General features: G+C 49.0%; 2 protein-coding genes across 4 annotated transcripts; one reads left to right on the plus strand and one right to left on the minus strand.

Annotated features, from left to right (window-relative positions):
* The first annotated feature begins 5,824 nt into the window (after nt 1-5,824).
* On the plus strand, nt 5,825-70,454 carry HK1 (hexokinase 1). 3 transcript variants are annotated; one of them, XM_033130988.1, is made up of 18 exons: nt 5,825-5,965; nt 27,230-27,392; nt 39,075-39,223; nt 43,829-43,948; nt 46,923-47,018; nt 47,599-47,698; nt 47,811-47,994; nt 49,361-49,516; nt 52,001-52,234; nt 54,178-54,482; nt 55,899-56,047; nt 56,361-56,480; nt 57,770-57,865; nt 59,631-59,730; nt 63,318-63,501; nt 65,564-65,719; nt 67,703-67,936; nt 69,567-70,174. In XM_033130988.1, exons 1-18 carry the CDS (start codon nt 5,906-5,908, stop codon nt 69,709-69,711), a joined length of 2,751 nt encoding a protein of 916 aa, XP_032986879.1. In that variant the 5' UTR covers nt 5,825-5,905; the 3' UTR covers nt 69,712-70,174. The 3 variants fall into 3 exon arrangements, with proteins under 3 accessions (XP_032986879.1, XP_032986877.1, XP_032986880.1); XM_033130986.1 differs by lacking the exon at nt 5,825-5,965 and adding an exon at nt 8,831-8,990 and having other exon boundaries at nt 69,567-70,454; XM_033130989.1 differs by lacking the exon at nt 5,825-5,965 and adding an exon at nt 20,106-20,358.
* A 573-nt stretch (nt 70,455-71,027) lies between these two features.
* Nucleotides 71,028-83,926, minus strand: TACR2 (tachykinin receptor 2). The gene is made up of 5 exons (XM_033130990.1): nt 82,872-83,926; nt 79,325-79,519; nt 77,035-77,188; nt 75,541-75,737; nt 71,028-72,652 (listed from the first exon to the last, which is right to left on the minus strand). Exons 1-5 carry the CDS (start codon nt 83,417-83,419, stop codon nt 72,436-72,438), a joined length of 1,311 nt encoding a protein of 436 aa, XP_032986881.1. The 5' UTR covers nt 83,420-83,926; the 3' UTR covers nt 71,028-72,435.
* Between the last annotated feature and the right edge of the window lie 18,754 nt (nt 83,927-102,680).

The following is a 102,680-nucleotide window of genomic DNA, read 5'->3' on the forward strand; positions in this document are numbered from 1 at the left end:
TGGAAACAACCAAATGTCCACCAACTGATAAATGGATAAACAAATTGCGGTATATCCACACAATGGAATATTATTCAGAAATAAAAAAGAACTGAATTCAGATATGGATGAACCTTAAAAACATTATGCTAAGTGAAAGAAGCCAGCCATACATACTGTATGATTCCATTTATATGAAATGTCCAGAATAGGCAAATCTGTAGCAACAAAAAGTAAATTACTCCTTGCCTAGGGCTGGGCAGCTGGGGGTTTGGGAAGTGACAGCTACTAAGTACGGGGTTTCTTTGGGGATGATGAAAATGTTCTAAAATTGTAAACTTTTCTTACAATCCTGGATGATCTCACAACTCCGGGATTGTATTAAAAATTATTGAATTGTAAACTTTAAATTGGTGAATTATATGGTATGTGAACCATATCTCAATGAAGCTTACCCCAAAAAAGCATTCCTTTTCTTATAGCTGAAAAGTACGAATCATGTGTGAATATACTACAATTTCTTTATTAACTCATGTGCTTATGGACATCTGGTTGTTTCTAGTTTGGACTATTATTAACAAAGGGTTATGAACATTTGTGAACAAATCTTTGTATGGATGGACATATGCTTTACTTTCTCCTGAGTAAATAGCCAGGAATGGAATTGCTGGGTCGTGGGATAGGTATGTATTGAACTTCATAGAAACAGCCAAACAGTTCCAAAGTAACTAGCGTTTTACAGTCTCATCCATCTCCTCCATTTTCATGCCTATGTTTTAGGTATATGTCACAACATGCATAATATATTAGTACTGTTGTATGCATTTATAGTTGTAAATAAATATTCATATTATTGAGATACATGATTGAAACATTTTTCCTAGAGGGGTTTCTGCACAGACAAGGTCCATAGTCTGGTGCGAGGAGATAGCTGATATTGCTAAGGAATTTGTATTAGTTTCCTAGGGCTGCAATAACAAATTTCCACTAACCTGGTAGTTTAAAATGTTAGACATTTATTGTCTCACAGTTCTGTAGACCAGAAGTCCAAAATCAAACTGTCAGCAGGGTCTGCTCTCTCCACAGGCTCTTCTTGCCCCTTCTACTTCGGGTGGCTCCAGGTGTTCCTTGGTTTGTGACTGTAAAACTCTCTAATCTCTGCCTCCCTCTTCGCATAGCATTCTCCTTTTTCTCCCTATGTCTGCTGCTCTGCCATTTCTCAGGACAGTCATTGGATTTGGGGCTCACTGGTAATCCAGGATCATTTTGAGATCCTGGACTGAGGTCCTTACCTTAATTATATACACAGAGACCTTTCCAAATAAAGTCACATTCACAGGTTGTAGGGGTTAGAATATATCTCTTGGGGGGGGGGGCACCATTCAACCCTCTACAGGCCTGTTCCAGCAGAGTGAATGGGGAGGAAAGGATGGATTCAAAAGAATTCTTAACTGTGATTTGTTTGTTCCTGAGACACATTTATAGGTAAATCTGATAGGGTTTGGTGACAGATTAGATGTGGGCAATTGGGAGGGGGAAAAACTCAAGAATGCTGTCCAGGTTTCCAGCTTAGGTAACAGAGATGGGTCTGCCTAGAACACTCTTTTCCCAGACGCTGGCAGGGCATGTGCCCTCATTTTATTCTGGTTTCTGCTCAGATGTCACGTCCTTAGAGAGGCCTTCCTATCCATCCTAACTGGTACTCCTGCCCTCTACCTGCTCAGCCTGGGTATTAGTTAGGATTAGATTTGGCTGGTGGTTACAGAAAACCCCCAGATAGCATTTGGATTAACACACTGGAATTTTATTTTTCTCTCAAGTTCTAGAAATTTGGAGGTAGTGAGAGGCTGCTATGGGGCTCCTTGGTGACAGAAATGCAAGTTCTTTCTCTTTTATTTCGTTGCTTTGTTTTGCATGGCTGCCATTTCCAAGGTTATCTCATAATCCCAGAGGGTTTCGGTATCTCCAGCTAGTCTGTCTGTCTGTATTTCAGCCAACAGGAAGGAGGAAGGAGGGCTGACAAAGAGGGAAACCTGCACCATCGATGCATCTCAAGGAAGGGCCTGGAAGCTACCATGAGACCCTCACTCTCGTCTCTTTAGCCAGAACTTGGTCACACAGCCACATCTAATTGCAGGGGAAGCTAAACATATAGTCTTTATTTGAGGGGGAGGGTCTGAATTCAGCTGAAAATTGGAATATTTATTAGTTAGGACAAAGGGGAAATGGAAATCGTAGGATGTAGCTGGATTGGCTACACTCTGCTATATTTTTCCTCCTAGTACCTGATCTATTGTATATTTAATTTGTGATTTATTTGCTGTCTGTATCTGCCCACCATGACGTGGGCAGGGACTCCGTCTTGCTCACCAGCACATTTCTAGTGACTAGGAAGTGCAGGACACATCAGGTACTTCACAAACATTTGTTGAGTGACTAAACGACAAGGCGGGGAATTGAGAAGAAAGAGTAAGTTTAAGATGAAGAAAATGACTGTGGTGGGAGACATACTGGGTTTCGGGTACCTCTGGGTTATCTAGGAGTTGATACTCACAGGCGGTTGGAAATATGGGTCTGGAGCTTGGGAGAGAGGTAGGGGCTGGAGCATTTGACAAGTGTGATTCTTTGGGTAGGGCACATTGCGGGGGACCCACAGAGGACAGTGAGAGAGGAAGGCACACTCAGCTGGGTCAGCGGAAGTGACCAAGCCTGATGCATACACCGCCCCCCCGCCCCAGGGGCAACTGCTTCCTTAGCTCCCTTACAGCCCCCTTGGGTCACGTGGATCTGCCTCATCACTTGGTTTGAGAATGCCCTTTACAGGAGGACTCTGCAGAGCCAGGGGCCAGTGTCACGCTTTACAAATCTAACCAAGTACACCTTGGTACCCTAGGCTCCGTAACGCAGGTCCTTGAACCCATCTGTGACTGAGCTGTCATTGGGCCTGGGTAGAATAAGAGAAATAAGGACAATATGATAAAGTAAGTATTTCACCTTGTTGGAGGGGCAGGGTGGGCTGGAGCCAGCTCTTCCACGCAGTAGCCATGTGGCCTTGGAGAAGTCATTTAACCTCCCTGGGACTCGGTATTCTCATCTACAAGGTGGAGATATAACTAGTATCTACCTCATTGGGTCGTTCTGAGGGTCAAACCAGTTATTAATATAAGTAAAGAGTTCAGAACCTGGTACGTAGTATGTTCTACCTAAGCACTAGCTATTATTATTATAAGGCCAAACGTATTTAGTTTAAAAAGCAGCCCTTATTTTCACTTCTCTGGGTTAGAACATCTTTTCCTTTAAGAACTTATGGTGGTAGGAAATGGAAACTATAACTTTAAAAAATATCCTTTCTTAGCAAAATAAAAGGTCAGGACCAGGTTTTTGCTTGTTTGTATGTTTAATTTGCTGGCCTGAAACCCCACAGCCAAGAACCCTGCTACGTGTTGGTATGAGCTTTTGGCTCTATATTTTGGTATTAACGCTAAGGGGCAGGAGTGAGGACCCTTTATTGGTTCCACAATGGCAGTTGTGTGTGGGCGCTGGGAAGAACTATCCCAGGAAACTCAGGGTAACCAGCAGGGTGATTTGAGATTACTCTGTTCCAACAAGATATGGGCTTCCTTTGGGGAGGGAGTCAGCCTGAGATAAGAAGCAGGGCTGAAGCCAGGCAGGCCTCAGCAGTCTGATTAACCCTTCTTCCTCCAGTCCATTATTCTTTATGCACAGGCGGCTTGTCAGGTTCAGAGGCAATGGAATGAAGATGAGATGTCCAGGAAGTGACAGGGCCGGACTGGCTTTCCCGGAGGGACTGTCATCCCCAAAGGGGAGCAGAAACCTTCTTGGGACAGAAGCTGAGAAAGTTGTCTCTGGGCATCAGGACCTTTCTGAGCCAGGTAAACAGGTCAGGGTTGAGCAAGGAGCAGGCAGGCAGGGGCTTTAATGATACCTGAGAGGGTTGAGACTTGGGTGAAGCAAGAGAAGTGCCTGGGGTGCAAGATTTGGGTGCAAGATTTAAATCTCACACACCACTCACCTCTCTTGCCTCATACCTGTCTTGCCTCATCTTAATCCTGGCCCTAATACCTGAGGCCTTCTGCCTGTAAGTTCTAGATAACAGTGGAAAACTTAAATGCCTACAGGGACCAGTCAGCAGTGTGTATCAGTGAAATGGATGGGCTGCAGCACCCCTGCCCTGTCTGAAGGGGGCAGTGGGACCCCATTCCAGCTGATGGTTGCCTCTAACATGGGCCTTGTGCGGTTAGACCTTAGATGCCAGAAACCTGGATTTTAAAGTCAAATTTCTTAATTTTCAAGTATTTATAAAACATTAGTTGGGTCAAATAAGATATGTTGTAGGCCAGGTTTTAACGTGGTGGTTGCCAATTTGTAAATTCCATTACGACGTTTTCAGAGGACAGAACTTTGGGCAAATGAAAGAAGAAATGAGACAGGCTGAGAATGAGATTTTACAAACCCAGTTACTCAAGGGGCTGGGCACCTAGGCCTTCTCACCAGCCTTCTCACGCAGGAAGCAGAGCTGGCTGCAAAGTTGATGAGAAAGGCATAACAAACTCTTATCTCAGTGTGCTCTGGATCTGCAGAGCCACTAAAACCCTGCATCAAGTGCCTTCAGCACCTTACAAAAGAGACTGCTAAAAATAGTATGGGTTGATTTCATTTCACAAAGTTCGTCCAAATGTTCCCTTGGAAAGTTAGGATCTAAATCAGTCGTTCTTATTCCTGGCAGCACCTGAGACTCATCTGGGGAACTGTTAAAAGGTGATGTTTGGACTGCACCCCAGGTGAATTCAGCCATCATCACGGAGGCGGGAGCCTGGGTATCAGCATTTGTAAATGCTTTCCAGATGATTCTTTTATGCAGCCAGGTTGAAAACCACGGATCTAAGGAACACAAACGCTGGGTCAGGCTCCCTTCCAGGTGCTTCTTTCCAGAATGAGTTGTGCATGACAGCGCCCCACCCCCAACAACTGTGTCAGGATTCCAAGAGGCTGTTGTGGTTTGGGCACTGGCCTTCATTTTTCTTTTTTCACTCTCTCTCTCTGAGGCTTTAAACAAGCTCTAGATAACCCTCAATGACTGATTAAGTGAGGATAATGATATTTACCCTTCTAACCTCACCAGCCTGTTATCAGGAGAAATGAGGCAATAAATGAGAAACTGCTCCATAAACTGTCAACATTATGCAAACATTGCTCGTCCAAGTGTGTTTCCCAGGTGCTGGGGTACGGCTCTGATCCACTGGAGAGAATTTCTGGAGTAACGTTCCTAGAGCCATGGGTCAGATGTGAATGGCTACCCTGTGACTTAGCTGCAGCCCGTGTTCTCTTACTGGCAGGTGTGTTTTGTGGGGTGTCTGACTCTTACCCCCTCCACCCCAACTCATACAAGAGGAAGCACAGGAAATGAACAGAGAAACCCCGGGGAATTCAGGGAGATGGAGGGCCCTATGGAGGGCGAAGGAAAGAGACTTCCTGTGCCCAAGATCCTCGCTGCTGTTGCTGAGAGCCCGGAGTGTCCTCCGCAAGGGGCTCAGTGTGGGTCTAAGAGCTGTGTGACAGCAGAAAGAGGCGGAATAATAAAGAAACGCATGAGGTAATACCTGGCATGATAGAGGAGTCATGGCAGCGCCTGGGCTCTGGCTTCAGGAAGCTGTCTGATTGGGGCAGATAAGGCCAGCCCCCAAGAGGACAGTCAACAGCATCAGGCAGTTTGTCATGACTCAGTGTTACTTATCTGAGCCCCAGGCTGCAGCGAGGTGGTGGGAAGGATGACGGGAAGAGCACGGGCTGGGCATCAGAACTGGGCCTGAGTCCCAGCTCCCCACAACCTGACACTGGGCAAGATGGCTCACTGGCTGCGTCTCAGCTTCCTCACGTGTAACAGAGAGTCTTGGTCTAAATCTAGATGGACTCTGAGTGCAGTCTGAGTTTGCCCTGTGGAGGTGCTGAGGCCTGGGAGACTGGGGTGAGTAGTCATGTTCAGTGGAGGCTTTACGGGGAGGGAGGGTGAGCCAGACAGACACTTGGTCAGATGGAGGCAGAAGGCAGGGTAAGCAAGGAAATATAAGCAGGGGCTCAAATGGAACGGACATGGTGGTAAGTGGCCTTGCTGTGGCCAAGGGTGGAGGAAGAGATAAGTGGGGAGGAGTCGTCAGATTACAGAAGGTCTCAGACACCAGGCAGAGATGTTTAAATTGGCTCCATCAGGAAGGAAGGGGCCATAGAGGGATTTGGGACAGGATTATGATGTGATTAGGTTGCTTTTTAGCAGGAATAATGTGGCCTGGACTTCAGAATGACGTGGATGGCGGGAAGCCAGGAACCAGGAAGGGCTGCTAGAAGATGCTTGTCATATTTCTGGCATATGAGGACTGGGGATTGGGAGGAGGCAGTGGGTCAGGCCTAGGTATTTCTCAGGAGACACTGTCAAGCTTGGGGGCCTGGCTGCATTCAACAGGTGGGAAGAAGTGAGTCACCTCAAGCAGTTTCTCTCTCAAAGGCCAGGGAAGAGAAAGCACTGGCAACCTCCCTGCCTGCAAACAGAACACCTTCGGGTTTCTGTTCGGGTTTCTGTGGCCTGGCAATGGGGAAGGCCACCTTCATCCCGGCTCTGCTTAGAGAGCTCAGCTGTTATGGGGGAATGGTGGTGGTGCTGGCTGGAGGCTGGGTTACTGTACGTATGCTCCCGATAACCCATCAGGCTCATTCCATGTTGAGTGCCCGGCCCTGTGCTAGGTATGGGAGCAGAACAATCAGCAAAGCAGTTCACCATCCTCAAGGAGCTTCTAGCCTTGTGAGTCTGGCAGAAGCACAGGATTCAAATGACCCTTGAGAATAGCCAAATTGTTCTCATTCACCCAATTTTGCTTTATGGCCATGTAGGTAGTGTTAAGTGTTTGATGGATGCCAGAAAACCTGTTTCTGGTTTGTGAAGGGGGTAGATCCAGGTTTTGTGGGGCTTGAAGCTTAAATAATTTTGGGGAGCCTCTTTGGAAAATTAATTTGAAATTACAAATATAAAATGGCTAGGCCCTCGCAAGGTCTAGAAAGGGGGGAATGCAAGTGAGAAGGCCTGGAAGTTTAAACCTCATCAGCTCCACAGTCAATCTTATGATAACACCTACCGTTTATTAAGTGTGTATTATAAGCAGGTATTTTATTTGTGGTATTCCACAACAACCTAAGGGGTGGGTGGGTGGGTGGGCGGGCATTAGTATCTCCATCGTATAGATGAGGATGCAGGCTCAGAGAAGTGATGCAGGTTGCCACAGCCATCAAGTCAGGGGTTGGGGACTGGGCTCTGGACTGCGGGATCTGGCGTCAAGGCCACATCTAAGGTCCTCTTCAGTTGGTTAAAGCAGTGGTCAGGCTCCTGAGGTTCTAGGGGAGAGCTGTCCTGAACCTAAGCCTCCCCCAATTCCACTGGGTCTTCCCTAGGCTGGGGTAGAGGTGCTGGGGAGTGGACTCTAGCTATCTCAAGATTTCCTGGTCCCAGGATCATGGCCTGTTTAGGCAGAGGAGCTACATACAATTGGGACAGCAAACGCCAAGGGTGTGCACTCGGCTCCGAAAACACGCCCAAGGTCTAATCCTGGATCTACAACTTCCTGGTTGTATAAAGTCCCACAAGATACATGGCCTCCCTGAGCCTAAAATTCCTTTCAGGAGAGTAACCACTTCTTTGTATTCTTAATTCTTTACATGTCATCTTGTAAGGCAGCAGAGCTCCTGGGGGTGTCAGGAACACAGAAGCAATTAATCTAAGAACCCTACGATTGCTATCAGCCCTAATAGCAGCATAAACACTTCTAATTCCGCACTTCCTCTCCCCCATTTGAAGCTGAATGGAAGCTGAATGGCTTTCCAGGGATCCCTTCCAGTCCTGCTAACTTCCTCTGGGGAAGTCAAAAAGGCAGAATCTAGGCGACGTCATAAACTATCCGCTCACCCCAGCAAGCCTGGGTGCCCAAAAGGATGGGGACAGGCCAGGGCCGGCGGCCAAATCCCGCCTACCAAGCGTGAGCCCCTGGGGGACAGCCCTAAGAACCGCTGACACAGGGCGGGGGTGTGGGGCGTCGTTCTTGGTTTAACAAATCCGCCAGCCGGACTTTAGGCCGGGCTGGCTCGAAGCGCCGCAGCACGGGTGGCAGGGGTGATGCACTGCGCAGGAGGTCCCACTGGGGCTCCGCACTTGGCCCCTTTGACCCACGAGAGCCGGCTGGCGCGGGGACCTGGTGCGAGGATGGCGAAGCCTCCGGGCTCCCGCTTCCGCCTGAATAGGCCCCGCTCGCTTTCCACGCCCACTTCTGCCAGTCCCCTCCCGGCGTCTCCCCGAACACGGAACTCCCGGGGCTAGCCCTAATTTCGAGGCAGGGGACCGTCTCCCTGGGTTGCCCGGCTCGCAGCAAGTCGTTTGCGGCCGCGCGTCCTAGCCAAGCCGGACGGTGACTTCCTCATGTTCCGCGCTTCCTCGCTGCGCCCCGCCCGGGCACGGCGCCGCCACGCGTGACCGTGCGCGCCTGGAGAGAGCCTCCCGCCCTCGCACCGGCTCCCTACGTGGGAGACGTGCAGGGAGATGCCCGGCCGTGGGGGATTTCTCAGCGTCGCCCGCCCCTTTTCCGGCGCGGGAGGGTGCGGCCGCCGCGCCCCCCCTCCCAGGTCCGGACGCCACCACCCGGCGCTGCAGATGCGCACGGCAGCCAATGGGCGCCGAGGAGGTGGGCCTGCTGGCGGCTGTCACCCTCCCGGGGACGGGAGCGCGGAGACTGGGAGCGCGCGAGCTGCCGCCGCGCCACGGGCCGTGGGGGAGGAGCCGCGGGTGAAGGAGGAGGAGCCGCCGAACAGCTACCCGAGGACCACTGCTCCCCAAGGCTGCGGAGGACCGACGCCGGCCCCACGCCTGCCAGCCCGCGTCCCCGACCGCCAGCATGATCGCCGCGCAGCTCCTAGCCTATTACTTCACTGAGCTGAAGGATGACCAAATCAAAAAGGTGAGCCTCGCCAGCTCCGCCGCCCCGCGCTGGCCTCGGCGTTGCATTCCGGCATCCGCTCGCCGCCGCCGCCGCCTCCATCCTCTATCCTCCTGCGTCTGGCCTTCCTCAGGCCAGCATTGGTTGGACTGCAGAGCGGTTGGGAAAGGCTTCGCCCTTACTAGATTCTTTCTGGGATTGTTTGTGGGTGTGTATGTGTGTGTTTGGGGGGTGGGGGGTGGGGAAGACCCCTGAGACGGGGTTGCTTGCCGCAGTGTCCTTGAAATCGGCTGCGGATGTCAGATGGGCCCCCAGCTATGCGGGAAGGTGGCTGTGTGGGGACCGGTGGGCCTGACCGTAGGGCCTGTTTGGAAGGGTCTGAGTGGTGTTTGCGGAGTGATCCCAGAGATGCTGGGGAGGTGAGCGCGCAGGAGGCGGGGGTGCTGGCGGGAGGCCAGGCATTCCATATTTGGGTTTCTCGGCGGAGGGCGTCCGGTGCCTGGGAGAAGCCGTCACCCCGGCTGTCCCAGCTGTTGCGGCTGCTCCTTAATCTGAGGACGGGGTAACTGGTCCGGCTTACCGGAACCGGGAGGCGCCCGGAGGCCACCGGAAACTTCGTTCATAGGCCTCAGGACTGGAGCGGCATGTCTGAATGGAATTTTTTATTTCTCTACGTGACCGCTCTCTTAAAGCTATTTCCAGCCAGCCCAGCGAGCTGAAATAAGAGACTGGTCTTGTGAGTTGAATGGAGGTTTTGACATGTATGCTGAAGCATGTGTGTACTTGCATGTGGATGCATCTTCCTACCCTGAGGTGTTGCTGCCTTTGGTATTTGTTTAACAATAATACTGTGTGCTGGCAGGTCTTAAAGGTGTATTTCTCCCCTATGTCAGCTTTGCCATCATGTTTTTAAGAATCAGCCCGGACTGTAGGGAAATCCTCATTTTATCACTGCTGGGCCAGGCACAGCCTCCTGACCCACCCAAGTCCCGAATGGGTGACATTATTGCTGGGAAAGCTGGGATGGACAGGTAAAGTCATCTCACTTTGGAGTTCAAACAAGGGAGTGCTACCTACAGGTGAGAGGCAGGAGCAACAGGCCTGGAGTTTTTGCCCTCCAAGCCATAGCGTGTTCATCAGTTCTCTTCCTGTCCACCTCAGACAACTCCCTGGCACAATAGGAAATAGGTTTGATGAGGGTGACCTCATCAAGGTCACCGGGCAAGTTAGAAGCAGAGGCCAGGGTGTGACCCAGGTCTCCACCTCTCTCCACTGGGAACTTGACCAGCCTCCTCTTGGAAGTCGGCCGACTGGGAGGTGCTGAGACAAAGGCCCTGGGGTTGCTGCTGGGATCCTGGATTCTGAACTGAGTGGGGACTAGAATGAGTGAGTTAGGAGACAGGCCTGGGAATCTGCCAGGGCCCCTCATGACTATAAGTGACTCTGGAGTAGTCAAACTGTAGCACTCATGATCACTCCCGTGGAGCACCCTGGAGTTTCCTTTTGGCCACTGAGCTCAGGGAGCTGTGCATGCCGACATGTGCATTTCCCGAGTTTTCTTCAGTGGTGTTATATATCACTCATATTCTTCCCATGTCACAGTGGGAAATGCCTGGAAGAGTTCACTGCCCTCTCCCTGCATGAGGTGGCTTTTGTAGCTCAAGACAGCAGATCCCTGGGGTGGGGACTCAGGTGACCTTGTGAGCTGACAGCATCCACACTTGCCACCACCTCTGTGCCCTCCAGGGCTGAGCTGGGTTGAGGTTTGGACTGCATTCAGTCCAAACCTGTTTTATCAGGCACACAGTGTCCAGTGTGGCCCCAGAACCTGCCACGCGTGGTGGCCTGACTCACATTCTATCCACCAGGCTTCTGTAGGCATCTGAGGGTGTGACTTCTGAATCAGTTGATCTTCAAATCCCTCCTCCTCTGAGATTGAGATTCTTACATTCCCTCCCGCCCTCTGGCCTCAGAACCTTGTTGGAGGAGGGTCTTGAGGCCAAAGCTTCCACCAGATAATGTTATTAGTCAAGGAGATTCTTGAAAACAAAATGTACTTTCTTCCCGCCCCCTCCCCCATTTTTCCGCCTCCCCCCCCCACTCTGGTTGAAGCCGTCGTTTCTCAGTGTAGTTGTGTAGGACACAGCTCCCTGGCCCATGCTGGTATTATGAGCCTTGCGCTCCCCCCTGGCTGAGGCAGTCGGTCACCAGTCGTCGCCATGGGGCCGGCCCAGGATGTACTTTCTTGTACTGAGGACTTCTTATGTTGCTTTCTATGGGGAGGTGGGGGTATGGATATCTGCCAGGAGATCGATCACGTTGGCCTGCCTGATGGCTGTGTGGTACTGCCATCCATGTGTCGCCTCCCAGGAAGTTTCCTGGGCCTCCTGAGCATGTAGCAGGCACTTGTTCTGATGGCCTAGTCAGTTTTCACCACCTCCACCTGTGCAGATGCTGGGAAGACTGCATCTGCTCGCTTGGGACTCAGGACTTATTGGAGACCAGCCCTTCCTACCCACCACTTGCCATGGGAAAGGCTGGCTGGGGGTGCAGGACTCTTAAGTCCTGATTTCCTGGGGAGGCCGGCCTCTACCAAAGACCTGGCAGAGACCCAGTGAGTACAGTCCCTCTGCAATCCCCCAAACCTGCCAGCGTGGGCAGCCATGATGATTCAGCCCTTCAGCCCTAGGCAGCCTCTGGGGCTTTAGAGACAGTCCTGACATCCCCTCATCCACTAACCCTCACCCATCCTCTTGTCCTCTGGCCTAGAGGTAGGAGGAGGAAAGATGGGGATGATGCAAGGGAAGGTTTTCCCGGGTTGCTCAGGATATAAAAGTGATCATGAAAAGGGTGTCATTTCTCTCCCTATTGCCTATGAGACATGTCAGTAATTCAACTGCATAAATATATCCTGGGTTGAAACAGGCCAAGTGTCTGGCTTCCCAGTGTAGCGCCTCATTTTCCTGTCTGTGTCTGAATAATATTGATTAATGGGGTCCTGTGAAAAGGGTGTCCTGGCATTAGGCTGAACTAAGCACCAAACATATTTTCCTTTCACTCGTTCAGTGCTTTTAGGAGGAAAAGGAGGCACATGTTTGCTTGTGAAAGATTTCCATTCATCAGAATCCCAGACATCCGCTAATTCTGCTGTGAGAGACCGGCTCCTTTGACCTCCAAGTAACTTTTAACATGCCTTTCATCTCGCCAGCTTCTTCCACTCGGTTTAGCCATTAGGAGCCTGCAGGAGAGTGAAGTATTACATGAGTCCTCTGTTTAGCAAAGGAAGATGAGTCCAGCAAGGTCAGAACTTGGCCTTTAAAGAAAGACTAGATTTCTTTCCTCTAGGATTGTCAGAATGATGAGCAAACGCCAGTGGATTTTCTTTGGGTGGGATCCCTCTGACCCTAAGTAATCCCCGTTGGCAGGTGTGATTAGTCCCATGGGCCAGAACCCAGGAGTCTTCAGTGTACTTAGCCAAAGAAGGTGGGGGAGAGTATGCTTAGCAAAGGATTACCCAGGGTCTAGTTCCTCAGAGCCCATGTGTCCCAGCTGCAAAAGCAAGCATTTAAAAAATGCACTTTCCTTATTGTTAAGGGGGCAGAGAGACGAGCATTGGAAAACTATGAAAAATGTCTCAGGTACCTTTTGATCTGGTGTTATACAAGTATCCATGAGTCTCACTTGTGGGTGAAGTTTTATTTCATAATCCCTGTCCCCTCTAACTTGGATGTTCCTAGGAGCCCAAACACTTCATTTGGTTTGATAATTTGGGGCTGTCGTGAGGGAATAAACTGGGAAAGTGGGTGGGCGTGAAGGACTTTCACATCTGGCCATGTTGCGCTGTCCTCCCACGCTCCCGCTGGTTTCTGGAGAAGGCATGGGCAGCTTTCTCCTCAAAGGACTGATTTGGCATAACTAGTACCATCTCTGTGTGCGTCCACAGTGAGGGACTCCTGCCTGATAGAATTAGCCAATGGAGTCAGCTCTGAGCATGCGTGACGAGGCCCCGGGGGAGATACTGCATGAGGAGCAGCCGTCCACCTCCACGTCCAGGAAGCAGTCGTGGCTGGACTGCTGGCACCTGCTTATTGATTTGGGGACCTTTACAATCAAATCTGATCATGGGAACTCAGTGGTTTCTTTAGAAAACATTTGAGTCCTTAATTATGTGCAAAGAACTGTGCTCAGCTGGGGGAACAGCTATAAACATGGTAGAAATGGTCCCTATTCTTGTGGAGTATAAATAATTACTCGCTGTCTTGTAAGTGGAAAGCCATGGACTAGAATGCCACGAGAGCAGATAGGGGCTAGTGGTCAGATTTTCGGTGGGAAATCACTACCTTAGGAACTGCTTAAAGCCAGGCTCTAGATGTACAAAAGGAAGTATTGTACTTAGAAATTTTGTAAGGGAGCGTCAAATGGATAATTACCAATATGTAGTTTTGCTTCCTCTCTTTTTAATGGTTTATCTCTAAGCATCTTGAAACACTTTATGGGTGTCATATCAGATACCAATAATGTGTGTGTGTGTGTGTCTATATATCTATCAATTTGCCTATCTACCTAACAATATACACAAATATACGTGTGTGTCTATGTCTATCTGTTTATCTATCTATCTAACAATATACACAAATACGTGTGTGTGTGTGTGTGTGTGTGTGTGTGTATGCTTTCATTTAATCTTTCAAAACCTCAGGAAGGTTGTCAGGACCAGAAGTATTATCTTTGCGTGTCCCAGGGCAGTTCTCTCGCCCTTGCAGCTCCTCCCCTGGTCATCCTGCTGCCTGTCTTGTGTGCTGCAGACAGGAAGCAGAGATTTTATTCCCCATTTAGAAACAGGGACTGGAGTTCCAGAGGAGATAAGTGACTTTCTCAAGGTCTTAAGAAAACCTGGAATGGGACCCAGCAGGCTATTCTTGCTCGCTCTGCTTCTTTCCTCTAGGAGAAAAAGCCATCTTTGTTGATTTTAATGATTAGAATGTGTATTTTAATTCTCTCCCCCACAAATCAATAAATATGGGTTAATTTTTTATTATGAAATAGTTGAGGTGCTTAAAAAATATTGAAGTTAACGTAACACACATCTATGTATCCACTCTTCATTTGAAAAATAACAGACACAAGTACAATGACAGTACAAGCACAACTGAAACCCCTTCTATGTCCATCTCTGGTCCCATTCCTTTCTCCATCCAGAGGTGACCTCTGTCCTGAATTTGGTGTTTATCATTTCCGTGCATGGTATTATACTTATTTTATTTTATTTTATTTTATTTTTTATTGGGGAAGGGGAACAGGACTTTATTGGGGAACAGTGTGTACTTCCAGGACTTTTTTTTTTTTTTCCCCCAAGTCAAGTTATTGTCCTTTCAGTCTTAGTTGTGGAGGGCGCAGTTCAGCTCCAGGTCCAGTTGCCGTTGCTAGTTGCAGGGGGCACAGTCCACCATCCCTTGTGGGAGTCGAACCGGCAACCTTGTGGTTGAGAGGACGCACTCCAACCAACTGAGCCATCTGGGAACTCAGCGGCGGCTGCAGCTCAGGTCAAGGTGCCGTGTTCAATCTTAGTTGCAGGGGGCGGAGCCCACCATCCCTTGCCGGATTGAACTGGCAACCTTGCGGTTGAGAGCCCACTGGCCCATGTGGGAATCGAACTGGCAGCTTTCAGAGTTAGGAGCATGGAGCTCTAACCGCCTGAGCCACCGGGCCGGCCCCATGGTATTATACTTTTATTGCATATCATGTAAACAGTATATAGTGTTACTTGATATGATTTTCACCTTTTGTTAAGGGTGCTATACTGTATGTATCCTTCTGCAGCTTGCTTTTGCTAGCTCAACATTCCATATTGGGGATTTTTCCATGCTGATCCATCTCGCTCTGTTTCATCAGTTTAAGCTGCTGTATGGTCTTACGTTGTGTGAATACAGCACAATTAGTTTATCTATTCTTTTGATGGGCATTTGGCTTTCTAATTTTTCATGTTATAAACAGTCTGGTGCATAGTTCCTTCAGTCCACACGCAAGATTCTCTAGGCTGTGTCTCTAGGGCTGGAATTGCTAGGTGGAGGTGTGTGGACATCTTCCCATTTTCAAGATTTTGCCAAACTGCCATCCTCTGTGGTCATGCCAATTCCCGCTCCCATCAGCACGTTGTACACGTTCCTGTTGTTCCACACCAGCCCTTGGTACAGGCAAACCTTTAAAAATTTTTGATAATTTTTAAAGAGTCTGCTTCTTCTCAGTTCTTTTCATTCACATTACAGCATTCAAGCTTAGTTTAAAATTAGCCATTTCTTAGTTTGCCTTATCAAACGGATCCCTTGTTGCAAAGTATTACTGAATGAAGTTGACAGCTCTCATTGTGAGCAGTGCCAGCCCTACTGACTGCTGCTGAAATGTTTGCCCAGTACCGAGGAGGGGAGTAGATGCCGGGAAAGGCTTATGAGGACTCGCTGTGGCCCCTTGTGCTCAAGCGTGAATCCGTTACACTTTTCTGAGAATTAAAACACACATGTGTACTTTTCCCCACACACCCTCTCTCTCTTCCTGGGTGGATCTCACCCTGGCAGGGCTGGCTTATCAGTTCCCTAAGTGTGCCCAGCTCTGTTAGAGAAAACTCAACCCAGGAGCCTCTTTCAGCTTCCTTTCTGTAAAAGGAGAGGTTGGCAGCACGGAAAACTGAAATGTGAAGTCTGCAGCTCAGCCCTTTGCAAACAGAAGCTGAGCGAGAGGTCCATTTCTGTGTGAGGCAGAAAATGTCGGATCACGTTTGTCTGGTTCCAAGCTTGATTGCAGGCTCGCAGCTACCGAGATCTGGAGGGTACCTCAGAGGGAAGGGCACAGAGTGACTGTGAGAGGCCTGTCTTTTCCCCATCATAGGTCTCATTTGATCATTACTAGTAATAACACTAATAATCCAAGCCAACGTGTAATGCCTGTCACAGTTACTGCCAGGTCCTACCATGTTTCCCCGAAAATAAGACGGGGTCTTATATTAAGTTTTGCTCTGGTAGGGCTTATTTTCAGGGGATGTCTTATTTTTTCACGTATAAAAATCTACATTTATTCAAATACAGTCATGTTGTCGTCTTCTGGAACATCGTCATAATGTACTAAATGCGTCCGTCTGGCTGAGATCTTAACTGGGGCTTATTTTCGGGGAAACACGATGTGCTAAAGGCATAACATCCCCAAAACGCCCCTGTGAGGTAGGTACTATTATAACCACTTGTGGATGAGGACTCAAGACAGTAAATGGAAAAGCCAGACAGCATGCAGACCCAAGTCTGATAGCAGAGTCCCTGCTTTTGTGTTTAAATTGGTTTATCATTCACATACCATAAAATTCACCCTTTTAAGGTCTACAATTCAGTGGTTTCTAGTACATTCAAAGGTTGTGCAAACATCACCACTATCTAATTCCAGAACATTTTCATCACCCCCAAAAGAAACCCCATAACCATTAGCAGTCCCTCCCCATTTCTTCCTGCAGCCAGCCCGTGACCACCTACTAATCTACTTTTTTTTTTTTTTAAATGGATTTGCCTCTTCTAGACAAATGGAATCATACAATATGTGGCTTTTGTACCTGGTTCCTTTCACTTAGCATTATGGTTTCAAGGTTCATCCTTGCTGTCTCATGTATCATTACTTCATTTTCTATTGCAGAATAATATTCAGTTGTACCAATACACCAAATTTTGCTTATGCGTTTGTCAGTTAATGAACATTTGTGTTGTTTCCACTTTGGCGCTGTTATAAATAAAGCTGCTGTGAATGTATGTGTACACATACTTCCTGTGTGGACGTACGCTTTCATGACTCTTGAGTATTTGCATGGGAGTGGAATTGCTGGGAGAGCCCCTGCTTTTATCCACTGTGAGGAAGGCATTGTCTCCGTTTAGAAATGAGGAAACTGAGGCCTCCAAGTGGCGAAGTGACTTGTCGATGACCACGCAGTTCACAAGGGACAGAGACTGGAACATTACCAGGTTCCCTGACTCAGAACCCCGTTCTCTGATTTTGCTGTTTAGGGAAATAGATCTAAGGAGGGAAAGAGCTGGGGGGAGGGGCAGAGCTGGGCTCAGGACACTCCGGGTACCCCAACCCCCATTTCCTTCCTCCCCATCTTCGCCAACACCAGCACACTGGCTTGTGACTCCCCACCCTCCACCCCAGCTGCTCAGTGTTGACCAACTCCAGCCACTTGGGAAGAAAATTGACCCAATAAAGTCATTTACAGTGACATATTAGGAACTTTTCCTGGTTTCCATATTTTCCCCATATCCTTTCATTTGTCTACCTCCTCCATCCTTGTTTGCATTTAAAAGAGCAACCCCAGAGAAGGCACTGCTAACCTGCAAGAAGAGCCCCTAACGCTCCCTGTAATGCCCACTCGTAGAGATTGTTCTAGCGTTCTCTCCCAGGCCCTGCCTGGCCGTATTGTAAGCAGATTATTTCCTTGATTGACTGACACATGGAGTTTGTCTTTAGCCATTATTCAGTCTCACTCATGTTTCCGATGTCCCGTGCCTTCTGGTACCCTCTCTGGATGGGTGGGGGGAGTGGAGTGGGAGACCCAGGCCGCCATTGTGATAAAGACACCACCTCATCGTTGCAAAGTTCTTTTCCATTTACAAAACACTCTCACGTGCTTGATTTAGTTGAGTCCTTCCAGCAAGCTTGAATACAGGTTATGTCTATCTGCGTCTTACTGCACGTGGGGCAGGTGAGCCTCAGGAAGTGGAATTGACGTGATCTTGGTGGCCAGAAAGCAGTAGGGCTGGGATGGGGACACAGGTCTGTCTGACACTAGTGGGAGCTCTCCCCGTGCGTGCAGAGCCAGGGCCATTGTGCAGGGCTCCACTTTCAGAGCAGTGCATTGCAGTGGTCTCCCCTTAGCAGCCGTCACCGACGGCTTCCATAATGGTCATGTGACCGGAAGCTGCACTATCCAGAACAGTAGCCCCCAGCCACGTGTGGCTGTTGAGCACTTGAAATGTGGCAAGTCTGGTTTGAAATGTGCCATTAAATATAAAATACACACAGGATTTCGAAGACTTTGTAATGACAGAAAGACATATAAAATAGGTCGATAATGATTTTAAAAACATTGATTACATGTGGGAATATTTTGGCTATATAGGGTTAAATAAAATGTTATTAAAATTAATTTCACCTGTTTTTTAGGACGTGGCTACTAGAAAATTTAAAATTACATGTGCGGTTTGCATTATATCCCTGTTGGACAGCGTTCTGCTAGACAGTAAACTTTGTGGCTCCCAGGTTTGGACAGGGGCACTCTGCATTTAAAACAGTGGGTTCCTGGGGTCCTTGGGCCTCGGTTTCCTCCTAAGACCAGGAGGCTGGAATCCATGATCTCTAAAGGATCCCTCTAAGCTTGAGCAGTGCTGTTCGGTGGACATCAAGTTCTCTGTGCCTCAGTTTCCTTATCTGTCAGAGGGGGTAAATGTGTCCTGCCTGACTATGCCCATTGATCAAATTAGAGAATGGGTGGGGAAACACTTGGAAAGTGTACAGAACTGTACAAATGTTATCATGGTTATTCAGCCATGGTTGTTCACATACCTGTAGGCACCGTGACACACATGGTTGGGGAGTGCAGCTTTCTGGATGACAGGGTAAGTGGCCAGAGCCCCGAGCGGGGCACCGATGCTGGGTACCATTCTGCCTCTGCCACCATGGATTTCTGAAAAGCCAATGTCCTAAGGAGTACAGTGTCACCGAGCTCCTGTGTAGGTGAGGGCGAGAGGGCAGTTTTTATGATTGCTGTTTACTGATGGAAAAACACAGAGATGGAATGACTTGCTGAAGGTTAGAGAGGGAGTCAGTGTAGCTGGAAAAGGCCTGAGGTCTTTTGATTTCTAGCTCCTACCCTGCAGTATTTGCAACTCATGGCTTTAGAGTCTGGTTGTCTCATAGTGAAAGCAAAACTCTGCTTTTCAGGTCATTCTTTCCCTCTTGTGTGGAGGCACCTGGGACATTGGGAACTGTGAGTCTGGAGCCTGGCCCCGGCCCAGCCACGGAGGCTCAGAGTGAAGCCTGTTGTTCTTGCCTAGCCACATTCCAGGGTTGTTCTGCTCCCCTTTAGGTACCAGGTGCCTCCTTTATTTTTAGCTAGTTCGGTATGACAGCTTTGTTGCCTTTCTCACCAGCCAGGAAGTACCTCTTAGGGCATACCAAGGTCACCAGGAGGACCTTGGGTAGACCTCAAGACCTCCCGCAGTCTTCCTGGCGAGAGAAGTCTGGGGTCAGGGACGGAGCACCAACGTTGGTGTTCACGCTGGAGCCGCCCTGGTTGCTGGATGCTCAGGGCCTGTTGCTTCACTTTGCGACCCCAGGTTCCTCCTGTGTGAAACGGGGTTGATAGCGCCCACCCTGCAAGTGTGTGGATTGGATCAGGGTATGGGAACCGTCCACGCTTCCTGTTTCATCTCAGCTCCTGGAACCTTAGCTTCTGCATCAAGAAGGGGGATCCCATTTTCCTCCTGAGTTGTTGGGAGTAAACAGAAGTGTCGTATGAACAATCCTGCTGCTTAATAGGTGCTCTGCCCACGCTCAGGGAGACAGAACAGTTCAGAAGCATAAATAAAACGGTAGAGAAGGCACTGAGAGCGGTGTCTGAACCTCGAAAAAGAGAGTGTGCAGAAGGAACCCCCCCTTGCAGTGTTTTAACATGCCAAAAGGACCCTTTGTGCTTTGCTGATGTTCGCACACACAGTTTTGACTCAGGAGCCGCTGAAGTAGAATTTATTTTCCCAAATACGTTTCCCCCGGTGACTTCAGGTATTCAGCAGCCTCTGGGAGGCTTGAGTAGCGGAGTGAGAACCTGATTATCTATAGGGCTCCGTGTCCGGGGCGCAGCCTTGAGATGCAGATGTTAGGAGAGGAAGGCGGGGCGGGGTTAGAGAACCCCTGGAACACTCTGTCCTCAAGGAGAGGCCCCACACAGGTCACCCTGAGGCCAAAGTGAGGGGCTGGTGCTGGAGGGCTGGGCCATTCAGGGAAGAGGAGTCTCGGGCCTTATCTGAGCCAACAAACCCTGCTGAGACTGCTGAGCTAGGCGTCACCGGAGGCCTTCCCGCCCAGCAGAACAGCACCCAGCCCAACTGAGAAGCCACGCTGAGGGCTTTGGGGGACACAAAGGGCCGGGAAGGTATGGCCCCTGCACCCCTGGCACTCATGCTCTAGCTGGAGGCACAGACCATGCACGTGTTGCTGCAGCGCCTGGGAAAGACTCTCACACTGCGACGTGTTCATCGGGGCAAATTAATTCCTACATGGTGACACCAACGGCCGAGGGGATGCCGAGGAGGGGAGCAGCCGATGTTGGGTGGGGCAGATCATGGCATGCCCTTCAGAGGAGGTGAGTTTGGAGATAGGCTTTGGGAGACAGACGGCATGGGGCATGGAGAGGCCATGTGCAGTCCAAGAAGCAGAACGGAGCTGGATCTGTGAGGAAGGACCTTTGGGGGCCAAGAACCACTGTCAGGGCCCCAGGCTGCCTGAGGGAAGGCAGGAGTGTGCTGGAAGTCGATGGTTCCTGTAGGGCACCCCCAAGGTCAAAATGTCTCCCGTTATGGCCAACTTCCTCCCTGTGACCAGCTGCTCAGAGTGGGACAGAAATGTGGGTTCCTCGGCCACCACCTGCAGCTGTGAGGGGTTGCTGGGCAGCCCCACGAGCCAGCGGCAGGCAGACGGAGGGGTTGGGCTGGCATACACCACAGCAGACGGTCTGTTGGGCCTGGACCTTTGGGCTTCCTATGGCTTTTGAACTACCTTCCCAAGATTGTGTGAGACTGGAAATGAGCAGAGGAGGCAACTTGGAGCTGGTGGGGGGTGAACAAGGCCTCCTACAAATCATACTTGCTTGGTGTGCCTTCTGCCAGGCGGGGAGCTGTGTGGCATTGGTGCCACCTGTGTTCCCACATCTCCCTGCTCCAGGGAGAATCCGGCCTGGGTTCTCCTTGAGTGGAGCAAGAAAAGTACAGAGGATGGAGCACAGGGTCAGGAATCAGGGAACTGGTATCTATCCCGGTTCTCTTGCTGAGCACTTAGAGAGCCTCTCTGGCCGCTTATATTTCCTTGGGCCGTTGCAAGTCAGGACATCATTGCAAGTGGTGCCTTATGTCTCCGGACGGGATAGTTTAAAGAGCAGGTGAAAGTGCTGTGCAAAGCAGAAAGACTTTTGTCCATCAAAGTCGTTGAACACACCCATGTACAGATGGAAGACGGAGGTGCCTACAGGATGGCCTAGCGTCTACCTTGCCTTGTCCATGCCCCATCCAGGGTCCTGAGGAAATCTAAGTATGGCTGTCAGTACGAGTCTTAGAGGCCGTTCCCAGAGGAAATAGGAAGGTAGAGTTAAGTAGGAAACCTCCTGAGTTTGTTTAAGTAGGAAAACCGTCCTCCAACATAAAGCTTTATTAGCAAGGATATCTCTGGGAAGATTGGGGGGAGAGCTCATACTTTTCACTTTTACGCATTTATGTGTTGCTCGAATATCTTTTAATAATAAGTAAGTATTACTATTGTTACCATAACTTAATATTAGTTGTTTTTATAAACTAATAAAAGTGCAGATGTTTCAGAGGAATTTGGCCAGAATCTTTCCTTTGCCATGGTTTCAGGTGTAGTGCCACCTACCTTTAGTTTTTTACAGATGGGTCAATAACACTTGGTAATCAATGCATTCTTCTAGGTATTTGGGGAGAAAGAGTTGGGGAGATGTGATTATGTCAGTTAGACCGGGGAAGGAGGGAGATGGCCTCCCTTTTGGTCATTTAGATGGGAGGATGGGAAATGACATTTGGTGCTTACTTTGTTCTTGGCACATTACTAAAATTTTCCCAAAAGCTGTCTGAGGTGAAAGTGTTATTATCCTCATCTTAAAAGTGAAGAAAGCAAGACTCAGAGAGTCTCGTCCAAGGTCACGCAGCTAATAAATGGCAGATCTTGGATTTGACGCTCTCTCTTTCTGTCTGTGGCTCTGTGTTCTTCCTACCACGTGAGAAAGAATGGAAGTGTGTAAGGAGAAGCCCAAAACGAGAGGTTAGACAGCTGCCACTTACAGGCCATGCGACTTTGCATGAGTCATGGCTCTCAGTTTCCTCTGCTATAAAATGGAGGTTATGATATCTTCCCTGCCTACTTCACTGGGCCGCTGTGCCTGGAGAAAAGGAACTAACATATTAAGCACCCGCTCCATGCCTGGTGCCGGGCATCCATGAGCTCATCTCTCCTCTTTCAATGACATCCAAATGGGCTAATTTATGTGAGAGTCCTGTGTGTAAATGGGAAAGCCCTTTGCAAATGGGAGTTGTTATTAAAATAATATTAATCACTCAGGACTCGTTCTCTTCTGAGTCAGTCTAGAAAAGAGAAGTGAATCCGATGTTGAAATCTGCCGTGCTCTTACGCAGGAGACCTTCTTAACCTTTCACGGTCAGCTCCCCAATTTCCTTTGCAAGTAAAGTGTCTCACTTGGAAAGTTCATTTTAAAGGCCTGCACCCAGCACCTTCAGTCACACCTATTGCTCTGCGCTGTTCTTGATCCTCATGGGAGAGGACAAGAAAGGGAGTGAAAATTTTCCATGGCCGTGTCCCCTGGGATGGGGTCAAAATGCCTGGGTCACCAGTGGTTACGCCTCCTGCCACGACTGGCCTGTTCACTTGGGCATGTCCAGTCTTGAATTGGTTTTTTGTGTATGTTCTCTTGGGAGCAGGCGGGGGGCTGGGGTCTGGCACAGAAATGTTTGAGTTTAGCCCAGTGCGGGGGCCCCATGGGTTTGTCCATTAGCTGGGTGGCTCTGGGCCAGGAGACTTGGCGAGGCTGTGTTCTCTCTTCTGATGTTTCCTGAGCTGTCTCTGCTGTGTTCCAGCCTCTGGAGATGCTGAGATCCTTCAGGCCCTCATGGTCCGAAAGAGGGACCATCTAGGACAAGTATGTGCACAGTATTTGGACACGAGTGCCCGCCCTGTGCAGCCAGCCTGGCTCCTGCCCTCAGGAGAAGGGTGTTCCATCTCCCTTCTAGAGAATGAGGTCCTGGATGCTGGACCAGGGTCCTTGTCAGTCTTGGCCAACCATCTGCAGGACCACACATGGCTTGTTGTGTTGGGGTCCTGGCACCTCCCCGTTTCCTTCCCAGCCTGATCAGAGTCCTACATGCTTACATCAGACAACCCTGTGTGAGAGGGAGCCCTCGGGGCTCTGGGAGTTCCTATCATGACTCCTGGGAGCCTCCGTTTTATGATAGACATCTTACGATAGACGTTCCAAAGGCGGGGGCTTGCAGCTTGAAGCTGCTAGAAGAGGTGCTGCGTTGTGCGCTCCCGTCACCAAAATGTAGAGCTGGAGGTTTGAGGCACAAGAGGGATTCTTTGGGTACCAGCATTTAGCCAGAGCAGTGAAGAAGCTGCAGGTTGGCGGGAGCATCCTAAGAGGAAGGATTGTGGAAGTGTGAGTGGGAGAGAGAAGGAGGAGAAGAAAAGATCTGGAGACGCAGGGGACAGAAATAGAAAAGTTGAAAAGGCCACAAACTCTGTCAGACTTCCAAAGACCGGAAGTTGGCCTTTTCCAGGTAGCACCCTTGCTGTCTCACCCCTCCCGGGCTTCAGGCCCCACGTTAGGTAAGAAATAGTAGCTGTCTCACTGGGTTTCTTGTAGAGCGCAGCCACACCAAGCTCTGGAACAGATGGGCAGGAGTGGTTTCCCTGACACCCTTCTTTCCTACCTTCTTCTACCACCACCCATTCTCTGCCGCTTTCCCAGGTGGACTGTGGCAGCCCAGGCAGCTGCCAGGCAGGGCTGGTCTGAAAAAGGGGGAGTCCTTTGTTCAGTGAGGTGCTGGGTAGGGTGGGAGAGTCCTGGGTCAGCCCCAACCCCAGGATCTCTGCTGGTTCAGAGGCCCCTCCTGAGCTCCCAAGGAAAGGGCGCCCCTCAGCTTATCCTCCTTCACATGAGATCCAGGAGTCCTCAAGTTGAGGGCCAGCTTTGCTCCAAGTGGTACCCTCTTTTTGGCTCCAGTTTCCACATCTCTTTGGAGAGGGGTTGTACCGCATGATGATTCGTGAATTTGAACCAAAAGAGGAAGGCCCTCCTTGTATAGACACTTGGGGGCCAGGTTCTCCCCTGTCCCCAGCCCGCTTGCTTATTTGAGCTTCTGGACTCTATTTGGCTTTGGCTTGGCTGTCCTAAAAGGTTGGGATTCTCGGATCAGTGTCCTGTGCTGGGCTGCACCGTGAGTTAGGAGGCAGGATGGCTATGGAGACACGGAGAGGGCCCTGCCTTTTCTAGAAGCTGCTTCTTGTCCAGCTGGGAAACCTCAGCAACTTTACTTGGGCCTGCCCTCCACAGTATAGGGGGACCAGCCTTCCCCCAGGGATGAGAACGATTGATTGTAGGGAGAATGTTAGTCTTGCAGGTAGGAGACCTGACTCCTGGCTGTGTGCTCTGAACTAATCACTTAGCTTCTTGGAACCTCAGTCTCCTTATCCGTAAAATGGGGATTAAGAATGTCTCTTTGAACAGGGTCGCTTTGAAGGTTAAATGACATACTAGATGTGAAAGCACTTGAAAACCACAGTATAACAATAAAGTATTATTCCAGCATTCAATATTAATTGAATTCCTCTTTTGTGCCAAGCGACTGGGTGAGTTCCAAATGTCTGTTCAACATGTTGCCTTTCTTTGGGGAACTCCCCCGTTATCAGAGGAGATGGAAATGTCAACAAGCAGATCACGATGATGTAAGGTGAGGAGTGTGGCAGTCGGAGCATGTCCAAAATGCTCGAGTAGCAGTGTGACAACATGTTATTGTATGGCCTCGCTCCTGTGCACCCGTGTTCTACCCAGCACACAGCTTCATCTTTCGGAAACACACGTCTCATTGTTGAATACTCATGAGTGTCATCCCAGGGCTCTCTGTGCTGTGGGGTCAAGTCGAAATATGTTTAATGGCTGATACTGCCCTGCACGATTTAGCTCTTGACGGTCTTTCCAGTGGTCTCACTTATACTGTGCACTCGATCCACCTGGAGTTTATATTTCTGTTCATCGCACAAACCACCCTCTTTTGTCTTGGGCCTTCACACATGTTCTTGCTTGTGCCCGGGTGGACTCTGACATCACCCCTCCATGAAGCCTTCTCTGGCTCAAGCTCAGTAGACCCCCAGTGCTCCTGTGGCCTCTCACGCACACTCGTATCGTGACTGCCTTCCCCTCAGCAGACTGTGGGTGCCACGGCAGCAAGGACTGCTGAGCCGGTGCTGCCAGCCTCGGCAGTAGAACAGAGCACGTCTGCTTCGAGGGCTGTGATTCTGGCAATTTCTAGTTCAGCTCTCAGTGGTTTCTGATTGCTCTTCTTTGCATTGTTTTGTCGCGAAGGGGAAAGGAAAAGGTGGTTGCAATAGAGGGGATTGGCGGTGGGGGCAGGATTGTCTCTGGCCACAGAAGATGCTGGGCAACTTCGGCCAGTGCCTGGATTGTCTGTGAGGCAGGAACAGGCAGGGCCTGGGGGAGCCGAGCCACGGAGACCAAAGCGAGAAGGCTGCCCAGGACCAAAATACGCAGATGTGACCTAGGACTGGGGACTCTGTGTCCTTGAGTCAGGACATTTCCAGCCACCCTGAAACGTGAGCATGAGATGCCATTCTCAGAAGCCAATCAGCGTCAAGGTCTTTTCAGCTCCATTGGGTCATAAATCTGTCTCTTTATCCACGAGGAGCCTTCCATATGCAAGGCCGCTTGCAAGGCACCGGGAGGTCGAGGTGACAGGTGCAGAGAGCTGTGGTCCGGGTAGACTGTGCAGAGACATCAGTGCTGAGGGGTCACCTCCAGCCCGAGGGACTCAGACATCTGTAGGAGCAGGTGACATTTGAGCTGAACATGGAAGGGTGGGTGAGATTTGGATAGCTGGGAAAAGAAGGAAGTACATTTCAGTAGGAAAGGCCAGCACCTACCAGGAATGGTAGAGGTGGTTTGGCCAGAGTTCAGGGAGCCTGGAGCTATACCTGCAGAGCACAGGTGCCTTGGACATGGGAAGCATTGCAGGGCTTTGAGCAGGGGAGTGAATTGACCAGGGTTGCAGTTTAAGAAGGCAAATGTGGCAGTGGTGGACAGGATGAGTTGGAAGGCCGGGGGTTACAGGTGGAAAAGCATGACAGTGAATGACTGAGGAATCAGGAATCCACGCACGTGGTTCTCAGGGCTTCCTAAGCCGACGAGTGGCAGAAAGAACGAACGGTGAGACAGAGTGACTTCTGGCGCACTCCACAAGGACAGGCGCCACGAGGACAGGTGCCCAGAGCCAGGCACACAGTATGTGCCCAATAAATTATTTTTAAGAGAATAAATGAGAAGATACTCTGACGGAAGAACAACCTGGGGGGCCTGAGGTTAGGAGCCTGGGAACCTTGAGGAGAAGGGGGAACCCAGGAAGAGGAGCAGCTTGGGTCTGTGTATTGCGTGACTTGGAAGCATGGTCATATCAGCCGCGGCACTCCGGCGTAGGAGCCTGCAGGGCTGGCTGTCTCCATACCTTCTGGGGAAGGTCTCTCTGCTCGGGGCCTGCCACCCCATGTTCTGAAGGCTTCCAGCCCTCTGGCCACCATTTCTACCTACCTAGAAATCATGCCCGAGAAAACCCACCACCAGCACTGTCTCCCGTTAGTAATAATGGCCAATGTTTATTGAACACTTTCTGTGTTCTTAGTGCTTCGCCATCTCATTTGATCTTACAACATTCTGTGAGTTTATCATCTCAGGTTTTTAGTTAAGGAAATTGAAATTCATGGTAAGTGACAGGGCGGGCATTGGAACCCCCTGGAACTCTCGTTCTTCACCTCTGAGGCACTGCCATCCGTGCGAGGGTGAGCCAGCTACTTTTCACAGGGGGAAGGAGTTGTGTGGAGGCTCAAGGTGCTTCTGGCATGTACTTGGGGGTTGAAGGGCAACTTCCATGTAACGTCTGAGGATTGAAAGGGACCTTGGAGATATCTGGTTCATTTTACAGGGGAGGAATTGGGGCTCAGAGCATTTATAAGTGTGCTCTGAGTGGCACGGTTCATGGCATTTTAATGACTTCCCCTTGTGTGATGTGCCAGCATGGTGGTCATGCCCAGGGGAGTTGGATTATCTTAGGCAGGTGGCACCTCACCTTCCCTGTCCTCCCCCCGCCATACTGAACTGAAATGACCTTCCTCAGCCTCACTCTCCTTCCTTCTCATCCTTCCCCCAGATTGACAAGTATCTCTACGCCATGCGGCTCTCCGATGAAACTCTGATAGATATCATGATCCGTTTCAAGAAGGAAATGAAGAATGGTCTTTCCCGGGATTTTAATCCGACAGCTACAGTCAAGATGTTGCCAACGTTTGTAAGGTCCATTCCTGATGGTTCAGGTGAGTCTCTCATCCAGAGATTGTCTCCAAGGGCTGAATACTCTGTGAAAACATCCTTCTAACTTTCTTTCATTTGTTCATCCATTCACTCACTCATCTACTCACTCATTCATTCATTTACCATTTCATCCATCTGTTCTCTCATCCATCTTCCATTCATTGTCCACCCATCCTCCATTCATTTTCCATCCATCCATCCATCCATCCATCCATCCATCCATCCATCCAACGTAGGTCTACTGAGCATCTACTGTGTGTCAGGCACTAGGGAGACCGAGGTTGGACAACACTGACTGTCTAGTGGCTTGTGATAAGAAAGGGGAATATTTATGGACCTTCCAGATGCTGCGTAAGACCTTAACCGATGCTTATGTCTCCGGAACATGAAAGGCTGCAGAACACATGAAGAGATCATTTTAGGAGAAGCTCTTCATCAGGGCATCAAGCCCTCCCTACAAATAAGTAGCAATCCTAGTGACCAGGTGGGTCGCAGACTCGGAGGGCAGATTCAAGTCCCCATCTGAACAAATGTCATAGATGCTAAATCAAGGTAGCCCCCAACACGGAGAAATAGCGAGGGAAAGTAGAATTAAAGAAAAACATTAAATTATCCTGTGTATCTCATGCCCCACAGTGGGGAGTTGGGGGGCTCCACCCCCGCACTTGGCAGAGTGGATGCTGAGAAGGGCACAGCCCGGTTAGTAGTTTGCAGGGGTGGGTGTGCCTGTTTGGGCAGGAATCCTACTCTGCGCTGTGTTCTGAGCTCTACGCGGGGGTTCACCTGCTACATGCGAGAGAGGGAGAGAAGGAGGTCAAGTTTCTCTGGGGTTGTGAGTACATGCCCTGAGAGTCGGGTCCTCACATACTCCAGTTATTTCCTCCCTGCTCTGGAGGCTCGTTTCAAGCCGTGACGTGGGGATCTGGGAGGCAGCCTGCAGAATGGACGTCAGGAAAACTGCAGCTGTTGCAGCTGATGTGCATGAAAGATTGGCAAGTGCATGCCCTGTGGGAGCAGACTGGCCTCAGTGGGGGAGCCCTGCTGTGGCTGCAACTGATTTTTTTGTTTGTTTTTTAAAGATTTTATTGCGGAAGGGGAACAGGACTTTATTGGGGAATAGTGTGTACTTCCAGGACTTTTTTTTTCCAAGTCAAGTTGTTGTCCTTTCAGTCATAGTTGTGGAGGGCGCAGCTCAGCTCCAGGTCCAGTTGCCATTGCTAGTTGCAGGGGGCGCAGCCCACCATCCCTTGCTGGAGTCGAACCGGCAACCTTGTGGTTGAGAGGAAGCGCTCCAACCAACTGAGCCATCCGGGAGCTCAGCAGCAGCTCAGCTCAAGGTGCCGTGTTCAATCTTAGTTGCAGGGGGCGCTGCCCACCATCCCTTGTGGGAGTCGAGGAATCAAACCGGCATCCTTGTGGTTGAGAGCCCACTGGCCCATGTGGGAATCGAACCGGCAGCATTAGGCAGCAATTGAACCATTCAGCATTAGGAGCACGGAGCTCCAACCGCCTGAGCCACCGGGCTGGCCCTGCAGCTGGTCTTTAGAAGTCCTGAATGAGATCCAGACACGTGTGCTGTTGCTTCATGCATACACACTGGCATTTGTATCTCTGATGGTTCTTGACTATTTAAAATCTACTCCACCTCCATCCTTTTGTTTTCCTTGAGGTCTTGGTTACCAGCGGTTTTATTTTTTTGATAACTACCAAAGAGATTCTGGCCCTCAGAGTGTGGTGTGCCCCAAGTTTTTGTTCTGATGTTCCTGGCTTTATAGTTTACTCCTTCTTTCTTCCAGCCCTGGATGACACCCACATCAAGGAGCATTTGAGCCTTTCCAGAATTAGCGGGGTTCTGTAGGAGAGGGGTGGCTGTGCCTGGTGCCAGCTGAGAGAAGAGGAAGGGTGTGAGCAGCTCCCAGGGCCCCTGCTCTGGCTTTGCTTGGGAGACCTCACAAGGACACCTGATGTCTGCAGGGCACCTGATCCTGTGTGACTGGCCCAGGGCTAACACTTCCGAAAAGAAGATGTTTTCAGCCGGACCCTCCCCTCCAGCCAGCATCCCTGCCCAGGACCGGATGTCAGCAGGGGATGCTCTCCCTCACGCTTTCCCTAACCATTTCCAGGTTGAGGGTCTCAAAGTGTGATCCAACTCTACGAGTAATCTAGGAATTTGCCCCCATCAGCTACTCTTCAAAACAAGGCTCAGGACTTAAGACTTATCTGGGAAAAACAACATTCTGGAGCCCTCTCTTAGAGATTCGTAACAGACACCAAGTACTGTAAGCCTGACAGAACTGCAGGAAGGAAACCTGCTTAACCCAGCTTACCTGCCTTTTCCCCAGACCTGTTTGATCTTCCCCCCACATTTCATCTGAGATGCTTTTTTATTTGAGTATCTCTGAAATCAGCAGGGCATTTTACAATAACCACATCTTTATTGTTGGCAGCGTTTTTTCTTTCTTCACATTCCGTAAAATAATGATGTGTCTCACATTCAGTGGTGCCTTAGTGGGGTGACAGACGTGGGAATAGGCCACGCTGGGGATTCCTGTCCTAGGGTTTGTGGAGCCTGGGCCTCATGCCTCCTTTGGAGCCTCTCTCTTCTCCAGTGTGGATGGGACCAGATGTTTAGGGCCTCTCAGGAACACGGCGTGGTGTTGAGAACAGGACGAGGAAGAGGAGGTGAAATGAAGCCCTGCAGTATAAGGACCACCTTCCTGTGCAGAGGGCCTGGGTCTGCCCGCCTGCACTCAGCGCCCTTCCTTGCCCCCTGCCACCCTTCTTCAGCCCTCTCCCAACCCCCCTCACTGTTTCTTCCACCCTGTGTTAGTTTCCAAGGCTGCTGTAACAAGTACCACAAGCTGGGTGCCTTGAAAGAACAAGAATGTACTGTGTCACAATTTTGGGAGCTACAAGGCCCAGATCAAGGTGTCAGTAGCTCCCTCGAGACTGTGGGTAGAGCCCTTCCTTGCCTCCTCCAGCTTCTGCTGGTGGCTGTCAGTCCTTGGTGTTTCTTGATTTGCAGCTGCGTTACTCCAATCTCAAGGCTTTGTTGTCACATGGTGGTGTTTCTCCTTGTGCCTCTGTTTCCACGTGACGTTTTCCTCTTACAAGGGTACCGATCAGATTAGGACCCACAGTAAGGACCTCATTCAACCTGATTCCACCTGCAAAGACCCTGTTTCCAAATAAGGTCACATTTACAGATACCAAGGGGTTAGGACTTCATCATAGCTCTTTTTGGGACACAGTGCAACCATAACACACCCTATAGTCTTTCTTCCGATGGCTGTTCCTGGTATTCGTGTGCGGGTGCAGTTCAGGAGCCCTGGGGCCCACACCTCCTCTTGGAATGGCTTCTGCTGCCCCATCCTGACACATTGATGCCAAGGCCTCGGACTCCTGATCCCAGTCCAGTCCCTGCCACTTGGTGACAGAAGTGCCTCCGTCTTCACCTCCTCTTCATTACTTATCAACCCAAACCAGGTCCCCTAGAGTAGTCAGAATGCTGGTGTCCTTCATAGCACACCATGGTGCTGTCCCCTTTTTGAAATGTTAATTACTGCTTCAACTGTATAATTAGTCAGTGACAGAATTAGTGGCGATCCCAAACCACTGAGGGATAATTGGACTCACCTCGGTGGAGAGACGCCCCTTAACTGGTGATGGGACTTCCAAGTCAAAGGGAGAAAGAAACCTTTCCTTTCCTGCTGACCTTGGCCCTGATGGACTGGACTCAAGAATTTTCAAACTCGGCCGATTTTTCATCGATGTATTTGCCCATTTTCATTAATTTTCCCCCCTTTGGACATTTTTCTTATGCGCCGTGGTTTTTCTTTAACTGCTCTTTGGTAATCTATATATTATTATTTTTTAAACCCTAAAGTGGCTTTTAGCCGCTTCATATGTCTTTTGGAGTAGGAAAGGTATGAATAATAAATAAAAGAAGGAAGGTATTGAAGCCTTTTTACTCTGGTGATGTGGCTGAACAGAAGTCTCTCTTCAAAGCTGACCCGTCTCCGGAAGAGCTACTGCCCTGGGTCCAGCCCCCTCAGAGGACCCAGACCGCTCTGTGTCTCGTTTGTAAAACCTCCCCTTTTTCATCCTCTTCTCATTTGTCACTGAGAAAATTGTAAATACCAATTAGATTATAAGCTTTTGAGGACAAATTGAGTTGAATATTTCCTTGTTTCTGCTTCCTGGTTTCTAGCACGCTCTTTACCCAGAGGATAAGTTAAAGAATATTCGATTTGTGTGTGTGGTCACAGTTAATTTTGGGGGACTCAAATATACCCAGTACTACTTTCCAGCCAAACGCAGGAAAACATTTCATTTCTTTTCCCACAACATTTGGGCTGGTCATTCTCTGTCTCGGTTTCCTTATGTGGGGAGATGGGATTATCTCAAAATCCTATCTTTGAAATCTGAATGTCTAGCGTTCTAGTTGGGTTTTGATGAAGGTGTAGAACTCTCATCAAGTAGCTGGATTACAGACAGCAGGGAAAGCCTTTGGATCTCATGTGCAGAATTAATCATCGAGAAGGGCAAAGGTAGGCATTTCATGAAAGTGGTTTTTGTTTGTCCTGTATTCCAGCGCAGGCCTGGACTCGAGAGACATCTGTCCCCGTGTTTGTTTTTCATTATTTGCTGGTAATAATGGCTGTCATTAGAAAGTGGAGAATTGCCAGGGCCCCTTCAGATGCTTTGTTTAGTGAGCCTTCTCTAGCAGAACGGTTCTCCTGGCTTCAGTGGAAATGGGAAACGTGGGAAGAAGTCACAAGTAGGAGGCACCAGCAGCAAAAAGGAAGGTTAAGGCCAAAGATTTAAAGAGGAAGATGGAGGGAAGCCCACCACTGCAAAAAGAGGCTGAACTTGAAATTAAAAGAAAAAAAGAAAATAAAAGCCCAGAACACTGGATTCATCTCTGGCTCTGCTGCTCATTATCTGTGTGACCTTGGAAAAGCCACATAACTTCTCTAAACCTCCATTTCCTCATCTGCTAGGTTCGTACAAAAGTAATTGCAGTTTAAAAGGTTTAAAAATTGCAAAAACCGTAATTACTTTTGCACCCACCTAATAAAATGGGCATGATAATCCTTGCCCTACCTGCCTCAGGCGGCCAAGAGGATCAAATGAAAGTGCTTTGGAAACAGAAGAGTTTCTGTGGGTCAATTATGCTCTTCCTCACTGTTGTAGTTTAATAACTGACTTTGTAAGAAATTTTTGGGAAGGCCTTTCCCAACTGATGGGCCAGTCAGAAGACGCCCCACCCATCAGGCTTAAGTGTGTAGGTCTAACCCTGGAGGAAAGAGGTAGTTTTTTGGAATTCACTGTCATCCTTGTGATGTTATAGGGGGAGGAGGAAGGAAAAAAGGCAAGCTGTCTCACCCCCACCCTAATCTCCCCCAAAATGCGGATGATTTGCAGACAGCAGCTCTGGCGCCTCTGCAGTGGGCTGACTAGACACCGCAGCTCAGCATCAGGGAACAAGCCTTAGGTAAAAGGGTTGATAGACCCTCCTTGTTATAAGGGCCAGTAGGTATTTGGGAAACTCATTCCCTAATAAAGGATATTGAACTTGGGAACCTTCTGCTTGTAGCTGAAAGAACTCTTAACTCCAATTTGTATATGTAAAAGAGGGAAAATTCTAGGTTCATATAACTAGGAAATCTAGTTGTAAGTTGGCTTCTGTATCCGGGGACTCACCTGTCTCTTATTCTTTCAGTCTTTGTGTTGGCGTCTTCCGTAGGCCACCTCTCCCTTAAGTGGCAGAGACAGCCCTGGTAGCCCTAGCAGACACCTCACCTCAGCGCTGGTGATACTAGTGATGGTCTTGGAGAGGGCGATGATTGGCTGACTTGGGTCATGTGCCCATCCTGAACCAATCACGGTGGCCAAGTGGGTGACTGGATACTCCTGGACCACACATTGGTCCCCTGGAGCTAGAGCAGGGGGTTAGTCCCACCCCCAACCTCAGATATAAAGCCAACAAAGTTTACCAGATAGCTTGTTGCCCTTACCAGAAGTCATTGCTTGGTGTCCTTTGTGTGGCCGAGAATAGGACCAAACAAACCATGTATCTGACCCAGGCAGTTCTTATTGAATCAGCAGCAGACACTTAATGATTACCTGCTGTGTGCAACTCAGTACTAGGGGAGGGAGGGAAGCATGTTAAATTGCCTTTACTTTCAAGTTGCCTGTCATCCAACTGAGGAAAATGAGACATATACCCATAAAAAATAATGAGCATCACAGTAGTTGCAAGAAAAGGTAGGGCCACAGGTGTGGCCATGAGAAAGTCATTCAGCTGGTTTCGTTGGAGCTTCCTAATCCATCAACCGAGAAAGTGAGTTAATATTTCTCCCATGTTTCTTGAGCTGCAAATGTGATTTATAGACGAGGTGCCAACTGCCATTTCTTTAAGCGATTACAAGCACACCCTGCAACCAGGGTCCCTGCTCAGGGAAGGGTCAGGAGCTGCACTGGGCTTGACAGGGACCCCTTGTTAACTGCCTTCAAGGAAAAGCCCCTCTTACGCCATCAATTCCCACTTCTAGGTGTATGACGTGTCCGGCATTTAGCGTTGTCCTGACAGCTCAAGGCCATCTTTCCTAGTCACCTTCTCTGACCCTAACTTCCTGGGACCCCGTTGACCTGTGCTTTTTTTTTTTTTTTTTTTTTTTTAAAAAAAAAGGAGCAGTGGAGAGCTGGGCTGGACAGACCCGGGCAGGAGGCTGGGCTGGGACAGGGTCTTCGCAGAGCTGCAGCCGTGTCGGCCAGCCCCACGCAGCCGAAGGCCAGACTGCTCCCACATCATAAGCAGCTGAGGTCATTTTCACTTATGCTGCTTGAGACACTCCTGGCCTGGGTCCTGCAAAGGTGCTGCCTGAAACCTGAACCCTTCCTGCCAGAGGGGCTGAAAGCTCTTACCTGCTCTGCGTAGACATTTGACACCAATAAGCAGAAATCCGCCCCCTTTCCGCCCCCATCACCTGGAACTTGAGCACAAGAACCTGCTTGCACTTAGATCTTTGATTCAACTGAAAATGAGACTTTTTACCAGGTTGGCAACTGAAAAGTTTCCTGTGCTACTTTTTAAAAAGTTACGAGGAAAGCCAGTGTAAAACATGAAATGAATAAATGTGTATTTAAACATTGAAACAGTAAATCAAAATGTTGAAACAAAAAGTACCCATAATTTTATCCTAGCAGTGTTCACTTTTGTGCCTATTACTTCCCTATGCATAAGCGGCTTCTAGTTGTTTAACAGACTGAGTTTTCATTATCTTCACTGAAGAACACAGCAAAACCAAAAGCTGCAGGGAGTCATGGATATTGAAGCTGCCCCCAAAAGGAATGTAGCCAGACCAGATGTGCTGAAGTCTCACTCTGAGGCCATCCTTTGAGGCTGTCCTCAAGGTCTGTCCAGGAGACAGCTTTAGCCAATGGTTATGAATTTGGGCTTTGGATTTGAATTCTGCCTCTGCTGCTTACTGGTTGTATGCTTGGCTAAATTACCTAACCTTCCCGGCCTTTATTTGTATATCTGTAGAATGGGGATCATAATAGTGCCTATTTCCTAGGGATGAGTGGGTTAAAAGGAAAGGGAAGCATATGAAGCACTTAGCGACTGGAGTATAGAAAGGTTCCGCGAACGTTAGCTGGGGGTAAAATAATGTGCTTTTGATATTCTAGTCATTCACCCTCCTGCGAGAAGCCACCTCATGTGGAATTCAGTGTTTTAACCTGGGTCAGTGTTTCCCACAAATCTATAACACGTGCTTCCTAGCTTTCTCCCTTGGTCTTTTTCCTTTAGCCCACAGAAGCAATTTAAAACCAGTGGCTTCATGTGGTGTATCTACACAATGGAATACAATTCAGTCGTAACCAGGGGTGAGATACTGATTCATGCTACAACATAGATGAACCTTGAAGACATTATAGTAGGTGAAAGAAGCCAGACCCAACAGACCACATATGTATGAGCCTGTTGACATGAAATGCCCCGAATAGGGAAATCTGTAGAGACAGACAGTAGATTAGTGGTTGTTGTTGGATAACAAGGGTTGGGAGGAAATGGGGAGTAACTGCAGATAGGTACGTACGCGGTTTCTTTTAGGGTGACAAAAATTTGCTAAAATTAGTGGTGATGGTTGCACAACTCTGTAAATATACTAAAATGTACTAAACTGTACACTTTAAAATGAGTGAATTGTATGATAAGCGAATTGTTTCTCAGTAAAGCTGTTATTTAAAAAACCAACCAACCAGCCAGTGGCATAACTGCTTCAGGATTAATGAACAGCAAGCAGAGGTGCCATAATTGAATGAATGAATGAATGAATGGGCCCCCAACGCCTGTGATCAAGCAGCTACCAGGCATTTATTGAGCTGTCCTGGGAGTCAAAGGCAGATGCAAAGAACCCTAAGTTGTGGTCCTTCCCTCAAGGAACTTGAGAGAGGATAAGAACAGGGATAGCCAGTGTTAAGAATTCTTTGGTTTGTTTATTCATTCCTTTACAGCCTTGTTAGTTCAAGTATTTGCTGAGCTTTTACTGTATGCCAAACACCATTCAAAGGTCCAGAAACAGAGCAGTGTCAGATCTTACAGCTTAGTGGAATCAAATACAAAGATGTATTAGCTTTATAAAAGAGAATGCTTTAAAAAACAAAAACAAAAAACAACCATTACTTTAAAAAATAAAAAAAGCTCAAGAGACCCCGAAGAGCCAAAACAATCTTGTAAAAGAAGAACAAATTTGCAGGACTTTCACTTCCTAGTTTCAAACTGTACTACAAAGCAACAGTAGTAAGGACAGTATGGTGCTAGCGTAAGGAGAAACATATACATCAGTGGATCAGAATTTAGAGTGCAGCATGTCAATTATATTTCAATAAAACTGAGGGAAAAGAAGAAGTCAGAGTTCAGAAGTAAATCCATACTTTTATGGTCACTTGATTTTTGATGAGGGTGCCAGACTATTCATTGACGGAAAAAATAGCCTTTTCAGCAAATGATGCTGGCATAAATAGATATCTACGTGCAAAAGAACGAAGTTGGACCTTTACCTCAGATGATAAACAAAAACTAAAATGAATCAGATACCTAAATGTAAGAGCTAAAACGGTAAAACTCTTAGAAGGAAACATAGGAGTGAATCTTTGTGGATTTGGCAATGGATCTTATAATACATAGATAATGACATCAAAAGCACAAACAACAAAAGAAAAGAGATAAATTGTATTTCATCAAAATAAAAAACTCTTATGCTTTAAAAGTCATCATCAAGAAAGTGAAAAGACAACCCATAGAATGAGAGAATATTGGCAAATCATCTATCTGATAGATGATTTGTATTTAGAACATAAAAAACTCTTACAACTCAACACTAAAGAGACTACTCAATTTTTAAAATGAGCGGGGGATCTGAATAGTAGACACTTCTCCAAAGAATGTAAACAGATGGCCAAGAAGCACATGACTAATGCTCATTGTCATTAGTCATCAAAGAAATACAAACCAAAATTTAAAAATGGGTAATAACGGGCTGGCCCGGTAGCTCAGGTGGTTGGAGCGCCAGGAGCCGTGCTCCTGACAACGAGGTCGCGGGTTCGATTCCCACATGGGCCAGTGAGCTGCGCCCTCTACAGCTAAGACTGTGAACAACAGCTCTCCCTGGAGCTGGGCTGCCATGAGGAGCTGGAGGTCAGCCTGAGCTGCTGTGGAAAATGGTGGCAGTTCCTCAGAAAGTTAAACATGGGTTACCATTTCACATGCAATTCTACTTCTAGTTGTATACCCAAGGGAAATAAAAACAGATGTCCACACAAAAACTTGTGCACAAATTTTTGTGCACAAATATTCAAGAGCATTGATCATAATAGCCAAAAGTTGGAAACAACTCAAATGTCATCAACAGACGAGTATCAACAGACGAGCAGGTAAATGAAATGAGGTATATCCGTCTAGTGGAACATTATTGGCCATGCAAAAGAATAAAGTACTCATCCATGCTACGTCGTGATGAATCTTAAAAATACTTTGCTAAGTATAGGAAGCTGGTCATAAAAGGCCCATACTGTATGATTCCGTTTATATGAAATGTCTAGAAATAGGCAAATCTATGGAGACAGAGTCGATGAATGGTTGCTTAGCGGTGTCGGGGATGAGGGACTTGAGAGGTGAGAGTTAAAGAGTACAGGATTTCTTTCTGAGGGGATGAAAATGTCCTAAAACTGGTTTGTGGTGATGGTTGCATAACTGAATATACTAAAACCCATTGCATTGTACACTTTAAGCAGTTTGTGGATTATAGCTCAATGATGCTGTTACCAAAAAATACATAATAAAGAAGATACTTTCCTAGGAAAAGGAGATGTCCCAAGCAGACTTGTATTTACTGTTACAGGATTGAGGCCTTAGTGGACCACTGGTGCTCAGGATGGGAGGGGTGGCTGTCACCCCTGGTGTGATATGCGTTGGGACAGTGGGAATATCACCCTGGCATCAGAAGTAAAATGAACAGATTTTAACTGATTTTCTGGGAGCACGTGTGAGGGTAACTAATGAGAAATAGGGTAATGTTTGACGGTCGCTTACTGGTTTGGTGCCCATGCCTCCACCGTTGGTGCTCTGAGTTGGTCTTGGCAGACAGTGCCATCATCTGGCCTGCTGGGGCCCATCCCTGGTACTGCACACATTGGTCCTGAGGGACGTTATCATGTCAGGCCCGTTTACTCTTATGTGACCAAGAGGGACTTCTGTTGAAAACGTCCTCTGGGTGGAAACAACCCAAGTGTCCATCAGTGGATGAACGGATACACAACATGTGACATGTCCATACAACGGAATATTATTCGGCCTCAACAGGGGGTGGAATACTGACACGTGCTACCACATGGATGAACCTTTGAGGCTTCATACACAGTGAAATAAGCTAGACACCAAAGGACAGCTATTGTATAATTCCCCTTGTAGGACGTATCTGGAATAGGCAAGTTCACAGAGACAGGGACTGGAGGGAGGAGAAACGGGGAGTTATTGCTTCATGATTATAGAGTTTCTGTGGGGGGTGATGAAAAGGTTTAGAAATAGACAGTGGTGATGATTGGAGAATATTGGGCGGGTGCTTAGTGCCACTGAATTGTACACTTAAAAATGGTTACAATGGTAAATTTTATGTATATTTTACCACAATTAAAAGAAATATATCCCCTGGAGAATAATTGCAGCTCTGGCCTAGCCATAATTGGTGTCTGAGATGACATGGAAGGAACTCAAGTTATGGGATAACCTCAGAGGCAGGGTTTCTCTGAGTTGAAAAGCTGTTTGTATTTTTAATGTATGGAAAGCAGTGCTGTTTTCGACTAAAGGTAAGGAAGTAGAGAAAGATGGGGCGGGACTTGGTGCTTAAGTCAGTACTTCATCCCCCTGTTGTCAGGAGTGAGGGAGCAGGACCACTTGAGGTGTTTGCCTCAGGGTGCTGGGCTGGGAGCACGTGTGGCTATTCCAGACCGGGAGGGCAGTAGTCAGATAAGGTTGGCATGACTCCTGCTTTCTGGCCGGAAGTGCCATGTGTGTGGTAGGGGGAGGCTGATAGCCGGACCCTGCCGAGAAGTGGCAAAGTGTGGAGCCTTCTTGTAACACTTGAATCTGATGCCATACCTGTTGTCTCCCCAAACAGAAAAGGGAGATTTCATTGCCCTGGATCTTGGTGGGTCTTCCTTTCGAATTCTGCGGGTCCAAGTGAATCAAGAGAAAAACCAGAATGTTCAGATGGAATCTGAGATGTATCACACCCCGGAGAACATCATGCACGGCAGTGGAAGCCAGGTGGGTCCCTGCTCCCTCCAGGAACCAGACCCCAAAGCCCCTGAGTCCCTGGAAGGAGTCCATCGTAGATGCACGTGGAGAAGGACTCCTGGAAGGAAGGATGTGACCGCCTGAGGACACCCTGCTGCCTGGGTATCCTGGTGGCTGGGAGGGGGCTGCAGGGACTTTCACAGGGGGTAGGTTGTGAAGAGGGAAGCCCAGTAGCTTGTTGGGTGAGTGCATTCACCTCCCAAGGAGCCTGGGATTCATTCTTCAGCGTAGGTTAGCTGAGTCCTTGCCTGAAAACGTTCCTTCTGAGTCATTGGTCTCCTGACTCACTTCACCGACGTACAGGCCTGCAGGGTGTGGCTGTCACCTGTGGGGCAGCAGCAATTTGTGTGTAGCCCCAAGGCTAATCAAGGGCTCCTGGCCACCTGATTTAATTAGCCTCCTATGAGTCCTTGGCACAGAAAGCAAAGAGAGCAAGGCCTTGATTGGGAAACCACCGACCCCTCCTCTCTCACTCGGTATCCAAGCTCCACCCACTTCAGGGTGCCCCCCCGGGAAGGGCTGCCTCCCATTGCTGGCTGAGTGGCTATTGGTCCTGCTCAGAAGGGCCTGTCCACCCCTCTCCTGCCCATCTGGTTGCGGTGCGTGGTGGGTCCCTAGTTCCCTGAGGACCCTGTGGGCAGGGTTCAGGCAGCCCCCAGTCAGGTGTCCAGTCATTTCTGTGTCCTGTAAGTTCCAACCCCTCAGCCTCTCCTGTGGATGTTCTGGCTCCTCCAGTTTGTAGCTCGCCTCCTGAGTCATGGCTGCTGTGGCTACTGTCCGGATACATATTCAGAGATCACCAAATATTTGCTTTAGGGAGGGTGTGTTCACGCCAAGGCTCATGACTAAGTTCTCCAGGAAACCCATTCGTCCTGGGCTAGACTTTGAGATGAGGCCCCACAGCCTTCTCCTCTTGACTCCGCTTTGTTCCTGTATAAATTTGGGTGGGACCTGGAGCAAGTGCTCTGCCTTTTCAAGAAAAGGGCTAATCCTGGCCGTTAACCTGCTCCTGGGGATTTGATTCAGAGCTTTTCAAACCACAGTGAGCATTGAAGGTGGCACTGTCATTAGAACAGTTGAACCACTGTTCAGGCAGCCATCAAAATGGGTGTGTCTCTCATTGGTGTCGCTGTGTAGAGGTTCCCCTGCTTATCCCTCCATTACTGGGCTGCAGAAAGTGGCCCGTTCATCCAGTGCGTGCATGGAGGCTGCCAGCTGGTTAGGCTCCTAGTCCTGCCCAGCGTTTGCTGCATTGTTCTTCCCGACAGGTGGCCAGCAGCCTGGGGCTGGCATCTTGCTCTTTCCATTGGCAGCAAGTCCTGACCTGTCACACTCTGTTCTCCATGGTCCTTGGGTTGAGCCACCTCTGCCTGCTGCCTTCACCAGTGGGACGTCGCCCTGTCCTGCAGACATGCCTGTGTGCTTTGGTGGGGTTTGTAAATTAAGGGTGTGCCTCTCCCACAGGTGTATACTGGCTCCGGTCACTTCCACAGTGACTTCCACCTTACTGCTGCCTCTGGGACCTCGTCTCTCTTAGCATGTGTCCCCATGTTCTCAGCCCCAGGATCACTGTTTCCTGCTGTCTGTTTTTCACCTCTGCCCTTTTCAACCAGTCTGCAAAGAAAAGATGATGATGATGATGTAGTATTACAGCAAATATATAGTGCTTGTTGTATGGAAGTCACTGGTCTAAGCACTTTATTTAATCATCACACAACGCACTTGGGGAGGTGTTGTTATTCCCATTTCACAGATGAAAAAATTGAGGCTGAGATGTTAGGTAACCAGTCCCTTGGGTCTCACAACTCATAAGTGATAGAGCTGGGATTTGAACTCAGGCAGTCTGGCTTCAGATGTTGCAGCTTTAGCAACATGGAAGGAACACTCTTAGCCTGAGTTTTGTCTTTGTCTTTATTGTTTTTATTTATTTAAAAATTTTTTGGTCATGAGGAAATATGTGGGCCGTGAACAAGGAGGAAGTTCCAAGGAATGAGGCAGTTGAAAAATAGGGATGAAACAGGAACTGCTGTTCCAGAAATTTGGTGTGAAGTTAGAAATATGTATTGGGTGGTCCATTTTTCTGAGGTGCCTTATCGACCTGGGGAGTATTCTGCTAAACCAACGGCCCCGTTTTGCCCATGAAGCAACTCAGACTCGCAGACTATGAACAGTGCTGAATTCTTGGAGTTGTGATCGCATCTTCTGTAATGTGTGGGAATTCCTAATAAATTTTTAAATCTTTTGTTTGACATACTATTAAACTTACAGAAAAGTTTAAGATAAGCACACAGAACTCCCATATAAACCCTTCCTCCAGACTTGCCAATTGTTAACCATTTGCTGTGTCCTTCCCTCTCTCTCTTTCTCTACACACACACACACACACACCCTCAAGTTTCAATGCAATTTTAAGCTTTAATAACTTTAGAAGCATAAATGCAGTCTTTTCACAAACATCACGTATTTAATTTTCAGAATTTTGAATAAGAAGTGTTTAGGTTTTTGTTTTAGTCAATGTTTGCCATCTTCAATCAGAGGAACTGGGTCTGTGTGTGTGTATTTTTAAAATAATTAGTATGTTGTCAGGAAAGAAAAAAAATTAATGTTTTTCGGTCCTTAAAATTTTGAGTCCGGAGAGGCTTGGTAACTTCCCTCCTGGTTGGTCACGGACATAGGTTTGCCCCTGGGGTAGCTTCCTGTCTCCTTGAGCCCCTGGATTGCGGGTGTTCTAAAAACACGGCATTTCCTTCTTAACAGAGCACTTTGGGGTGGTTGTGTCTGGCTCAGATCCGGGGGCTGGTTACAGTGCCCCATCCATGTGAATCTACTTCTGCAGCCTGTGTTCTCCCTGACACTTCCTGCCGGCCTCCTTCCTTCTGCCTGGACTGCTCTTCCGGGGGCCTCAGGGGAGCCTGGAGCTTCGGCGTGCTGATGATGTGGGGTGTGTTGATGGACTTGGTAGTAGGTTATATCACTCAGAAATATAGGTCACGGGAAGCTTAGCTGGACTCCTCCAGGGAAGGTGGTCATGTGTTTCCTGAGTCAGGGTTGCCAGCTCCAGCCATAGCCTGAGTGACAGTGACTCAGGCACAGAGGTTCCTACTGCACAATGGACAGGTTTTCCTTTACCCTGGCAGGAAAGTCAGACTTTAGAGCTGGGTCAGGGACATCGGTGGAAAGATAGACATGGGGATAATGATTTCTGGCCCTGTCTTCAGGATACCCACTGTGAGATGGCCTCGTCTGAGAGCACGGGCTGGGGCTTGGCCTTGCCAGCACTGCCTTCTTCTGGGCTTCGGGAAGCTCCGTCGTTGTGTCAACTCCATACATAAGGGAGCTCTAATGTAATGACAGTCATGTGAAAAAGACAGGGGGTTACCACGATGGTGGCATGGTGGCCATAAAAGTATATATATGCTTTTGGTTACGTTAATAGAGGTATAGAGCTAAGGAAAAGGGAAGTTTTTAGTTCAACTTAGCTCTCCTCTGGTCGGAACACATACGAAACATTATATTCAGTTCTGGGTACATTTTAGAGGTGAGAGGAGGTATTAAATCCAAAAAGATTGCCTTAGAGGTGGTGAGCCTCTCATCATGGACAGTATTCATGCAGAGGCTAGGGAAACAGTGTTCCGTGCTCTCTCTAGTGGATCTCAAGATTTATAGACATCTCTTAGGCAATGTGTTGTGCTGCAGGCAAGCTTAAATTACAGTCCACTCAATAAATGGTGGTGTATTCACACCATTGGATGCTATTCAGCAATGAGAACGAACAGCCTACAAAGACGCCGCAATGTGGATGACTCACACACACGCCGAGTGAAAGAAGACATGCATCAGAGAGTGCACAACACCATTCCGTTTATATACAGTAATCGAGAGTGTTAGAAGTCAGGGTGGCGGGCAATTGCCCTTGTGGGGTTGGGTGGCAGTGGTTGTGACTGTCGGGGACAAGAAAGGGATGTCTGGGAGCTGATAACGTGGTTCTTGATCTGGGTGCTGGTGACTCAGCTGGGTGTTTCTTGTGAGAGTCCAGTGGACTTGGCACTTAGGATGTGTGCACTTTTTTTGGTATTCATATTATATCCAATAAAAAGTAAAAACACGATAGTCTGAAGTAAATCACTCAAGTGGGTCAGAGGCTACAGAATTGCGCATGGAGCTTCTGGAATTTACAGAGATGGAGGTGCATAGACATAGCGACGTCTGGGGGAAAATGGTGACAGGAATAATGACTTCTGGGAAGGGGCCAGACAGCTACCCCCCTGGGTGGCTGATGACACTGTGATATGGACGGATGAGCTGGTTTTCTGTTATACCTAACATATTAAGTTTAATATTTTTAAATGTTCTCAGTACCCAGATAACAATAGTGGGACCACTGAGAAGCCAGTTCTGTATGAAGGTTTGAAATGCTTCGTCAGCTGTGCCGGCCCACAGGGCAGGCTCTCAGAATGGACTTCTCTACCATTCATGCTCCCTGTACCATTCATACAGGGCTGCAGGGTGCCATGCTATTTACATGTTTCCTGAAATGCTTTTCTCCCTCTCACTGTTGTCTCGTGCTTCCTCCAGCTTTTTGATCATGTTGCTGAGTGCCTGGGAGACTTCATGGAGAAAAAGAAAATCAAAGACAAGAAATTACCTGTGGGACTTACATTTTCTTTCCCTTGTCGACAATCCAAAATCGATGAGGTAAGGACCTTGGGTTTATTGGGTTCCAGAGAGGCCCCAGAGTAAAAAAGCTAAGGAACCCTTTTCCCCTTTTGCTTACAGGATGGACTGTGTGTCTTAAATTTTTCAGAAACATTTGTAGAAATTAATGTGAGATGAGCCATCAGGTAGAGAGAACCATTTATTAAACTCAAGAAAGTGAAGGAATTAAAAATAGGTTTAGGGACGATGGAGAGAGGATGGAAAGCCCTTTGTCACAGTTGTATGGCGTGGTGTGTGTTTACTTGGAAGCTGTGCCGTTAGAGTGAATTTGGTCAGGGCCTCACCTCAGGTGCCAGGACCCCATCTCTCCGATGCCAGGACTACCTCTCCATAACATCTGCTGGTCAGTGGCTCTAGCCCCAGAGAGGCCCTAGGTTCTCTTTTTGACCTCCAGGTGATTTGTTGCACCCACCTTCTTGTTTGTCATTTGGTCATTCACCCGCTCAGCAAGGAGGGACTCGGGCATACCATGTGACAGCATCGTACCGAGGGCTGCAGGAATACAAAATAAGTAGATGCCAGCTTGTTCCTTTTCTACATGGAGAAACAGAGGAACCCCGCCCTCCCCATGGCAATCTATGAATAAACTCCTCATAATAGGAACTCTTATTGAGGGTCCATCAGGTACCAGGCTCTGTTCTAATACACCCTTCACAGTTAAAACACAATCTTTAAACACCCCCAAGAGTGAAGGGCTTATCATCCCCACTTTATAGGTAAGGAAACCGAGGCTCAGAGGGAATAGGAACCTGTCCAAGGCCACCCAGCCAGGAAGCAGCAGAGCCCATGCTGGTAACCAGTCTGCTGTCCTGCAGGGAACATGGCACCCGCCACACTTCTGGGCAGTATCCCTGTACCTCTTTTTCGGGAGAGTAAGCATTTTCTCCTGGGCACAGCTTCATGCTGCTGGAGTCCTTATGTCTGTACAATTTGTGTAATCACATAGTGTCAGAGCAAGAAGGAGCTTTGAGAACTCAGCAGGCCCAGTCCTTCATTTTACAGATGGAAAAACGAGGTCTCCCAAGGTCATAGGACTTATTAATGGCAGATCTAGGACCAGAATCCCAGGCCCCGCCTCCCACCCAGTCGATTCCAACAACACACACACACATACCCCTAAAGGCCTCTGAGATGTTGCCATGTCCACTTTTCTTCATTCAGGACTGCTGTGACCAATCCAGATTCTCTCTCTGGTATCTGCCATTACTAAACTTCCAAGGTGTTCAGATGGCCTCTAGGGAGTCTTCCCAAACCTTTCGCAAAGCCTGTTGGTACTACATTCCCTTGGCTTTTGAGAACTGAGACATGATAGTCGCACTCCCTGGGCAGAGACAGTGAAGGACACCCCCTTCCCGCTCGGACAGGTGGGAATGAAGTGAGGGTGCTCACCGTTGCTGGTTCAGCAGCAGCTATTGATCAAGTGCCGTCCCTGTGCGGGCCAGGCTAGGCTGTAGGATAGCATGGTGAGCAGGCGTGGCCTGCCCCCCAGAAGGCACAGTCTTCCAGGGACGAAAGCATTGCAGGGGTGGGGAGGGAACATCCTCCGGGGCATGAGGTCCCCACTGGGTGGAGCAAATGGGCCTGGTAGAGGGGCATTGTGGGCAGAGAAGGAGCCAAAGGTGGGGGTGCCACCTGTAGGGTGACCCCCATCCAGGAGGGCTTCCTAGGCTGGGCTGGGCTACCTGCCAGGACATGAGTGGATCACAGGCTCTAATTACCTACCTAGGTGGCTTGTGCCCATTCCTCAAGGCTGCCTGGAACCTTCAAGCTTGTCCAAATCTAGACCAGCTTATTCCACAGATGTGCAAAGTGACCCTCAGAGGAGTTCGGGGAGCTGCCCACAAGGAAATGAGCAGAGATATGGGAATAGGACCAGGTCTTCTGATTTCCAACCCCATGTTCTTTCTACAACACCATGCACTTGGAGTCCGTTTTTGGGGGGGGTCGGGGGTTGAGGGGAAGAAAAGTGTCCTGGGGCTTTTGGAATGCCTGGGTTAGCTGTGGACTGCTGCTGAGCAAAGCACCACAGATTCTCCCAAGCCCTCGTCTTTCCCAGTGCATCCTACAGGCTTTACCCGTGTGGGCAAGCTCCCCACATCTGTGTGACCCCCAGAGACCAACGGGGCTGAGCAGTAGCTCTTCCCAACCCTGCCTCATTTATAACGCCTTTCTCCATTCAGAGAAAAGCAGTCACATCTAACAATTATTTTTCTTTTCTAATATCTCTGATTTTTTTTAAAAAAATATAAAAGCTATATGTACAACTATTGAAATAATATAAAGCTGTAAAGCAAAAAGTAAAATTCCTACCCTTCCTCATTCCCAAGTGAATCACCATTGGGTGTCTATCCTTTTTGATGTTTCTCCATTAATATACACACAGAAATGGGTCATATTGTAGAAATAGTGGAGTTGCTGCTTACAAGTGGGGATATGTTCCAAAGCTGGGTAAGAGGCATAAACTATATGTAGTTGATATTTTCCTTAACTCTCCAGGACCTGGCTCTTAGAAGCTCCGTAGCCAACAGTTGTCTTAGCGTTTTGTTTCTCTTCCCAATTTGGCTCTGATTTTCTTTCCTTGGGGCTGTGGAAGCCGAGGTCTGTTGTCAAAGTAGGGAAGGGTGATCAGGTAATTCTGGGATGTCTCTGGTTTTTAAATGAAGTCTGGCTGTGCAGTTGGCATGCAGTTAGATTTGCACACCGTGTAACACCTACTACACTGGCCAGCCACTTACTGGATTTAGGGTGATCCCCATGGCTGCCCCCAGAGAAATCCATCCTGTAGATGGGTGAACAGCAGACAGGGCAGAGTCTGGCTGTGTTACAGGTGGAGCAAGCCACCTGGCCCCTCTGGGCCTCTGCTTTGTCACTGTCCTTGAGTAGCCTCTCCAAGGACCTGGCGGTTCTGGAGGCTCTCCAGCCTTCATCAAACCCCATCTGCTGTCTTTCACAGGGTATCCTGATTACCTGGACAAAGCGATTTAAAGTGAGTGGAGTGGAGGGAGCGGATGTGGTGAAGCTGCTGAACAAAGCCATCAAAAAGCGTGGGGTAACGTCTCTCTAGGCCATCTGCCTTGGTCACATGGAGGTGGGAGGTGTGGGGAGAAGGCTTTGTTCTAAAGGGCGGGGCAGTAGTTCATGGGAGGCATCACATGGAGGTCGTGAAGGCCCAGGCAGGTGTGTGAGCGGTGAGGGTACTCAGTCCAGAAGGTAGAGGGTGCTTGGAAACAGAGCTCTTTGAGCTGCTGTCCATAGGAGCCAAGCCTTCGGGCAGGGGGTGGCCTCCTTCTGACAGAGGAGGGCTGGACTGTGCAGGGAGCGTGGTCAGGTGCAGCCGCTGTGGTTGGAACCAGGGCACTCAGCACATAGGTGTAGAGGGGTGGTTTGCAGAGAGGTGTGGCTCTCAATAAAACCCAGACTGAGAAGAATCTTAAGCCAGATGACTAAGGGGCCTGTGCAGATCCTTAACTGAATGGCTGCACTCTGATCTGGGTAATTTGAGTACCAGCTGTGATGAACGCAGCACCACCCCCAGGAGCAGCGGTGGTTATGGAAACCACGTTCTCTTTAAGGCGTGCGCTCTGCTCCCACATGTGAGTGGACAGTGACACCCTGTAATCTGTCCCCAGGATTATGACGCCAACATTGTGGCTGTGGTGAATGACACGGTGGGGACCATGATGACCTGTGGCTATGACGACCATCAGTGTGAAGTCGGCCTCATCATCGGTACTTTCTACGCCTTTCCTCGCCCCTTCCTTCCGCCCGTGTTTCCAGAAGGCACTGTCTCCTCTCCGGGGTCTGTATGGTCACAGCTTCCGGTCTCGTCTCCCTCCCTCAGGCACCGGCACCAACGCGTGTTACATGGAGGAGCTGAGGCACATTGACCTGGTGGAAGGCGACGAGGGGAGGATGTGCATCAACACCGAGTGGGGGGCGTTTGGGGACGACGGCGCCCTGGAGGACATCCGCACCGAGTTTGACCGGGAGATAGACCGGGGATCGCTCAACCCTGGAAAACAGCTGTGAGTCCCACCTTTCCATACTAGCCATACACCTGACTTAGGGGACACTTCACACAAGATTTGGGGTGGGAGATGAAAGGGGCAGAAAGCCAGGTGATTAGAAAGGGAAGAGCACGTCAGACTCGCATTATCCACCATGGCCGTGGAGCCGCACACAGCTGTGGAATTTGTAGTCTGGCTCCTGCCTACTCTGAGGTTCCGGCTTGGGGTTGCACAGAGACTATTCCAGTAGGTGCTTAGGGTGGCATCTGGGCAGGTAGGACAGAGAAAGGCTCTTTCCTGCCAGGGATCCATGACCCAGCAGTGGCTGGACTGGTCCAGCCTGGCCCTTCAGGAGCAGGAACAATGAGAACTGTGTTTCTCTGTGCCCGTGTTGACAGGTGAGGGAGGGCGGGTGCTCAGGTCCCAGCAGCATCCCTGGCTCCCGGGCCTGGCTCTGAATGGAACAGATTGTTTTGCTGTGTCACAGCCAGCTCTGGGTGTGCCAGCTGGGCTCCCTCAGAGGACAGGCTGGCCACCGGATATGGACCTGCCTCTTTGATCTGTGCTGCTCAGGGCTTTCTCCTGGCCCCTGGTCAACCAGAACTCAGGCCTGAATCTGGCCCAGATAGGGCATCGAGCCCCAGGTTGTGGCAGCCTCTCCCCTGCAGCACTGGGCTCAAAATGGCTGCTTCAGTCACAGAGTCCACGCCTCACACACTGCCCCTCCCAGGAGGGACGAGAGGGTGGGTCCCCTCTGTCATTGGCCTACTGTCGAATGTGGCCAGGGCTGATTGGCTTTAAGCTACTCAGAGCCGTCCCCTGGAGATTAGGGTGAGGTCAGTGGGGGAGGAGTGGGTTCCCCAAAGCAAATACTTCTTGGTCCTTTTGGCCGGAGGAGAACATGGATGGATGCCAGAGATGTGACCAGTGACGGGTCCCCTGGAGAATGGCAGCATGTCAGTCCCATCATCTACTCGCTGCCATTTACCTGGGAAATGGAGAGAATGCTTCTTGGCCAACTCTTTCCCCCAGGACTTAGCGATCTCCCTGAGAGAGTGAGGGGGACGAAAGCCCTTTAAAAAGTACAGCGTAGAGTTTTATAGGAGATTATTATATTCTTCTCATTTTAAAATCCTAACGTTTCCCCTGACTGCCCCTGGGGTGTTCTCCTCCTGTTGCCCACCCTGGGGAGAGGCATGGGGTCTGGATGACCCTCCCTTGTTGTACAATCACACAAGTGTGCGTTCTTGCCTGCAGTGAGGCTGCGGGCTTGTGAGCCAGGAGGCCCCCTCTCCTTCTGTGTCTGTCCCACTCCTCACGAGTTGCCCCCGTGGTGGGTACATAGGACGGACCTGACGAGTGCCTGGGTGCTTTTCTCCGGCAGGTTTGAGAAGATGGTCAGTGGCATGTATCTGGGGGAGCTGGTTCGACTGATCCTAGTCAAGATGGCCAAGGAGGGCCTTTTGTTTGAAGGGCGGATCACCCCAGAGCTGCTCACCAGAGGGAAGTTTAACACTAATGACGTCTCGGCCATCGAAAAGTAGGTGCCACCTCTTGAGGCTTTCGGGGAGGTGGGGTGGGGGGTGGAGGGGAAGTGGAGAATTGGGGCAGAAGAGTGACAGGTCCCTTCTTACCACTTGAGTTGTGGTTTCTTTTTTGTTTTTGTTTTTGTTGTTTTAGTTTTTTTTAATTTTTTAATTTTATTTAATTTTATTTTTTTTTAATTTATTGGGGTGACACTTGTTAGTAAAATTACATAGATTTCAGGTGTGCAATTCTGTATCACATCATCTATTTGAGTTGTGGTTTGATGGGCTTCTCCCTCAAGAGTGTCAGGGCTTTCTGGATCCATCTCCCTCTCTTAGTTGACCCATCCTGGGCTGGTCTCCCTGCAGGCACCTAGTGTCCGCTCATTAAAGAATGTTAGTTAGCTGCATATGCTTCGTGGATGACTTAGTTACAAAAGCAGCCTCTCATCCTTCCCTCCGCCCCCTCTACTGCTGCCCTCCCTCCCCAACAGGGTGAGATTAGAGATGATTCTAGTGGTGAACAAGGAGCTGACTGAGCCCGGGGCCTGGGCTTGGAATTCCTCCTTGGGATAGCAGGACTTGCTCCAGACTATGTTCCAGGGAACCCTAGGGACACAATTAAGTGTTCCCCGAAGAAAGTGTTCTGTGGCCAATAGGGTTGGGAAATACTGCACATTTATCCTCCATTTAGAGATTTACAGTATCATTAGCACATTAAAGAAAACCCAGTGCACTTTGGTTAACAGATGAGACAGAGCAGATAGACACAAAAGGACAGAGTGCAGCCGGCATCCTGACTGCTCCCTTTTGGCCTCAACACAAGAAAACCAGGCTTCTCTGCTGCAACTGTAATTTGCAGGCTGCCAGACCCCGTGGCAGCCTGATACAGTCAGGCGCCTCCACGTCTAAAGGACTCCAGTCTTGTGGCCAGCTTCTGTGAGCCACCAGGTTCTGTTCCTGGGTCAGGAGACTCCCAGTAGCCATGGAGGGCTACCTGCTTACAGTAAGGGCTAGCTTGGTGCTAGAAATGCCCTTGTATCCCTGCACAAACCGGTCATTCCCTCTTCCCCTGCCGTGGTCCTGGAAATTCAGAGAGAGCCAGTAGCTTCATAGCTCTGGCTCCTGGGAGAAGATGTGCGTCAACTGTCTTTGGGGTTAGAGGAGGAAGCCGACGGAAGTGGAAAGTTCATCTGGACCTGCTCTTCTGCCACATCATGCACTGGTGTTTGTCCTAGGATCACTCTCCTGTGGGAGCGATTGGTACAGAGCTACAATAAAGCAGGGAGCATGTGACTGAGTTTCCAACCATCTTTCTTCTCACGTCTCCTGGGGAGGGGAGCAGGAGGAAGGAGGCACATGGCTTGTCTTCAGTCACTGACAAAGTCAGGAAATGCCTGCCTGTCGTTTGGCTGCATCTGGTGTTGGCTCTTTGGTGACCAAGAAACAAAACCCCACTTGACTCAAACCCCACTTGACATGGCTCAAAAACACCATGTATATTGTAATAAAGCCTATCTCAGAAAAACTTACTAAACACATCCTGCCATGGCAGGTGTTATAAGCATTGTCTTTAAAATCAGGAGCGGGACGGTATCACCTGTTTCTGTTCAGCATTGTCCTGCAGTCCTGGCTAATGTTTAATAGAATAAGGAAAAAAGAAGAAGAAATTGCAGGCATCAGATTAAAAAAAGTGGAGGTAAAACTGTCCTTATTTGCAGATGGTAATTGTCTGTATGAAACACCAAAACATATCTAGACAAGTAAATGGGATAACAGGAGAGGTTAGGAAGATGTCTGGAGAGACGATACAAAAGTCACTTATATTTCTATATATTGGCAATAATTAAGTACGTATATATGTTTAAAATAAACCTTTTAGACTATTTTTAGATTTACAGAAAAGTTGCCAGGAGAGTACAGAGTGGTCTCACAATCCCTCACTTAGTTTTCCCCGTGGTTAATATCTCTCTTTACTATGGTACATTAAAGAAAAAAACGGAGGATGTATATATATTTTGAAAAGACACCATCTATAATAATAACAAAACTATAAAATACCTTGGAATGAATCCAACAATAGATATACAAAGTTTGGATGCAAAAATTAAATTTTGACTGGAAAACATCAAGGAAGAATGCGTAAGCCTCCCGGGGCAACTCACAGACTCAAAGAGCAGGTGATTCCCGCGGGCCCCTGACCCCGAGCTCCGGGGTGGAAGCAGCTGGCTTTCTCCCTGTTCAGAGGCCATGTGGTCTCACCTGTACTTCTCTTCCAGGTGCACGTCATAACCTAGCATAGTACATTTTTTCTTGTACTACCTGGTATTTCTTATGGAGGAAAACCCTTCTCACATTTTTTTTCCAGGCATTTGACTGTCTTAGTACCGTCACGCACACAGTGAATGGAGTTCGCCTTTCCAGGACCTTTGGACCTCAGTGCTTTGCACTGTCTCATGAGGTCCTTAACTCACAAGTATTGGCCTCTCACCTCACAGGAATAAAGAAGGCCTCCACAATGCCAAAGAAATCCTGACCCGCCTGGGAGTGGAACCATCTGATGACGACTGCATCGCGGTCCAGCATGTGTGCACCATTGTGTCATTTCGCTCTGCCAACCTGGTGGCAGCAACGCTGGGCACCATCTTGAATCGCCTTCGAAATAACAAGGGCACCCCCAGGCTGCGGACCACGGTTGGTGTCGACGGGTCTCTTTACAAGACGCACCCACAGTGAGTCTGCCCTTTGCTCTAATTGGCACTCAGTCCCCTGTCTGGGTTAAGGACCTTCTCCAGAAGTCAGACGTTTGCACCCAGTGAAAGGTATTTTTTTTTTTGGCCGACAAGACAATACCTAGTTCTGGGCAGAAAGGTCAGATTTGCCCACTCAGGAGGTATCTGGCCCGCAGCCGTTTCTCGCTGGTGGTGTTTCTATGCTGCACTGTCACCTCTCCTCATTTCAAAGGCCTTGTTAGAGATTTCTCTAGCTGTCAGGAGCACTGGGGGGAATGTGTCTGTATCTTTACTTCTCTCACTTGTCTGCATTTCTTCAGGGACCTTCACCCTCACTGTAGTTTGAGTCACAGGGGCAGTGCCCACATTCCCATTTTAGACGCTCTTGTGCAAGTCCCCCAAACCTTCCGACATCACCTTTTTAAACGGGCCACTTGTCGACACTTTGCCCCTGAGAGCCACACAGAGCTATAGTTGTAAGTAGTCCCCACGATGATGAGGGCTTCCGCGTCATGCTGCCTTCTTGTCTTATTGGGCATCTTTGCTTCCGAAGCCTTCTGTGGCCACTGTGAACATGGTTTGTGCCCTGTGAAAAGGCTAAAGATGAATGCTCAGTCTTCATATACTAAGTTTGAACAATAACTGCCTGAGACATGACTTTTGTACAGGACCTCCGATATTTTCTCCACTGGATATATGATGTGCACACATACTGTACCTCCACACCCAGTTCTAGTGACAGTTAAACGAACATTGACTTAAATTGAGATAGTTCTGTGTTGCTGAGGGGACAAGCTTTGAGCTAGTTAGATGTCATTATCTGCCAGGGCCATATTTTATTTCCTTATATACTGAAAGTATTTGTAAAATTCTTGAAGTGAAAGTAGCAATCTTTTTTTGGGGGGCGGGGATTTCTTGGCAATTTTGTTTTTGACAAGAAAACTTAGAGATTCGCAATATCACATGAAATTTTTTTTAATTGTGGTGAAATACAGATACAATTTATTATCTTAACCATTTTTTGAGTGTACAGTTCAGTAGTATTCAGTACATTCACGCTGTTGAGCGGCCGTCACCATCAGCCATCTCCAGAACTCCTCACCTCCAACATCACCTTTAAAAAATAACTTTGGTTAAATGTTTCTTATTTCAGAAGTAGCATATATTTGTTATAGCAACTTTAGATAATTCAAAAAGTTACGAAGAGAATGGAAGCCATTTTTAATCCCACCCCCTGGAGTTGCCCCCTGTTACAATGGGCTCTGGTTTCTCCGTTTCCTTTGGCCTTCCGTACTTACAACAGACCACAAACTTGGAGGAAGTTCTGTGTCTCCCTGAGTCCTGTCCTAAAGTCCTCTTCTAGCCACTGAAAAAATGGCCAGACTCTCGAGGTCGGGCGAAGGGCCAAATGAAAAAAAAGAAAAAAAAAAGAGTGATTATTTATTGAGCCCTCTTTCCTCAGTACCAGTTACTAATCTCAGCATTTAATGAATTCACTTAGTTTCTATCACATCACTGTCAGCCAAATACTGGCCTCCTCATTGACTCCAAGGTTAAGTAACGGGCCCAAGGTCACCTGATGTTGGAAGTGGTGGAGTTCACTCACCATTGTCTCCTAATCTGACTTTCAAGCCCTGGACCATTGACCACTATCTCCGTGTCATGGTGGAGGACAAAGTCCCTTTTGGGACCTGAATTTCTGTATTCCATACTCATATATTAATGAGAATCCTTTTTATGTGTGACTGTGGACGATCTTATTTTTGCTTTTCACTTGTCTGCATTTGTTAACTCTTCTCAGTGGATGTGTATGACTTGTATAATGGGAAAAGCAATTGTAGAAAATGGAATTAAAATGTGAGCAAAGAAAGAAAGCGGTGCCAGAGGTTCCTGAGAGATGGCTCAGTGCAGCTGTTGTGCTCCCCCCTCTTCCCGCCCCCCAGGTATTCCCGGCGTTTCCACAAGACTCTGAGGCGCTTGGTGCCTGACTCGGATGTACGTTTCCTCCTCTCGGAGAGTGGCAGCGGCAAGGGGGCTGCCATGGTGACGGCCGTGGCCTACCGCCTGGCTGAGCAGCACCGGCAAATAGAGGAGACCCTGGCCCACTTCCGCCTCACCAAGGAAATGCTGCTGGAGGTGAAGAGGAGGATGAGGACTGAGATGGACATGGGGCTGCAGAAGCAGACAAACGATAAGGCCGTAGTCAAGATGCTGCCCTCCTTCGTCCGGAGTACTCCAGACGGGACTGGTGAGGGCCTCTCCTCTGTTGGGGGCCAACATGCCTTGCCCGTTTCTCATACCAATGACCCAGTCACAGTGGGGCAGCAGGGAGGCCGGCTTCTCCAGTGGATGCATTTACACTGGGGTTGCATGGTTTGGGGAAGAGCTAGCAACTCACCAAACTCTCTTTCCCATGTTTACCACTGACTTGCCTCGTGTGTGACTCAGAGCAGTTGCCTTCCCCTGGGCGGGTCTCTCGGGGAAGCACCATCGCTCAAACCACAGAATTAGAAAGTGGTCTTAAAAGAACGAAGCTGGGCAAATCCCGCAGCACTGAGATGTTAGGGGATCTCTCACAAACTGTAAACCAGCAGAAAGATAAACACCCATGCACCCTTCCTAGGTCCGCAGGGTGGCGTTAGGTGGTCAGGGGCCTGGGGATTTTGACCCCCAGGCAGATTGGAGAACAAAATTCAGTCCTTAATGCTGACCTTGCTGGTCCTCACTGGAGCTGACCACTATGGGGACTCGGAAGGGCTTCTCAGGTGGGTGTAATGAATGTTTGTGATACGATATGAGTATGTGCTACCTGTTAAGTTACCTTAGATTATTGCATTATAAGCCACCCTGAAACTTAGTGGCTTAAAGCAGCAGCCATTCATTGTTTCTCATGGGTCTGTGGGTTGGCAATTTGTTACTGCTCACCTGGCCAGGCTCGCCCGACCTCTGCTGGACTCATTCATGTGTCTGCAGGCACGTGGGTCAGCGGGGGGCCTCCCTGACATGTCCAGCAGTTGGCTAGCTCTCAGCTGGGGTGCAGGAATGCCTAGTCATGTGTCTCATCCTCCAGCAGGCCACTGGACTTGTTCACTTGGTAGCAACAGGGTCCACGAGGGAAAGGGAAGAACTTCAAAGCCTCTTGGAAGCCGTGGCTGGGCATGGCTCAGCTTTGCTTTTGTTACACTCTGTTGGCCAAAGCAAGTCTTATAGGCCAGGCCAAATTCAGGGGGAGGAGAAATAGACTCCATCTTTTGATGGGAAGATCTGTAAAGTCACTTTGCAAAGACGCATGGGGAGTAATTGTGGCCATTTTTGCAAACACTCTACACACTGACATGTAGTATTAATTTTTGTATGAGGGTCCCCAAAATCAGGTCATTGTTGCCAAGCTTTTTAGTAACCCTGGGGAAGTTTGTTTGTTTACTGTGACAAGTGGTTCATCCTTGGGGCCTTTTGTCCTTCTAGTGTGGCTCAAAGGTTGTGGTGGTCAGTGAGTTAGTATCTGCCCCTCTCAGCCTGAGCTATGTGCTGGAGGAAAAACTTACAGCTTCTCCCGTTATTTAATATAGGGGTTTCCCCCTTGAAAGTCTGGAGTCTTGGGGTCCCTGGCTGCCAAGAGGCACTTAGGTGTTTTTGATATTCTTTATGTTCTTGACTACAACAGAGCATGGTGACTTCTTGGCCTTGGATCTTGGAGGAACAAATTTCCGTGTCCTGCTGGTGAAAATCCGGAGTGGGAAAAAGAGAACGGTGGAAATGCACAATAAGATCTATGCCATTCCTGTTGAAATCATGCAGGGCACTGGGGAAGAGGTGAGACGGCTTTGCTTTTCCACCACTGTGGCATGTATGTGTCACACACACAGCCAGTGGCATTGGTCTTCCCCAAAACCTGCTGTGTCATGTCCGCAGCCGAGCAGTTGTGTCCTTATGGCCTAAAAGCATCTGGTACTTTTAGCCATGCTGAGCTTAGGATGCTTGGGGCTGCGAAGATCCTGGAGAGGGGCACTTGATCTGCATGTGTCAGGGTGTGTGTCTGTGTGGGTGTGCACGTGTGTATTTGTACGTGTGCACTGAACATGTGAAACCAGAGAACTCATGGGGAATCCCTTCTGTTTTCCTAAAGCTATTTGACCACATCGTCTCCTGCATCTCTGATTTCCTGGACTACATGGGGATCAAAGGCCCCAGAATGCCTCTGGGCTTCACGTTCTCATTCCCTTGCAAGCAGACGAGTTTGGATGCGGTAAGTCTCTTTCCTCCAGGAGTCAGACACTGGGCAGTGCTGACTGTCCTGTGGCCAGCATGGGCTGGCTCTGGAGGCCTCCTCCAGCCTCACTGTCAGCCCTTGGCATCAGGGATGGCTCAGATGTCACCGTGGGTTGACCCAGGCTTCATGCCACACCCTCCAGTACAGCTTAAGACTCTTATCATATAAAGCATTTACCTCTTCTGGGAAGCCTTCCTGTCCTCTAGACAAAAAGAATCCCACCCTTCTCTGTGTTCCCTGTTCTTTCTAATGTTGCCCTATGATAGCCCTTTTTACAGTTATTAGTGATTGTGATGCATGCGCCTTGAGCAAAGACCTGTGTTTCCTACATGCTTTAGTACAGAGTTCTGTCAGAGGACATACGTAATAAATGTTTGTTCAATAAATGGGATGAAATGGCCCAAGGTCAGGGCTGGAGCATCTGCTGAGTACTAAGATCTGAGGCCAGAGCTAAAGGTTTCAGTTCCTGTCCTCAGGGAGCCCCCAGTCTGGAGGACCCCAGCCCCACACCAGCAGCGCCAGCACAACACTGAGGGCTGTCGGTGGGGGTCAGGGCATATTCTTTGCAGAGGGAACCTATTATGCAGAGTCATGGAGGCAAGACCAAGCCTGTCCTGCTGGAAGAGCCACAAGGTGCCTCTGTATGTCACAGGGAGGAGGCCCCACAGGTGACATCACATAGGACCTGAGGCCAGCGTTTGAGGCATATGACGCAAAACTAGGGAATCTAGGTAGGGCCACCTGCCTCTGCAAGCCAGTCACAGTGCTGACTGGGGGCTTTTTTCCTTTCAAGGCCTTTTAGATCTGAGCAGTGGGATCCACATAAACTTGTTTGCACTTCACTTAATACTGTCATCACAGTGAGCACACACCCAGCTCGCGTGTAAAGCTGTCGTCCAGTCAAACCTAAAGTTTACTTTAAGTAGTAACAGTGTTATTAAAAATCGGCTTTTTTCCACTTATATAATTGGCAGATTGTTCTTCAGGGGAACTCGTTGGTTACAGCAGGGGCAGCACCTTTAACCTTCTATGCCTCAGTTTCTCCATCCATGATGTGGGGATTATAAACCACCAGACTGCTGTGAGCGCAGTGGGGAGGGGGCAGGCCTGTGGAGGACTATTTGTTTTATTGGTTTGTGCCTCAGTTATTCCAGGGTAGTCTCGCTGTAAATTCTCAGCAGAGTTTTACTCAGGAAGGAGGGAATTTTGTGTTCTTCTCAACATGGTTAATTACACAGGACTTCCTGGCACCTTTCCTGTTTCAGGGAATCTTGATCACTTGGACAAAGGGATTTAAGGCCACGGATTGCGTGGGGCACGATGTAGCCACCTTACTAAGGGATGCGATCAAAAGGAGAGAGGTAACGATTCAAAGGATGTTTTTAAAAGTCTTTACTGGGCTTTTGGGTTATAAAAATCATACTCGCTGGTCATAAACAATTCAAACATTACGGAAGCCTGTGCCCTGGATAAAACGTTTCCCCAACGGTCAGCAAGAAAACAGAGGTGAACAATTTTGTTAAACAATAGTTTCTTTAAAAAGGTAAAATCATGACTCTTCCCGACAGATTGAAAAAGAGAAAAGCAAACCCTCCCTCAGTCAAGCCTTGGTGTTCTCCTGTTGGACACAAACAGTGTCACAAACATCCCAGCTGCTCCGTGACTGTGACGGAACTGGACAAGACTGAGCGTGCTTCATAATCACAGCAGAGCTCAGCACACAGAGCATTGCCCCGCTTCCCGGCAGACCCAACCCATAGCAAAGCCCCATTTCTCTGAACCCGGCCTGAAACCATCAGCCCAGCTCAGCTCCTCTAACCAGGGTTCTCTCACACTTTCTGAGACGCCCCACGGGATGTGTTCTACCCGGTCGCAACCCGTCAGTAGCCCGGCTTTGTTCCACTACAGGTGTCTTTCCATTTGTGTTTGGCTGGAGAGCACTGACCAAATATAAAATGCACAATTCCAGAGATTTTATTTAACTCACGCACTATTAGGGAATCAGGAAGAAGTTAAAAAAAAAATCATTCCAAACATCTCCAATTCAAAAAAGCAGACAAATGCAGAGGCAATCTGGAAGGCTGAAATGAATGCGTTTAAAACGGGTTGAAAACACCTGGAAGAGTATGCTGGACGGCAGCTAATAGTTCATTGAAAAGAAACCTGATGATCTATTTTGGCCCATTCACAACTCTTTTTTTTTTATTTTATTTTTTTATTATTTTTTAAATTCCTTTTCAGAACTCTAAGCGCTAGTGTTCTTCCAATTTCCCATGAACATACCAACAGACGTACACACATTTTTTTTTTAATGGGAATCATACCGTGTGTACTGTAGGACACCTTGCTTTTCTTTCCCATTTGCTTTGAAAAAGGCATCTTTTCATGTCACTACATACAGACCAACCCCATTCTTTTTCTCAGCTGTGTAGGATTCCCATGTTTGCTCGACCTGTGCTTCACACAGCCCCTTTGGATCTGCATGTGGGTTGTTTCTGGCTCATGCAAGTCATGCAGTAAATATCCTTGTACATGTATGTCTGTACCTGCGAGGCTATTTCTGAAGGACAGATTCTGAGAACTGGCTTTGGTATTTTCATTTTGCCCTCTGAAAGGCTGTAACACCTGAAACGCACAAGAGAAAGAGCTATTGCCAACGTCCCTGGTCTTTTCTCCAGGCTGCGTCTAATATTCAATACCATCTGTGAAATGGAATACGTCTTTTCTTTAGATCTCAACCTTCACATACATCATTAATAGATGTTTAGTGAGTGAAGGAGCATTTAATTGCCTTTTAGACGCTGGTAAGAAAACGATTTCACTGCTGTGAGCGGCCAACCGACGACTGGTGACAGCCTCAGCCGGGGGCGGGGCGAGGGGGGTGCAAGGCTCACAATACCAGCCTGGGCCAGGGAGCTGTGTCCTACACAACTAGACTGAGAAACCACGGCTTGAACTGGGGGCGGGGGGGAGAGGGTGAAGAAAGGGGGTTAAAAAAAAGGAAACGATTTCAGATGATGCCCAGTGGCTTGCTACCTGTAGTACAGCCAGGCGAACCTGCAGAGTTCAAGCCAGGCAGCGCTGTCCCTGCCCTGAAGCTAAAGCTGTGTCCCTTTCTTTCCAAAGGAGTTTGATCTGGACGTGGTGGCTGTCGTCAATGACACGGTGGGCACCATGATGACCTGTGCCTATGAGGAGCCCACCTGTGAGGTCGGACTCATCGTAGGTGGGTGTCCTGGAAGGTGTCTCCCCTTGGGGCAAGGAAGGCCGGGTTTCCCTGGTGTGTGGGGCCTTCGAGCCTCAGCCCTCTGTGTGTGACACTGTCAGCCCTCTGTGTGTGACACTGTATCTGTCAGTACTGTCCCCTCACCACCTCCCTCCAGGGTTGCATCCTGGACTAAGGCTACAGAGCCCTCCCGGGCTCTCCCCTCCCCAACACCCACCACGTTGACTGTGACCAGACTGTCAAGAATGGAGCTTTCCAGTGTCCATGAAAAACCATCCAGCCTAAGAGAATGCTTACAAGAGTTTATTTGAGCCGAACTGACAGTTGCCAGGAAGCAAAATCTCAGTGGATTGAGAAAATGCTTCGCAAAATGGCGGTTTGCAGCTTATTATATATGTAGAATCAAAGGAGGAGGGTTACATGAAATCCATTGGTGGTAGATTAGGGGGGTGGGAGAAAGCAAAACTGGGGTGGGGGAGGAATCTCTGGGATTGGATAAAAGTAAATTGGAGACAGGTACTTCTCCTACATAGGTGGGTACAGGACAGTTCACTTTTTACAGTACATAGAGATATAATCAGGAGACAAGAATAAGAATGTGGGATTCTGTAGTTTCCTGCTCTGGTCTGGAAAAAGGAATTACTGACATTCCAGGGATGTTATCTGAGGTGCAGAAAGATAATAGGCAGGCTCACGTAAGGTAGAGATCGTCCTTATCAAGGAAGCTTCGGGCTAAAGATGTGACTTGCCGCCATGGCCCACCTTAGTTAGGAATTTTTATGTGCACACCATCCTCTGTGTTTATTCTCAGTCTCCTGAGCGTGTCAGATTGAATATGAGGCCCCTTTGCTGTCCACACCAGGAATGAGGACCCAAATGGCTCCCAGGGCTTGGGTGGATGGGGTGGGAGTACCTGGAACCGGCCTGGCCTACAGGGCAACTCTGTTGGGCTTGTATGGAGAAGCTGCAGGCAGGTATTGCAAGCCTGCAGCTGGGAAGGAAGAGGAGCCCTGCTCCCCTCCTGACCGGGGCAAAGGGCCAGAGAGGAGTCAGGAGTGCCATTTTGCCTTTCGCAGCCACTGATCAGGTCCCAGGCACTGAAGGGCTTGCAGAAGGGTTATGTGTTGGCTGTGCAGGTTGTTCCCTCATAGTCCAAGCGTATTAGGTGCTTGGGCCTTGAGAGCACGTCATTCCAGAAGCATATTGATTTGGGCTACTATGAATAAAACCATTTGTATAGGTGAGCCTCATGTCAGGGGATGCTGGGAAAAGGCCCCCGTTTCTTAGCCAACCTCTGCGGACCCTACCTGGATGGGGAGGAGTGGCTCCCTGCTGCGTGGACGTTTTGCTGAGTGTCCGGGAGATGGGATCAGGCCTCAGCAGGCTGCCTTCCTGGTGCCAGGAAGACCTTTTCATTTGTTACACCACTTTTGGCTCCTGTAGGAATTCAAAAAAATAGGGAGCAGCTTCAGGTGAAAGGTTTTGGGGTGCCTGGCCTTGGGGCTCTTTTGTTGTTTCTTCCTTTTTTTTTTTTTTTGCAAAGCTTTGTTTCTCCACCCAACCCCTCCCTCTCTTCTTATGAATGGGCTTAGGTGTGAAACGCAAAGCGAGAATGACACAGCACATTCTCTACTTCCAGACCAGGCCTCGCCATCCTGCCTGGGAGGCCAGGCCCCGGCAGTTCAGGGCAGCCCCATGAGCTGTTCCTGGCACTGGGTGGCTGTGGGAGGGCGGGGTCCTGCACAGCTCTAGCTGCATGCAAAGCCACTTGTTCCTTCCCTATCAATTGATCTCTTTGCTCAGAATGCCCATGGGCAAGAAGGATGGTTTTAAATATTTTGGCTTTCTTTGTACCCCCTTCAATTTCTGGGGCTCTTCTTTTCTCAGTTTTACACTTTAGGAGAAAGGGAGTCGAGACAACATATAACAAAAAGAATCCAGTTGCACAGCCAGAAGCATCTGCACCTTCTACTTAAGTTTCTTTAAAGCGTATGAAAATGACCAAAGCCCTTTTGGTTTAGCTGCTAAGGATGTCCTGGTGTCTCCTTAATGACGTTGAAAGTCCATCTACATCGACATCTCACCTAGGATGGATTGATGGTGCTCTAGGACCTCGCTAGTGAAAGTGTGGTCCATGGGCCAGCAGCCTCAGCACCACCTGTGTCTTGGTTTAGAAGTAACCTCAGGTCTTTTGCAGAATGGGAAGGATTTCACGGGACTCTATAAAGTAGGAGAGCAAGAAAAGGTTTATTGAAAGATAGGCAGAGAGAGAGAGAGTTCTGTTTGGAACAGAAATACTGGCAAAAGGAGTTTTGCCAGGGCAGAGTCTAATGGAGACAGCGACGGAAGGTTTCTGTTTAGCTGCAGTTTTATATTTTTCCATGCAGTATGTAGTGTGCTTGTCAGCTTGCAGGCGGGCTGCTATTACAGTGGTCTTCTGGGAACTGTTCTGTTCCTACCTATGATGGATGTCAGTTTGCAGGTGCAGTGCTAGCCAGGGGATTCAGAGCCAAGTGGTTAATTTTTAAGCTCGTTCCTGCTAGCTCACAAGATTTGCTCCTGTTAATTCTTTGCTTGTCTCATCGACCTGCATGCTTGTTAGAAATGCAGAGTCTCAGGCCCCACCCCAGACCGCCTGAGTCAATATCTGCATCTTACCTTAATAGGCTCCCAGGTCATTCAGGAGCATATTTAAAATACCTGTGTGAAGGACTCCTTGGTTAGTGGGTTGGCTTTTAAATTTCCAATTCGTTCCCTGAGACAAGGCCAATAACCACAAGCTTGGATGTCGTGGTAATTACAACTGCTGGGAAAGTTTTAGACCACTTTCTCTCCATTTCTATACTTAACTCCTCATAGATGTGAACAGCAAACAGTTGGTGGTCCCATCTGGTCCTTGGGGGGGCACAGTCTGAGTAGCTGTGCTTTGGGGAGTTCACGGATGCAAATCAACTTCTGAGCCCCTGGAATTCATTTGTCAGATTGTGTGGGTGCACCCAGGGAAATGGTCCTTTTCTCAGAATCATCACATTTTCAAAAAGGTCTGTGACACCAAAATAGTGAGGAATCATCACTTTAGAAAGGTTCCCTTGAAATGCTCAGGACACTGTCCTAAAATGTCTAACTGTGGGCTTCATTCTGGAACACTTAGGAGAGTTTGATTGAGCAGGCAGAGTCCGTGACCATCTTTGATAAGAAAAGTGGACATTCGTGGTATGGTAGTAGACAACCTCCCAATATAATGTTATACATATTACAATGGTCTTCTGGGAACTGTTCTGTTCCTACCTATGATGGATGTCAGTTTGCAGGTGCAGTGCAATACACACGTATTAGTGTGTATATGTATATATGTGTAGATAGAAAGAGGACGAGGCAGAGGGAGAGAGGTGATGTCTTCGTATACAGTGAGTAATCAGATGCTCTCTGGATGGTTTAACTGACTCTCCTTTTGTATTTTGAGGTTTTCCTGGAAAACTTTGGAAAAAGGAAAGCTATTACTTTGTTCTTCTCAAAAATGTACCCCTATCTGTGGAATCGCAGGCCGCAGACCTGGTTGCATTCATTTCCCCTCTCCTGTATTCCAGGGACGGGTAGCAATGCCTGCTACATGGAAGAAATGAAGAACGTGGAGATGCTGCCGGGGAACCAGGGGCGAATGTGTATCAATATGGAGTGGGGTGCCTTTGGGGACAACGGGTGTCTGGATGATATCAGAACCAACTATGACCGACTGGTGGACGAATATTCTTTAAACGCTGGGAAACAAAGGTAATTCAGCCTATTTGGGGGAGACACGTAGGGGGTCAGTTTGGGCAGGACATGTGGCTGCATTCTGCCTCTTACAATTAAAGAAGTTTCTAGTAGGAAGAGTCTGGACATAGGCTTAGAGACTGGTCCCTCCCTCGGGTTCCCTCCTGACCTTGGCTTTTGGCCCAAGGAGAGCAGAAAATGGGGGATGGGACCCTGTCATCTAGTAAGTGGGTACTAGAGGGCCCAGGTTGATGTCCTGTCCAGGTGCCTCCTCTGGGGACAGAGTGGGTGTGGCCACACTACTCACCTCAGTGACCCCGTTCATTCTGGAGTGTTCTGGCCTTCCTCTTGATCGTTTCCTTCCCCATCAGACTAATAGAAACCTCTTGGTCAGTTGGTTTTTGTCGTGTTTAGTGAAAATAGAACACACTTGACCTGCAGTTGTCAAAGGGCAAGGGAAATTCGGATATGGTCAGTTATGGGGGTGAGGCAGAGGCTCGGCTCAATTCATCTTCCCACAGTGGGCCTCCCACTCCACCTAGTGGCTGTTGGGAGCTTTGCAGCTCAGGTCTCAGGGACCCTCCCTGAGATAGTAGTGTCCCTCCTTCCCAGCATAGAGACAGATGACCTCTTGTCACAAGCTCCCAGGATTCAGGCCACCCGCTGACATCACCAGGACAAGTAGGTCTCAGCCATGTTCCCAAGAGCAGAAAGAGGGGCTGAGTAGTATCTCCCAAATATAAGTTGTTCTCCAACCACCCTCAAGATTTTTGCCTTTTCCAAATACTACCTATGCTGCTATTTAATGTTTTTCTCTAAATCACCTTATGTTCTTCACTTACACTTAAGGAGGGAGGGAAAAAACCCGGGAAAATCAGTATTACCATAAATAGATGGTTTTTGTCTACACTTGACCTGCAGGTATCAAAGGGCAAAGGGAATGGCCAGTTGGGGTGGAGGTGAAGTGGGGCCTTCCAGCCCGGGGGTGAGGCAGAGGCTCAGCCCCAGTCACCTTCCCACGGTGGACCTCCCGCAACCCCTAGCTATTTGGAGCTTTGACCAGCGAAAAACAGCGTTACTCAATTCTACCAAAGGCACTAAAAGAAGACCACTTTGTTACAAAGGGAGATCAGCAGATGTTGGGAGGGCTTAAAGCCATATCAGCACCAAACTGAGATGGTCTCCTTGATGGAATGAGAAGGACTGGATGGGAATCGATAAGAATAGCACTATTTCATGTTTTATATTTTTTCCCTGTAGACCACCTGAAATCTGGAGCATCCAGATTCCAGTGGACTCTTCCCAGCTTGGGGACTGGGATTGGGTGTGTGTCATGGAAACATTTAAGTCCTTTGTCATTTCTAGAGGCCCTTGAGCAGGAATTAAAAACCCCAAGAACAGGTTACCCTCAGGAGTGCTGTGATCGCTTGAACCCTCTAGCCTGCCTGGCTTTATCAGCTCTGCCAGGTTTTTGCACAACCTTCTAAAACTCCAGCAGGAACTTTTCCCTGTTGTCTTCTTGTCCTTTTAAGACTCAGCCCCATCATTTGCTTCTTCTGCAGACATTTATTGAGCACTTGCCAGAGAGCCTAGAGCTGTGCTGTGCTAGGCTCTGGAACTCAAAGCTGAACGAGACACACGTGTGTGTCCTCTCGAGGATTTCACGAAAGGCAGGAGTGATGACAGGCAGTAGACCTGCATCCCCAGTGTTGGGAAGGAGAAAGGAGGGTATATGGGGACCTGAGCCTGGCTGATAAAGCCTGGTCTGGGGGAGGAGAACAGGCCTCTTTGAGACGTGACGTTGGAGCTGAGAGCTGGAGTGGGATCTCCCAGGCAAAGGCAGGAAGTTAGGTGAGGAGGGAGATAATCCGGCCGTTGGACACGAGTGCTGCTGGTTTCCGTTCTGACGCTGGGGAGGGTGGAGGATGCCTCAGTCCTTCCTGGCCTCACTCTCTGCCTCTGCTGGGAGCACAGGGCCGGGGGCGTGGATGGGTGACGGCCTCGAGGGGCAGTGAGATGCCCAGGGTTACTGTGCATCCAGAGGCTTCACGTGGCCCTGAGCCTGCTCCTCCTGTTGCAGGTATGAGAAGATGATCAGCGGCATGTACCTGGGCGAGATTGTCCGCAACATCCTGATTGACTTCACCAAGAAGGGCTTCCTCTTCCGAGGGCAGATCTCTGAGCCGCTGAAGACTCGGGGCATCTTTCAGACCAAGTATCTCTCTCAGATCGAGAGGTGAGTGGGGAGGGGCTTCCCTGCAGGGGCCTGGAGGAGGTCAGCCTGGCCAGGGCGTTGTGATGGGGGTGGTAGGTACGCTAGGGGACATTTTGGCCATTTGTAAGGGTTTTGGGTTTTTTTTTTCTTCCTCTGGGGCAGTAGGCCCTGAACAGTTGCATACTGAACTCATAGAATTGTATTATAATAAAGTATGTTCCTTTTATTCGTCCTTTACGTTGGGACATATTGATTTATTTGAGAGTATGTATATAAATAGATTGTATGGATTCCATTTGAGGATAATGAAGATGCATTACAAATATTTCTGTTGAAGGGGCATAGAGTGCCGCAGAGCCAAGAAGCGCTGGCCAAGCCCTCCCTCCTTTCTTCTGAAGGGCAGATGGGATGGCATAGGTTGGCCACACAGTGTGTACGCCCCACAGCAAGCTGCCTCTGCAAAAGCAAAAGCAGTTGTGCCAAAGCCCCCTTGTTTTCACAGAGATCATAATAGCAACACTAACATTGTTTCTGCTGGAGCCTGCTCATTGCTGGGGGAGAAAGAAACGTGACCCTCCTGGGTTCTTTCAGCTGGCCTAATTAAATCTATATGAGACAGATTAACAAGAGAAAATAACCAAATTTCACTGCATATGTACATGTCGGAACCCCACATACATGAAAGGGTCAGAGACAGAAAGTTAAAATGAGATATATAAGAAATCATAAAGAAAAAATTGTCAAATTTTGCTAATAGTTTCTATAAGTTTTTTAAAAAATAAATAATCCCACTTAAGAGGCAAACAGGAAACTAAGGAAAACATCTGCATTGTATATGACAAAACACAGAGCACCGCCCGACTGGTAAGAGCTTGGTCAGGTTTGGTCTTGAGACCTGCTGTGCCCCACTGGCTGTGTGCTTTGAGGGAGTTACTCAGTTTTTCCCAGCCTCAGTTTCCTCATCTTTAAAATGGGAATAATCATACATGTTGGTTAGTTGTTATGAGGAGGAAGTGTGGTAATGTGTGTAAAGCAACTGTCACATAGTCCTCAGACAAGGCTGGCTGCTCTTATCACCGTCATTGTCACCTACAACTCTTTCAATTGACAAGAATGAGACAAATATTCCAGGAGAATGAAAGTCTTGACATAATAGGTAGTTCATATGGCCAATAAACAAATGAAAAAAAAAGTTCATCATTAATAGAAGAATGCGTATTAAACCACCATATGATGCCATTTTTACCAAATTGTCACATGTTTTAAAAAGTGATCCAATCTACTAGGGACAAGTACGGCCAAATACTGTGCTGGAGAGAAAATTGATACAACTTTCTGAAAGGCAGTTGGCAATATGTAGCAAAAACCCTTTGACCTGAAATGTGTCCTAAGGGAAAAATTAGAGTTGTGCACAAAGATTTACAAACAGGAGAATTTACATCATGAGAATGTTACTTTATAATAGCGGAAAATGACAAACAACTTAAATTGCTTTAAACTGGCTAAATAAATTATGGTGCCTCCCCTGAATCTCATACCACGACAGCCATTTTCAAGCCTGTTCTCAGATAAGGAGGTGGGACATTGCTCAGATGTATAAAGTAGGACAAAAGCAGGAAAGAAAACCACCTATAAAGGACAAACTCACTTTGCATATCATGAGAACAAAGACATTGTTTAATGATATCCAGGAAAAATAGATAGGGAGGAAATATGTTAAAATGTTAACAGTGTTATCCCCAGTATTGGGATTATGAAAAGTTTTAATTTTACCATATTTGTTTTTCTAGATTTCCTAAAATTTCTATAATTTAATGTGTATATAATATTTTTGGAATCATTAAAAAAATTAACAGATAAATGTTATTTTGAAGGGGGGGAGAAACAAACAATGACCCCCTTCATGGATAAGTACAGTGATTTGGGGCCAGTCCTCTGGAATTAACTCCCAGGCTGCTGTCGTGAGTCCCGCTACATCCCGTCTCCTGGCTTTGTCCCCCGCAGTGACCGATTAGCGCTGCTCCAGGTCCGGGCCATCCTCCAGCAGCTGGGCCTGAATAGCACCTGTGACGACAGTATCCTTGTCAAGACCGTGTGCGGGGTGGTGTCCAAGAGGGCCGCGCAGCTGTGTGGTGCAGGCATGGCTGCCGTGGTGGATAAGATCCGAGAGAACAGAGGGCTGGACCATCTCGACGTGACAGTGGGGGTGGATGGAACACTCTACAAGCTTCATCCACAGTGAGTGGGGCTTCCAGTTGGGAAGGGCAGAGCTTCCGGGGCTGGCAAGTTCCCTTGATGGGTATGGGACATCAGGATGTGACTCCCACCAGGAAAATTCCTCACCACGACACAGCCAACCTGAAGGCTGTGTGGTCAGGAACTGGGGCTGGTCTGGGATGAGGTAATGAGCCGCGCTGAACTTTAAGTGGGATCCTCGGGGAGGCAGAAAAGTGGCTTCCCTTGGCCAGCTCACACCAACGGCATGCCGTATCCTCTCCCCGCTCCTCTTGGGCCCCACTTAGGTCAGGCAGAGTCCAGGGTGGGAGCAGGAAAGGAGGTACAAATGGGCGTGGGCTTACCCACCAGCCTGGTTAGCTGCAGCCTGGCTAGAAGGCTATGTTTGGTAAGTGGGGAGAGGGAGTGAAAGGAGGAGAAGAGGGTTCGTTGTCTTGTTCGCCTGCTAAATCATAGCTTGTGAAGAGACGTGGAAGCAGGAGCAGTTTTGGCCCTGGGTTTGTAGCAGGGAGTGGGGCGGGGTGTGATCTCCTTTTGGTTATGGGGGGGGAGGATGTGTGGCCCCATCTGCTCTTTGATCCACCGCATGCCCGCAAAGCTTGGCTCTTAGGAATCGAATGACCATAGTGTTTATTGTCTACACTCGGAGGTATTTTTGCCCCCGAAGACGGCAAAGTGAAGAGAATGCTGTTGGTAATTACACTGGGACCATGCCAGTAAACTGGGCCGTAATGTCACCCTACTGAGAAGCAACCTCACACAACTCAGTGTGCGCATCACCTGCTGACCTCATGGCCAGAGCCTGGGATGGACCCATCTGTCTTGCTCCATCCCCACACCTCTGTCTCTCCACATTAATAGCTGTCCCCTTCCTCACCTAAGGCAGCTCACAGGCGTGGTTTAGAGCTAGGCTTTGGAAGCATGCACACTTGGATTCCATCCTGGCATGACCACGAGAAGCTGTTCTCCATTGCTTAATCTTTGCCGCAGCTCCTCGTCCTCCTGGGATAGTAGCCACTGACAGGACTGGAAGTTATGTCTATAAAGTGTGGGGCACCTGGGGGGTGTCCCACAAAAGGCAGTCCTATGACCTCTAAGAGCCTCATTGCCCCGAGAACCCTCAGCCCAGCCCTGTCTCATTTTTAGCACAAAATGCAAGAACCTAGAGTCACCTCTCATATAAAGATTATCCTTCACTGGGGGTTCCTCCCGTTCTTGGCTTCAGGTGGAGTAGATGGTGATGGGCTGGGGGTCTCAGAGGACTGCAGCTGCGGCTAGATGACATTCGTGCCCATGCAGTCTGCTGAACTGACCCAGTGCTGGACCAGCCTGGGCCTGCCTCAGTGGTCCACGCTCAGGCCCTCGCAACCCTCGTGGTTTGCGGTCCCCTAGGGGCCTCAGGTTCTGAGGATGGGTGTGTCTGAGTGTGTTAGTCATGTCTTGGCCCTTATAAGCTGCACAGAGTAGTTTCTGGCTTCTCAGCTGAAAATGGTGATAAGATTGGCTCGAAATGTACCTTCCTGCCCACATCCTGTTTACCGCTCATTGTTAGGGTCCTTTCGTGTTTTCAGGTAGGTCCAGTGTCTCTTCTCGTCTCCCCCTACCTACCCTTCTCTTCTCTTGTCTTTTTTAGCTTCTCCAGAATCATGCACCAAACCGTGACGGAACTGTCACCAAAGTGTAATGTGTCCTTTCTGCTGTCGGAAGACGGTAGTGGCAAGGGGGCTGCCCTCATCACGGCAGTGGGCGTACGGCTCCGAGAAGAAATGTGCAGCTAAGAGCCCTGGCCCCCCAGCCTGCTGCCCTTCTAGTACTTACTTCTTTCTTTAAGCGGCGACCCCACCCCATTCTTCCAGCGAGAGCTGTGCTGGGAGAGGCCAGCACCAGCCCGCCACTGCCACAGCGGGGGAGGAAAACAAAAGCCAACTCATGGCACATAACTTAGGGTACAAAATAGTGTGTGCTGTTGATAATATCTCTCACCTCCACATCCCTCTGCACCTGCCCTGCCCCTCTGCATGATTTGATTTCAACCTGGCCGTACCTTCCCCACACGTGAAGTTTAGTGGCATCCATTTCTGACTTACGCATTCGTCCAACAGTTATTTATTGGCCTGAGATGAAAAGTCACACCGTCTGACAGGCCTCAGGGGCCTCCGCAGCCCATCCTTGGGGACGCACTCCCTGTGTGAAATGTATTATCACCAGCAGACACTGCCGGGTCTCCTCCCAGGGGTGCGTCTGCCACTTCCCCCCGTCCCAGCAGCCACTGCTGTCTGGTGTCCTAAGGTTCCCGTCTGGGCGTATCATTGCCACTGGATTGTGTGTCTGTGGACCTGGTCATAGCCACATTGTGACTGTCCTGAATTCTGTCTCTCTCGGCGGGGAGGGGGCAGTCCTGTGGCAGTCCTGTCTCCATTCGCGTAAAAGGAACCCACGCACAAACAGTGCCCTGATTGGAATTCCCCATCGCTTCTGTGAGCCATGTTGTATGACCTAGTAAACTTTGTACCAATTCAAAGACCTGAGTGATGCTTACTGGCTGGGGAGGACATCTGGGGATGTGGCGAAAACCAAACCCTGGCTCAAGGGGAGAGTTCAAATGAAGATTGTGTCCTTCAGCCCCAGCCTTTGGCATGGGGACTTCTGATCTCTCCCTGCAGAGTGTCACCGAAGTAGCTTCGCCCCTTGTCTTCCAGCACCTGCCCTGCAGGTTCCCTGCTCTAGCCGCAGGGTCCTACCTTGGGGAGAGGCTCCTGCAGCCCCCACCCCAGCACCTTTAAGGCAAAGGGATGTCCTCTGTCCTCCAACAGCCTGAGCTTCTCACTTGGAGTTGGGACAAAGAAAAGGTCAGCTTGGCTGCCAGAGGCTGTTTGGGTGTAACAAGAGGACACAGTGACATTGGCCTCCCCTGCCATCCCCAGGCAGACCCTGTCCTCCGTCGTCATCCCGTCAACTCCAAGACAATGGATGAAATAGACCCCCTGCCCTAACACAAATGAAGTCTTGCAGCAGCCCCGGGTAGCAGGGTGCTTGCATTCCCCCCTCAACTCCCCCATCTTAAATTGACCTCCTTCTATAGGAAACGTAGGAAACGAGCCCTTATTGGAGCCTTGCGTCCCTACCCCACCTCAAGGTTGCTGTTCCACCATTTTGGATTCACCCTCGGTCCATTGGTGGATCCCACATCAGTCCATATTCTGGTCCTTTGTGATTAGGTGCCATGTGAGTCTCCCAAGCCGTGACTACAGCTCTAGGTGGCTTCCCCCAGGACTGATTGAATGCTCACTTGGTTTGGCAAGACCAGAGTCCCTTTATTTGACACTGCTGGTGCCCATGGCACAGTGATCTTTGTGGAGAATACAGATAACATTAAACTCTACGGATGTGCAATTATAGTGTAACATGGTTCTGGAGGGACCCTGGGGCATGGAGGGTGAGTCGGCAAACAGAATGATTAGACTGGAGCTTTCTGGGAGTCAAGACAGTTGGTATTGTCTGCCTGCCCCCTTCTCACTGTGGAAATGCGGGTGCGAGTTGTGTTGCTGCCTTGCGGAGGCATTCGTGTAAAACAGCTGGCATGGTAGTAAAAACGATGGCTGCTGACTGTTGAGCACTTAATCCGTGTTTGGCCTGGTAGTTTCTAGGCATCACTTCTGTCATTCTCACAGCATCTCTGTGAGGTAGAGGCAGAGGGTCAGGATGACTGGTCTGAGGCAACACCGCTTTTGACTCCTTTTTTTTCAATTCTTCAATCCCTTTGACTCTTAACCAGCATCTACCCTGGGCTGGAGCTTGAGTTCTTAGATGCTGAGGCAGAGAAGCCCCGGATTGACTCACAGGCTTTGCCAAATAAGAAGCTTCTTCCCTTGTGTCCTTTAACCTGATAATGAATCAGTGTCATCATTGGGTGCTGCCTGCAGGTGTGTTTGCTTTGGTTTACCCAACACTGATAAAGATGTGAACAAAATTTTTTAAGTCTAGAAATCTCACAAATGTGCACTTGTAGCTTCTCTTGATTTAGAAGATGCAGCAACAATGGGCTCCCATTACCACATGGCAACATTTGTACAGAGCTGATCAGCGACTGTCCCTTTGGAAGCCTATACCCTTCAGTTTGCCACAGTCTCCACCATTCCGTGTTATCCCAACATTGGAAGCCAGTTGCCTTTTATCATCATATTTGCAGTTTTTCTTTTATACTGGATCCTATTTACTCATTACATTGTTGCCCCAAGAAGGCGTCTGAACTTGCCACTCCTGCATTAGATAAGCATTAGCGCACAGTGTCTTCTTTGACTCTCGTTTCTCGTAAAGCACTGTCTGAAAGGGACGGCTGGGTCCTTTTAGAGTCACCATCCACGGTAGCGTTCCTGGCCCCATCTTGTTTTTCCTTTGATGTATCGAAGGGTGACACATGGGCCAAACTTTCAGATCTGGTCCTCCTAAGCGGCTACCGCTCGAAGGATGCTAAGCCTCACCCTGCAGCCAAGCATAAGGCTTCAGAGTTCAGCAGATGCTCCATCTGGGGGACCCCCACTCTGCCCGTTGGTAGTCTCGGAAGGGGCCACATCCCCATTCATGAATAAAGTCTCTTTAGTGTGACACCTGTTGACTCTCCTGGAGAGGGACGGAGTGTGAGTCAGCTCAATCTTATCCTCCTCGGTCGGTGTGACCCAAGGGCAGCAGCGGAAAGCTACCCGGAATCCAGAGCGAAACCTGGGGGCGGGAGGACCACAGAGCAGGCAGTGAGGGGGACAGTTACAGGAGCTGTCCTGTGGCTGCCCCCACCTCCACGAGCCCCTCTCCCCTTCAGAGGAAAGTCAGTGCCTCACTCCTAAGAGCCTACAAATGCTCAGAGTCCCCGGAGAGACACGTTCTTAAGTGGATTTGATTTTTGGAAACAGCCAGAAGTAATCTGGAGCTAAGTCTAGTGACTGAAGTGCGTGATGAAGCGGAATTAAGACCATTTGTTATTACAAACAGACAAACAGAAAGAAATCAAGTACCATTATACAGAAACAACAGCTTTTCTTGTTTGACTTGTTAATTGGCTTCTAAAGGAATATTCAGAGAGGAGACTTAAAAAATTGGGGCTGTGGCCATGTTGGGTGGAATAGGGACGCTCTTCCTAGGGGACTTTGAAAGAAAATATACCCGTGGAACTAGTGAGTTTTGGTACATGTGCTTAAAAAGTAAATAACTCTCCCCATGGCAGCACTGTGATGTAATTAGAGATACAAATGCGAATTAGAGATAAGAAGAAGCAGACAGGGAGTGGAGGAAATGGGCTGGCAGAAAGCAAACACTGGCCTGTCCAAGAGAAGCGGAAAGAAATGAGATCCCGTGACAGCTGAGGGGAAGAACTGTATTGTCTGTCCCCAGGAGCTGCCTGATTTTGTTCCCTGCCTTGTTGCTCTGCAAGATTCCACCGTGTGGTCCAGCAAATGCCCTATTCCAGGAGCTCAATGGGCTCTGCCCCTTACCCACCCCGTCCTCCTCCCCTCCCCTCCCATGCCCCTCCCGCACCTCCCCGGCTCAGTTCCTGACAGCTGACAAGTTTGTCCTTCCAGTTGTTCAGACCAAGGACCTGGGAGTCACCCTTGCCTTCCTTTCTCATGTCACCTCCTCCTCCATCCAATTCTGTTGGCTTTCCCTGAGCGCTATCCAGACTCGGACCGCTTCTTCCCCCAGCCAAACACACCATCTCTCTCCTGGATTACTGCAATCGCCTGACCGTCTGTCTGCCTGCTTCTCCCCTTGCCTCACCGGTCCAGTTCCAACACAGCTGCCTGACTGATTCTTTCAAAAGGGACATCAGAGCAAGTGTCTCCGTGGCTCAGAGCCCCACAAGGTTTCCCATGTCAGAGTCCCTGCCCGAGTCCTTTCCTGGACTCCAAAGCCCTTGCCTTGGCTGATCCCTCCACCTGGAACTCTTCCCCAGACAGGGCCCACTCAATCCTCAAGTCTCTGCTCAAAAGACTCCTCAGTCAGGCCCATCCTGACCGTCGTGTAAAACTGCACCCCTATGCCAACCACTTCCCCCATCCTTCCTGTCCTTTCTCACCCGGGGCTCGTTTTCTTTCCATAGGACTTAACCCTAACACACTATGTGACTCACGTATTCACTGTGCTCATTGTCTGTCCCCCTCACTAGAATGTCAGCTCCCCGAGATAAGGAGCCTTGTTCCCGGTCCCTGGTATCTCCCAAATGCCTGGACCAGTGCCGGGCACACACAGCCCATAGATGAACATTTTCCCAATGAAGATTCCTGCCAGAAGTATCTGTCCCCCTTTCGAGCTAGCGTCATCCAATACTGAATGATTCAGAAGTGATTTCAGGAACTTGTATGTCTCCCAGGGACTGTCCTTGGGTTGTATGGGAGTGACCAACACACAGACACTGACATGGGGCTAAGATAACAAGCCTTGGAGACACGGAATGCTGGCTCCACTGCTTGCTGTATGAGTTTGGGAGAGACCTCCTTTCTGAGGGTCAGTTTCCTCATTTGTAAAACACCTCCCTCTATTATCTAATTACTTCACAGGAGACGGGGGATGGTTCTGTCACCCATTAAATACTCACACAAAAAAATGAGTTTTTTCATTTCCTTCTGGCCTGCCCCAGATAGGTGGGATGTCTGAGCAACAAACACCCTAGTGGCGTCATGAGTGGCCTGGACAGGTGGGCAGAGAGGTGACAAAAGGCACGGACAAAGAGGCCCAGGGCCAACCTCACCCTTCTCACGTTCTCGTTGAGGCCAGGACTTAGTGTCCACCTCCCACCTCTGACCTGGCCCCACCTTCAGGGTTTTCTGAGGCTGAACAGCCTGCTCTTCAAGCAGGATTCCTGGATGCCGGGGTTCCTGCCCGGCCCAGCACCTCTCACCTCTCCAAGTGCCCCCAAACCAATGCCAGCCCCTCTCTGGGACTCCGCTTACCCAGAAGTACAAAAGTGGGGAGAACAGATGGTGTCTGAGGGAAGAGTGAGATCTTCACTCCTTCCTCTCTGGCTGTCTCTGCCAAGATCACTTCCCAGCTGTGCTGAAAGCCCCTTGAGGGCAGGAAATGTACTGCGATTGTCCCGGGGGCAGCCTGCGCCCCCTCCAGGCTTGGCCCTGGGTCTCTGATTGAGTGAGTCATACTACTGGGCTTGGTGCTGTTCACCTCACCCAAGGAAAGTCCTTGGTTTTTCCTCGTTCATTGCAGGAAGCTCTGAAAAATTCAGGACAGAGGAAGTCCCTCCCTCCTTAATCTGGCTCCTTCCTTCCTTCCTTCCTTCCTCTCTTTCTGTCTTCTTTCTGCCTCTCTCTGATTCTGCCCCGCCCTCCCCCTTTCTTTCTCTCCCTTCTTTCTTCTCCTTGTCCCAGATGCAGCCCCCAGAAGAGAGAGCAGGAGCGGACAGATGGTGAGAGCCATGGCCTGGGCAGCTGGACAAGGCTTTGGGGAGGAGGTGGGGTTCAAGCTAGACCAGGACCAGGGGGGCATTGTGCTGTGGGCTCACTGTGAGGATGGCAATCCCATGCAGGGATGGGTGGGCACGAGGGCCAGGCTCCAGCGGCACAGGGGGCCCTGCGGGCTGAGGAGGGGCCAGGATGAGGGCTCACCTGCGGTTGAGGCAGCAGTAGATGATGGGATTGTACATGGTGGAGCTCATGGCCAGCCAGAAGATCGCCAGGTAGACCTGCTGGATGAACTTGTGGCAGTAGATGTCCTCCTGGAAGCTGCCCAGGATGAAGTAGAGGTGGTAGGGCAGCCAGCAGATGGCAAATGTCACCACAACCAGCACCATGGTCTTCACAAACTGGTCCGGGAGAGGCTCAGGTCACTGCTCAGCCTGGAAGCCCCAAGTCCCCCAGTCCTCCCAAGGGCGGGGGTGGGGTGCCCCTCTTGCCAGCCTGGGAAGCTCTACGGTCTCAGTCCCCTGGAGCTTCTGTTGCCCAGACACTCCTGGACCCTCCACCTCGGGGCTCTTGCTCAGCCTGGTCCCTCTGCCCACACGGCTGTCCTTCCTTTGAAGTCCTCACTCTTCAAAGCCCAAGTCAGTGGCCACCTCCTCTAAAAGGTATCCTGGATCCCTTCACTCAGAGCAGCTCCTTTCCCTGGAGAGTGGATGTGCTCTCGTTCCTAATCCATCCTTTAGGGAGACCCTATGCCAATTACGGCTTCCCAGGCCCTCCTCTTCCTGGGATCAGTGTCTGCCACAGCCCTTCTATCCATAGGTAGTGAGGCTCCAACCCGGGACCCCAACCTCTGCTCAGGGCCCAGCACCTGACCTTTCCCACCTCACGGTTGGTTTCTGCAGGTGCCCTTGAGCGTGGCCCAGTACCCCATGAGGGATGGCAAATGGAAACCAGTTGTCCATGACACCCAGATTGTGTCATATCCAATTACCTCCCTGAACTGCCCTGTGAAAAATGTCAAATAAAGAGCCCAGACTTGGACCTGATACAGCGTGATGTGATTACCCCATCACCTCCCCTGCTCGCTTACAGGAAGCAGGCACAGCAAAGATAAGCTTTGGCTGGGAGAGAGTGGAGGAGGTCTGGAGCATTGCTGTATGAGGACCCTTGGGGGCCCTGAATGGCAGGGAGGAGGGAGGACACTGGCACTTCCTGTTGGAAATTGAAGACAGACGATGTAGCTGGACTGCAATCCATTCTCCATGATTTCTAAGGTCTGCAGTCCGAGCATTTGAGAATTCTTCTGTTACTCTATCAAGGAACCTCCTGTAGTACCATGGGATTTCTTAAATTCAACATTCTGATTACTCAAAAAGCTTAACATTTTCAGATTCTATCATGCTAAGATTCTTGGAAGTATCTGAAATTCTGTAGGGATTTAGGATTCCCCGGTTTTCCTAACATTCCTTTAACTTCGTATTCGGCCAAAGACCAAAAGGCAAATTGGCCTGCTGGGGAAGAACGAATTCAGGCTCTGGCCAAGAACCAGACGGTGCAAGTTACCGGTACATTCCGTGCACTGCGGCGCCCCCTTGAGGGCGGGCCTTGAGCCCGGAAAAGCGGCTCCGGAGGCGGGGCCAGGCCTCAGGCCCCGCCCCGCCCCGCCCGGCCCGGCCCCGGCCCGTCCGCGGTGCCCACCTTTTTCTTGGCTTGCAGGTAATGCGTGTTGGCACCGTGCGCATGGTACCCGGGGATCGTGCGTCTCCAGAGCGTGTGGCCGATGACGCTGTAGGCGACAAACAGCACCGCGAGAGGTAGGAAATAGATGAGGGCGATCAATATAAGGTGGTACCTGGAAGGAGAGCCAGGGGCCTGGATTCGGGCGGTCCGGGGGCGACTCCGGCATTCACCAGCGCTCAGTCCCCGGGATCCCGCGGGTGTCCCTGAGTTGCCCCCGGCGGCCACCCTGGGCCGCCTCCCGAGGCCTTGGTTTGATTTAAAGAAAATAAATAAAGGCAACATTAGTTAGCACATACGCCCAAAAAGAGCTATCCCCGCAGCATTTGCCCTGCGTCTTTCCAGGTGATAGACAAGTGCCAAACAAGGAAATAAATAGGAACGAAAAGTTAACCAAGTAACACATTTGTTTAAAATTTAAAATGCCATTAAGTACAAAGGAAGAAGTAAAATTCCTTATCCACCCCTACCACTACGAACAATTAGGAATATTTTCTTCCAGAATCGTATGTGTGTATATGTGTTGCCGGAATCAGAGTTGGAACTCACCATCCCCAGAGAGAGGGTGCTCGGTACCCTAAGTTCTTTTTTTTTTTTTTTTTTTTTGCAAAATGTATTCCAGTTTATTGAAAATCAATTAAGTCCCGGTACCCTAAGTTCTTACTGGTTCCTCCCTCTGAGAGAAGAGGCCTGTATTAAAGTGGCGAAACACTGCTCCCCCAGTGGCCAGTCACGAAATAGTCGGCTCTCTGCCCCTCCCTGAGCCGGAAACGCGAGCGCTTACCTACACGGTATCGCCGTGGAGCGGTGAGCCCTTCTGAGAAGATGGGGTACGGGGTAGAGTTATAGACCCCGGACAGGGCCTGCCCTCCAAACTCAATACCCAGGAACAAACTTCTCAGAGGAAATGGCGCTTTCCCCCTCTACTGGCCAATGCTCAAGACCGATGGAGACCAGGTAGGGGCAGGCGTTGGGGGAAGGGTGTTAGAGGAGGCGGGGTGGCGGTTGTGTTGCCATGGTGAGCTGGCAGACCTCAGCTCAGAGCAGGCACAGCCTCCTGCGTGGGGCCGCTGGGTCTTTGTTGGACTAAATCTGCCAGTTTTGTTTTTGCTTGTTTAAAACAAATTTAAACTTCCACCTATTTAAACTACCACATACGGGGGCGCCGGTTATGTGACAGGCCTGGTCCTGGGGGCTTATGTACTTTTTCTCATGTATGTTCACAACAGCCCTTGAGCAAGGGTCTTTTACTAATAACCCCTATTTGAGAGAGAAGGAGCCAATGAGTCAGACAGGGTAAGTGACTACGAAGGGTCTTCCAGCCAGCAGTGGACAGAGCAGGGTTCCACTCCTACTACTGACTCCAAAACCTCAACCAGTTCTTTATCCTCTCCTAACCAACCATGCCATGTTTGGGAATCAGAAAGCCACGCCTTGAGAACTAGGCAAATTGAGGCCCAGAAAGGGAAAGGACATACCCAGGGTCACAGTGGCTGGACCGTGTCTGAGCTCGTCTACCTGCTCCCCCATCACCCAGCTGGTGATGAGCACCTCAGCCCCAGGTCGCCTCCTAAAACATCCAGGCTTCGTCACCTGCCCTTTCCTTCTGTCTCACTACCCTGAATTGTCAGTGCCCTCTCCAAAACACACCTATACAACATTCCCGAACACGTACCTGTGTGCACACACATCCACAAACATACCCACATACTTGCGTGCCCACGCACATGCACAGACATCATGGGTGCAGCGTGCTTGCCCAGGTAGCATCACTTGCACATACGCTGCTTTAAGGATACACACATCCTGACTTAAGGAGCAGAGTAGGGAGGAGGTTGGGCTCTAAAGCAGGGCTGTCTGCATTTAACTCCTCGCTCACCACCTACGAGCTGTGTGGGTTTGAGCACATTACTTAGTTTTTAAGTGCCTCAGTTTCCTCATCTGAAAAATGGGAAGAATATTAATATATACCCCAAATTCTAAGGAGAATTAAATGGGTTCATATATGTAATGTGCTTAGAACAAGCCTGACACCTAGTAAATGCTGTTACTTTTAGTATATACGTGTACTCACATAATCCCAAGTACACTCACAGACACATGTGCACACCCACGTGCACACACTACCCGTGTACACGTATGTATGTGTAAGCATGCACACACAGACACTCTCAGCTGTATGTGTGTACACCTGCATACACACACACACACACACACACACACACACCCCATGCTCCCCTCCAGGCCTTACAAAAGGAGCATCTTGCCACCGTTGTCTTCAGGCCAGGCCACCACACACTTGGTGGCTCCCTGGTCCATGATGATGGTAGAGTAGAAGCACTGGGGGAAGGCGAGGGCCAGGGCCACCAACCAGATGCCAGCAATGACTGCCCTGGTGCCGGGTGCTGAGAGCCGTGGCTGGAAGGGGTGTACGATGGCCATGTACCTGCAAGCAGAGGGCAGTGTGAGCAGGGGGTGCCGTCCCCGTCAGATCAGCCCCAATCCCCTTCTCCTCCACTCCCTCTAGCCCCATTTTCCACAATGCTGCTGTGACCTCCAGAGAGCCAGCTGGACTGGTGACTCTCCCACAGTCACACTGCACAGAAGTGCCCTAAACCCCAGCCCAGGCCCCACCTCATGGCGTCCCGCAGAGCATGGCCGTGCTCTCAGACGGCCACAAGAGAGCGCTGTGGCTACACCAGGAGTCCATCTCGGGACATTTGTCTGCAGCTCAGCACTGCCGAACCCCTCAGCCCACGGCCAGTCCGTCTTCTGTTCAGAAACCTTAGCAGAGCCCCACAGTCTCCTGGACGAAGCCCAAAGCAGCGCTGCCCACTTGCTTTCTGCCACAGGGGGGAAATGCTCTAAATATGCACTGTCCTGTTCAGTAGCCACTGATCACTTGTGGCCAACATGACTGAGGAACTGAAATTTAAATTTTAATTAATTAGAATTTAAATAGGCACATATGGCTATGGCTACATTATTGGACCATAGTGCAGGCCCAAAGCTTTAAGTGCAGCATTCAGTGCCCTGTGAACACGCACAGTGCACTTTCCAATGTCCTGTGTCACTGCTTCCTGCACCCTCGCCCTGGCTCACTCTGGTCATGGAACAGCCCTATGTGCGTGATCCTCTGTGGGCACAATACACAGGATGACAAAGACAATCAGTTATACTGAAACACCGTTATTAAAATATAAAATAAATTTGGGACGTAGTAATGTATTCACTTCTTTATCAACCCACCGAACAACAAGATCTAGCAGCAGATGGTAATTTTGTCGCGCTGTGTGCGGGTGATACTCTGAGATTTCGGCGCAACAGAGGTATCTGTGATTTCTATTGGTGGCAGTTCCAGGCACTGCTGGAGTCCCAGCAAACTGTGGTGTGCTGCCCCCTGCCTTTGTAATTGTGATTTCCGTCCCCTCCAAGTTCATGACCCCTCATGTTTCTGCCCACAGTCTGTGGTCACAGGTTGTGCACGTCTGGGCTGGATGATTGTTGACCCTCTCTCCCCACCCTGTGACATTGACCTTCTCCCATGATGATGGCTGGGCCCTGGGCCAGCTCTGCCCGTCAGCAGCCTGGACAAGAGGAATGGGCCATTTTCCTCAAGGTTCTTGGGCACCCCGCACCCCCATATATGATGCAGGCGATCAGAGGGCTAACTTGGGGGCTAGGTACCCTTGCTGTTTCAGGAGCTGGGGTGGGAAAGGAGAGCTTTTCTTCTCATGCTCTTGGTAGAGGGGCAGGCTGGGACTTTGGCTTCAGACTGATCTGGATTTGAATCCTGACTCTACCGTTTTCCAGCCGTAGAGTCTTGAGCAAACCACCCAAGCTCTCCTGGGTTCCGTTTCCTCCTCAGGGAAGTAGGGTGATAGTAATTTGTGCCATCGGGGTTGTTGTGCAAAGGAAATGCGATGCTTTAGAAGAGCCTGCAGGCAGCAGGGGCTTGGGACTTGAGAGCCTTATTATTCCTATTGATTTATTTCCTTGAAATTGACCAGAAACGGCTTTGGTCCTAAATGACCCCTGGGTCTTCCTCCCTGGGACAAGGCCAGGACAGTAGGACGTGTTCTCCCATTTTTATTTAGCACTTGCCCTGAGCAGAGAAGTTCATATCTTGAGGTCTTGGGCATTAGGTGAGGGGCAACTGTGGCAGCATTTCCACCCTGTCTCGGTGACTCGAGCTCACCAGGCTTTCTCCTGCCATAGGGCTTTGCTGCCACTGCGCCTTCTGCCTGGAACCTTCTTTCCCCAGAGCCCAAGGATCTCACTCACCTCCTTCCTATCTTTGCTCAAATCCCGCCCTCACTATAAGGCCAGTCCTGACACCCTATCTAACGCTACAACCTACCCCCCCACCCCAACACATGCACCTAGCACCCCATATCTCCTTTCCCCTTCCTAGGGTTTTTCCATAGCACTCATAACCTCAAAATACAATATATAATTTATTTCTGCACATGTTTGTTATTCACCAGGGCAGGCGTCTTTATGTTTTCCCCTCAATATCTGTACATAGCAGGCACTGCACATGTGAATGAAGGAAGAAATGAACATATCTCCACTGTTCCCAGCCTGACCTGAGCCACCATCCTCCCTCACCTGGATTACCATTCAGCAGCCTCCTGCCTGGTCCCCTGGCTCCCACCCGGCCCTCTCCAGTCCATTCCCCCATCTCCCACCCCTTTTAAAAAGGAAGTTTTTATGAGGCTATGATTTCAGGACTATTCATGCGTATTCCTCAGTGTCTGAAACCGAGAAAGCCGTCAAATATTTGCTGAGTGAAGGCAAGGAACTCTGGACTTCCAGAAATATCCAGGGGGTATGAAGGTGCTTTTGGTTGTGGGGGGGGGTGTGTGTGTGTTTGGGTTCTGGGCACCTGGCCCTGTGTCTCACTTGCTCAAGGTAATCTTACCCATCTCTCAAGCCTCAGTTTCCCTAGGTACAAAATTAGAACATTGACCTCGATGAATGTTTTTCAAGCTTTCTTTTCATTTTTAATCAGTAGAAATAAATTTTTCAAATAAAATCGTGGTGGGGGGGAACTCCACAGTAAAATAGCGAAGAGCAGAGAAACGAGCTGCTGTGGAAGAGAGGTTGCCGGGGCGATTGGGTTGGGATGGAGATGGTGGCGGGACCCCTCCCGACAAGGAGTCTGTGTCTCCAGGCCCCTGCCCCACCTCCCACACACGCCTGGTGTCTTCAGTGTCCCTTTTTGTCCCGCGGGGACACACAGTTGCCTTCCACACCCACACCAGGCTCTGCCTGCCTTAACTAGCTTTAAAAGGACTCCATATCTGCTCACCAATCATTCGCCGCCCCAGGCCTCCTCAGCAGAAGTCGCAGCCTGCAGCCCCTGAGAGCAGCATTGGAAAAATAACTGGCCTTTTTGTAATTATATGATAACTGCGTGCAATATTAAATGTTCCCCTCAGACAGTCTGTCTAGGAATAGGAAGATCATATAAGCAATTTCCTTGTAGTAAAAGCAAAACACCACCACAGAGTTCAACTGCAGAAAAGAGCATTCCAGAAGAGCTCTAAAACGCTGTCACTCTTTCCCTACCACCTTGAACAACCTTCTGGAGCAAAGTTCTCCCTGTGTATAACCTTAACCGTACATGCTTCGGTTGCCTTCCAAATGCATAGTTTTGGGTTGTGATCAAGTTGGGAGGAAATCCCCTGGGTGCTCCCCTCAACTTGCTGTGTGACTGTGAGTAAGTCACCGGCCCTGTCTGAGTCCCAGCAAAGCGAGCCGGCTCCCCCCAGCTTCTCCCTGTCCCCTCTTGCCTGTCGGCGGCGATGGCAGTCATGGAGTAGATGCTGACGAACATGGCTGTGACAGGGAAGAGGTTCTGGAAGTAGCAGAAGGCACGGCCGAAGTACCAGATGTTGTGGCTGGCGTAGATGAAGTTGAAGACGGCGTTGAAGGCAGCCATGCAGAGGTCGGCCAGGGCCAGGTTGACGATGAAGTAGTTGGTGACCGTGCGCATCCTTGGATGAGCCAGGATGATCCAGATGACGGTGGCGTTGCCCGTCACAGCCACCAGCACGAGGGCCAGGTATGCGGCAGCCCACAGTGCCAGCTGCCAGCCAGGCATGGAGAAGGACGTGATGCCCGTGGCATTGCTCTCAAGGCCAGAGGAGATGTTGGCATCAGTCACAATGGCACAGGCCCCCATGGCTGCCTCTGGGTCTGGGACAGGGGTCTGGCTCCTCTGCTCCTGCTGGGCCCTGGTGCCCTGCCCGGCGATGGAAGAGAAGTCCTCTGGGGCGTGAGTATGTGGGAGAGAGAGGAGTAGGTGCAAAGCCAGGTGCGTAGGGGAGCTGGGGGTCATTCCCAAGTCTCAAGCAGAGATGAGTCAGGCTGAGCAGAGAGCGGGGCCCAGGGCCATTGGCACTTCAGATTCCCATGCCCTGGCCAGACTTCTCCAATATCACGTGAAAGTCTAGAATCCAAGACACCATTTCAGAACAGGAGACATCTGTACACCGTGAGGCAACCCCTTCACTGCTGAAATGGAGAAACAAATTCCAAGAGGGGGTGTGATGAGCCCAGGTCACTCAGTCAGGTGGTGACAAGCCAGGACGCAAACCCAGGTCCTTCCTCCTTCTATTCAGGAAACATCTTGGATCAGATGAGCGCACAGCAGTAGTTTTTGGATTTAATGGGTCAGCTGCACGGCCGGCTGTCTCTCCAGGCTTTGGGGTGCCCGCCGGGCTACCAGCCTTTAGAGCACTGCCTTCCCCACGGCTCTCTCTTGTGGAGAGGGCGAGGGCCTTGGCAGAGGTGCTGCCTGCTCAGAAATGGGACTTTGGCTCCCGCCCCTCGTCCCACCCCTGCTTGGATGGCCCAGCCTTGTCTCTTGAGGAAAGATTTAGGACTGGCTGCCAGGCTGGGAGAGACCCAGGGGAAGAAGGGATGGCAGGGGTGGGGGCTGGGGAGGAGAGCACGGTCCTCGGTGGGTGTTTACATTCAACCCGGGCCAGGAGTTACATCTAGAAAGTGATTCGGAACACACACTTGGGAGCCAGACTAGGTGTGCGTCAGTCTCAGTGACTCCAGGCAAGTCCTTAACCTTTCTGAACTTCGGCTTCCCTGTCTGAAAAACATAGGAAAACTAAGGTGTACATCTCAGGGGTATTTTGGGCAGGTCCTGGAATAATGTCGTTTCATCCAACGTTGTTTTGTTATAATGATGATGAGGTCCCGTAGGAACTTAACGCTTGTTTATATCAGTTACCTTACGATAAGGTTGGTCTTGTTACACATCATTTTGCTTAAAGTTGCAGAACCTATTGATGATGTTGAGTGAAAACTTACTGTATTTGTGAGTTAATGAGATAATGAGATAAGGTACATACCGTCTATTTAGCACAGGGGTTGTTGGCCCGCAGAAGCCCCCACACTGCTCAGGGCTCTGCAGGAGGGAGAAGACAGAACTTGCAGTATTTCTAACTAGTTCTCAGGTGATGCTTTGAGGACCCCTCTCCCAGGACCAGGACAGGGCTCACTGCCTCTTCCGTGAGCCCCAGAAAGGCTGCAGGGGTGCTCCGGGTTTGCCCACAGGAATCTGCTCTTGGTCATTGATGGTGTGTATGTGTGCCAGGCACCGAGTGACGCTGCAGTGCTGTTTCTGAGTGACTGTATGTGTGTGGCTGACGTTTGTAAGCTGGCACGGTCAGGTACCTGTGCACACCTATGGGTGTGTGGAACCTGACGGCCCGGCAGAGTGTGTCCCTTGTTAAAGCAGCGGAGAGCTCTCATTCGTCAGCGTCGGTGGCCTTTCTGTGCTAACTGTCTGGTTGGTCTCCTGGGAATCCAGCCCTGCGCCTTGGGGAGCATCTGCTTCCTGGGCCCCTACTCCTCCCATGAGAGTGTGTACTGTGGGGCTCTTGGGCCTCCTGCCCTCCCAGAGTCAGCTCCGGACACAGCTGGCTCCAGTCCTGGCCAGGCTGTGCGGCAGAGGCCTGTTCCTTCTCTAGAGCAAGCCACCAGCCTCTGTTTGGACGTCTGTCCCTTGCTGAAGAGCCTCTGCCTTTGATCTCTTTTGGCGGCGGCGGCAGCAGCAGCCACTCAGCTTGTTTCTGTCTCCTGCTCCACTGGCTAGAGTTCAGAGGTAGATTGTGTAGAAATAAGGATGTAAGCGCGGCACAACCTTCTCTCTGCTGTTCTGCCTCCTGCTCCCAGGCAGCCGGAATTCACTGAGCTTCAGGTGCGAGCACAGTGCAAGAATGGGATATCCGAGAGCGTGTCACCAGTCGTACAAGCCCAGAATAGTACAAATCCCCCATCACCCCATCATCCCGCCACCTCCGCTGTGTAAGTTATGGGATTCTATTTTGGAACTATTAAACCTAAGAGTTTTTATTTCTCCCTTAAATCATGTGTCCTTGTAGCTTTCCAACTACGCACTTGTAGCTTCATGGAAGGAGGAAGGCAGGGGGCCCCCCTGCACAAAGGGGTTACTGATCAGCCTTGCTGCTCAGGGCGGACCTGCTGAGTTCATCACCAGGCAATGGTCTTGAAGGCTAGTCTTTGTTAAAAGAGAAAACATATCTAAATTCCTTCACCTCCTGTGGACGTGTGAAGACTCAGGTGCGCTCCTCGACTTTGTGTGTGGGAAGCCCCCTACCGGGAAGTGGAGAAGGAAGGCTGGCCGTTGGTTCTGGCTGGGATTGACTGAGCTGATGGCACCGCAGGTTGGGTAACTCTAGGAAACGACTCTGATGCAGAGTTCAGAGTGCAGGATGTTTGTTAGGGATCAATACCTGGGGAAGGGAGGAGGAAGCAAGAGTGGGTGGAGGAGGAAGCTGAGCTGCGGTAGACAGCAGCCTTGGACAAACCCCAGGGGTCACTGGACCAGAATGGCCCTTTAGAGTTGCCCTTGTTGGGCAAAGATGGCCCGGCCTTTACACTTCCACGTCGATCACTGGGTGTAGGCTGCCTTAAGAAGGCGTGTAAGCTTGCACAAGCAGCTCTCGGCAGCGGAGACAATGGCTGAAGGGGTGACAGCTGGACACTGTCGGCCGAGAGCACCCCCAGCATCTTGTAGGGGGTCTGGGGAGCACGGGACAGCACCCACCAGGGCTGAACAGCAGCCTCCGCGTGATATGAGGCGTGAGCTCGCCAGTGCTCCTCGTGATTTGTGCTTTCATGGCCCCAGGGCTGGAGGCCTGAAGACTATAGAGGTGGGAGAGGAATTGTTTTTTCAGGGCGTTTGGAGGAGGAGAAGGTGAGAGCAGCTACAGGGATGAGGGAAGTGGATGGAGAGATAAGGAGGGCTGCAGGAAGGGTTGTGGACTGGGTGCCCCTTCAACAGTGTGTGAGAGACACTTTTAGAAATTGCCTTCATGTGACTCTGGCCTGGAGAGGGTGCTGCGGGGCTTGGGCCACTTGGTCGTGGCTTCCGCGGGTCACACAGAGCATGGTGGGACATTAGTGCTGAGAAGTGCTGCTGGCCATCCAGTCCTCACCCAGTTCGCCTGGACTGGGCCGGATGAGGACGAGGGCAACGCAGTGAGCTTTTTATTCAACTGAATCTGGTGGGAATCTGGTGGGAAGGGTCCGTCTTAATTTGGAGACTATGCCCTTTCTGCTTTCTTTCATGAAATTGTGGTGATGGCAGATGGTAGTTAGCTCGTTTTCCTTTCTAAAATTGCTTACTCAGTGGAATGAAAAGTTGGTGACCCATATGGTTCCCTCAGTTAGGTTTTTGATATTTTATTGGTCCATGAAATTCAAGGATTCAGGAGCCCCGGCCTGTTCCTCCTTTGGAGAAGAGGAGGCGGAGCCCCCGAGGGGGGAAACCTTGCCGCAGGTCCCGTTGCCCATGAGCTGGGGGCACATCCCCTGATCGTGTCGCCTGTCCCGCCACAGCCTTCACTGGTTTGTCTGCCTCCTCCCTCGTGAGGCCCATCAAAGCCACCTCCCTGTAGCATGGATGGGGAGCTCCTCAGGGCCTGGATTGTGTCTTGTTTCTGTCCAGGGTCTAGGAAAGCAGCCAGCACATCATAGAGGCCCTATAAATGTCGGCTGAATGAAAAAGATGAATAGTTAAATTGTGACTCGGGTGAGGGATGGGGAATCTTATAAATATAATATATGGTATGTATCCATCTATATGTAACATATATGGACATGAACGTCTTAAACCAATGGGGCTAGCGCTAATGATGGGATTTTAGGCAACTTTGGACAGGGCAGTGTAATGCCTGGCACACTGGCACATGCTCAATAAATGTCAGTGAGTGAGTGAATAACAAATGATGAATAAAGTTTAAAATATCACTGTCAGGGGTGAAGGGAGGAGCAGTCTTATTTTCACGGGATCTAAAGCTTAAACTGAAAGAATATGTCTGCATAGGTTGGGCAGGGCTTTTGGAGGCCATCGGGGTCTCTGTAACATTCCAGAATTTATTCCTCCTGCTCTGCCCCCCAGGCTGGCCCCCTTTAGGATATGAGCTCTGTGTGCTGCCTGCCCCTGGTCTGAGCATCAGTGGCCCAGAATCTGGGACTTCAGCTTGGGGAGAGAGAGCTGACCTGTGCCAAGAACAGGGGCTGCAGCTGACACTTTTTTAAACACTGTGAGTGTGCTGGGGCCGTGCCTCGCCCTGAAAGCACTCAGTTTATCCAGTTGGAGAAGAGAGGCTGCGACTGTTTATATCTGCTGTGGTGCTGGAATACACAGAGCTCAAAAGCTCTTGACACAAAATAAGTTCATTTCTCAACATCGAGCTACAGCAAAATCTGCCCATCTATGGCAGGCGGAGGAGGAAGTAGGCGAGGCTTGTCCTAGGAGGGGCCACCCCAACACCCGCTTGCTGGTTGGATAGCTGGGGGTCATCCCAGAGGCAGCCTAGCCTGGGTGTTGCAGACAGAGAGGACGAGGAGTCTGCCCAGGGTGTTGGCAGATGTGGCAGCAAGCGCTGTGGTGTGGATGAGGTGAGGAAAGCGGGATAACAAAGGGTCAGCCAAGCCCTGGGCCCCGCAGTGCGTCTCTCGAGTGGGCAGGTGCTCTAATGATGGGCCCAGAGTTAGGAGAAAAGGTCACATCTCTCCCTTCATGAAATGCCTGGCCAAGTCAGTGTGCCAAGTCCCAGCATAGCAGAGAGAATTCACCATACCCATCTGTCAAATGGGTGATACCATGAACTTTAAGCTTCAGAGGAGGGAGGGAGAGGCTTTTAGGGGTGTGGGGAGGGAAGGGGGGCTGCCACTGGAGTGGCTCCTGGAAGTAATGGAGGCAGGGACGTAGGAATTAGCCTGATCCTGACAGAAAGATCACACGCCCCTGGCTGGTGCCTGGGTTCCTGCAGGAAGGGAACAGGAGATACAGCAAGTATAAATCTCAGTTCACAAACCCAGAGGTGCAAGAAAGGTCTCATTTCATTATTCTCTAAACATCAACTTTGTCTTGACTCCAAGTCCCCATCTTGTTGAGCTGGCAGGGATCCAGTCTTATTGCTCCTGGGGTCCCACCTCCCACCCCCTGGCAGGCATCTGAGGCAGGGCCCTCACTGGTCATTAATCCACCCAGCTCACTGTGGCGGTGCCTCTTCCTGCTTTTGCAGGGTCCTTGAGTCCGGGGACTGTTGTTTCTGACACATGCCTGGGGCCTGGGCATTGTGAGCCTAGCTGGGGGTTGAGTCCCAGAGTTCCATCTTTCCTCTCTTATCACGGTCACTCCTCCCAGGGCCCTGCTACTGATACGCACTTCTCCTGGCCCCACAGCCCTCTCTCCGCCCCACCCTCTCCAGGAAGTCCTGCTCCTATAAAAACTCAGCCTCCTCCTCCAAACCCCACCATCCTTCATGGTCTTTCACAGTACCTTTGATAAGGCCCAGAACACAAGCAACCAAAAACACAATTTTCCTCAGGGGCACAGTGACCTTAATCAACAGATCTTCCTTGGAAGTGAAAAAAAAAATTGGCATCCCATCCTTCAAGTGTGGCAAAGAAAGGTAGGAAAAACTAAATCTAAGTTTCCATTTAAAATTATCTGACTATCCATCTCCTGCTCCAGAGATAAGGCTGGAAAGGGAGAGTGGAGGGTGATGGGAGAGACTGGAATGTCCCCTCCAATGCCAGTTCCTGGAGGACACACTGAAATGTGCTCTTTGGGCCACATGGCTTTCTTGAACATGGACCTTGACCCTGGGGTGGTCCACCTGAAATCATTTGCAAAATATGTTTCCCCCACCCACTTCATAGGAGGGGAGCACAGCCTCACCTGTTGCAGGTTTGGTTCTACTGGAAATTACAGGGAACTGGCCCTCACAATATGAACTCGGTTTACTCAAGTTTAGTTCCATTAAAATGACATCATGAAGCTGGGAGATTCTGAAGACCCCCTGACCGATGGAAAATGGGGATGAATAAAGGTGTTATATGCGTTCAAATCATGTTAGAATCCTACCTAGTCCTCATCATACCTTGTTATAAAAAATGTTTCACTCAGCCAAAAATGTGCCTGGATCCATAATCCCTTTTGTCTATTTCCACCGAGTTCAGGTCACGATTATTGTTAGATTTCCTGCAACAGCTTCCATACAAGCCCCTGTAGAATATGGGTCTCCTCTGCCCCACCCTCCACCTCTGCCACGGTGACCTTTTCAAAGCACAAATCTGACCATGCACTTCCTGCTTCAAACCCTTTAATGACTCCCCACTGCCCTCAGGGTTAAGAGGGAAGTGGCCTACTCCTTTACCAGGTGTGACTGCTACCTGACCCTCAGGACCACTTCACCCTTTTTCCTTTTAGCAATAGAACCTCCAGTGTTAGCTGTCACCTGGCTGCCCCGCTAACGACTGTGTTTCCAAGCCTGCCTTCCAAGCTAGATGTGGTCACACGATTAAGATCTGGCCAATGGGATGTGGGCAGGAATATATCTGTAATATACAGCGGGTTCCAAAAAATGTATACGCATTTTAAGAAAGGAAAAAACTGTATTAAAGTTACGCTGATGGTAACCACTTTGAGCACCTCTTGTAATTGCAGAAGTCAAACGTGACTTGTATTCAGCTTTTGTTATTGGTATATATTGAGTATCACAATTTTAATACAGTTTTCCTTTCTTAAAATGTGTGTACATATTTTGGCACCCTCTGTATATAATATCTATATCTGTATCTATATCTATCTATCATATCTATCTATCTATCTATCTATCTATCTTCAAAGTCTGTCTTTAAAGAGGGAGCTGATTGCACCTCACTTCTACTCCCTTCTTCCTACTGGCTGGGAAGGGAGAGTTCCCATCCTGAATCCAGAGAGGGAAGCTACATGTTATGGATGGCAGAGCCCAGGGCTGTTCCATGAAAAGGAAAAACAACAACAAAAAGCCAAACTGCTCTCTTGAGGCACTATCTTTTGAGGTCTCTCTAGTAATGTTAAATGATATACTAGCCTTCAAGAACTTCCTCGATGCTTGCTTACCCAGGTTAATTATCTTGGTTCCATACTCCAGTAGCATGCGTGCACTTTCCTTCTTCTTAACACCCAGATCTGTTCAAAGTGTGTTTTCCCTGCCAAGCTAAGAAATCCACAAGGCCAGGAATTACGTGTGTCTTGGTTATGGCCATACGCTCCCTTCCCTCCACCATGACTGACACATAGTATCTGCTCAGTGATATTTGCTGATTGATACATGAATGATCGGGTAAGTGAATGAACACTCTGAAACAACTTGGGGTATAATATTAGGAAGACTTTTTGCTGTAAGTAACAGTGACTTAAATAGGTGCTTATTTTTCTCACGTGACCAGAAGTCTGGAGGTAGGTGATTCCATGCTAAACAGCTCAACGATCCTGAAACTTCTGTGAGAATTTTTATTTTTTCATGGCCTTCCCCCTCGTGGCTCTAACAGCTCTGAATAGCATGTCCTTACATGATAACATTCCCCTCCCAGGAAGGGAGCAGGAAGGAAAAGAACTCTCCTTCCAGGCCTATCTCTTTTGTCAGGGAGGAAAGTCTTTCCCAGGACCCGCCAGCAGATGTCCCTTACATCTTATTGGCCAGATGATGACACAAGATCACTAGCCGCATGGCAAGTTGAGAGAGGAAATGTCTTCCTTCTTCAAAACTCAGCTGCGTTTTGGTACTGTGGCACTCTCTGAGGCTGGTGGGAAAAGCCAGTTCGAAGAGTCCTTGCCCCTCCTTGCACACATGGTTCCATTTGGGACGCCAGTGACTGTAGGATATCATGATGTGGTCACAAACAAACGATCATGGAGTGTGCTCGATGCTTGCTGGAGAATGTCACTTTCCTGAAATTCTCTTTTTGACTCTGGCCCTCCCAGGAGACTAAGCTCTGCCTGTGAGCTCACCTGTTTCAGTACAACCCAGAGACTGTCATTTCTGTGGTCACAACATTAGTTACTATTTACTGAGCGCTGGCCATGTGCCTGCTGATTGAACAAGTTACATAACCTCTTTATGCCTCATTTTCCTTGTCTGTAAAACGAGGCTAGTTGTATTACCTCACAGGATTGTTGTGAGGATGAAATTAGTTATACATGCAAACTGTTTAGAACAGTATCTGGCACATAGCACTAATTGTTTGCTGTTGTTAATTTATTATTGCCCCATTTCTCAGATGGGAATATAAGCTCAGAAAGGTTAAATAGCTTGTCCAAAGTCACACAGTTGGGGAAGCCAACAGTCAAAGCTTAGTCTGACTCCACACCCCACACCCTTTCCCCTCTTGCCACAGGGCTTCTCTGTGATGCCAACTTTCCCCTGAATGACCCAAAGGTGAGGTGTCTTGCCACAGCCACTATTTATTAATCCTTTTAGGGCCCAGATGGAATGCCACCTCTGCTCAGAAGCCTCCCAGGGCACTCGGCAGGCCCTTCTGGAGAACTTGAGAGCTGCCCCTTGTCTTTTTTCTGAAGGGCAGAGAATGTCAGTCTTGCCCACTCTTGCAGCCATTATCACAGACACAATCTTAGCCCTCCAGAGATACCTTGTCTTGTCACTGTGCCCAGGTGAGGCACTCACTACAAGTCAGCCAGCCAGGACTCGCAGAGCTGTGCTTGGAGTTTGGGCCTCCAGACTCCCCATCCAGCGCCCTTTCCTCTGCCCAGGCTTCCTCCGTGATGTAAGCACTTTTCAGAGACAGCAGCTCATCCAAAGGAGACGCTTACAGCTGGGCTGAGAATGGGGCTCCACTGGGAGATCCTGGCCCGAGCATTAGTAGGAGACCATGTCTTACTCATCTCTCATCTCCCACCTCCCATCTCCTGTTCCTACCTGGGCCCCACCCCATCGGCCTCTGGTGTCATACTGCCCTCTGAGTGCATGTAATGCACACATAATGACAGTAGAGGGCGACCTCACTGCTTTAATCCTGTGACCACGAGGGCTTACGTAGCCTCTCAATTAGATGATGCTGATGGTGACACAGCCAGGGCTACTATTTATTGAGCCAACCTTCCTTGTTCAGCATGCATCGTCTCTACTCAACAGGTCTTCCCCCACACACTCCTTTCTCCTGCCGTGCTCTGCATCTCAGAAAATAGACCACATCCACCCAGTTTCCCAAGCTTGAAACCTGGGTATCCAGCAGCGTTTTCCTCACTCCCTCCCCACTATCACCTACGTCTATCCATTCTACATTCTAAATATTAACTCTTCTGTTTGTCTCCATTCCCGCTGTGTGTCCTCCTCCGATTCTCCATTCAATTTACGGAGCCACAGGCTCTTGCCTGAAGCCCTGGTGGAGGCTGGTGGTTCCTGCCCTTGGCTGCCCGTCATCATCCCCTGGGGAGCTTTGAAAACCCTGTCGCCACGTCACACCCCAGACCAATTAGTTAGAATGTGTAGGGGTGGGAACCAGGCATCACTGCTTTTTCAAGACCCCAGGTGGTTCCAGCTTGCTGCCAAGTTTAGGAACTACTCTTCCCTTGTTCGGAGACCCGTTTCCACACCCTTTCACCTGGGCAACTTCCATTTCGTGTGGCAGGCCTCTGACCTTGCTGCCTGCTTTCCTGGAACTCGCGGATCCAAGCAACAGCTTGTCCCCCTCTCCACACTTACCCTCGCTATTGTTCTTGCTTTTTAAACGTCTGCCTTCCCCCCTTACGCCACCCCTTTCCCACTGAGAGAAAAGACTGTGCTCCATGTTGTATGGAAACATGAATGGAACTCACCTTTTACAACAAGATGAGAGGTAAATTTTATTCTTCTTATGGTTTGGAATTTTGCCCTGGGTTTTTATTTTTGCAGTTTGTCTGTTTACAGTGATCAAAGCATAAGAAATACATTTTCTCTTCAAATGTGCTGTAGATGTAAGACATCTGTTCTAAAAGATATTGTATTTTACTTGTTTGTGCTTGAAATTCCCGAGCTGGGGCTAACATCTACCCAAGGACCTTGAGACTATGGAAAATATCCCAAATGCTTATGGTTTATGGAAAAGTGAAACTCAGACCATTTTAAGCAGGAAGTGAAACCAGGTAGTAGGTGGGCCGAGTTAATCTGCAAGTGTCTGTGGCTGGGGTCCTGCCTGTGCCAGGGAAGGGGGTGGGAGTGGACACTGGTCTGTCTCAGGAGGCTGAAGCCCACCCTTGTCCCTCCTTACCGGTCGTACAAGTCAATGCCCCATTTTACAAAGGAAGAAACACAGACCTAAAGGGTATATGCATCACCCAAAATCCTATTACAAATAAGCAGTAGAGGCAAAATTCAAACTCAGCCCTAAATGACTATACATATTCTTTTCACTTAATCAGGATGGGTCAAAGTGCCCAGATCCACTTTCCTTTCTTTACTCTTAAAATTTTTTTAAACTTAATTTTATCAAAGTAATACATTTATATAGTTTAAGAAGCCAACTAATACCATAAAACTTAAAACAATAAAAAGTGGTCCCCTGTAATACTTCCCTCACCCAATTCCTGTCTCCCAGAGGCAACTGATTTCAATTCTTTTAGCTGTTTGTCTGGAATTTATGTTCACATGTCTTAACATAATAACATTACTATTTCTTGATTTGTAAGTTCAAGGTATTATCCTCTTACTTTTTTTGAATGAGGTGATATATTTGGCTGATTTTTTCCTGATTTCTTCAATTGAAGGGAGTCATACATTTTCAGTCTCCCATTTTAAATAAAAAACAAATTTAAAACCATAAGGTTTTCTTTGAGTACAGCTTCACTATAACTCATAGGTTTAGATGTATTCTTTACTTCATCACTTTCTAGAAAATCTGTTATTTTTAATTGCAGTTCTTTCATTGATCTTGCAGTTATCTTAGAAGAGTGTTTCATAATTTTCAAAGAGTTGAAGGAATTTTTTGGGGGGTGGTCAGTTTTTTCCTTGTTGACTTCTAGTTTATTCACCTGTGATCAGAATATGTTGCTTGTGAAATCTCTGCTTTTTATTAGTTTCCACTGTGGCCAAGTATCTGACTAATTTTGGCAAACTTTCCAGGGACATATGAAAAGAATATATATTCTGTATTTATGATACCAAAAATTCTAAACATATCTATTAAATTGAAGTTGTTGATTACATTACTAAATTATTATATGTCAGATTATTAGCTCACTTGATCTATCAAGTTTTGAAAAAAGTATTTTGAAATGTCCAACTGTATCATTTTACTAAATTTGTAGGTTTAAGAATTTTTATTTTATGTACTCTGTTGCTATGTTGTTTGGTGCATAAAGGTTTGCCACTTTTCCACAGATGTTAAAGTTCCATAATATACTGTTCCATATATACTTCATGCTGTTTCATGTTTGTGGACCTATATGTCACATTGCTTTCAATGCTCTGACTCTTGATTTCTTTTTGTTTGTCTTTGCCTGGTATCTCCTAACCCATTTCTTTATTTTCAATTTTTCCTTTTCATTTTTTTTTTGGTTAATGTTTCACATTAACAACATATACAGTAGCTAGATGTTTTTAAAATGCAACTGACAAACTCTGTTTTTTGGTTGGGAGTGTGAACCCACTCACATCTGACATTGTAACTGAAATACTTTTAGTCCTTCCATCACATTTCATACTTACACTTTGTTTTGTGTAGTATAGTTCTTTTCTCTTTATTTTTTTTTCTTTCTTTTTGCTTCTTCGTCAAATTCTAGAATACTTGTTATGGTATGTCTAATAGCCATAATTAAACCTTTAGTTCTGTATCAATACATACAGATTAAATATCTACATCCTCTCTAATAAGACGTTTTACTTATCCTCTCTTTTATAGGATAAGTAAAACTTCTAGAAAGCTTTGTCTTCTCCATTCTCTTCTTCTATCTACCCAAGCTCTTGGGTTTTGCTGAGATCATTTAACTTTTTGAGTCCTGAGCTATTTTTAAGTGTGGATCTTCTATTCCAAAAGTTCTCACTTAAAAATTTATTTTAAAAAAAACATCCAGTCATGTTACCATCGTCTGTTTACATTTAACTATATCTGTCGCTCACCACTATGTTCTTTCTCCCTCATCTTAAGATTTCTGTTTTGATTTAAATTGCCATTTGGTTAGAGTGCTTGTTGGAATATTCTACTCAAGTATGATAGGTTCCTGGATAAGTACATGTATTCTCTTTGAGAACTTGCCTGTCTAAAAATATTTTTCTTTTGTCTTTCAAGTGAATGGTATCTTGGCTTGATACAGATTCTTAGATTATGGTTATTTTCTCTTAATAATCTATTGATGTTATTACCATGTCTTCCATATGCAAGAGCTAAAAGTGAAAAATCTAATCTTTGTCTAAAACTCTTTTAAGGAACCTGCTCTTTCTACTGGAAGACCGTAGCTTTTTCTCTTTGAAATTCAGGATTTTACCGATTTCTACCATGTGTAGAAAAGAGCATGAGTTTTAAATATGGCACTCGGTGAGTCCTTCCAATTTGAAAACACAAGTTTTTCTTCACAGGGAACTTTTTGTCCATAATTTCTTTAATTATTCTTTTTCATATTACTTAGAAATGTCTTCAAGTGTAAGTAGCAGAAAATCTGAGTCAAGAATGACTTAAATTAATAAGGACTTGTTTTTCTCACTTAACAACATGGCCATGTTGTTGGCTTTGGTTCAGTTGTTCAGCAAGGCCGGGGGCTGTGTTGGCAGCTCTTGGATTTTCTTGACCTCTCCCTTGTGGTCGCAGGACGCTGCTGCAGCTCCAGGCGCCATGGTTGCATCCAGGGCAGGAAGAATGGAGAGAAAAGCACTGTATCAATTGCATATGTACTCTATATCAGAAAAAGGTAATCTTTCTGGATGCTTATGTCATGGGGCAGAACCATGTCCTATAGCAAGGGAAGCTGGTAATACGTATATTTTATGTGTCTAGTCTCCATAGTGGAGTCAGAGAAGGAAGAAGGAGGTTGGGAATGGGGTTGACTTAGTCAGCCAACGGACTTTGCCACATTTCCTCATTTTGCATCTGACTTCCACATCTCTTACCTTTTGCTTTTGCTTTGCATCTCTTTGTGTTTTGTTCTGTATTGTGAGCTATGTCTCTCACTTTATTTTCCAGATTACTGATTGACTCCTCAGCATTGATCTCTATGGAACGGTTATTATTTGAAAGTCATACTCTTTAGTCTGCAAGAATCTTTTTTTTGCATGTGCTCCAACTACATCTTCTTCAGGGTTCCCATAACCCTTTTTTCTTTATTTGAAGTCCTCGCCTGTCTTTCCTGCTAGTTTACTTTGTCTGTTCAACTAGGACTTCCTCCCTTGTGATGCAGAGTCCTTTCAATCAGGTCTGATTATTCTTTACTTGTGCATGGTGTTTTCCCTTTGGTCCTCAGGCTGTCTGTATTTCTAGAGCAAGGCCATACCACTAAATGGCAGAAGACACAGCAGCCTCTGCTCTCCTGAGCCTTTGGCAAAGAAAGGATCTGGCAAACAGTCACTCCTTCACCTCTTTCTATCCTAGGTGTCCCCAGATGCTCACTGGCCAGCTGTCTACCAGTGCAGGTCCACCATTGTCAGCTGGGTGGGGCAGGCTCCTCAAAGACCACCCACAGCCTGTAGGCAGAAGCAGCCCATCCTTGAGAAGAGTTAGGGTTCCACGGGTAGGGTCACTTCTGGGAACCAGCAATTCCCTTCTACCTGATCTCAAAAGGAGGATGTGTCTTCTCTCCCATCACTGGTCCTTCAGCTGTAGCTCATGAGAGTGGAGCCCCAAAGCTGCCTTTTCCCTTGGAGTTGGAGAGGCTCTCTGCGGCCTCAGGTACTCCCTCCAAGCTCCCTGGTTATGTTACCCAGAAGGTGAGTCAGCTGGCAGGGGAAGGGAGTAAGGGATGTGCAATGCTCAATCAAGGACATTTCAGGATTCACTTGAGCCAAGTTTATAAAGCTTTTGCTTTTGCTTAAAACCTGAGTATTGTACAAACAAGTGTCAGAAATCCAGGTGTGACTTACCTGTTGGGTAAAACAGGTCTAGTAGAGCTTCTCTGAGGTATTTTATCAGTAGTTTGAATTAGATTAGTGATTTCAGACAATGGGTTATGACGAGTGTTAAATCAAAAGGGATAGTATAGAAAATATAAGAATGCACCACATGCTAAGGGTGAGTTTATATCATGGAACTTTTGCTCAGTTGTGTGTTTTGTATGTACATTGGGCTATAATGTCAAATACATTTCTGGGTAATATTAAAAAGTGTATGAGCGGGGGCAACCAGTTAGCTCAGTTGGTTAGAGAGTGGTGCTCTTAACAACAAGGTTGTGGGTTCGATCCCCGCGTGGGCCTCTGTGAGCTGTGCCCTCCACAACTAGATTGAAACAACTACTTGACTTGGAGCTGATGGATCCTGGAAAAACACACTTAAAATAAATAAAAAGTTAAAAAAAAAGTGTATGAGCAATGCTGAATTAGAGGATGTACTGGGGGTAACTGCTTTGGCTTCAGAAGAGAGTAAAATTAGAGGATTAGATTCTTTACTAAAAGAATACCTGCTATGATGTCCTCCACCCCCAGTTGACTTTAATTATCAGATACCCCTAGAATTAACTACTGAATAGTAGCCTCCACTCACAGTGGTCTTTCCCCAGCCCCCCTCCTTGACCCTCAGAAGTCCAGACTAGCCTGATTTCTCTGCAGTCATTGTAAAATAAACACTCACGGCTATTTCCTGGGATGCTAAGAAAGCATTGCTCTAGTGCAGGGGTGTCCAAACTGCGGCCCGCGGGCCAACTGCGGCCCGCAATCCACTGTTAATTGGCCCGCAGCAAATTCCAAAAATATATTTAGTTTACTTAAATAAACCAGGTGAGACAATACGTACTTCACCTCGAGTGAGTGGCCCGGCTGTTTGTGTATTTTACCGCATATGGCCCTTGGTGAAAACCGTTGAAAAAAGTTGAAAAAAGCTGTAGTGTTTGGAGGGAAGCTTAATGAGGCAGAGTGGGAAGTGGAAACTAGCCTCAGGTTCCAGTACCTGCATGGATTCTGAAGGGCTGTATGCCTCTGGGCACACACTCTGAGCCTAAGTTTCCTCATAAGTAAACCAGAAGAAGCCTTCCTGTGTTGTTTTCCACACAAAGCTGTTCTGATGACTCATGGGAGAGAAAAAAAAACAACAGTTCACTCAACACGTTTGTAACAAAATGGTATTTTGCTAATGGAAGGCCTGTTGTTGGCTTTGCAAGACAGAAAGTAGGTGCTGCAGCTGAGCTGAATTGCTCAGTAAACAGGAAAGAGGAAGTTGAAATGCCTGAGGGAGAATAAAGGAAGTAGGAGAAAGGAGTCGGAAAGTCGGAGAGGAAAGAACTGACCCACCGTCTGACCCCACAAGTTTTTCTTCATGTGCCCCAGGGGACTGGACTTCTGGTGGCAGCCTGGGGAAGGCCAGAACTCTGCAATCTGAAACAGGCTGCGTCAGTCCACATGGCCAAGGGGACAGCTGACTTGTGGCGTCCATGTTTCATGCACAGATACAGGTATCCGGCACCCCACCAGGCATGTACCCTGCACCCCATCAGGCACCGAGATATGTGGTAAGGTGGTCTGTGCTTCTTGGTGCCAACAAGCCAGTGGGGAACGGGGACCATATCCAAGTAAATGCAGGACTGGTGAGTGCTCCAATATGTGGGAGAAAGTGGTTTGTAAACTGTGAAGTCCACCTTTAAGGGCTGCTGGGTTGTCCCTGAACAATTAGCACATGGCAGGACTCTGTGGCTTGTAAACTTTCCTGGCATAAACCATGGGTGTTTTCTGAGTCTTAAAAGCCTTCCATCCCTTCCTCAATAGCGATAGGATCAAGTCCAGCGCCGACTTGTGTTCCCCAGCCCCCATTCTTGGCACCCTCAGAGTGCCCTGAGGCTCCCCTCCCCCAGCAGCACCCACCCTGCTGGAAGCAGCTGCCCTGCCCTCTGAGTGACAGGTGGAGCTACTGCTGCAGGTGATACCTGGGCACCCCGCCACTCCCAGGGAGTCACACACAGGTCTGGCCCAACACCCCATCAGTCAGTATTCCCAGGCTGCTTTCCCAGAATGCCCGGCTGAACCCCAACAAAGCCAACCCCTGCTGGAGGCTGGCTCCATGACCCTTCTTCTGTCAAAGCTCTGTGAAACCAGCCTGGCATCTCCTCGGCTAGAAGGGCCCCTCCCTATGGGAGAAGAGGTGGGGATGGCATTTTCTCAGCCTGTCAGCTCTTGGCGTTGCCCACTTAAGCTGTGACTTATTGGAAAATGTGCAAAGGGTAAAAACAGGACATTTATAGAACGGCAAATGGATAATCAGCCTATAAAAATATACTTGATCTCACTAATCATCAGAAAAATGCAAATTAAGATAAGAGAATGTTTTTCTTTAAAAAAAAACACCTTTTTATTGTGCAATATAGTACCCATGTCGACGAGGGCACAAAATGTTAATAAACAACCGTAGGAAGAGGTCCGTTTGTGAGGGTGGACAGAATGATGTCCAAGGCTCGTCCCAGGCCTGGTACTCCTTGAGTCACACGGTCAGCCCTGGCTCACTGCTAATGCTCTCGGTAGCCTGGGGCAAAGACCCTAACCTCTCTCTCTTCTTGTTCATAACTGGGCACACAAACACCTCCCAACCTGCCCCACTGCACGGATAGGTGGCTGCAAAAAGTTTTGAAGGAGAAAGTCAGCTGGAGGACAAATGTCTTAGGAGGGTGGATGCCAGGCGCAGGGCCAGTGCTGGGCTGTGAGCAGAGGGAAGTGGTCCTAGTGGTTTCCAGGCTGTTGCCCTGCTCCCTGCATCCCCTGCTGGGCTGGACAGAGGTGTGTCCGCTCTTGGCAGATTTAACTCACAGTTTTTTAGTACCTGCTTTGTTCTAGATACAGTGCTTGATAATTTCATTTGGTTCCCTTGAAGGGTCCCATTTCACAGGTGGCACTGGTGTCCTGAGAGGGTAAGTAGTGTTCCCAGTGTCCTCATTCAGAGTTGGCTTGCATGTGGTAGGGCTGGCATGTGACCCTCCCTCCCATATCGTGACTAAATCAAATGTTTTTCACAACCCAGGGCTGCTTCAGGGAGCTCACCTTGCCCTCAACATGTCCCGTTGGTCCCCCTTGTATCGCAAGGGAACCTGTTGGCATGTTTCTTTCTCTCCCCCATGACGGCCGTCAGAGAGCTGAAGACACCGCTTCTATCCTGAGTCCTCCCTTCCCACTCCTCTCACTTCTCCTCGGACGGCACAGGCCTGAGGCCGTCTCACTACTGGCTGCTCCCCTCTACACATCAGTGAGATGGTAAAAAGGCTGGAAAGAAGTAGGGAGACCAAGGTGTCCTGGTTTTGTACGGGACTTTTCTGGTTTCAGCACCAAATGTTCTGCATCCCAGGAAACCCCTCAGTCCCAGGCAAACTTGCAGTTTCTAGGGACTGTCCCAGTTTTAAAACTGAACGTACCATATGACACCAACCACCCTCACCTGTGGGCAAACCAGGATGGTTGATCATCCTAGAAAGAAGGGACAAGAGAAAGGCAACACTTCTTGCTGTGGCATCTGTTTTTTCCCCCTAAGGGATGCGGAAGGTGAGAGATGGGGAAGGGAGAAGGCCCACGCACCATCAGTGTCCTAGGGGAGGATTACGGTGAGGATTCTCTCCCAGTGAGTGTGAGGCAAGGGCCTGGCTGGAGCCAAGGCTCACCTTTGCGGTCAGTGTTTCTGAGAGTGCTGCAGGTGACATGCTGAGTGGGCCAAGCCCCATGCCATCTTCAGGAGCATGTAGCCACAGGACCCTGTCACTTGCTGAGGAATGAAAAGGCCCCAAAGGCTGTGAAGACACACCTCGGTCTCAGGCTGGGAAACCAAGTTGTCAGGAAAGGACCGGACATCTGCTGGTTTCCCATTTCAGGAGAATCGCCTCCTACCTTCCTCTCAAACAGAGGCCCTCTTTCATAGAGGTGAGACCTCACACCCTACACATAGATTTTGGGAAAAATCTATGCTCATGTTGAACTTACCATTGGGTATCCTGCTCCATTCTTCCCAAATCATGTCATGAAATAGGCCTTCTGGTTCACATAGACCCTCCTCACTTGGATCCCAGCACCCCAAAACCGAATGACCCCCCTGGGCTGCCCCAAACTCAGCCATCCATTCATCACCCAGAGGCAGTGTGCACTCATAGCCTGTCCCCTCCCCCAAAGGCTCATGCGCACAGTAGATAGAACCCTAGTGGGTTCTGCCAGCTCCTCACCTCACTCCCAGCCCTGAGACCCCAGGCTGGACTGACCATTCCCTGTAGGACGCACCGCCTTGCCAGGTCTGGGACCTTCCAGCCTGGTCCTCTGGGCTCTGGCGGGGGCCACTCTCCCCAGGACTCCACAGATGCCCCCTTCTGAAGAACGACAACAGTTCCTTCATAGGTTTTACGCTCCTATGTCACAACCCATCACTGGGGATGGAGGCCCAGAAAGCCTTACTGAAGTCTCAGAACTAGAAGAACATGATTTAGGCCCCGCCCCCATCCCCAAAGAGACAGAACCTCAGTATATGAAGATTAGTCTCCACGACACTTAATGCCTTTCCACATCACTTTCAATGGCTGCACACGGTTCCATGGCATGGCTGTGCCATCATTTAGTAATAGTTTGCTATGACTGGTCAGTTAGGTTATTACATATCTCTTCCCCACTCCCTACCCCGTGCATGCCCATAGCGCCTCCTAGGGACTCTGCTCCATCAGCTGGTGAGGAGCAACCTTGCAGCAGGGGACAGTAGGAAGGAAGGCCTAGGATGACCGCGGTGGGAGGAAATATTTGTGCAGCTGGTCCAGGATTATGTTTCAAGAAGGAGGGGGTGGGGAGGGGCAGAGCACAGTGGGCCTCTAGGACAGGTGGTTTGGTCCCGTTTGTCTGGAAGGAGTCAGGAAGTCCCCTGAGGCTTTGAAGGCCCCGGAAACAGTCCGGGAGGGTGTTGGTGTAAGGAGGAGTGTCCAGCTGACAAGGGTAGGAGAGAGACCATGGGATGCAAGGAGCGGGGTCGGGGGCAGTTGGCCTTTGTGGAGGCAGTGATGGGGGGTGTGAGAGGGGCCAGAAGGCTCGAGCCTTTTAATGGAGGCTCTTCAGGGATTTGCAAAATGAAAAACCGCTGCAGTGACCCAGGCTGCTCTGAGCCACGAGCATTTGGCTTTCTTTGGGGGCTGTTGTTCAGAATGC

The sequence above is a fragment of the Rhinolophus ferrumequinum genome, chromosome 16 (assembly GCF_004115265.2).
Source record: "Rhinolophus ferrumequinum isolate MPI-CBG mRhiFer1 chromosome 16, mRhiFer1_v1.p, whole genome shotgun sequence".
Classification (NCBI taxonomy): domain Eukaryota; kingdom Metazoa; phylum Chordata; class Mammalia; order Chiroptera; family Rhinolophidae; genus Rhinolophus; species Rhinolophus ferrumequinum.

What these genes read in the sequence shown, in the direction of transcription:
- HK1 (XM_033130986.1), top strand. Translation starts at nt 8,928, where the DNA reads ATGATCGCCGCGCAGCTCCTAGCCTATTACTTCACTGAGCTGAAGGAT. An exon ending in AGGATGACCAAATCAAAAAG is followed by an intron (nt 8,991 to 27,229) that starts GTGAGCCTCGCC and finishes TCCTTCCCCCAG; the next exon opens with ATTGACAAGTATCTCTACGC. An exon ending in AGCAGACGAGTTTGGATGCG is followed by an intron (nt 56,481 to 57,769) that starts GTAAGTCTCTTT and finishes TTCCTGTTTCAG; the next exon opens with GGAATCTTGATCACTTGGAC.
- TACR2 (XM_033130990.1), bottom strand. Translation starts at nt 83,419, where the DNA reads ATGACCCCCAGCTCCCCTACGCACCTGGCTTTGCACCTACTCCTCTCT. An exon ending in ACCTGCAAGCCAAGAAAAAG is followed by an intron (nt 75,738 to 77,034) that starts GTGGGCACCGCG and finishes CTCCCGGACCAG; the next exon opens with TTTGTGAAGACCATGGTGCT. An exon ending in TACTGCTGCCTCAACCGCAG is followed by an intron (nt 72,653 to 75,540) that starts GTGAGCCCTCAT and finishes TCCCGCCCCCAG; the next exon opens with GTTTCGCTCTGGATTCCGGG.